Genomic DNA, 144,179 nt, shown 5'->3' on the forward strand with positions numbered 1-144,179 from the left:
ATATGTAGCAAAAAATGTAAGCATATAATTCATAATCCAAAAAAAGCAATACAGTACCCAGACATAAATAGCTAGAGGTTCTTGTGAAGGTTACTTGAACTAAACTTGGAGGTTTGTAAAACATATGTACAGCTCCCATTAAAATTAGAGACTGGATTCCAGTTGGATTTAATCTGCCAGCAATGCAAAGCAGCTACAAATCTAATGTCAGAAAATCAGTCTGTAATCATCTGTCTGAAATGCTATATTTGATGTAAGGCAGATTAACTATATATTAGAATCTGTTAAGTAATAGGAATAAAATCTTGATGTTTGTACTTTAAACACTGTCAGTCCTCTGTTTGGAAGATAATAGCTTCAGTCATGGACAGTTTTGTTTGAGATTTTGACATAGTATAATATATTCTGCGTTGCTTATTAAATTTAAAAGGAAAAAAAACAAACATCAATAGCAAATTTCAGAACGAGACTATTACATTTTACAAAATAATATATCACAAAGGCAGTATAACATAACCCTTATACTCATTTCAAATCCTTTCAGGAAAAATTAATGGGTTTAATATATGGAAAAAACATTCTATTATAGACACTGAAAATTTAGTAGTATTTGTTTTGAACTGTGTTTATGTTGTCAGATAGAGCCCTGAGAAAGATAACAAGTAGCAATTTCTTTTTGGAAGTTATAAAGGACAAAATAGTGTAGATGTCTTTTAAATGACATAGTAAAATACCCAGAAGGATAAACAGCACAGCTCTAGGAAAAGAAAAATACTCTGTGTGTAATAATTTTGAGCATACCACTGTTGGAAAAATAGTCATTTATGTTCAAGGTAATTAAACTGGTGAGACAGAAAGAGATGATCTAAGGTAAGTTTAGAGAAAAAGTTCTTTGGATTTGAGATTTCTGTTCTAAAATGCATGTTTGACTTGCACTGTAAATGAAAATCTTTATCATTACCAAAGATGGGTTTTTTTTTACAAATCCAGAGTTTCATGGGATGAAAATTAAAATTAATTAAATTTTTGGGTTTTTTTCTGTTGTTTTTTGTTTGTTTGATTGTTTGTTTTTAGCAGAAAGAACACTCACAAGAATACTAGAAATTTAACAAGGAATGCTCAGATAAGATTAAAGAAAATATATGCCACACTGTGTTGTGTTGATCTTGGCTGGACATTAGCTGCCCAAAGTTTCTCTATCCCTCCTCTCCTCAGCTGGGCTGGGGAGAGAAAACACAGCCAAAGGCTCTTGGGTTGGGAGAAGGACAAGAAGAGCTTTCTGTTGTGGACCAGACAGAGTCAACTCATGGAAATTAATTTAATTTATTAAGTAAAATATTTATATATTAATCAAATCCTAGTAGGGTAATGAGAAGTAAAACCTAAACCTTAAAACACCTCCCTCCCACGCTCCCTTCTTCCCAGGCCCAACGTCATTCCTGATTTGGCTCTACCTCCTGTCCCAGCAGTGCAAGGGGTCAGGGAATTGGGGTTGGAGGCAGTTTATTATAACACGGTGTTTCTGCTTGTCCTTCCTTCTCTCATTCTTCTCCTGCTTCAGCATGGGGTCTCTCCCACGGGAGACTCCTCCACACATTTCTCCAGTTTGGTCACAACCTTCCATAGGTTGCAGTCATTCAGAAACAGCCTGCTGCAGCATGGGGTCCCGAGTCCTACCAGCACAGGTTCCTCTCTCCACAGGGCCACAGGTCCTGCCAGATGCGTGACCCAGACACCCAAGGAGACACTGCCTTCTTTGGATGCATCTGCTTACTCTCTAGCAGGTTCCTCCATGGGCTGCAGGGTATCTGCTCCACTATGGACCCTCCCACGGGCTGCAGGGGAATCTGTGCTCCAGCACCTGGAGCATGTCCTCCCCCTCTTTTTCCCTGGCCTTGGCATCTGCAGGGGTGTTCCTCTCATATATTCCCATTCCTCTCTCCAGCTGCTGTTGCCTAGCAGTTTTTTTTGCCCCTTAAATGTTATCCCAGAGGCCTTGGCAGCCATGGCCTTGTAGCAATCTTGGATACAGCTGGAATAGGCTTTGTTGAACATGGGGAAGCTTCTTGCAGTTTGTCATGAAAGCCACCCTTGTAGTCCCACCATTGCCAAAGTTTTCCAAAGCAAACTTAATGCAATCACACAAAATTATTCAAATTACTATTTGCTTAACACTAGATATAGCAGTACTTTGCACATTAGATGCATGGATCTGAATCTTTCTCCAAAGTAAAGATTAAGCAATCAGAAATAGAAATTATATGACTTTGAAATACTGATTTGTTAAATTACATTTATTTATATCCTTACACAGTTAGAAATATACAGAAAATAATGATTCTGAGCATGTAGAGGAATGTAAAGCCTATCTTAGCAATCTAAAGTTGCAAGTTGAAGCTCTAAACTGTGAATTTCAATCTGTCAGTAACAAACAATTGAATCTGTGTTAGTAATATGTATGTATGTATGTATGTATGTATGTATAGAACACAAGTCAGCCAGTAGAACAGCTGCTGAATGCACAATCTGAAGATAAATATGTAGTCAAGAGTCTGAAATGATAAAAGCTCTTAGGGAGTGCTCACTTTTGCAGGAAAAGAAAGACAATAATTTTCTAATTATACAGTAATTTTTATGAACATAAATGGATAGTAAATACTGCAAATTTCTATATGACCAAGTGATAATTATGTTTTATATTTGAAATAGTCATCAACTGAAGCAGGTAATTAAATTGACTCATCTGATTTCATCAAATTTGTAAAACTACATAATAAAGTCAGTCAGAAACATTAATTTGGGGTATACACTGTTCCCTGGAAATTGCTGAAATTATATTGTTTATAGATATATATGTGAGACTATTCATGTATGCAGAATCCAGAGAACTTTGTATTAGGCAAGTCCATTCATTTCAGCAATGTTAGCCCAGGTGACAGTCATTGAAGGTCTCTGCCTAGGTTTATATGACGGACTAGCCTATCCCACCCCAAACCAGTCATAATACAGGCTGAGTCTGGCACCTTACACCACAATATTCCTCTAATGCTGAAGAAAGGCAGGAACACTGTGACCAGGGCAGACAAAAGGGGCGTAGCGCAGTGGCGTGTGTGGAAGGACATTTCTTTGAAGAAGAAGCATTTCACTAGCTGTGTGGAGAGACCTGAAGTCCACATAACCCAGCAAATGGGCACCCTTCTGTAACCATCTGCACAGGCAAGGGCACTACCTGACCCTTTAGGCTGCACTCTGGCTGGAAGGGCTTCACTGTCTACCTGATGGTGACTGCATTGCAGAGCTCAGATTTTAGGAAGTGTCTCGACCCTTCTGCTGGACTGGGCACTGGCAGCAGACCTGCCTGGTCAAAAGCTGTGCCCAGGTGGGGGACTGTTTTTTCACCAGTGATACAGCCTGGAGCGCTCTGAGTATCAATCAAAAGGGATTACAGAGCTCTAGGAGGGGTGGTAAAGGAATCTGGAGTACAGGCACTTTTCTCCTCAGTCCTCCCAGTCAGAGAGCAAGGGTGTGAAAGGGACGGTCAAATGTGGTGAACCAGCAGTGTTAGAGGACTGGCACTATAGCCAGGGCTCAGCCACTTATACCATGGCACCAACTTTGGGAAAATTGGGCTACTGAGGGCTGATGAGGAACATTTGTCAGAGACACGGAAGATCACCTTTGGTGGTAGGCTTGCCAAGCTGGTGAAGAGGGCTTTAAACTAAAGTTGTGGAGGGAAAGGAACCCCAACCCACTCCACCCTCACCAGTTTGGATGCCAGTGCCAGCAAGAGATGCTCAGAGCCTGGAAAGGAATCACAGGTTGGGCAGGAGAGCAGCCCAAAGGAATTCCTGCCTCTTCAGTCAGAAAATAGTCTTCATCTAGAGCTCAACTTAAATACCTGTATGCAAGTGCATGTAGCGTGGGAAATAAGAGGTGCTAGAGATGTGTGCTATGACCTTATTGGCATCACAAAGACATGGTGGACTGGCTCTAATGACTGGGCATTGGAATGGAATGATACAGGCTCTTCAGGAAGGATTGGCAAGGGAGACAAGGAGGGGATGCTGTGCTCTATGTCCATGACCAGCTGGACATCATGGAGCTCTGACTGCCCTTGGACAGATGACAAGTTGACCAAGAGACACCAAGTTCTGTGGTGCAATGCACATGCTGGAGGGAGGGAATGACATCCAGAGGGGCCTTGACAGACTGGAGAGCTGGGCCCATGTGAATCTCATCAAGCTGAACAAGGCCAAGAGTGCAAGGTCCTGCATCCAAGCTGGGTCAATCCTAAGCACAAATACAGGCTGGGCAAAGAATGGATCAAGACTAGCTGGAAAGAAGGACTTGGTGGGGGTGGCGGATGAGAAGCTCAACTTGACCTGGCAATGTGCAATCATAGCCCAGAAAGCCAACCACATCCTGGGCTGCATCAAAAAAGAGGTGACCAGCAGGTAAAGGTTTTCCTGTTTTGCTCTTGAGAGATCCCACTTAGTGTGCTGCATCCAGCTCTGGGCTGAAGACAGGCTAAGAGTTGGGGATGTTCATCCTGGGGAAGAGAAGGTTCTGGGGCAACCCTATAACACCTTCCAGAACCTAATGGGAGCCTACAGAGGACTGCAGAGACACTTTTTACAAGGGCATGTAGTGACACCATAAGGAGGTATGGATTCAAACTGTAAGAAGGTAGGTTTCCATTAGACATTAGGAAGAAATTCTTTACTGTGATAGTGGTGAGACACTGGAATAGGTTGCCCAGAGAATCTGTGGATACCCCATCCCTCGAAATGTTCAGGGCCAAGCTGTATGCAACCTTTGTGCTACCTGGTATACTGAAAGACATCCCTTCTCATGGCAGAGGGTTGAATAAGATGATCATTAATGTCCCTTCCCACCCAAATTATGTTATGTTTCTATGAAATAACCACCCTTCTGATTTTTGCTTCATTTTACTTTGAAATTTCACATTTCCACTCCCTGCGTAGAATTTGTCTCTTGTCTTATGCAGATCTTACCTGATCTGCCCTTTGTCAGTAAGTCTTACATATTCCATGAAAAACTTTATAAAATAAAACCAAATTTGAAGATGGATATGCCAACTGGTTTAATGTAATGACAGGAAATGATCCAAAGATTTTTATTGTGTATTTTAAATTATGGGAATTTTAAACTAAAATAAAATATAGATAGGTGTGAAAAGGAGGAAGTAAGGCACATAAAGATTCATAAAGAATACTTTTAGCATCCTAAAACCAGGTCAAACAAATATATGGAAAGTACAGAAGCAGATAAACAGCAAAGAGTGCACACAGTATTTAATCATCTTGAACATTCTAAATTCAGAAAGAAAAAAAGTTTATTTGAGATATCAAAGTACAAACGTCAAATAAGTGCTTCAAAATACTGGATTTTTAATATTATTTTATTTTTTAAGAAATACTCTCTCTCAGCCTATTTTACCTATTTTCTTCTTAAAACACAGGGATACTCTTAAGACCTAGAAGTTGCAGGGGAGGTACAATCAACCACCAAGTGCAGATAAAGATCAGTTGAGAGAACCTGCACACATTCCTATGAGCAAAATAAATCTGGTAGAGTATGAGTGGAAATTAATTTTTCCCCCCACAGGTCTTGTACTAGCCTGCACAGCTGTGTATATCTGTTTCAATTCTCTATCCTCTAAGTAATTATATAAAAAAAATGACTCAATAAAAATTGTAGCTATTGGTAACTAAACTCATAAGAATTCATAGAATACATTAGTCTACTCTCAGCATTCAGAGCTCTGGGCTTAACTACTTTTAAGAGTGATACCACAGAGGTCAAAAGATGCAGAGTTGCGTTAATAAATTATTACAAAGATAAGATATTTCATACATGTGTTTCCATCAGGAGCTGATGAGTCTAAATATTACACAGTATCACTGAAGCATTCAAATAACATTGTATGAAAAAAATACAACACAAAATATATTAAGGCAACTAGCACACTTTGCTGAAACAGAAACTATATATAATAGCCAGGATTAGGAAAAAACCCACAACAAATAAACCACAAAGATTTTCTCTTTAGAAAAGTCTCTTTTTTTTTCTTTTTTTTGTTTTGTTTTGTTTTGTTTTGTTTTTCTGCATTAAATATGTGCTAATCAGCAGTCCTAGCACTTTGGCCATTTTAGAAAACACATGGTTGACAGACACCTAAGAAAATTAAAGAAAGCAGTGTATCTGAAAGAATTTTACATTTACACCTTCTAGGTACTGTCCATTTGTTTACTTCGTAGGCTGTTAATTCCATGATTCTTTTGAATTTTGCAGAACTGAACTTTATTCAGAAATATTGTAATTATTTCACCACTCAATTATTTTAATCAGAAGTATTAAACATATTGATATGTAAAATGAACATGGCAACCTAGAAATTATGCACGTGCTCTCCATTAGCAGAGCCTCTAGCACAGTTAGAAATCTTATTTGGTAACTGAGGCAATTCAATTCTACAGCTTTGTTTTGGACCTACAGCAATATGCTGGAGAAAGGTTTGAGATAAACTACTACATCCTAAATGAAAGAAATTGACTTAACCACAGTTGTAAAATTCTCATGTTTTTGCATTCCTTCTTTTTTTTTTTTATTTTAGCTGGAGCCCAATATTTTATTAACTATATAAAGTGGATCAGTTTTAGCTGTATCCCAAAGTCCTCACTGAGGAAGAAGGATTTATAGGTTCATGCTTCAAAAAAGTATGAGATGGGATTTGAAAACCTACTTGCTATATGAAAATAGCTGCTAGCTGGCTATCGGGAAACAGTGTCTAGCCAGAGACTAAAATGACTGGTTCCTACCTGTTGCTTCTGCTATGCTTTTTTTTGGTAGTCATGATTTCAGGAGGCTTAAGACACTGGATCCAACCGGTGAGATAGGCAGGGGAAAGTCTTGCTGAAAATGCCCCTAGGGTTAGGTGTGAGCCTGGGATTTGAGCGTCTCACACAAGCAGGACGTAAGCAGTCCTGACATGCCTGCTGGAAGGAACTCTGTGGATTTAAAACATCACTAGGGCAACTACAGGGTAACAGCAGATAAGTAGGGGGTTTAAGGATCTTAAAAGCAGATAAAAGCTGCTGAAAGATAATCAAAATTAAAAACACATATGTGGAAGGTAATTTTTGAAATGGGACTTAAGAGTTTTTAAAAATATCATCCTGATATTATATATAAACTAAATTTAAAAATACAGCAAAAATGCAATTATATTTCTTCTGTTCTACATTATCATAAAAGCTAATTTTTAACAGATTAAATGCTCAATTATATAATCTTTTACAGCAGCTTCATAGCAAGGAGACTCCATCTGCATAAAGCGAATGTAATAGGGCAGAAAATCAAGCTCTTAGTCTAGTTTTCTCTGGTCTCTACTTCACGTTCCTAAAAGGTTAGGGAGATGCAGGAGCAGACACAAAGACCAAAGGATATGAAATCTCCAAACTTTTGGTCCAAGCCAGTCAGAATGCTCCCATTTCACTGAGTATCAACATTACAAAGTCTAAATAGTCTGTCTTGATGTAGCAAAGTCAACAGCTTTTCACCTGTTACCAGTTAACCCATTCTAGCACATAGCATTCTAGCACAAGTACACTATTAAGGATATAAATAGACACTCTTTACTTTGCTAAAGCAGTGCCACAGCTTTAATACCTTGAAGAGCTTAACTTTCAAGACAATAGGTTTATGAATTCTTATAAATATCCTCCAAAATAAAATTATAAAAATGTATAACTGTTTTCAACTATGTTGACAACAGTACCATGTCCCCTGCAGTTATCTCAGAGTCCTGACTGTGTGTAGAGCTGATTCCAGTGTCAGAGTCTGTATCGTTTATGTCCAGATTAGTCACTCTATGAACAAAGTCAGGAACAGCAATGCTGTTACTGGAGATGCCACTGCCCTTAGATGGCTCTTCATTTGATTGAAGCCTAGTTTCAATGTTGTCCTTAACACGTAGTAAATTAAATTCTTCTGTAAGAAGTTCATATTCTTTTTCCTTCTTTTGAAGCAGAGAGTCCCTGTATGTAAGTTCTTTCTGGATGCAGCTCAGGTATGAGTTGATTCTCAGACCATCTTTCATACTTTTTTCCAGCTCATATTTCACACTTTCCAAATCTGAGGTTTCCAGTTCAGCATTAGTGGCTCCTTCTGTGCGAACAGACTCTCCGTTTTTTTCCATGCAAATACCATGTACTTCTCTTTCAATTTCAGCACACAGGTTCTCTATTAATTGTTTGTGATGTTTCAGTCTCTCTTCAACCTGTAATATTCCCTCACTTTTGCTCAAATAGTCATGCATCTCTTTTTGATCATCTGGCCTACTCCCTTGCTGCTCAGCCTCACTTGTACCGATCATTAAATAGGAGTCCTGCACATAATTTTCTCCATCATTTGCCACACGATCTAGATGGAATTTTGCTTCACATTTTTCAATTTCCATATCTAGTTCCTTCATTCTAAGGACTTGTTGATGGATGGTATGATCTTGAGAAATGATCAAATGAATCAGTGTCTCCATATTATCTCTCTCTTGCTGAACACTGTCCTGCTTAAGCTTGGCCAGTTTCCGGAAAGTCTTCCTCACAATTTTCTTTTGCTTGTCTATTGGCAACATCTTCATGTAGTTTGCTGGACTGAGGTCCCACTGCTTTTCTACATTTTGTACTACCTTGGCTTCAGCTGTCTTCCACAATGGAAATGAAAGGAAAGCATCTGACTTTACCAATACAAAATGCAAATTAGCCTGCTCTTCCCCCCAGGCCTTCCAAAGTCTCAGAATCTTTGTCAAGGGAGGCAGTACTCTCTCCGAGCCTCTCCATTTTTCTACAATGCAGTAGTCGCTAGGTTTTCCAAAAAGGACCTTTTTCTCTCCAAATGTTGTCTGATGTTCCTCAAGCAGTGCTTGAATCACTTCTGAGCAAGTTGTGCGCTTTGTGAGGCCACATACAATCTTCTCCTCCTGGCAAACCCAAACCACAATCTCTCTTTCATTTGAAGCCATGTCCTTGCTGGGAGATCTGGAAAACAAGAAGAGACCAAGTATAAATTACATATCAATGGCAGAGACAGTATGAATAATTACTATAATTCTGATATGACTAACACATTGAAAAACTCCTGTGCTGTTGTACAAGACAATATACTTGCTTAAATTGCATGAAGAAATGTCTTTGGATTAAGTAACAGCTTTAAAATACTACTGCTTTAATATTATTACTAGTCCAGCTGAATGAGAATCTCACAAAATGTTCTTTATCAAATCTTGGTTTTCTATACATAGTAAGAGCATATTAAAGTTTGGCAATCTGCCTTACACTTTCAGACTGACATAGGACAGCATAGCTTTCAGATCTTCATGTTTGTTCTCATTACAAAGACTGCACAGACATTTCTAAGCTATTAGAAATGGCTTCTGAAAGGGAGAATGCACTGAACAATAGATGGACTGAGGAAAGACGACCGAACAGCACCAATGAATCTTACAAAAGGATAAATCTATAGCTCTTCTGCCACAACTGCACCCACACAAGCACAAAGACAATTATTTTCCTTTTTTCCACTAATAAGTGTCAAGAAATTTGTTCTGAAATTCTTCCTGAAGTACTGAATAGCCTGAATTCCAGTGAGTTGTGAGAGAATACCAGCTGCAAGAGAATACATACATGAGTCTACATTTTTTTCTTTGTTATTTAAACTGATACAGAAATGCAAGAAAAGGGAAAAAAAATATTTAGTCGTTTATTTACTTGTTTGTTTATGAATTACAATGAATGTGCTATTAACCTGGTACCTCCTTATACACTGAGATACCTAACTCCAGGTGTCTGAGATCCCATTATGGCTCCTGTAGCTCCAGTACGATCACTAGTGTCTAGACAGCAATTCAGATGACCAAAGGTTGAAGTTCACTTTAGAGCTAATTCTTCAGTTTGCCCCCATCTGGTCCTGGACTGCTGTGGGCCTGTGTTTAGATTTTCTAGTATCCCTTGCAGTGAATTTGAATGAATGAGGTTTAACCTAGTCTGACAGAGAAACCTTGAAAAGGAAAATAACTATTCAGACCATATTCAAAGAGTGAAATAGAGCACTTGTTTTCATCCAGGATTACTTATCACAGAACTTTTTTGGACTTCTGAGTTGTAGTAAGCATGGAGTTTTATTTGGCTTAATTACAGTTACACCCTATGATTAGTAAAGAAATTCATCTTGTTCTTTTTTCTTAATTATTACACAACGTGACAGACACACTGCAATCCAATAAATTGAACTATGATTGACTCAGCTCTAGAAGCCACTCTGACCAGGAGGCAAAAATCCTTAAACAAAAGGAAACTGCAAATGAATACTAATAAAACTGACAAGTGTAAGTTTATTAGTATTATTGCACAGGAGAACTCTGTCCAACTACATTGCTTCAGGTCTTGGAACATTCTTTGTAAAATGTGTGTTTTGGTAGAAGACTCTGAGTAACAGCATCATTTTTCCTCTCCAATAGCTCCCCCTCACAGACCAGCATTTTACAGTAATTATTTTTTGAAACTGGTGCTCAAAAAGATAATAATGTTTTCATAAACTACTTCTCAAGATAAGAAAGCACATATCACAAACACAGAAAATGGCAAAGTGGCACAAAGAAAGAGTAATATTCAAGTTTAAGTGGGGGGGAAGGAATGGAGGGTGATATTAGATTAAATGGCATTATGGTGAAGTATATCACACACTAAAAAATCAGTATCTGTAAGTCCTCAGATTTACAATATGCAGGATGTTATATTTTTTTCTGTTAACAGATTGGCAGTTAAGTGAAATTCAGGTAAATAGCCAGTTGCAATGTAAGTCAGCTGTGACTAAAAATAACTCAGTATTTGCTTTACACTACAGATATGAAAAGAAAAAAAGAAGCAATAAATCATTTATTATGCATAAAATTATGCAAAATGAATAATGAAAAATCCAGTGCCGCAAACCATGTTCATTACTGATACCTAAATAATTGATTTACAAATGTAACTGTATTACCAGTCATTGAATTTAAATTTATAGAAGTACTGAAAATTAAAGAAAAGGCATAAAAATATAAAAAATACCATACTGGGGACTCTGAGGCAGTAAATTCAGGCTGTATCTTTCCTGATTTCTTTTGCAATTAGGAAATACATTTCAGGAAATTAATGTAGTCTCTTCTAGCATTCTTCTTAGTGTCTTATGCAATTTATTTTCAAATCAAAACTCTTCATATTTTTTTTCTTGTTTTTGTTTGATTGGCATATATTCTCCTAGTCATTATTTTCAGTATGTAACTGATTATGTGGGTTAAGCAGAAGCCTTCTGTAAAGCCTAACTTTAAAGTTTTCTCATGAAGCTAGTTTCTCTCTGGGCTATTAGCAAATCTTCAGATAAACCTGCAGACCCCCTAGACATCCCATCATTATTGTACTGAAAAATACTTTCACTATACTTTCTTATATAGAATTCCCACAGAGTTCAGCAGGAGTTAAGCAAACTTCTGATGGAAACACACTGTATATTGTAAAACAATCTCTACAGGACCCCTGAAAACAATATGGATGTAAAAATATCATCCTAAAATTACTGTTTTCAACACTTTTCTAGCTGTTTATCGCCCCCTGTAACTTTTTCAGTTATGATGCACCTGTCTGCCCAGACTTTACATTCAGCTTTCTTGGGGAAGGATTGTTCTTTATTTTGCCTCTAAAATATAACTTAGTAGCACAATTGGATAATATATGCACATGCAGGTACGCAAAGAAATCAAGTAGCTTATACACAAAAAGAAGTACTTACAAATATATATGTATATAATGTATATACCTACATCTTTTAATTATATTGTCACATTTTACAGAAAAGGAGAGAAGCAATTAAAAGAATTTTTGAACATCTCTGTAATTCTTGGATCAATGCAACATGGTAAAGTACAAATTCTTTCCTTAATTTTTCTATGTATTTGTCCCACCATATATTATCTTAATTTTTATTCAGTCACTCCACTCAATTTTGGATCTTTACTTCTAAGCAAAAAGAATTAGCCAGACATTTATAATCTTACATTGCCATGGAATAATATATTCTAAAATATCAAAAGTGGTTCTTTATTATCTTCCACTAAAAATGGTAAACTGGAATCTTACCATGGACCTTTTAAGCAAAATGTATTGCATAATTCTTTCTTCATAGTTAATTCAGGTAGTTCCAAACAAAAAGGAAGCATTGTTGTGTCAGTCACAGAATAACAATTACTAAAAATTTGCTTTCAGGATGCAAGAAGATGCCAGTACTAGGAAATATCTTTTGTTAAACTGCACATTTCTGATAGAAAGTGAAGAGCAGATTCTGCATTTATGAAGTGGAATTAATCTGAAAGTTAAGATTTCAGTATCTTAAAAGTTCCACCTCATCAAGAGAAGAGAAACGACTTCCAAGAAGAATCCCTACAGCCTAGTCCATCTTTGATCATTGAGAATAATTATCAGAGGAAGCTATTTCCCTCTTTCATTAACTGCAAGAGACCTATGTGGCCACCTTCAATCAAATAGCTCACTTTCAGGTGTTTGAAATCAGGTGAGATTAATCCAATCAGATTCATTTAGGTGAGATTCATCCAGATTCTGGTTTATCTGTGAGAAATGTAGCAAGAATGGTTACAGCAGCAGTTGATTTAGTACAGACAACTAAATGCGGGACCTACACTTCATAATTTTACAACTTAGTTTAGACCTTGACTGTTCAATTTAGCCAGTAATTTATAAGGAAATCCATTAATTCATTTCAATACTAAGAAAGAGGTCTTGAATAAATTTTGGTAACTGATAGGAATTCTTTTTTTTTTTTTTCTGAGCTGCAACACTAAAAGTTAAAATCTTCAGGAACAAGACCTGCTTTTAAACAGTCACTTTAACAGAGAGGCAACCTTCTCATATTTACAGGTTCCTTGAATTTCCTGTCCTGCAGTTTTGTAAAGGACACAAAAGAACAAGCATTTGTAATAAAATAGCAATTAATAGGGTGTAACAGCCAAAGTGTTTTTCCAGTTTAAATGTTTGAGTTTCCTGATGACCACAATAACAATTTCTTCAAAACTAGCTAGGCAACTTATATTTTTTAAAAAGTATAATACTGCAGTAAACAGGTTTTGAAACTTTCAGTTCTGTTTTGAAGTCTGTTTCTTTGACTTGATCACTGAAGTGTTCTACTTATACATCTAAGATTATAAAGTCTTGACAATAACAACATGCAAGTCTATATTTTTTTTTTTACAAAGCCACTAATTATTTAGACCAGATGGGAATTTAAACTTAATAATGGTCAAAAGTAGGTTTCCCATCTTTTTGTTTGCTTGGTTTGATTGCTATTTTCATGTCTTCTGCTCCTTGTTTCTCTTCAAGATGACCCAAAACCCCATCCCAATCATGCTCTAGACCTCACACAGTCTTAATTACACCAGCACAAACTGAGTGTTGTGTGTCAGATATACAATTTGTTAATTTATTCTTCAGGCCTAGGGGAAGGTAATACATTCCAGCAACATATAGACAAAACAAAAACATTTACTTATGTCACACAAAGTCAAAATATGAGATAGCTTAAATGCTGGAAGGTGCACTTTTGATATTCACTAACTTTAAGGCATGACTGGCCCAAAAATATACACATCAAACATAATTGTTTGCCTTCTTGAAACAGTCTCCCTAAATATATATCAGTTTTATAACCAATCACAGCAATCAAATAAAGGCATCCCCCTACTTTTTAGAATCTCACCTTCATGTGTACAAGATGCTTCTTTTTCTAGACTGATTTCTGCTATTCTATTGGAACTAGATCACTTCCATATCATATTGTTAGCAACTTAATTCAGTGTTTCTGAAATCTAATGGACCTTAAAAGAATACTTTGACTTTGTTGAAAAAAAAAGCACAGATAAAAACCTTGTCTCCCTTCACTGCAATAAATTATTTCTAGACTTCCCCCCCACAAAAAAAAATTAACTCCTTTTTCAATATTACCATATTTCTTGAAGTACCCTCTGTGAAGAGATATCAAACTGATTAACTGATTTTTAAATACTTAGGAAAGGAATTGAACTCTGAGATTATGTTTATGACCAAAAATTTTACTAGTTGCCTCCTCCCAGTCATTGAAATAATTTATATCGAATAAATGTCAATTGATGAAAATAGATCACACACCAAGCAATACATTAACCTTTTCCTTGAAAATGCATAGAACTCCTCATTTACACATTTTCCATCAAAGAGCTCATGCTAGAAAGTAATTTGTGTAAAATATCTTAGTCATTTTTTCACCAATCTTTTGGGAAAATCATGTTTTATTCTATGACAGCCTAAGCCCTCTCAAATAGCACATACAGTCTAATCTGCAACAAATCAGATGATAATCCCATTTTATAGTTGACAGACTGCTGTGGTGGGGTCCTCAGCTGACTAGAGTATGTAGGTATACTGCTGCCCTGACCTTCCCAAAGTAAGATCAAAATGCTTCTGAACTTTAAGCAAACCCCTACATTATGCCAAGATACCACCAAGAACAATTCACTTTCTTCAATGGAGAAGACAAAAAGGCTCTAAGAGACAATCTTGCTGCTGCCTACTGCATCCTTGCAGTGGAGTCCTTGCCAAAAGATTCAGGGTCTGCCATCTAGGTGCTTTCCTAGAGTCCACATAGAAACATAACACTTTCAGGGAAACCCAGGCAGGGCTGTGCTCCCTGCACTGCTCAGCAGTCCCTCCGTTCTGCCTTAAGCTGTACACTCCCAGCTCCTCAGCAAGAGGTCCTGTGCTGCATCTCCCACCTGCCATGCTGCACAGGGGGGAACAACCTCCCAGCCAGGCCTGCTCAGTGGCTGAGCCACTTGCTCTCCTTTGAAGATGTTGTGACACAGTGGCACGTATCATCCTGCAAACTAGGCATTTAATAATCTAGTGTTTTCAAGGGGCTGGTCTTTAAGCATGCTGCTGGGGCACATAAATATGCCTGTTGGGAAGTATGTATTTGTGCTATGATCTTTGTTCAACACCCACAGATGCTTCTTCCATGTGCAAGGGCCTGGAGAAAACTTGCCTTGTTTTCCTGCAATTTCTAAAAACCTTGTTATCTCACTGCCAAGATTATTAATCTCTGTTATCTCTTAATCTGAGCTATAACTATCATCAAAGATAATATATCGGTCAAAAATGTGATGATTCTAAATTACATATCTACTTGATGGAAATAATAAGAAGCCAATATTACAATATTACCTAGTTGACACAAATGGCCTATATTTGTAGTATAGGGCACATGCTACATATAATTTGAGAGCTTCTGATACCAGTGACTCTTACATGGCAGGGTATATAAGGCACAGAATATCTCAAATTGAAAGAGACTCAAAGGGATCATCGACTCCAACACCCTGCTCCTCACAGAACTACCTAAGGTTAAACCGTGTAACTAAGAGCATCATCCAGAAGCCCCTTGAGCTCTGACAGGCTTGGCTCCATGACCAAGTCCTTGGAGAGACTGTTCTCATATCCAGCCCTACCCTCAGTGAAGAACCTTTTCCTAATGTCCAATGATTTTGTGGAAATGGTGTGGGAATGCTGTTTCTACCAGACCTCTGACCTAATATGAAGTCAATAACCAAATATGAAGTTGAAGTATAGGAAATACATACATCATCACATACCATTTAGATAACACTGCTTTTATTGTTTTTATTGCATTATTGCTTTTATTGTATATATTGCTTTTATTGTATTGTGTTTATTGTTTCTTTTTCGAAATCCCAGCATGTTACCATGTATATGTGTGTATATATATATATATATATATATGCATATATGAGATAATATATGAGCATTATGAAAGCAAAGATCAAAATATATTTTGGCTTTTTGTGATTTTTATCTGTGAAATTTGCAAAAAGGTAAAACAGTTGGGCCTATGTGTTGCAGCTCTTGCATGGAAGAAACTAACTTAATTTGATCCAAAGAGATTTTTGAAAGTGAGTTTAAACATTAAAGGTGTAGGGAATACACAGTCCATATGAAAGCTAAGGTCAGAAGTATATCAATCTTTCAGGAATAAATGGCTCATGTTGAAAGTCCATATTATATTTATTCAGATATCCACATTTGAACCACCTTTTCTCTTAACTTTCTGTACCCTTCTGTGATGTTATTCAAAAGGCAATAAAGGCCAAATCTTATACTTGGTATGCCTCCTACCTAAGTACATGACACACTTCTGAGTTTCCTAAGGGCAGCAATGAGGAAGTAGCTACTCTCTCACTACCCAATGAAGCTGGAATTACTCCAAAGCCTTAGGGATTCAAATGAGCCTATAAACGAACCACATAACCATTCCCCTTCACAAGTCCCTAAAAACAATATTAGTGGAGGCACGGTTAATATCCATGTCATGTAGGACACAGAAATTCCATACATGACATGTCAGAAACTTGCTTCTTCTTCCCTTTTGCATCATATGAAAGTCAGGGAAAAGGTCAAAAGGTCACCTGAAAGGTCTCATGGCAAGACAGAACTGGTACTTTAACTATGAAAATAAAGCTCTCGATACAGATAATCAGTGTAGTCCCAATGCCGCAGGAAGACCTGAAAGAACACCACAGAACTTCTGAAAACAAAATAATTATTATTTATAGAGAGAAATAAATGTCTCCCTACCATCTGCTTCTGTATCCATTTAATCTTGCTCTATGATAAAACTTCCTCCTTTACAGAAATGTACATAGGCATTTACTAAAAATAAAAGAAAATTAGGCGTCTTATGAGCCATGTGATGTTTTTCAAACATACACATATACACAGTAGTTTGGATGCTCTAATTGAAATCTTTCAGATATTTTAAAAAAATTAAAAGAAGTCTATTTTTATAACTAGCTACTTACAACACTTTTTGTCTTGGTATAAATTTAATGTTCATTTTTCTGTTCTTTTTTAAAGGCATAAATTTTTAATTCAACAAGATACACATACTGTCAGAAAGGCTCTATGAAGCATTTTAATTAGCAACAGCTGTTGCAAATTACATCCTGTATGAATTAAAATTTATGTACTTAAAACTATAAATAGGTCCTTCATCTCTTCTGCAGAGAAATGCCATCACCTTAGCTACTGTACAAAATTGCATACATTATAATTCAGCAATGGTCTGTGGTTGAAATTTCTGTTCACCTGAACACTTTATACTCTGTTGGTGCTTTATGACAAATTTCAGTCGAATAACTTTGAATTGCAATGGGATATTATTATTTTGTTGTAGAATAAAAACATGAAAGGAATGACAGTTTAAAGAAAATAATTCTGATAATTATTTTACTACAAATAACTCATTCACACCAGACTAATGCTGACTTGAAATTTCAGACTTTGGTAAAAATCCCATGGGAAATCATGTGCTTCATTCTAATAACTGTACTTCTTGGAAACAGGTGTCTGAACAGGAACCAACTGTTAAGAAAAATCAAAAAAGGAAAAAAGCCCTGACAGTACTTAAAACAGATAAATAAGAAACTAAAGCAGCCAACAAGAAGGACCAACAAGGGCTGGCGGTAATAATTCTATACTTCTATAATCTGTTACGTGGACGGATAGCAGAGTTTGTACTACATAGAAAATAAGCCAAGCAATTGCACTAACTCAGGATATTGCAATAACAAAAAGACAGAAGTAAGAGATACTGTAAGAGGAATTATACACCTAGTTCACTAGATAAGAGATAAGAGTGATAGTTATGATGGACTAACCTGAACACTCCCGTCTGCTCTTTTTAATAATGACAGGACTCTGTGTCTTTGCTGCAGTGGTCAATATTGTTTTGATAAACCTCATTTGAAAGGGCCAAGTGCAGATGTTCAGCAAAGCTGACCAAAACTTTACTAGGTCCTCCCCTTCACTTATTACATGTTTACACTTCCAATCACTTAACCTACAGGCAAGTGCAAAGGCTGCAGTGGAAACTGCATTTGCTCCTGCCCTTTCCTCCTGTCTTCCCTCTGAAATTTTCCTCTGTCCCTAAGGGTACACATTCTCTATAAATTACATCTGCTTTAAATCTGCCTTACTGTCAGACTAATCATCATTTCTCCATTGTATAGTCAAAGTCATAAGGTTGTTGAGTGGATATTAGTCAAAAAAATGTTTGGAATTCCAACAAGCGTGGTGTGTGCACAAAATGTCATGACAGGTAACACATTTATCATACCAGGCCTATATTTGGAGTAGCATAACACAGTGGAGGGGAAGGTCTGAGAAAAGGAGAACTAGCTGTCCACCAAAATATTTTCCAAGATGAGTAACAGCAACATCAACAATTTACTCTACTGGGAAAACATGCTTTGATGTGTATATTGCAACTGCTACCGAGGAAGCAGCTGTTATACAGGAATGGAAGATCCAGGAAAAACTCCAGAGCCAAAACAAACACTGATATATTCAGTGACAGTAATTCTTTAGATCATGATGGGAGGGATGGGAAGATGGGCATTTTCAAATTCCTCAGTGTTAATGAGCAACATGAGAAGTTTAAAAATATCAATACAGTAAATGCTACATCTTAATTTTGAACAGTGGGTAGTTCCCACTAGAGAACACATGAAAATGCCACTGGTACTTTTCATCTACCACAAGAACTTTGCTACACTGCAAAAATACAATTCTTTAAATTGTTCCTGTGTTTAATTTAAGTGCCTATGCATATTTAAGCACTGGTTACACTCTACAAGCTTTATGGAGCTCCTATTAGTAATGTACAGAATGTGTTTAAAACTCCGTCACTTTCAGTAGTATAGAGGTAGCAGAATAATTTACAGCTCATTTGGAACACAGGCTTCTAAATGATAGAGTTGCTGTTATAGTTAATAGAAATTTGTGTTATCTAACTTCTCCCATTATAATTTTTATAACAGCCTTTTAGAAGCACCCTGGTTGTTTATGAGCTTTTGAGATCAAAGAAGTGAGGGGAATTCCAAGCATTGAGAGTATGAAGGGGTTTTTGTTTGGCTTGGTTTTTGGTTTGTTTTTTTGGTTGCTTTTTTCTTTTTCTTTTTTTTGTGGTTCCATGAAATTCAGTTCAGCTTTTGTTGAAAGGCAAAAGTGTACTGCTTCCCTTCCCTGCCTTTGTTGACATTCTGCCCAGCGAAGAAACAAACACAAAGTATTCTGAGGTTGGGTCTGAGCTGCCAAAACATGAACAAAGTGTAATATATGTAGACAGATGATAATAAGTCAAGTTAAATAATGGAATGAGATACGGACAAGGAAATAATAAGACATCATGCTACTTTTTCAATACTCTCTGATCTGAAGGAGGCTGATATGGTTACCTTCTTACGAATCCTTATATGCTGTGCATGTTTTGCACCACTTCTCTGCCCCTGGTGGCACCATGTGAGACAAGTGCTCTTCTCATTCATAATGAATGGAATGTCCAGATGGACTTGGCTTCTTTTTGCCAATCCTAAGGTTAAACTCAGGCTCAGGAAACAAAATAAGAAAAATACTCATTTGGACTCTATGGTATCAAGCAAGAATAGCAACAATGCAAAGGGAATGGTAGAGAATGGCCAGGAACCTGGAGAGGGGGCTTAGGACTGCTCTTTGTGCTACAGCAAGCCTTTAGAGCTGTTCAACAACTTCATCTATCATTACCCTTTCCTAACTTCTTAAAATCTAATGATTTTTCAACACAGCTTTTTTGTATATCATAAAAAACAGTTTGAGTATCTCTCTACAGTTTGCTAGGAGTGAGAAAGACAGGATGGGCTTTTATATTCTCCCATATGTATTGCAATCAATTTTACAGAGTAAACCACCCCACTCTGAAACATTGTATGATCTTTCCCATTCCATTTTCTTTCGTTAAATCATTTTGGAAAACATCACCTCAAAGATGTTCTACCAAGACTTGATTTACAATAAATTCTTTCTTTTCTTTTTTTCTTTTAAATTTATGCCTCAAACTTTTGGAAAGACAATTCAGTGACAAATGTGTTCCATTACTTACAGTATTTGAAGAGCTGAAGGGAAAAAAAATATGAGATAATGAAGTGGACTCTTATATAAATGTTCATTATAAAGAGCTAAATTGAGCACTAGATAAGTAAGTATGCTAACGAGAAGAGTGGACATGATTTTTTTAAAAAGAAACCTGAAGCATTTTTACTGTCCATCGTCAGCCTGAGAGATTTGTGCAGCTTATGCTTTCAAGTAATTTTCTAAAATTGCCTATCAATGAATGCTTCAATATGTAGTTAGTCAGCCACAGGCTGATAGGGTCTCTGAAATATAACCACATCTTCTCTAAAGAAGCTACTGAACAAATGAAATTAATTGTTAACCTCACCAACTGTGCTCTTCCCAAGCAATGGAAGTGTGTAAAGAGGGCATAGGAGATTGCAAAACTAGCTCTAGCCAGATAAGTAATATAGATAGGAAAGGCAAAAAGGGATGAATTGCTGTCTGGAAACAAATTTAAAGCTGGATCAGAATGATTACCAAGAGTAATGGGAAATTCATGAAATTAATGCAAAGAAGGAAGGTATAGACAAGAGAGAGATACAGAGAATGGTGTCTAATAACCCCCCCCCCCCCCCCCCCCCAAAATTTTAGCTGTAAGAAGATGAAGGAAGATGACTGCAGAGGAAAGACATTCCATGTGATTCAGATAAAAAGCCATATGAATCCTAAAATATTTGAACAATTGTGACTTAAGCCCAAAACCTGTTCTATGACAGACATAATGGGTTCAGATAATGTGTTTCCAGCTGAGTCCATATGAAGAGGCTCATAACCATGTCAGCTGTCCATCACAACCCTCCCACTGGAGTTGAGCTTCTTGTCTGATCTCCAATGAGTCATGATGAATTAAGCCATAAAGATAAAAGCCATGTTAAACCATCTAAGATAGCCATCCAATGTGACTGAACAGTTTAAGAAGAAACTTCAAAAATTTAATGCAGCTGAAAAAGTGGTAACTCCTGGCAAGAGAACTGTGATGAACAGGGAAAGCAGATACAGGCCAAAAATCTGCAGTGGGCTGAAGCCAAGCATGGCTACGTGACTTGACCAAAGACCAAGGCAGGCCCAAGAAATAATGGTGCTAGTTTTGTGAGATGTATCTATGGCAGGGTAGTGATTATCCCAAGCAGTCTGTGACACCAGAAAGACACTGCAAACTACTTGTTGTCATTAGTTCACGGAAAGTCAGACTGAGTCAACATTCAAATTAATCCTATGTTTCTTTACTTCACATATCCAAATGTCTTTGCAGGTGGGGATTCTTTCAACATATGAGCAACTCAGATGGCTTCATAGCTCAGGGAGGATAAAAAGGCCTTTTAAAAAGGTACTTCATAAGCTGAGTGGTTACCACAGCGACAGGTGGATGAAGGCATGCTTCCCTCTGCCACGTGAACAGCTCTATCATGTTGGGAGAAATACACATATTTAGCTTCCTTCTGTGACATGTGCACATTCTGTTTGTCACTTCTGAAAGGCTTGTGTGTACTCAGGTTTGTAATACGTAGATGCATAAATATGCAATCTACAGAAGTGGCTATTTTTGCATGTATTGTTTATATATACAATTATTTGGGGGTTATAATATATTTTATTGTACATGTGTGATAGTACATGAGCTATACATATGCATTCTGTGATCACATCCAACACAAGCTGTCATAAATGCATTTTTATACTGAATATATGCCTACCAGGCACAAATGCTTTAGCGCGAAGAAATATGTTTAGCATGCAGCCAAGTACTGAAAAATTTCAGATGTTGTTAAAGATTTCCATGCTACTTCATTAAACAAAAAATAATTTGATTAAGTATATCCATAGAAAGATTCATTCTCTGCTACACTGGTCACTTGCCTCACTTAAATGAGTATAACAGACAGTACTCAGTTTTTTCAAGACACAGAAGGTACTGAGGCATTGCAGACACCAAATATTATAATTTTCAAGTATCTTCCTTGCTGCTGAAGTCCATAATGCTCACTTGGACATTTCAACTTCCACAGAAAGTACTACAAAATAGTTGAACTCCTAACAATGGGGCTTGCTGACACCAGCAAGTTAGCAGGAACTGACCTAAAGCAGTCAGAAACATGAACAAAAGGGCAGGACTTGGATGTTGTTAGATCATGTTCAAATGTTCATTGCATAAAAAAAAAAGAGAAATATTAATTAGTACAGCAACCCAAAACCTGATTCCCTTCTCTCCCTGAATCTTTCAACACTAATCCTTGTCCTTGTCTGCCTTACTGTAATTTAAGCCAGCAGAAAATGAAGCAGCTTCAACATGAAATACTGAGGGAATTTTGGTTTAGAGTAACTTCACAAGACTTTCCTGAAAAATGCATAATGAGGGAAGCACAAACTGCACAATGTTCAGGACCAGTGTAAGACATGATAGAAGTACAGGTAGTGGGGAGTGTCTTAGGTTACTTGAATTACATTTAGGCACCTTCATAAAACTAGCCCTTATTCCTTACATTTCTTCAATATGTTTGCATTTTTATTTGTATCTTTTCTCCTAGGTATAGTACAACTCTTTTAGAGGACACTTTTCAATATTTAAACTTTTGATATATGGCATTTACCATCAGATATTCAATTGCTTTTCAGGCTGACATTAAGGAATTTATCTCCGCATTATCTTGTAGGTAAAGAACTGCCTTTTACAAACCAAAGTTATCCACTCATTTAAATTCCCACTCCGACTGAACTGATATCCACAGACATGTGCAAAATAAGATATCCATAAACTTCCTTTGCTCAGCCCTCATGTAAAAGAGTTTACAGGACACTGAATTAGCAAATGAAGAACACACCGTGAATAAGCAGTTCTGTAAACTGTGGTTTATGTGTCTTGCCCAAAACTAGGTAGGAATCTTGTGGCAGGGTCAGGGAAGACATCCATGCCATTAAGATGGCTCTACCTTAATCATACATAATCTACCTCTTATTCACCTCTCTGTTCATGTTTACCTTTTTAATTTCTAAAATAAGTGGTGCAAAAGATAGTTAATAACCTGCTCTACAAATCTGAGCATGCTCCATGAAAAGTGACTGGGTGGTGCTCCTATCATTTACCTTAAGCTATTTAAAAATGTAGATGTGCAAAGATAATTTTCTGACCTTCCTCTGTAATCAGTGGCATAAAATAGGCACCTCCAAAAGGGTGACTAATCCCATACTGACAGCTTGTCTAAGACTAAATGAATTGCCCTCCAGAAGTGTTTAGATGTATCCATTAACTACAAAGAGTACCTAGATGACAAGATACCAAAATTTTCAGTGGCTCAAGTAGAGTAAGAGGAGCTTGACATTCGTATTTCATTGTGTACTTGAATCTCAGGAGCAGTGTGAGTGTCAGCAAAAGTACTGTGACCATCCACAACTGCAGTTCCAAAACTAACGTAGATCTTTGTCAGACACCTGTAGGGACTTCCATGGGTAAACAAACATTATTAGTTATCTACCTAATCCTTAAAGTACCACGAGTCTGGGAAAGTGCAGTAAAGTCAATACCAATCCTAGATTGTTGTTAGAAAACTGGATTTGTGCAGGGCTTTTCAGTAAAGCAGGATATTAACAACAAAGTGGCCCTGAGAGATACAGGCAATAATCAAGTTTAAAAAGTATACCCAGTGCCTTAGTAATCAGTCCAGAGGAAGTTTATCAACAGCTAATGTCCAAAAAAAACCAGCAGTTCAGAACATCAGTTTATCAACCAGAACAGCAGCTGAACAAGATCAGCACAAGATCCCACATTTATAAATATCACTAAATCACTCTTTGATCAGTGAGCAAAATCTGATAACTTCCTATGGTAGATGAGGTATACTTTTGATCATCAAAACAGTGTCCCAACTGTTGCTCTGAAAAATGCTGTAGCTTTAAAGTGCTTTCACAGTGGAAAATACCCTCTGTAGAAAGAATTCCTTTGAATTGAAAGAGGTTGGGGAAAGCAAAGTAAGATGTTCTACATGGATGATGGAATCTATTAACACAAAGCAAATTGCATGTTCAAGACCCAAGGGCAGACTCTCTTAAAAATTAGTAGTCTTCACTCAACTGCATTATTCCAGTGAGGTCATACACCCTTACAAGCTAAAGTAAGGTAAACATATTTATACCTGACCAAAACAAAGGTCTAATAGATTATTAAATTTTCATAAACCTGATTTTGTCCTTGAACATGAGAATATTATGCTTTTGCATATTTATTTTAAGCTTCAATTTTTTTGTATTATTTAAAGGAGGAAAAAATAAAATCTTCTGCTTTTTAATAGAGATTATTCTATTTACCATTATGATAGGAAATTTGTAACTCTTTACATCAATGAAAGAGAGCAAATAGGGGTGAAGAATAAAGAAAGCAATTTAATCAGGTTCATGATTTTGACCCCTGATATAAAGAGATGATATGTTATATTCACAGCAAAGGTCATCTCTATAAGCACGTTTTTCTCCTATGATTTTTCTGCAACTTACTAATTAATGTGGAAAAATCATAAAAAAACAACCACAACCCAGAAAAACAGAGGTTTACATCACCTCCAAGATTACAACATAGCCTGGCTTCTCCTAATGCTGGTGCTCAAAAATGCATGTCTAGGAACCATCTAAACTGCAATTTAAATGTCTCCAACTGACATAGGGGAAACTGCACTCAGGCAGACAGGCGTGAGAATGAAACAAGGAAGTTGGTGAAACAGAAACACATCTTTAAATAAAGGGTAAAAATAAAGTGCATGAGAGATGTACCAAACATGCACTAGAATTTTTTCTTTCAAGTTTGATGTCTTTTGCTCATTACCACATGGCATCAGGACTTGGATTTCATAGCATTAAAAATACAATTACATGACAATTTATTACCATTACCATCGAGAATCTTCCTTTCTGTTTTTTTCTATTTAGTTTCTTCAGGTAATTTCTTTTGTTCACTTCACAAGTGAACAAAAATATACACCACCTCAAAATATATAAAAATGCTTGTGGCATTTCTTTATTTATTTATCTTTCTGGGACATTGAAACTCTCCTTACAAGACATTTTTAACATTATGGAAAATTTTAAACCATTGAAAAATTCCTCAGAAAAATCACATAAAATCAAACTTAAACAATACAAATGTATAGTCACTTTCCTGCATGGCATCTAAGTTTAGTGGACTGCATGAGGACTAGAAAAAAAGAACTCACAGATCTAATTCTTACCTCTCCCACTTACTGGCTTTCACAGTCTGCACTTCTACACATTTTATACTGTCTAGTCAAGTCCTACTTATTTTCCTGAGGCATGTAAATATTAACACCCAAATTACTGCTAAGGAAAACTATGTAAGCTTATCGAGTGTTTGAGGTCACAAAAAAATTAGTATTGTTATCACTATTGCAACACCTGCACCCTAATTGTATTTCTGGCTAGGTCAAACCAGGAAAAGGCAATGTGGTTAATCCTGGAGCCTATTTGAGTCAAGTTCCAGAAACATGCTGAAAAAAGTATTCTTTTGGACAAGGCTTCCTGAAACTCTCTTATCTATTTTGTCTTGTGTGATACCTGAGGAACTGCTGGCATGGAAACACTGTACAGAAGACAGAAAGTCATCATCTCAAGAGTATCATAACACATAAGAGAAACAATAGAAGTGACAGTAACAGCCCAGTTACCTATGCACATGACTGGGTACCAGCATGTCCAACATTCAGTCCTAGGCTTCACTTAATGCGTGGTCTTAACATTTTTATATTGCATCATCCTTTCTGTCACTATTAATAAGGATTTACCAACATACTAAATATAGAAGCTGGATGAACTAATTAAGGCTTGCACAGCATATGAGATGTTAATGTTTTCAAATAATAGTGTTTCAGACCAGAGTTTTAAATTGCTATTATTACTCATATAAAACAAACAAAAAACTGTTTTTTTGAGTATAGGTAAATCAGGAGGTACTACTCTGTGATTATCACTGACTTTCATTAAAGTTAATAGAATTTTAAAAAATGCCCAACTCGGAAAATTTACTTCTGTCTACTGAATTAATTACATATTCAGCAATGAGTCTTTCTTCATATACTTCAATACTAGTTTTTCAACAGTAAAATAGGAAATGACAACTGACCAGCAAGATTTTACCTCTTTTTAATCTTTTCCTCTTTAATCTTTTAATTTAAAACAAAATGGGAATTTTGTCTGAAATGTATCTCTCAGCCTAACTCTACACTATATTAGTGTTTCAGATTAGCTTCAACTTAACCAAAGTCATGCTCTTAGATGGTGTAGTATTACACTTCTATTACTCGTTTTATTTACTCCTTCAGGATGAAATTGCTGCCTGCCCTCCTGGAATAGTAGATAATTAACTCTTCAGAAATAAGGTTAGTGTTTTGCTAGACGTAAAGCACTTCCTGAAAGTGAAGTGAACAAATATATACAAAGATTATTAGAAAATGTGTGCAACCATTTTGACCCCTGAGACAAAGCTTCCAAGGCAGACCAGAAAATAAATTATAATGTATGAAGTCTGACTCAAAAAGGAACAACCTCTTTGATTGTTCACTAACACATCTCACACTCAGGGAAAAGTTAAAAAAAAATATGTAAAAAGAATGCATTCTACCATTACAAAACAAGCAACATATTTTCAATCTAAAACTTTAACACAGTTAGCAGCACTGATTCTAAAACTTTTATCTACCCTTTCCAACATACATACCAAATACCTCGTAGTCTTGTATCAAAAAGCACCTTTATAGCTTCATATAGACATTTATCCAGGTGTGCTCATCCAAGAGAAGTATTAGACATCTCACATGATCCCATGAGACTTACAGTGTGGGTCATACACAGTTCATTCAGACAAGCAGCTGATCTCCAAGAGCTTTACCAGTCCAAACCTCAATGCTGAGCATTTTCAGTTTTACTTCATCAAGGTTTAAAATGTACAGCAGTGTACTCAACCATAGGTAGAGCAGAAGAGATGTTCAGAGCAATACACAAATCACTGTGCTAACTAGATGCAATGAGAAACTACTGGAGGGAGGGAGAAAGGGAGGGATCATGGAAATGCTAAGTCAGTATCAGATAGATGAAGTCTCTAATTTAATTCACTACACTGAGAGAATAATTGAATGTGCCTCTCACTGGGGAGGGGCCTCTGTCAGGCCAGGAAGAACTCCCTCTTATATCCATAACACTGAATGAAGATACATGGTCTTTCTTTCTACCTCTGAACCAGAGATGAGCTGATTAAAGAAAGGCAGAACTAAAGAGTAGGCAAAGTAAGTCTTTCCCTTCTACAGAGAAACATTAACTCCTGTGGCAGTGAGTAAAAGTGGAAAACAATGGAAAATTGTAAACAGTAAAAGGTAGAAAAAAATACAGGAAGGAAATGCAAAACCAGTAAACACATTTAAATATTAACAGATTTGTAACACAATTGTTTAATCATGAAACACTGCTCTGGGTTCAGAACTGTTGCATGCCAACAGAGTGTACAAACTTTAGTAGTAAACATAGGACCAACATGAAGTACACTGGCAAAATGTATTTCTCAAGGTGTTGAACACAAAAGGACAGCCCTACAGCATCAAGATGGATTATCTGTACCCTCTCCCTTTCAGTATCCCAGCTACAACACAAATGAAACAGTAGATATTCAACAGTTTTGTCTAAGGCTTATGTGCAAAACCCAAGGAAGTGGTGTCGATGAAAGAAATAGCAATGAGGTCAGTTTTCCCACTATGACATATATCCAGATATCCTTGAAGTATTTAAATAAACCTAAAGACCCATTTTCAAAAGTGATCATATCTAGCACCCAACAGAGGAGAAGTCTTAATCCTACTGAAAATCAATGCAGCAAAAATTCCTGTTCTGCTTAGCAACCAGGAAATCAAATACAATATGAAACCCTGGTACCTAAACACTGCAAGTATCTATGTTCTGTATTTCTCATATTTGGATAGGGAGCTGTTTTGTCTCTGTGTAGAGCAATGTGTTAGACCAATACTAGACCTTCTGAGCAAAGAACTCAGTGCCTTTTCTCTTCCTTCACCTTCAGCTAAGCATTTCCTGCTCTCACTACACTTCTGAAGTGTGATGTGAGCTGAGCATTCCTCTCACTCTCGAAGTAAGCATCTTTAAGAGATCTGCATAAAAATAAATCCCCTTGAGTTTATTCATGCTGCAGAGCCTTAATCCTGCAGGAAACATTCATTTTTCCTTTGTTGCCTTAGAGGGTACAACCTGTCCCTGCTGTGCACATTTGGGTTTGTAAGTGGGTGGGGCGTCTTGGAAGTATTGTTCTCCTGGGGACATAGTGACAAGCACATACACATTCTGGGGACTGTGATTACTTCTGGTTGTCACAGAAGGACAAGGAATGCTGTAAAAACTACTTATAGCTCCTGAAAAATACATCATTGTCTTTCTTGCCAAGAAACATATGCTGGAGTCACAATCCTAGAGGCCACTCTCCTGAAATCAAACCAGGGCTTAAGTGATCTGTTGGCTACATGGGCTTTGTGCTGTCTCTGTATTAGTGACATTTTAGAAGCCCAAGAGAATAATACTGACTGAAGATCTTTCAAATACTAACAGTAGTTCAGCACAGGTTTTGTCTTCCTGAGGTTTAATCTCAGTTTCTTTCTCTAAAGACTTGCAGCATAATGGACAACATCCCTTGCCTCTTGCTTAGACACAGACTCAGTGTAACCTCTTTGTTTAAACTCTGAGGTCTTAGGGGCAGGGACTGACAATTTACAATCTGGATGTGAAGAGCCTACTATTAAACATGGACCTGATCTGGAACCTCTGGGCGATGCTGCAAGACGAGCACTAATTACAGTGGTGTCATCTTGTTATCTGAGCAAATGACTGTAACGCCTTCATTTTCCTTCTGGCTCTCCTTCCACCTACCTTTGTTACCTCAACTTAGCTTTATGTCCTCATGTAAACATAGATTTTATTCCTCATTTGCTTATCTTATAACTTTCAGGAGTTATATTTTCATGTAGCAAATGGTCATTAAGAACTTCCAGAGAAAAAGGAAAAAGCTCAGTTTCCCAGAAATGTGAATGAACACTAGGCCTATTTCACAAAGCAGCAGCAGGTTAAAGATATACATTTGTGTATGTCCCTTTTTGGTCCTTCTTTACAGAGAGTTAGACAAAATAGTGAGCCACAAATTCTGACTCTCCAACTACCAGCCTAAAAACAATAAAAGATTTTAAGCTCAATTCTCAAGGTTTCAAATGAATTATACCAAGATACAATTAAAATGAGAAATAATTATTATGTAGCTCTTCAATCATACTGCAAAACCATTTTACTAACTGCATAAGCAAAGTTTAATTTTCAAAATTCATTATCAAAGCTAACATTAAATATGCAGAAATTAAAATATCTGAATAGATAATGACACATCTTAAGAAGTATGTAGTTTGCTTTGGTCTTGACCCCCTCCCCCTACACGTCTCTGGTCACACAGCCCCTTCTTGCCCTTCTTGCCACAGTCTCTCAGCCATTAGCGGCATTTATTTATTTCTGGGGATGTGAGGATAAAATGACTAGAAAGTCCCAGATGAACCAGTAATGGTTCTTTTCATATTTTAATTTTTATTGCCTATTTAAAGCTTTGGATTATGACTTTCTTTTCCTGAGGAATAAAATGTCACATCAGCAAACATAATGAGATTGATGCAATTAGTGTGAAGATATTGTAAATACCCAAAAGAGAAACAATTTCACTGTTGAACACAGTGGAACTGTGCTTTGTGATTTAATCCCTATTCAGGTAGGTGATAGCAGGAACAAAACTTTCATTTTAGGAGCAATAAATTTCCAGCTCTGTGTGAAAGCAATTTCATAGAAAAGTTCATGTACATCTTTCTACATCTTCTAAACAAAAAATGGCCACATGAGAATTATATGAAAGTTTTACTGATTTCAGACACATTACCAAAAGACGCTGTTTAATCAGTAAACTGCATTATTAATAATTCTAAAATAGTATTCAATTTTAAAACATTGACCATTACAATCTTTCTAATTAATATTCAACATTATGCTGACTTAATATTTTTACACAATATGCTAACTTAATATCTTTACACAATCCCAGCAAACACAAGCCCCCCCCAAATAATTTTCAAATGTGAAAACCAAAAGGCAAACATGGAAGCGAAATGGGACATTTTTACAAGACTATTTAGAATTCAACTATATTCCCCATAGAAAAGATCATCCTTTGCATTCCTTTAAATACAAACAAAATTTCAGTGAAGAGCACTAGGCAAAATGGAGATGAGAGTACAAGTGATTTCAGAGTTTCTCACTGTGGCAAAATTTCAGTGACCTGGTTCTGTTCAGCGTTAGCTATATGGGCTCAGCCACTGTACATTCCATAGGGTCCAAGCAAATTTACTCTTAAAAAATCTAGTACCACCCTAGAGCCTAACATGATTACATAACCCTCCTTCTCCTTCTTGCAGCCCGCGTGTGGGGCATGTGGAAGCATGTAGAGCGTAAGGGGCAAAGTCCCCGTAAAGAAACTTTGCTGTAGCAGACCCAAGGACCACAGCAGTCCCGCTGAAGAATTTTTTAAGCAAAAAAAGTATATACAGTACAAGTCCATCCCGGACCAAAGGCTAAAAAAAAAAAAAAAAAGCATTCCCCCCCTCCGCCTCCCCACGCTGAGAGCTCGATGCTCTCCTACCTCCCAGGCTGACAGCCAGCGGACAAGATAAGGGACGGGTTTGATCCGACGGGATTGCAGGCTGCCGGTCAACCTCCCAGGGCAACGGGGCTAAGGCGCGGGGCGCGGAGCCCGGCCCTCCCGTGAGAAACTCGGGGAGCTTTGTCCCGGGGCGGGGGAAGAGCTCCGGGTTCCCCCTGGCCGCCTACGGGACGCGAACGTCGGGCTTGCAGCCGGTTCTCCCGGCCTCGGCGAGCGTCGCCTTCCCAGCGCGGGGCACTGCCGCTGCTCGCATCGGTTCAGCCGGGAAGGTTCCAAGTCCGGAAGAGCTATCCCCCCGCTCACGGAAAATACTGCCCAGTAGTCAAAAGAGCCAGAGCGAAGAGGGGCACGAAAGGTCCGGGAGAAGGGGGCAAGGGAAAAGCGCCTTCCCTCGGCACACGCCGGCCCGCTCCCCTCCGTTCCCCCGGCCCAGCTGCTGCCCGCAGGTGAGCGTGCTGGGAACGGCACGCTTTGGATAGCACATCCTGCCCCCAGAACCAAACAAAAAGTATAAAAAATAATTAATCCCATAGCGCCCTACCTTTTCCTCCTCATACCCACGCACTTTACCTGTTTTTATGCCGGGTTTTTAATAAATTCCTTCCAAAAGGAGCCATGATCCCAGCGGCATAACATCAGCGATCCCCAAAAAATTCGAGGGTGTTCCCTTCTCCCCTATTTTTTGGCCTGAGCGCCTTCCAGCTTGTTAATAGTCACCGAGCGTAGCGATGAGCTGGAAGTTGTGCAATTTACTGCTAACTTTGAACTCCAGCTTGTTGCTGCTGCTGCACCTTTGGAGTCCTGCCCAACTGCGAACTTGAAGGAGGTGTTTAGAAGCAGGAAAAAGAAAGGGGAGGGGGGGAATACGCACTTGCTCCTGTGATGTGGAGTTATGCACAGAACTTGCTAAACTTTCAGCCTTGTCACCCTCAGGGCAGCAGGCAGCAAGAGGGAAAGAGGGGGTTTTGCTCCCGTGTGGAACTCCGTAAAGGCACACACACACACACACACACACACACACAAAAGCACTGAAAACTTTCCCCGGGAGGCTCCAGCCACTTCAGGTCAAGTCGCTCAGCTTAAATGCACGTTAATGAAGGGCAAGCTACAGTTGCCACACCAGTTCTCAATGCATAATAACCTGGCTTTTCAGTACCTCAGTACTTCTTCACAAGGTGTTGAACGAGTACGGGGAAGATGAAGGGAAAAAGACCGCTGTGGCCCCTCTGCTCTCCCTGGACTTTTAAGTAAACGAGCTATTTGCATGGGAGCCTTTACAGACTAAATACACCTTCGAAAATGTGGCCTAGAAGAGAACAAGTGAGGCAGCAACACGAAAGACTGGATTCGTACTAAGCTGTTCCACGACCTTTTTTGTTATTATTTTAAACCGGCTTTGCCAGAAGGGAAGTGAACACACACCATGGTTCCTGTTCACAGCAACCCTCTGGGAATGAGAGATTTTGGAATAGAGCTTCAGAAGGAAAAAACCTACACCCCATCCAATTTGGAGCAGAGCAGGGGAAAGAGGAGCGATTGTGCCCAAAAGGCTGATGCCAGCGGGTGAAGGTCCCAGGGCAGGTGGGAAGTCCCCTGCACAGCCCTACGCCACCGTAGCACTCTCCTTTCTGTAGTAATTTAACAGGTACATATTAGATGTAAGTAATTCCTTTTTTTTTTTCCTCACAGGGCAGATTCCTTATGTGGCTGCCCAAAGGTACAACACAATAGGGAATTGTTTTATCAACCAGGGGCAATGATTAAATAAGAGCCTACCAGAGTAAGTGCTTATCTGAAAAAAAGTCTTTTTCTAAATTTCCCCTTTCCTCCCTTGTTCAAGAATTCAATTTTCCTGAAGAAAACAAAGCAAAGGCCCGTTTCATGGTTTACCTATTACTGGCAGCTCTAGGAATACCCCACATATTTTCAGTTCAGTCCCACGCCTCTGAATTCTCTGAACTGTAACTACAAAGAGAGGGATCAGAGCCTCTTAAAAGCCTTGTTTGTGTATTCATTCAAATAACACAAAAAATAGGGAATCTGCAATATAATAACTTTCAGATTTCTTATCCTGCTGCCAGGGTAGGTTTGAAATAGTCTGATTTCAGTATTATGAAGATAAGCACACATTAAGTCCATAGAAGTCTTTCATTTTGCTTTGAATCAGGTTATGTATGGCAAAAAGAGGGAATTTTCTTATATCCAAAGGAATGGGAAAATTTTTCAGTACCTAAGAGATGTTTACGGCATGTTTGGCATAAAAATCAAATTAATGTAGAACTTCCTAGAGAATAATTAATATTCAAGTAACTATTATAATGGGAAGTTAAAATGAAATAGCTTTATCTACAAAATAATATTCACTTTTAATTATGAAAATAAATGGGAACTCAAAGATATTTGTAGCTTCTTTTATTACTTCTGAAGAGTCATCTTACAATTTTAATATATTCAAAAATTAAAATACCATGTAAATTGTTCCTCTTCCTCTAGCAAATGCAAAATCAATTTCAACCAAATATATGCAATGTGGGTCCCTCTACACAAGTAAATCAAAATGTTTGTTGCATTCATGTAGCTATGCAAAGAGACTCCAGCATAATAAGCAGACGTTTTCCCCACAACTGAGGGAAAAAAAGAGGCCTTTCAGTCTATGCACTTTCACAATTAGGCTAGCCAAAACCAGGTAGAAAGTACATGAGTGTATGACAAAGTCTTACAGACTTATAAAGGAGAGAATCTTAAGCATGAGGAACATAGCCCTTTCCTAAAAACAAGAGCAAAGGATGTTTAGTACATCATAAAGGAGTGACTACATGCACTTTCTTCCAATATTCAATTAATCTGTAGAACACAAAGAGAAGTAACATAGGGGGCAAAAAGACCTACTTAGTTTATAGAAAAACATACAAAACCACGTAAAAATGCATGGATATGCTCTTATTAAAAGAAGGGTTTTGAATTTCCATTCCCTAGCACATAAGCTAGTTTCTGGATAGAGTAGAAATAGTAGCTTTGCAGAGACACAGGTTAATTTTGTAGGCGGTGTTGACACAACAGTTTGGGTAGCTTGTCCTTAAACTTCCAAAGTGCCTCAAATTATCTGTATCTGTATGTACATGTCCTTAGTTTTCTTTAAACTACAGCTCTGATCTTCCAGGAATATTGTACTAACATTCCAGACCAGGGCCCTGGTACTTCCCAGCATGCCATGTTGACATAAAAAGCAACAACCACTCAAGTTTTGAGTATGATCACCTTCTAATAATACTTTCTGCACGCCAAAAGCTAAAAGGTGGCTAGCTGGTAGCATTACATTTTTCACCCACAAGCTTACCAAATTGTTCTCCATCACAGTATCTTCCCTCTTGGATAAGTAATTGATGAATTTCAGGGTCTGTTTTGCAGGACTCATTTTTGAAAAAAAAACCACATATGTATGGATCTGGAAATCTTCAGAAAGACATGTCAACAATTCATTCTTGTATTTAAAGTAGAAGGAAAGGGAATTATAAGCACTAGTGTGTTACCTGCCATCTTCCAAAGCAGGTCATTCTGAGTATTTTATTCTTCTCTGCAAAAATACTGCAGCACAGAAATGCTTAAAACTACACCTTTAATTCAGATTTAGAAGCCAGCTTTAACCATATCAGTCTATGGGTATAGTTTCAAATTAACTTCTTAAATGCAACAAGGAATGGGTGTTTTAGTGCTCCCTCTTGCCCTTCCTCACCTCTCTTACCCACCACTCAGCTCCAGTGCTTATCTTAAACAGTCCAGGATCTCATCTGATCTCCTTGTAAGCTGATGTAATCTATGCAAATTAGAACCCAGCAAAAAAGTTTTGTTTATTCTGCTTTGGCTGATTGCTGAGATGAGTTGACTTACCTGAGGATAAGAAAAGTTCAGTCAGGCCGTGTGATTTCCAGAGCTGATATAAAGAAAGAATACTAAGAGAAAAAAGAGAGGAAACAAAGGAGAACTTGGAAATAGGGGGAAGAAGCATGACCTCCTTTGGCTGAGTGGTAAGGTAGCTTGGCAGCTTAACCTGTTCTAAGAGTGGTTCACTCTTAGAAGGACTTCATCTCATCTAATGGCTCACTGTCTTTAAAAGTGAGGAGGTCTTAGTACTTTCTCTAGCCACAGGCTCCCGACCCTTTCCTTGTGCCAAATCTGGTTTTCAACAGGCTTTGTGCTCACAACATTCAACTTTTTAAATGGATGAAAAATGGACTTGACACAGGAAAGCGAATAAACAGCATTTGTGGGCTAGGTAGTTAAATTGGCTCTTTGAGGTATCAGACAATTGGCAGATATGGTATGTGAGGAGAGAAACAGGACGATGAGGCCAAGAATGTGGGAAGAGAGATGTGGGAGGAAGATGTCTTGTCTGAGCAGCCCTGAGCAGCTGGATTGGCTCAGCTACATTGTGTAACTTCATTCTGGCTGCAGCAGTGAGCAGTGGAGACAGCAATAGCTGCCTTAGGAATAGGACAATTGCCCATTCCTTGCTCAGTGGATAGGCTGATTCAGGTACCTTGGCTTCCTAATTTTAAACCTCATAAATATTGTGTCTGCTTGAGTCAGCCAAATATATGAATGAAAGACAGTAGACCAAATGGTCCAGTAGTGTATGAGGGAAAGGTCAATATTGGGATTATAATCCACTGAAAGTCAGAAAAGTTGGTGATCAGTATTCAGAGAGGTTGACAATTTGCCCTGCTCAACTTACTTGAGAAGATTTGCATAAGGAACTCAAGAGGGCTAGTGGCTGATAATAAAATGGCAGGTGAGTGTCATGTTGATGAGTGTGGAGCAATATACTCAGAAGGAAATCTAAACAAACCTTTAAATTAACTGTCACATCTTGGAAATGTACTCTATTTGGAACAGCTCATGAAAAGCCTTAGGTTAATGTTTTATACTCTTAAAAGCAAAACTAAACCAAAATAAACAAAGAGAGAGAGTTAACAATTAATGAGAAAGGAATGCAGAGTGAATTGGAAAAGGTTGTTATGCCACTGTAAACTTTCACTCTGAGTGTACATTTTGAATAACAGAGGTAGCCCATCTGAAGGAGGATGTGGAGTACATGGCAGGAGGAGAGTCTTGACACACAGAATAATTTCATATGTGAGGAGAAACTTAAGTAGTGAGATAAGACTCTTGGCTCAGAAGGAAGGTGAATATCTGATTAATTTAAAAGAGCTCTATGATAATCTACAGCATGTAGAAAATAAACATGAAACAATTATTTCTCGCAGTGTAAATATAGGGACCTGCTGAAAGAAACAATCATAAAGCAAAGTTAAAATAAATACACGTAAAAAGATTGTACTTTTAAGTTAACGACTTGAAGATAGAAGTGCTATCTGACTGCAAATTTTGGGAAAGAAACAGGTAGGAATAGTTAAAAAGAGACATTAGGCAAAACCATGGATCTTATGACGAAGAGAAGTCAGAAAAATCACTGTATTCTGTGTCTTTATCACCTCAGTCCAGCTGTATCTCAAACCTCTTTTTCTTTTCCCTCCCTTTTCCTACAGATCCCTAGCTACTGGCATGGCCTAAAGTACAGCAAACCGCACAGTTTACTTTTGACTTGCAGGCTGGGTCCACATGAAGCATCACCTTGGCTGCTGTGCCCTCTTGTAGAGGACTTCCATGTAAGGTTTTTCCTGTACTTTAATAAAATAGTGAGCATAACAGTCAGCTTGATCCCCTGTAAATAGGTTTTTATTCATTGTTGTAGGTACAGAACTAGTTTTTTATATTCTTCAAGCCCTAAGTACTCCTAGGAATAGGCAAAGAGGACACCCCCACATATGGAGTCAAGCTGTTTGTCTGCTCAATCACAGTCGGCCCATTTTTTATCCAGCCCCAAATCTCTTTCCCTGTTTTCAATAGGTGCTGGAACAATACCCTGTGACTGGATTTGCCATTTTTCCATTTCCAAAACTCTCATCCCTTATGCATTCCTGTGGTGTGTTTACCACATATTCCTACTCTTTCTGTAATGGTGTAAATTTTTGTCGGTTAGGTACTTGAAGAATCTGCAATAAAAGGCTGAAGGAAATTAAGTGAGCAGAACATCCTTCTGTCTCTAGTGGAGTTTGTTAAATATAATGGTCCAAATAAGCTTTCAGCTCTCAAAATCTTTGAATTGCTGATTACCTGGTGCTGGGAGTAAAAAAGCCTACCTGATATTTGCCTTGCTTTTTCAGTCTTCTCTAAACATGTGCTAGTGTCCACCTATCAGAGACAGGGCACGATGCCAGCAAGGTACTTGAGATGATCTCCTAGAGCAGCTTTTCTGTCAATGATTGGATGTATTGGGAAAATTAACATGAAAATTAATTCTCCTTTTGTCCTTTCTCTAACTCTCTAGCAGATCCTTTTTCCTGACTGTAAATTTGATAAAAATATGTTAAGAGACATCATCTAAATTCTCAGGTCCTACAGATTTGCAAATTTATCTTGGAAACAGCAGTCACAGTTGAATGATTTACCTAATACCCTATTTTATTTTGGGGTTTTTCTTTTAATCCTCTTGTGAAATATATTGTACTATTACTTGTCATAATAGTTTTTTGCAGCATGTTGCAATAGTATTTTGTGGCTGTATTCTTTGGTGTTAAGAACCTGACTTGTGGCACCTAAGTCAAAGAGAGCAGTTTAGATGAACTGCTGTGTCCCAAGCTGCCATACCTGGGTCAGCAATGCTTGGTATAGAGGATTTATCACCAAACCTACATCTGAGTACACTTCCAGCAGCCCTAGCTCAAACTGCATTCATTGAAAAAGACACATTGAAAACATACTGGCTACATCAAAGAAACTTTCTATGACTGGAAGGTTTTAGAAGTTGAAGATACACAAAGACAATATTTTTTCTTTTTTCAGAATTGTGAGAAAAATACTTTCCTGATACAAATATAGTTTAGGGTTCTGAATATCTTTAATAAAGCTTTTTCTATATAAAAATATTTTTCTTTCAAAAGACGTAATCTAAATTTGCAAAATATGCTATAACCTACTGAAAAAAAAAAAACCACTTATGCTGCCTACATCCAAAGATAATCAATGTGAGTTCTTGCAGCATTAGAGGAAATATGATCACAGGATTTGTAGATAAGCAAGCTTTAAGAAGGACTAGGACCCCCTATCCACCAGACAACCTCCAAGATAAGGAGCCTTCACACTCTGTGTATAGAATTTACTTCTCTCCTTGAAAAATATATTTTTAAATTGCTTCTTATCATTGTCACTGGAATTAAAGATAAACTGTTGACACACTCAGAGTCATATCTGAGTCCTCAAATACACACATATACAGAGGAAACATTTTTCTTGTGGCTGTGTTGCAGAAGCTTTTGCTCAGTTGAGCTGAATCCATTGATTCATTATTTAACTTTGGGTCATTATTTAATCTTTCACAAGAGGAACTCATTTTTAGGTAATTTAAGTAGATATTACAGTATTTAGAAGAGCTGACCTTTTCAATTGAAAATGATTTTCAGAAAGAAACAAGCCTCTGAGTGTGCTCATCTGTTAAAAGAGAACATCTTTTAGAGACAAACATGTGAAACAAATGTCCCCTGGAGGTGTACACTATTCCAGTCATTACAGAGGGAGTACTCATGTTCTTATTTAATACCAGTCCCTGGGATCCTGTCAGTACCTGCACCCATTAAGCCTATCACTTTGCAACTTTACACCAAAATCCTTGATATTGTTTTCCTGTGTAAGCTTCCAGCATGCCTGTTCTCGTCTTCCTGCACAGGGAGACAGACATCTCCACATGTCGTCTCTTAAATGGGCCAGGCACACATTAAAACATGAGCCCTCTTCCTTTGATAGATTCCAGCCATGCATGGAAAATACTCAAACTCTACTTAAATGGTAGAATTAATCCATCCCTCCAGCCTGTTTTTCAGGGGGACAGAAACAAATTTTTGTACTCCACTCATCTTTTCTCATCTAGGAAAGTGTGGAAACATCACTGAAAATTCTGCAGTGGCAAAATGCTGCTGTTTCCTAATCTCATACTGGCACTATAACAGTTCATTAATTACTTTTAAAGGCGATAAGGGCATCATGAAGGAATCTTCTAATACGCAACCTATGATAAATTCTAGGTGTTGATTGACCATTGATAAATGGTCTCCAGGTATTACATTATGTGCAGATTCCTACCCCGCTGGTTTTAGGATTTTATATAGCATTTTTGAGCATCTTTGTCTATTTCAAGTACAATGATACAATCAAATCTATCTGAGTCCTTCAGAAATATGCTCTTTCACAGATTTAACTTTAGTTCCAGTAAGGAACCTAGGTCTCTAATGAAAGTTTTAGATGGATTTCAGACGCCTGAATGTTTCTGACACAGATGCAACAGATGGCATTTCAGAACAACTATAATCAGAAATATTTTCAAAGGGCAGAAAACTATGTGGGCTGCATGTTTGCATCTGACAGACCAACACAAAGCAGGAGAATGAGACAGTTTACACAGCAGAGGTACACATGCCAAGATATATGTCTTCTCCTGAAGATATTCTCCTGTGTTGAACTGGGGTATAATGCCTCGCAGTGAAGGATACTTGCTCCCATGAAACTCTTCTGTGCCTCTTGGTCAAGTACAAGTTTTTTCACCACTAAATTGTTAATTATTACTTCAGCAAGAGTATTCCCTGAGACCCAGGCACCAAAACTCTGGAGAATAAAAGGAATGTACTCCACTGTTTTCTTCTCTGTTCTGCTAGCTGACGGTATCCTAATTCCTGAAGCAGTATAAAGGAAACAGAGTTATTTAGTAAAAGGCATAAAGACTTTTGACTTAGGATTGGCTCAGTCCAAATCCACAAAGTTGTTGAGATAATTAACTCCCACTGATTTTAATATGGATGGATATTTTTACTATTTAAGCCTAGCCTCCCCTATGCTAAAAGATGTAGCACTGGATGGAAGCACTGGATGGAAGTTCCTGACTGTGTCTGTGGTTTATTGTGCAGGCTTATGTCATGGTTTCAAGGCCTTACTCCAAAAGGACCTAGTTGGCTGGGAGCATAAGCCTGTGACCAGGACTACTATAAAATCAACTATATAATCACAAAGATTATGTTCTGGCAAGAAACTGCTGCTATTGAATTTTATATGCAAAAGGACATATTCGGCATTGCAATTATGGATGATAGCTAGCAGTAATGTGTTGTGGAAGGGGGAAATGGAATGGTTGCTATGCATGACAGAGAAATGTACTATTCTCTTCTTGCCTCAATTACTGTTAGAAACACACACAGTCTCACCCAGGTACCAGGGTAGTAGGCTGTCTTGTGAGGATGCTGGTGTCTGCACACTGTAAGAATTTCAAAACACAACTTTCCTATCACATAAAAAGATAGTGAACAGGATCACCCAGCACAAGCTATCAGATAAAATCAGTATTATATCAAAACTAGATGTTATAAACAAATGTGTAAATAATAGCCAATTCCTTATCTCTAGGTGTGCTGGTCTTGGCTGGGATAGGGTTAATTTTCTTCACAGAAAGAGGAATTTTCTTCACAGGCTGGTAGGGGGCTGTTTCGGATTTGTGTTGAACACAGGGTGAATAATATTAGATGTGTTGTTACTGCTGAGCAGGGCTTATATAGAACCAAGGCCTTTTCTGTTTTCTGTACTGCCATGTTAGGAAGGAAGTTGGGGGTGCATGGGAGGTTGGGAGGAGACACAGCCAGGACAGATGACCCCAATTAACCAAAGGCTTATTCCAGACCATATATTAAGGTATATAAAGTGGGGAAAGGAGGGGGACATTTGGAGTGATGGCCTTTGTCTTCTCAAGTTATGTGTGATGCTCTCCTGGGAATGGCTGAACACCTACCTATCCATAGGAAGCAGTGAATTAATTTCTTGTTTTGCTTTGCTTGCATGTGTGGCTTTTGCTTTCCCTATTAGGCTGCCTTTATCTCAATCTATGAGTTTCCTAGCATTTTCCCTTTTGATTCTCTCCCCGGTCCCAATGGTAGGGGAGTGAGTGAGGGGCTGGATGGGGCTTGGCTGCTGGCTGTGTTTAAACCATGACACCAGGTTCCTGAGAAACTTTGTTGAGTGGTAAACTCTGTCACAATATTGTCCTGTACTTAGCACACCTCAAGTGTGTTTAGTTTTTGGGCTCCTCACTATCAAAAGACATTGAGGTGCTGCAGCATATTGAGAGAAGGGCAACAAAGCTGATGAAGGGTCTGGAACACAAGTGTTATGAGAAGCAGTTGAGGGAGCTGGGGCTGTTTAGCCTTGAGAAAATAAGACTCATTGCTCTCTATAACCACCTGAAAGGAGGTTGTAGCCAGGTGAGTGTCAGCTTCTTCTCTCAGGTAGCAAGTATCCGGATGAGAGGAAACAGCCTCAAGTTGTGCCATGGAAGGTTTAGACTGGATATTAGCAAAAATTTCTTCATGGAAAGGGTTCTCAACCATTGAAACATGCTGCCCAGAGAAGTGATGGAGCCACTATCCCAGGGGGTATTTAAAAGATGTGTGGATACGGGACATGGCTTAGTTGCTAATATAGAAGTGCTAGGCTGATGCTGGGATTTGATGATGTCTTGTCTTGATGACTTGAAGACTTTTCCAACCTAAAAGTTCCAGGATTCTAGTAAGAGTTGAATCTCTGAAGTGAGGCATTGCTCTTTGATGTTCAGCTCCCTTCTGAAGCTTTAGACTGTAGGGAGTTACTGCTGTTTGATGGACATGTGTAAGCCTGCCAGAGGCAATACACCATATCTACTTTTTTTTTTTTTTTTAACTCCTTCACACCTTCTAAATCCCCTTAGGTATGTAGGGGTGGTCTTTAACATTATTTTTTCTGCATCAAGGCCTCAGATGGCTATTCACACAGCAAAGGGGTATATAAACCTTTTTGTGATATTCACTGAAATAGGGTCAGAATGTTCACTTCCCATGTTTTACCTTACTCCTAAAGTTATAGCCCTATGGAGAGAGACCATTGTAGCTACATGAATACAAAGGTACCATTTACTTGTTAGCGGTAACAGTCAATGTCAAGCTGTCTCATCAGTTACCATGAATACAGCTGGACCACTTGCTCATCCAAGGGAGACTGGTGACAATGAGGAGAAAAGCTGGAAGAAACTGAAGTTTGTGTCTGCACTAAATATTTATTCCTGATTTTGAAAAAATTTAGTTTTACCTAAATCAACAATACGAAATGCTACAGGGGTACCTTCAGGTCAGTATAATGCTCTTCAAACCTGCTTGTAATCTTTGACGGCTAAGTATTTTCAGTTGAAGCCCAAAGTATTCCATAGGTATCTCAACCAAAATCATGAACTGGAATTCAGGCCTCACTGTTTAAATCAACAATCCTTGTTCCCCTTGGTGTGGGTACATGAAATTTACAGATACAGACAAGCTTAAGTTTTAGCATTTGAGTCATGCTGCTCATCTTCTTAAAATTAGGCATGTATGGAGGTGTTTCCAGGATCGGGGCTACATCATCGAGTGATTAGAAAACAGTCCCCTCTGGGTCTCAATTAAACATGGCTCCAGCAGCACAAATCAATGCACCAGGATAGTGATTTGAAGCTGAGATCATGTCTACAGCACAAGGCATGGCTGACATCAGCGTGTTAATCTGGGGTGTGAGCGCTCTGTGCTCGCTGAATCCCTTCGTTTACCTGCAGTTACAACAGTGTAACTGTTCTCTTGCCAGTATAACATATTTCTGCTGGGATGGGGGCAGGGGGAGAGAGGGAGAGAGGAGTGAGTGCACCAAGCAAGGCTTGATGCCATTATGATCTGGATGGTGATCATAGATGTGGAACTACTGTCAGGACATATACCCAGGAGCATGCACTGCTCCGGATGGCTTTGATAAGGCATAAACACTGCAGCTCTTCAGCATTGCCTGTGATAAGCCTTAACACTAAAGTCTAGGTTGCTGTAGGCTGCCACAGATGACAAATGTTTCTTTCTAGAGCAGTGTTATAAGCTGCATTCTAGTTTAGACATGGATATAGTTAATTCATGTTTATGAAGGACTGAAATAGAAAGGTGTTATGCAAATGCAAAATATTCTTCAGATGCAAAGCCTCTTTTTATTTTTCAGAAAGGGTGCTTGCTTTATTTGTCAGTGATGTTTTTGCTTGTGTTGTAAATGATTGGTTGCCTGTGTTTGCTGTTGTAACATGTATTCTTATTACCACTCTGTTTGTCTTTATTGGCATGTCTGCTTTTCAATCTCCAAGGAATTTCTTAAGTACTATGCATGCAAATTTCAGTTCACAGATGTGCAAATTACATAAACGCTTTCCATCCCTCTTAGGTAAAAAGGCTGGAAGTTGCAGAAGTGGTATATACTTGGTATGTGTGTGCTGGCACAGTCCTGAAACCACAGTTCTTTAAATCCATATTTTGTTTCTGACTATCACTCCTAAATCCAGAACAATTTATAAATTATTTACTCATAAATGGTCCAGCAAAAAACCTTGTATATTAAGAATTAATTCAAAACTGGTGCTTTGGCCCTGCTTAATGAAATTTTCTGAAGAATAAAATTAACTAACTGAAAAAGGAAAAAACACTTCTAAGTGATTCTTTGTATTTTCTTATGTTGCAGTGGAAGAACTGTGGAAGGATGTCCGTGACTCTTTGAGGCTACCTTTATTTAAAAAATAAAAGACAAGAAAAAGAATAAAAAAGAGAATAAAAAGGAAAGGCTACTGGTTGTTTGGAAATCTCTTAAGGACTCCTGGGGAAGAACTCTTATCTGATCAAGTTGAAGGTCTCAGCATAATCTCAGTGATTTACGATACTAATAATATATTGCCTCTTTACTGTGCACAGAGAAATATTCCTCAGTATTTTTAATTCAAAAATCTCTTAATGGCTGTGTGATTTTAAATAGCTAGTTAAAATAAATTCTCTTTTGAGTACAAGGGAAAGGCACAATTCTTTGAGAAATTTGTGAAGGAGGCAGGAGAGATGACTTCAAAAGTTTCAGAGTGTGGAGTCCAATTCCTATTTATATGGCATAATTGAACCAGTGTAATATAACAGTGTATACTTATGTCTTCAGTTAACATGTTCCATGGAATGCTGAAGAATAATTGCTGACAAAAACTGAATATCATGGGAAAAAGAAAGTCAACCCTCTGAAATCAATCTAATTTTGCTCTTTCAGGAATTGTCAGTAGTCATTATTATCAGTCCAACAGTATTAAGACAATAATTTTGCAATTTTAAACTATTGCATCAATTTAACACAAAATTTCGAAGCATGATCAGTCTGATGAACAGTGGATTACATGAATATTCAATACTCAACAAAGTTATATCAGGCTTTTCACCCATGTCTCTTGTATATATTATACCCTGGAACCTAAATTAAAATATTCATAGCTCACTGGAGAGAAATGAAAAATTGATTAACTTAGGTATTTGGGGAAAATGTGTAATCAGAGAAATGAGAAAGATTCAGTCTAGCCTGGGAGTGAATCGCTGAGAAGTGAGAGTAAGGAGGAGGTGCCCGAAGCATAACTCCCATGACACACTGTGGTGGCACTTCTAACTGCACTGTTTGCTTTCTCATATAAAAGGATTTTAGTAAAAGGAAAAAAAAAAAAAAAAAAAAAAAGCAAATGGAAATTAGGAGTAGGAGTGAAGATTGTTTTCTTATGGCCTTTTTTTATCCAAACTGACTTCTATTAAACAATTTCCAAATAGTTACAGATATGTGTGTGTATGTCCTAAAATTTTGAATTTTCAGTTGTTTTAACTGTTGGTGTGTTGATGCATACACATTGTTTTTACTTTATAGTAATGTAAATATAGAATCTATTTTTTCATAAGAAGGGTTAAGAGAATCCCAAAGTTCTGGAAATGTAACAGCTGTGCTTTAATGGGAAAAAAAAATTAAAAAGGAAATGATAGTTCAGATTATTCTGTTGAAATTATACTTTTAAGCTTTCTGTGATTTGAGTACCCTGGGGTACTGAGATGGTATTGCTGTTTTGAAACTCCAAAGCCTCAAAAAACCACTCTGCCATGCAGGTATACCTCATATAGAGAAGCTACACAGTATGGCACTTTCACAGTTTTAAGCCCCAGAACTTGAAAACACAAAAGGTGAGCTCATTGAACATCCAGGAAGTTTCTATGGATTTGTGGCTTCTTAAAATGTGGCAGAATTTTGTTGCATATTAAGAAATTCTTCTGACAATAATGTGGTCGCTTATGTGGTTGGGTTTTTTTCTGTATCAGTAAGCTCTTTGGTGTTACTCAGTCAACTTCTCAAGGATTCCTTAAAGTGCACAACGTCATAAATCTAAAAAATTGACTCGTAGAATGACTAAAGGAGATTAGCTTTGAAGTAGAGAGGATGCTCAATGTTTTACTTAATAAAAGTGATCTAGTGTGTAAAGCACCATCTGCCTTTTACTTTTGAATTCTTTTCTGATATTCTTTGCAGCAGAGGTGGTCTCCAGGATTTTTAACAGTTGAATCACCATCAAGTTTTGAGCACTGTTGTGCTGACCAAACACAATAAATCCCCTTGACTTATATTTAAGCTCAGGAAAAGAGATGCTGAGAATTCACAATGCCTGGGAAATTCTGCTGCAGTGTCTGATTACATTAATTATTTAAATGTGCTTTGAATGCCCTTGACTGTATGTCCTGTTGCTTTGCTTGAGCTTGTCCCTTGACCTGACATGATAGAAATTAATTTGAGTCATTAGTTTTCTGCCCAGCATGTTAACCTAAACTGCTGATGGCCAAACTATTGTAGGGGCAAAGCAGGTTAATCACCAGAACTAAAATCAACTTTAAGATTTTGAGTATCTTTAGCCAGTTTGTTGTATGAAACATTTTCTGGATGACCACCCCTAGAATGATTCCCCTTGGAGTTTTCATACTTGTATAACTACTGCTAAGTTTAGCTAAAAAAAAAAAAAAAAAAAAAAAAAAAAAAAAAAAAAAAAAAATAATTAAAAAAAAAGAAAGAGACCTAAATATATTTAATAGCAAGATTGAACATCTCGTATTTTCTTCCATTCATTCATTCATTCTGTGTTTATTTCTATTCCAAAGGTATAAGACTGGCAACTGCAATATTGAGAGTTCCTTATTATAATGCCCAGTACCTTCTGCTGCAGGAACATTAGCAGAATGGCACTCTCCTTCTGTTTGGTGATTACAGCTTTTGTGTTCGGTGTTACTCATATACTATGATGGTAGTTTTATGACAAAGTAAATAGAGGTTTATGTATCTGTTCTTCCGCGAATCTGCCATTTACCTGATTGTTTCCTTATCTCCAGTGCCTCCCAGTTGTGAGCTGACCTGATTTATAGGCCTGGACAGGCTGTCTAAATCACATGCTGAGAGCAAGTAAAGATAAACTGAGCTTCCGAAATTGACTGACACTAATGAATAGTTATAAATATTTCCTTTAGCTAAGAATATTTAAAAATAAAAGTGGGGGAGAGAGAGGGAGAGAGAGAGACCTGCAAAGAGGTTGGCTTTTTTCCTTATAACAGCTTCTCTTCTTCATTAGGAGAAATGTAATATGAAGATGACTTGAAGTTGAGGTGATTCAAGAAATTAACTGTTGAAAAGGTTAAAATTCCTATTATACAATTCTTTGTGAAGCAGTACAAGGTATAGATGTACGAAAAAGGTAGAAAAAGTAAGTAAAGGAGTATCTGAGAAACAGATGACAACTGAGTTCTACTGAAAAAAAAAATATAATTGTCCAAGCTCAGTTGAACCTGATCCAGGGAACTTGAAGATTATACATCAGGAACATAAAACATGGTAAGAAAGCAAAGAAGATTTTCAACACTGAAGTTTCTGCCTTGTCAGTTTCCAAGAAAAAGAAAATGGAAACAGACCAACGGCAAAAAAATATGGTTCAAAACATACCACATATTTGCCCCTTTCAAATCACTAGCAAATATTACCTCTGGGGGAAAAAAAAAAAAAAGAAAACAAAAAAGGCAGCAATTAGGCAATCACAGATTTTAATGGCAGGAAAAATGGCAATTAGTCTCTTCCTGAGGAAAAAAAAAATCATTCCTTTAAATTCAAGTTACATAAGAATATGGGTAATTAGACTATTGAAGAACTCTGTGACAGAAAGTGGGCACTAGAAAATATCTATGAAATATGATTCTCATTCATAGAGCTTTCTGAACTATTGAACACGCACAGAGCAAAATTAGCTGCAGATTGGTCTTTCTATATCACGGAAATAATAGAAAATTGGAGTAAAGGGAACTGTGAGTGTCTACCTCATCTAACCTGGGTTCTCAGGCATATAAATGACAGCTGAAACTTTCTGGTAGACTAGCACAGCCCATAAATGTGATAAATGTGTTTCGGGGATTTGGGGGTTTTGTTTATTTTTATTTTCTCTCTCAGTAATACAGAAGGATGTGTTCCCAACTGTATGCAAAAAAACGTGCTCTTAAAACATCTAATACCACCACAGTGCACTCTATTTCATTTCTGTGTGTATTTTTTTCAGCATAAACCAAAGAAACATTTGAATTTATAGTCTGTTGTGCTGCAGAAGTTGTTTCAGGGAAGAATGAATTCAGTTAATTAAACTTTTTTCAACAGGTGTTCATTGTGGCAGGATTTCAAAAATTTTACATGTTTCTGCTACACCTATTCAGTTGCAGAGGGTATGGGAGGAAAACAACACCTATCTATGCTCTTTGCATTTTAGAGGAACCTTTCTGCAGTGAAGGGAGCATCCACGACAGAAGAATCTACTCGCAGCGTGTGTTCCTGCTACGTGTGACACGTGCAACTGTCCTTAAATGTATTCAGAGAGACAGAAATGTTCTGCATTGTATCTGTATCTGTATTCAACATATGGAGCATTCGTCTGTATCTGAGAAGAGAAAAACAACAAAAACAAAAACCTCACTGCAAAAGCAGTAGCGCCATGGAGGCTGACGCCAGTCTTCAGCTTTACGTTTTTGTACTCACTCGTTGGAGGTCACCCTGCCCTCCTCACCTTCGGGTCATTTTTCTGGGCTTTGCGGCTCAGGAGCTGTGAGAGCTGGGAGGCGGAAAGCGAGCCCGGAGCAGAGACGGGCTCCCGGGCAGCCGCGGAGGGCAGTGCCCGGGATGCGGTGCAGGGACGGGGGCCCCGCGCCCCGCCCGGCGCAGAGCGCGCCCGTCCCGCCGCCGCCCTGCCTCCGCCTGGGGTCCCGGTGTGTCCTGCTCCCTTCCGACCTCGGGGTACTGGCACGGAGCCTGGTCTGTGCTAGTCGTTGAGGAAGGATTCCTAGTGGAAAAAAATCAACAAGGAAAAGTGCATCCTGAGAGAAATGTCTCTGAGGAACGCTCGCTTTTTTGAAACCGCAGCGGGTGACTGTGGCAAGCGCTCTTCAGAAGTAATAGGGAGGTTCTAGCCTGGTCGGGTCTCAATTTTTTTGCGCTTCTATGAAACACTCTATCAAGTGGCTTTTCCCGTTATCTTACTCCATCTTTCACACATTCAGACTTTATTTCTGCCCCTTTCTTCCTGTTACCCCTGCCCGATGCAACACTCATACCCATGGCCAGGGTTACATGCTTTCCGTGCCCCACGTCAGGCATTCCCTGCTCATCCCCAGTTTAACATCCCTGCCGTCACCGGTGCGCAGTTCCTTCCCTTGCTCTAGGGAAAGGTTCTACAGATGAAAGACAAAGGGCGTCAACCGCACGAGGACGGCGGTGCGGTCGCTCCCCACCTCTGGCCCCGCACCGGGGGACAGAGCACCTGCGGAAACTTTTTTTAAAAATAATAATAATAATAATAATAATAATAAAATCCCAGGATAGTTCCCTTTCGGGAAAAGCCGTGCCGGGCGCGCCCCGCGGCCGTGGGTGCGGGGGTTCGCTGCGCGCCCCGCGGGGCTCCGCGTGCGTCAGGCGGTGAGTGGCGTCAGCGGGCGCGGAGCGGCGGGGAGGGGGCAGCAGGAGGAGAGGGGGAAGAGGGAGGGAGGGAGCTTCGTCAGGAGGCGATGGCAGTACCGCCGTGACATCACCCCGCGGCTTATATAGTTGGGGAAGGGTCTGGGTCCCCCGTCTGGTGCCTGCAGCCGCCTGTCAGCACGCGTGCGGAGGGCGAGGAGCGGCGGGGCTCTGTCTATCTCTGTCTCTCTGTCTCTCTGTCTCTCTCTCCGTCTCTCCCTAGGATTTATGGACTTTACTTTCTAGAGGGCGGCGCGGCAAGGATGAGAGTCCAGCTGGTGTGCGTGGTGCTGCTGGCCCTGGCCTCCTGCAGCCTCTGCTCAGGTAAGTGCCCGCCGCCGCCTCCGCCGGGCGCGCCCCGCACCGCCCGGCCCCGAAGCCCCTCTGACCGCTCGGCACTGAGCCGCTGCCGTGGCCGTAAGAGGGACCTAAAGCAAGGAAGTGAAGTCGCTTCGGGCTCCGCCGGCTGATCCCATTAGGCGCCCGGGAGCCGCCTCTGATAACGGGCTCTGGCCAGCATCATGGTTTTTTGATATCACTCCTCTAACTTTCTCCCTTCGTATAATCCATTCCTCCTCACAGCATCCATATACCGCGGCAATTAGTGCAGACTAGTCATTGGAAATACAAATCAGTGTAGACCATCTGCTGTGGTTTATTGAATATCATGTATTTCCAAATTAAGATACAAATAGTAATTTCTGCAACTCATGAATAGCTGCTGTAATCCAAACATCAACATGAATATGTATGCCGTTCAGTTGCTTTTTAGAAAGAGAAACATAATTTTATTATCTGGAGAAAAAGTTGCTAACAACAAATCTGAAATTACGACCACAGTAAGAAGATTGATGTAAATTCATTCCTTCTCCAAGAGCAACTGCTTTAAAAAGCTCAAAAGGAGGGCAATATATTAAAATGCATTTCTTGCTTCTTTGAAAAATGACACATTTTGAGCATCAGCCATTTATATCTAAGGTTTATGATCAAATAGGTATGGGTGATAGTTAAACAGGTGTATGCACATATATATGTAGTAGAATAGCCTGCAAAATCCAATCTTAAGTGACTTGAAAATTAATTTTTAACTCCACCAAATTACTGGGTAAATTTACAGGCAACTTCATTTTTCAACTTTAGTGTTCAGAGGGACTCAGAATTCCTAATTCTCACTTTAGATGGACGTTTACAGTTCGTATTCCCCTGCAGAAGAAAGATGTAAACCACATAATACCTGCATTTTATTACAGTTTAAATATAATTGTTCTGTATATTATAGGAACACATGATCTCAGTGACAAAGCTTAACATTTTTTCTCCCCATATATTTCTAAGCTTTTTAAACAAATTCCTCACTAGTATTTTCAGTGAAGCTGTTTCAAATTCAACTCGTTATAGAGCCTTAATGAAAAACCACTAAAGTAAAAAACAATAAGTGGGAATTAAAATAGGTTCATAAAAAAAACCCAGAAGTCAAATTGTGTGGGGAACTAATACAATGGTTTATTTGCTTGAAAATTTGAAATTATTTGTAAATGAGAAATGACACAGAGAAGCTTATGTGAAGGGGCTCAAATAATCTGTAACTAATATGGATAGTTATGCCATGAAAATAATTTAAATTTTCTTTGAAAATGTTTGCCCTCAGGCATAAGTATGTACCTGTAGAATGTAATTATTCTATAAAATGTGAATATATGAGTAGAAACTATTTTTCTTGTCAGTGGAATCAAGAATACATCAAACTGTGTGAATTTCTCTCTGGTTTTAACAATAATGTGTAACCAAGCTTTTTATACATTGCCCTCTGAGAGTCTGTTCTTTTTATGTTTTGCTCCTCATCCATCTCTTTTGACTCCTGAATTACCTGAGCATGCTTCCTTCTCTCCCTCCAAGCCTTGCTTTATTCTTCACTCAAGGAACCTTGACTCCTAAATAATGTCCTCTACATTTCTTTTTTTTTCCAATCCAAATGCTTCTTAATACCTTCCTTCCCATCTTTCATGCCTGCAGCTATCTTCCAGCCTTGATGTGTAGAAGCTACTTTCCATCCTTTATAGAAACAAAAACCAGGTGCTAACCAGGCACAAATCCTTTTATTGTTCTCAGCTGGTGTGATCCAGGACCCCACAAATCATGATGCTGTCATCTTCTGCTCACAGGAGATGCTATCATTGATAGAAATTCAGCTGAAGTGATCTCGTGCTGCCACCAGAACTTTGGCTAATGGTAAAGCTGGCAAAACTGACTGCCATTCCTGCTGAAAGGGCTGAAAGGCATTAGGTTGGAGATCAGTTACTAGAGACTTGCTGATTGTCTACAACTAGTCCTCTTTAATATGAAAATTTTAAACATTGAGTAAGACTGGCTGTAGATCAGCATTACAGCAAGTCACTTAAATGCAATTGCTTCGATGATAAAAATAATGAATGAATCTATTGTGTTAGTAAGCAAATGTGAACAGGAGCATCTCTACAGAGAAAGGGGATATATGTGACACACGGAAGTTTTTGATGACCTAAATAATAGAAATAAGAAGCAGTGCAGCAATACAGAATGCAGTGGCTTAGGAAATAATAGAAATTCCTGTTAAAACTCCTTTTTAACCAAAGCACAACTGTTGGAAATCTGAGGAATAAAAGACATTATCTTGTTACCTAACCCATTTTTTGGGGGGTTTTTCAGCCACAAAAGACAAACAAAACCAAAAGACATGTCAGACAGCTGCCCTCTGTAGCTAATGGTAAGCATTAAAGTGATTAAGTATTGAGGCTGCTGAGCCAAACTGTGCTATACTGTTCTCTCTTGAGAACACATCAGGGACAGAAGGGGGCTGCTCTGGTGAGTGCAGGAATACAAGGCTTTTGCAAGGAAGGAGAATTGGTGAAAGCCCAATAAATCTGGGCATAGCCTTTCAATGAAGCATTTATGGGATTTCCATGGCAATGTTTTTTGACAAAAAAGAAACAGTAATCTTGCACTTGTATACTAATCTTGTAAGGACACACGAAAACACTGAGCTGGGAAGAACAATGATTCCTCTCAATAAATGCATGATGGCTAAGTATTGCAAATAGAAAGGTATTATTTATAGTGTAGGAATTTATTTGCAAACCTTGGATACATTTGTAATTAGAAATAAATTAGGCTTGAAATCAGAAGCAAGTGAATAAGCACTGGTATTTAGAAGCATTTCCTAAAGAAGAATCAAAGTGACGGTAGTTGTGAGATTTATTGAGATTTACCTTGACTGTTAAGAGCATTGTAATGAGTGGCTTCTGTGCTGATAGAAACCTATGACACATTAGCACATGCTTGTGGTGCCTTACAGTCTCATGTTCTGTGAAAGGTAGTGACACGACATGGTGAGGATCCCTGAAATGAAGGCATGGGCAGAATCTATTCACAGAGTCAGGGGTAGGGTCTTATATGCCAACAGTATTGATTATTGAAAGTGAGATATTATCTATATGAATATGGAATATATTTTGGTTTAGTATGGTTTGAAGTATTAGTGCATTGTTTAGTCTTGGACCGTTGGTATTCCAGGAAAGGTAAAAGCTATGTGGAACTGTATTTCACCTAAAGGTTTAGCTGATTCCTTACATTTTTTTCTCTGCGAGCTGTGATTGCTGCTACCAAGGCACCAGATCTTCATTGTGATTCTCATCTTCATCTTGTGATGCTGTGTGTGGGAATGTGGCTGTGTATTTTCTCTTTCCGCAGCAATTTTTACCCTATTTACCAAATCACAAGTCTTGCAAGTCTACTGAGCTATCAAAGGTCGATTAAATCAGTAAAGAAAACCCTAGACTTCCAGTCAGAATACTTCTTTTTTGTATATACATTGTCAAGAGCTTGTATCATAAACTGGTCAAGCTCAGTTCCCTCATATCAGTAAAAATACCCTTAATTTAATTAAGAATAATAAAAAATATTGATTATTAATCAAGTAATGATAACTTCAATTTATATAAATAATTACTATTAAATAAATATTATTTGAAAATAAATATTCAAATTTTTCTTCCAAAGTAAGCAAAGGTGACAAATATTTATTATGAAAATAATGAAGAATATTGCAGCAGTTTTTTTATACTGAAGGAATTGCAGTTTAATGAGCCTTTCAGCTATGAAACTGAGATAAATGAACAATTCCATTCACTTCCGTAAGTTTGATCATGCTTTAAAAATATACTGAGTATTTGTTTTAATATAATGTTGCTGTTAACTGAAGACTCCTGACAGTCCCTCTGGGTCACTGGTGTTTGTGTTTGTTGTTTATTTTTAAAAATCATTTAAATATCTAAGTTCTGTATACTGAATTGAAATGTCCATGATTTATGATCAAATAATAAACATGTGTTTCTGGTTTATTCCCAGATTCAGAAGAGGAAATGAAAGCATTAGAAGCAGATTTATTGACCAATATGTACACATCAAAGGTAATTATTTTTCTTCCTTTACCTGACAGGGAGGGAGCAAATGAATTCTCATTACAAACCCAAAAGTCTTTGCACAAAGTAATAACCTATGGTCTAGACAGAAAAGTTCAGTGTTAGGTTTTCCTTTGGTGCAAGATTTTCTCCAGTTCAAAGGAAATGTAAAGGTGTTGATGTGACACACTAAACATGTTCCTCAGCTGTAACACTGGTACTTTCATTAAACTGTCAAAACTGTGTTATGTACAGAGATGTAAATTTATGTGAGGAAATGTGTTTCCAATAAGATTATGCCTGATGAAAGCTAAATTAACCTTGAGTCAAATCTGTAAGTGCTATTTTTATGCAGAACCCTTCCTATATGCATATAAAATTAAGACAATCATAAAGCAAAACCAGTTAATACATATGCCAATTTTGCTTTAGGATTTTGAATATAGTGCCAGTACAGGAACATGGGGACATGACTGTGAAAATCTAACTTTGTAAATGGCATTTCCTTGACAGGTTTCCAGACTGTGAATAATGTTTATGTTATTAATATGGATATATAAAAATTCAGTGAAAACCTCATATTGACAAGGTGAAGCAGAAAGTGTTGCATGTATGTATTGGACAGGCTGATAGACACTTTCTCAACACAATTATCTTCCATAAATGATCTAAGAAATATATGTGTCTGATATATCTTCAACGACATATGAAGAACAAACTCTGAAACAAGTACTATGGGTTTAAGGGTGAATATTTTAATTTGTTATTCCAATAAAGTTTAAGTGGTACTTAAATGTAATGGAAAATAAAATGAGAAATGAAAAATTTCTCCCCCAAAAAAGAAATTTTTATAAACCAATGACTAGTTGAAGGTTAAAGACAAAACCTGCTAGGATGACATCTGCATATATTGTATTTAAGTATATGTGGCCTTTCCCACAGGATCACTGGATAGACTAGAAGTATGAGGCCAGAAAATGTGTTCTCTTTAACTGGTCTGGCAATTCTTAGATCTCAGTATTCTTTACTGGCATGATACCTAACCTTAGATTGCAAATAAACCTGTTGGCCACTCGCTTTTGTAAGGTACAGAAAGATTTAATAACTTCTCCTTTTCTGAGGCATATTTAAATGTAGGGGGCTAACAAAAATATTTTTTTTGCTGCGTGGTAAAGAATAGCATGTCCTGGAATAAAATCCTGCAGCTATTGGTATTTCTGCTACTGACTTTAGTGGATCTGTGAACATCCTTCTTTTCCTGCCTTTTACCACAGAACACAAGCTCAGGTAACTCCAAATGCACAAATATATTGCACCAGTTAATAATGTCATGATGATTGCAATAATACTCTTATTTTTTTTGTTGTCATGTAGCTGGCTATTTAGCATCCTTAGGGTATTTAGCACAGTCAACTGACCCTTGAAGTTAACAGAAGCAGTAGATTCATGTTGTAGATATTCCTTTAATTCTACATTATAATGCCTTAAATCACCATCTAAAGTTCATTAGTTGAATTTATGTTGTCTCTTGACATCAAAGCAAGACATGGTGGAAACACTAAAAACTGTGTGTCAAATCTTCTGCAACAGTAATTTCACTATCCCATTCATTACTGAAATTACTTTTTTTTCTGTTGTCCACTGCCAGATTTTAACCCTCATTACAACAAATTATGGTTCTGGTGTGATAGACAAATTTGAAGATGGCATGTGTAACACCTGTCTTGTGTTGTGCCGGAGATCTGGTTCAATTTGAGGGCAATTACTGCTAAATTGCACAGACTGTATTTGGCACTGGCTTGGTAATCAGCAGAGGAAATCCTAACAATTTAAACAGCGTTACGATGGGAAAACAATTACTGTTTATGAAAGCTGAGATCTAAAAGTGCAGCAAAATGGATTATCACTTGTGGGTTTAGTATTTGATAGAACAAAAATCTACCTAAGTAGGCACTTGTGGACTATAGTATCAAGACTACAGCCAGGGCTTAAGCACACCTTTTGCAATAATCAGTAGTCTATCTATATTATGGGAAAAATTGTCTTATGCCTTTCACTTCACAGACTGCTGTCCAGTGTCTGCTGCCCCTTTTCAAGTTGCTCTTTAAAGTCACCTATATGCTGAATCACTCTCCATCCTTAAAGAAGTAGTTCATGCTTATTGCAACCTGCCTTCAGCATTTAATACAGTTTGTCACCCTTCCCTGCTGTTATATCTGAACCAAGATACAAGGATCAAACAAGTCCTTAAAAATGCTCTGTCTTTTTCTTAAGATAAAATCCAAAAACCCATTTGGAACATCAGGTAAAAAAACAAAACCTGACATGTCAAAATATGTGGACAGTTATCTCCTGTCTCTCTTTTGTTTGAAATAGAAAACTCTATTTTTATCAAAGAGATAACTATTTCCATCTTCCTAAATGCTTGCCTGAAACCACTAGTTGCACGAAGAAACTTTTTTGACCTCAAAAAGATTGAGACTATGTTATTTACACAGAAAAAAAAAGTAAACCAAAAGTATGTCTTGGAGAATATATTAGCCCTAGAATATACTCCACCTTTGGGATCCCACCCAACATTAATTTTCTGAAGTCATGGACCCACTGAGTTTTCATTGTCGTAGGATGTCTATTTATGACTGCATTTGCCCAGAGTGTTTAGCCTCCTTTTCTGAGGAGCTGCCTAGAAGTAGGAGGAGCCTACATCTATCTAGGAGCTAGTGACTTCCTGACTTCAGTCATAACATAAAAATTAATTAGCTTTACAGGCATTAATATGCACCATGGAAGGATTTCTTCTTTAACAGAACTCAATGCTATATCTGATTAAAGATATTATTTCTATGGTTACAATCTGAACAAAATTCAACTGCTATTATAGAAAAGAACCATAGAGATCCTACACTAACTTGGGATTTTTACTTTGTAATGACTTTGCTTTTTATCTGCTTTTGCTAGATAAATACAGGAATTTAAAAAGCAGATATCATTTTTCCTAATGAAAAATAGCATTTGGGATGTATGGATGGACTGTAACAAAAGAAGTATCTTAGGCGAACTATCAGGGGTATCATTCAACCAGATATGGAAATAAAATATAAATTATAACTTGCGAATCTCTTGTCTTGCATAGAACAAGCCTGTTGTCAAAGAAGGAAATATGCTTATTTCAGTTCCTTAGATGATCTTAAATTCTGTTTCAAGATCCATGAAGTGTGAGAAATTATATATCTGATTCTTATTTTACAACCATGTTCAACATTGGAAATACATACATCATATTCACTTCAGTATTCATATACATTTTTAATTCTAGTTCGTACTTCAATCTCCTTTCTTTCTTCAGATTATTCCCAGATATTTTTCAAGTTACTCTTAAAAAAATTAGTTCTACCTTGGCAGATAAAGGTTCCTTGCTTTATTGTGTAGGTGTTTTCCAAAACATGTGTTGAGCTACTGCACCTGATATTGCTTAGACCTGTGTGGAAAATATATATAAAAGTATAAAATATAAAATATATCCCATATTATAAATTAAACTGAAAATTTGGATTATCATCATCTTAAACTGTTTTTTTTACATATACTTTTAAGTATAACTGCCTCAGATATATTCCATAACCCAAAAAGCAAAGTGGTCTGATTTTCATACTTACTGTAATAATGGAGCAGAGAAATAACACGAGTCCTCTGTTCAGTGACTCGACATGACCTGAAAAACTCCACGTTCAATTAAAGTACCCAAAATTCACTCTGACTGAATTGTTAATGGTAGCAGTAAGCCAGAAGCAGGTGTACCCAAGTAAAAATACTTTGAGGTGATATATGCATGGCATTAATAGGAATGAAACTCCCTTAACAAATGAAATATTAGTTAGAAACATGCAGACAGCGCTGCAAATTTGTTTTCTCCTAACCGCGTAAGTAAGAGCTAAGATAATTTTCACCCAAGGAAATCTGCTATTTAAGTATTTTACAAATACACAGAGGAAAGTTCCTTTATACATAGATGCGCATCAGACTGACATGAAGTAGTAACTTCAGATCAAAAAGATTCTATAAATTATAGAAGAAGGCATGAAAAGTTACCCTATCCTTTACTCTTCTGTTTCCATCCACTGGAATATTTTTGGTTCTTAACTCAGAAACCTCACTTGCTCATGTAGCACGGCCTCTAGATTCTATGCTCCATTGCAATTTAGCTGTTGAAGTGCTAGCTCACATTTCTTTTGCATGCCCAGGAGAGAACAGTGAACTGGAGAAACCTCCTCATTTGTCATGGAAAGCTCCATATTTTTATATTTCAAAAATAGATTAAAACAGACCAAGGAATATTTTGAAATTGCATTGGGCACTTGGTCTTTTTCCTAGTTTAACTTCTGTTAATAAAATTAAATATTCTGCAAAGAGAATAATTTTATCTTAAAACTGTCACATCTTTTTAAATAGTTTGATAGACTAACTAGGGTAGTTCAGTGAGAAAACAGATGAGCTCAAAGGAAAGAGTGCAGAACCAATTACAGGCTTCAAAATAAGATTTCAGAGTTGTTTTCTTAGCCACAAAACAAAATATTTTTTTTAGATGTTGTCAGGAATCTGAGAATGCACAGCAGTTTTATTAAAAGGCTAAATCATTCTCATTTTGAAGGGCCCATGTATCAGATGTATGTTGGAGTAATGATCATGGCCAAAATAATACTTTTTGTAACTAATGCTGAGAGTGATGCCAACTTTTCTTGTTTATTCCTCATTTCTCCAAATTTTCTTTCTTTTCCCTCAAAAAAATAGTCAAGTGTGATGAATATACATAAATCTTGCATGCAAGGCCCCTTTGTTAGGAAAGTGCTCTAAAGAAACAGGTTATGTGATTACCTGTTGTTTCAGCCAAGTAAACACTGCATCCACACTCTCAATTAGTGCTGCCAAGTATGTGTGAAAGGCAATGTCTGTGTTAGTGTCATACCTGTATTTAACTTGTACATACAGGAAAAGAAGCAACATTTCACTTCATAGGTAATGTCTAATCCTAATGTGCACAGCAAGGAAATCCTTGCCAGGAATAAATAGGAATTTGCTATTTGGCTTTTGATTGGAGATTGCTATGTCACCAGTTCTAGTTGAAGGAAACTAAATTCTATACTCAGCACTGAAAAGAATACAGTGCAGAAGAAATAATTAGTAGTGGGAGAATGAAGAAAATGGCAAAATCATGAAAAGCAGTAAATGAGATAGGAATTAAGTTTTAAACTTACTTTTTTGCTATTGATAATCAAAATGGAAGAAGACTACTGCTGCAACTGCTTGGAAAAAACAATACCAGTAGAAAAGTAAAAATCATGCTTATCAGCATTTCTTTAAATGGCCTTGGTTTTTCAGTCCAGTTACAAAGTCAGGAGCACTTTATTTTTCACAGCTATGTGTTTTATCTTTGCTCGATCTTCCTAAGCCTACAGACCTTCAGTTAACATCTCCCAGGCTCTTCACTTTCCAGCATCCAAAACTCCTGGGGCTTACAGATTCTGTAACTTCAGACCGAGACTCATCAGACAGCTTGTCCTGAAGCAGGGACTCCATTCCTTTTCTCAGGGAATTTTGGGATGACTGGTATTTGTGCTGAACTAGGGAGGAGTGTCTAGTTAACCACAGGCATCCAGCCTGGATTCCTGAGCTGGGAATTTATCCAGTGGGTTTGATTCATTATCCTTATTTACACCTGTGAATTTATATTATATTAATTTCCATCTGTGTTTTTGTTTGCACCTGTGCAGAATGACTATGAAATGCTGCCATTCTGGTTTGGTAGCAGTTTAGCTTTTTCATCATTTATATCTACCTGGGGGGCAAGGCTGCAAGGAAGCAGACTTGGCGTGTGTAATAAATGAGTTGTCCTAAGTTCAGGACTCTAATTATTGTCTAAAAGTTGACCAGATGAAAAGCACTTCAGAAACATAAACTGGTTTCTAACAAAATGTTTGAATGTAGCAAATGAATACAAAAAAACCCAAAAGACGTTAAATCGTGGGTGTTTCTATTTTCAGATTAACAGAGCAAAACTTCCTTACTGGAAAATGACCCTGCTAAATGTCTGCAATCTTGTCAACAACATAAACAACCAAATGGGGGAAACAGTAGAGGTAGATGAGGAGGATCTGGTTCCAGGAAGACAATTCCCTGCAGCTCTGGATGGCTTCAGCTTGGAAGCAATGTTGACAGTATATCAGCTCCAAAAAGTTTGCCACAGCAGAGCCTTTCAGCATTGGGAGGTAACACAAACGATCACAAATGCATGTTTCTACTGCTGTTAAACTCTCAGGCTCTATTTGTAGTGATGTTGCAAAAATCCCTATCCATATCATCTCCATCACATTGTCTCAGCTTTCCTTCCCGTTTTTTTTATATTCTTTAATACCTTTAATATGCCTCTTTCAGTATGAGTAGTGAATTAGTGCAGTTTCTGATGACCTGAGAGTATGTTTCTTACAAAAGCCCATGGATACATTAGAGCTTTTCTTAACTACATACTTTTTTCCACTCTTTGTAGCAATTCCAGGTAACCAAACAAACATATGAAAGTCATCACTATGCCAGAAAACATAATTAATATCTGCTTAATAGACATGAAGTTATTATAGATCTATTGAAGCATAAATAAATGTACCCAGTGTTTCTGTTTGAAGACTCTAAGGCAAACTGGATTCAAAATCCAGGGATACATGCCCATGTGTACATACCATTTTACTAGGTACTCTGGTTTTCTTATCATTGCTAGGAAACTGGCAACAAGGTAACTCCTGCTTTTTGTTTCCCTACACCTAAAGAGGACCCTGGAAGTTGACAGTATGATTGTATGAAGATTGCTGCTCTTAAATAGTAATTTTTCATAGTCCATTTGTGATATTAAATTAATACAATGATTACAGTGGTTACGCAGAAGCACACTAGGCACAATCCACTTGCATTTTTAGATATTACACTAAAAGCTGCTTTGTATAGTGAAAAAAGATAACTCAGTGTCACTACCCACTTTTCAGTAAAGCAAATTTCTTCATCTATCTCAGCTTCATGTACAGTCTCGCTGAATCCAGATCTTTTTTTGGTTGGTTGGTTGGTTGGTTTGGTTTTTTGTTTTGTTGTGCTTTGCTGAGTCATAACTCTTTATATTCCCAATCCCCATATTAGCTGGGGTGGTCCATGCAAAGGACTTCAACCTCTTTGAGAACCAGAGTTTTCTAAAGACTTCCTTCAACAGTTAATTTATTGCTGGAAAGGAGCTACCCTAGTACCAAATAACCCATATGTCTTAATCACAATTCCCTGCTTTGCAGGAAGTTGTATTAAATATTAAAATATTTCTCAAAAGATGAAACCAGTGAGCAGGTGTTTAACCTAAATGTGTGATAACAGAGTGATAGTCATTAGAAAACTTTCAGTCTATTTGAGTTTTGGTCTAAGGAAGATATACCAGCTTTCCTCTCTAGTCAAAACCAATTATCTAATTTGTTGAAGTGGAATTTAAATATCACTTTTGTAGGGCTCAGCTCATTTTTAGACTGATTTTAGTTTTGTGCCTTGAGTTTTGTATCTTTTTAAATTAATGCTGCAGCTAATATAGTAAAGATTTTTATTGGTGGCAATAAAATATTTTAATACTTTATTAAAATTTTGAGGAGATTAAAATCTTCATTACCAAAAAAAAAGATAGATAAAAGTGTGTCTCTTGCATCCTACAGTTACTTCAGCAAGATGCTTTTGATCTAGAGAACTCAAGCCAAGAAAAAGAAATAATGAAGAGAAAAAATCCCTATATTCTGAAACGGCAGCTACATGTGAACAAAGCTAGAAGGCCATACATACTCAAGAGAAGTTCATATTACTGATGCAGCAGAAGAAAACAATGTATATTTAGTTCATAGGTAACTGTGCATTATGGTTATCTTATCTAAATCTAAAATCATACTTGTGTGAAAATATACTCTGGAAAATCAAGATGATAACATAGCTGTGTCTTTTTTGCAATTGCTGTTTCTTGATTGTGAATTTTTCCTACTTGAGATTAATTGGACTAATACATTTGCAAATAAAACTAGTTTTTAAGCATGATATATTGTACAAAACTGAGATTTCAACATGCTTTCAAACAATCTTGTAGTCTTTTCCAGTTTTATAAAGCACACCAACATAACACCAAGTAAATTGATATTGTCCATAAATCCTATTGAGAATCTTACAGCTTCTTAATGCAACACCTCAAACATGTAAATTTTTCCAAATTTCTTGAATAAAATAGTAGTAAGGAGTGCCACAATATTTTATGTTTTGGCTAGTTTAATTTATTAGGAATAGGTCTAAGGAAGAAAAGGATTAAGTGGCAATTTCAAAATGAATGTTTAAAACAGATTGCTTGTAAGTGAATTTTGAATTTTTGAATTCTAATCTATGAATGCTCAGGAAAGAAAAACAACAAAAAGCTGATTCATGTCTCAGTGCTGTCACTGCAAAGAATCAAAATGGTAATCTGGTTACACATGAAACTTGGTGAAGTGTTTGAAAGACTAATTAAAATTAGAACATCTTAAAATTACTATTAAAAGGCATTTCCTTTCCTTCCCTCCACAAATGTGTAAAAACCAGGAAGTTTCGGAGTTGAAAACAGTCTTGGAAGCTTGCAGAGAGGGAAGGTCACAGCATAGGAAAAATTGTTTTCAAGCCATGAGGAATCAACTGCTGCCTGAAAGTTACATGTTTTCCAGTTCCTTGTTCAAGATGTGTGCATGAGATTTGGGATCTCAATGATTTTGGGTTCTAGTAAGGAGGAAAACAGTCTGAAAGGACTGGGGGCACAACAATCAACAAAACTGAGAGCTAGTCCAAGACCTGTGAAGTCTGGATGCTCAGACCAGAAGGCAAAAGTAGGATAGACATTGTTTTTGAAAACTTACTTGTTTCCTGTTTGAGCTATTTCCTCAAAGCAGTTCTCCAACAAATAGCCACATCATTGCCCCCTCCCAAACAAAAAACCAAACAAAACAAAGAAACAACTCCCCCACCTTCCACACACACAAATGCCCCCAAACAATTCCAGAACACTTGGAGAAAACCCAAACACTTGGAGAATTTTCAAATCCTCACACAAGTTTGTTATATTTTGTTTCATGGAGAGGGATGGAGTTTTTAAAGTAAAATGTATTTTAACTATATTAAAGCCAATTATATTTCCTTTTCTCACTGCAAATATTATTAATCAGTTTATTCATTCAATAACTCTTAAATGCATGCACTGACAAGAAATAACTGAGCATACACTAATTATTGCAATAATCATTATGACTCAAATGCAGCAAAGCAATTAAGTATGTTCAGTTTCAATGTTTTAAATGTTTAACGTGCTTAAGGGCTTTACTTAAGTAAACTCACACCCCTTACTTTTTTTACGAAACATATTGAATTAGACTGAAGACCCAGTATGCTTTCAAGTGGTTAAGAAACACCTTCTTTCCAACAAACCTGTAACATCCCTAGTCCTGTTATGGATATTTGCATTCTAAAATATCTTTTGCTCTGAAATGACAAAGCAGAACAGTTTGTTCCAAAATTTGCTGCTTGCAGTACCTAAGGAAAAAAAAAAAAAACGTAACTTCAGAACACTTTTTTTTTCCACGGGAAAACCAGAAGACAAAAAAAAAATGTCATTATATTTTTCTCTTATATTAAATTTAACAGTATAAAAGCTAAAAAAATAGGGTTAGGTAATGTGGTTGTCATCTGATAGAGAACGTAATTTTGTCAGAAACAAACACCCTTCCGTGTCTCATTTTGGAGGTAATTTAGACTGTCACAGTAATGGCATATGACCTCAAATGATGATACTCACTGTTCCATCCCCATCTAGTGTTCCACACGACCTTGTGACTATGTACTTGTTCTTTGCAGTGCAGAGCTAACAGGTTAGTCAGACTGGCTGGAAATGGCATTAAATAAGCCATTTCCTTTCAGCAGACTGTGAATCCACACACAGCCAGCTACTGTGTGTCACTGGTGGAGACAGCTTAAAGTATGGCCGGAAAGTACAGCTTGTCAGTTGTCCCTAGTCTCTGATGGAGGTGACAGAGGAATGTGATTCAGTGTGATAGTCTGAACTAGGTGAGGAAACAAAAACTGTAATTGCAATATGGTCAGTTAAGCTCAAAAATCCAGTGCTGATTTTCAGCTTATTGGTCATTCATGAAAAGCAAGCATAGCAGTATTAAAATACTATAAAACACAAACCATAGAATTAAACCAGGTGCTCAGAGCTTTTAAAGGAAATTTTGAGGTCTGGGAGACTACCTTGCTTGGAATCTCTTCTCTCTTCTAGCTGTTGCTACCTCCTGATGGCCTCACTGCTGTAGAATTGCAGTCTTTCTTTAGCCTTCATTTTTGGATGACAGCAGAAAAAGTATAGGTTTAGGCATATTTGTCTCTATTTTGCACATTCAGTGTGATCTTCAGGGTACCTGCCTCACCCGTAACTGTGCATTGCCTGCAATGCCTATGCTGCTATATTTGCAGCAGGAATGAGTGCTGGATGAAGTTCAGGTCAGAGAAGGCTGTCAAAATATGTGAACTTATTAATTCAATTCAGAAACTTAGACAGTTCCCTTCCCTTCCCTTCCCTTCCCTTCCCTTCCCTTCCCTTCCCTTCCCTTCCCTTCCCTTCCCTTCCCTTCCCTTCCCTTCCCTTCCCTTCCCTTCCCTTCCCTTCCCTTCCCTTCCCTTCCCTTCCCTTCCCTTCCCTTCCCTTCCCTTCCCTTCCCTTCCCTTCCCTTCCCTTCCCTTCCCTTCCCTTCCCTTCCCTTCCCTTCCCTTCCCTTCCCTTCCCTTCCCTTCCCTTCCCTTCCCTTCCCTTCCCTTCCCTTCCCTTCCCTTCCCTTCCCTTCCCTTCCCTTCCCTTCCCTTCCCTTCCCTCCCCTCCCCTCCCCTCCCCTCCCCTCCCCTCCCCTCCCCTCCCCTCCCCTCCCCTCCCCTCCCCTCCCCTTTTAAAAATACTATTTTGAAGACCTTTAATTTAGAGATTGCTACCTTTTCTTAAAGAACACCTTTTGATTTAAGCAACTTTTTAAATAAAACAATTTTTGAGAGATGTTCTGTCTCTGTGTCTTCAGAGGAGTGCATTTTTCTTATAAATTCTGTTACTGACTTTTTAATTAAGTTCATAGATGAATAATGATACCAATTATTCCGAAACTTCATAATTAACTATTACTTAGACTCCTAAAATATTGGATATAGTCATATAGTTATTGCAGAAACCTGTCAGTACTTTCTAATGAAAAATTAAATGGAACTGAGATTTAGTTTAATTTTATATTTTTTTAAGTTATCATCCATAATATTTCAAATGCCCTACACAGGAAAAGTAAAACACAGAGAAATGAATAATTTTATCATCTCTAAAGCATATAATTGTTACTTTTCCTTTAAAAGGAACATTATAATATAATAGGTGCTGTTATCAAGGTTAAAGGCTGTGCTGACAAAATAAGTCTTCAGTTCTTAAGTCTTGCTTGTGGTCGAAGTTTTGATCTTTTCTGTAGTTTCTCTTATAAGTTAAAATTTTGCTTTAGGTAAGAGTTTAATGGATGTGCTGTAAGCAAAGTGGATGAAATGTTAAGTTTTCAGATTAAGAGAGATTTAATTTTGAAATGTACGATATTGGCTATGTCTCATACGCGACTCCTAGTGAACACAAAACATAGACAAAATTGGTCTTGAACTTTATTCTTTTCTCCCAAGATTAGTTATCAATTTACAGTGTGGAGTTTCAAATGGAATATACAAGCTACCACTACAATAATTTCATGTGGGAAGGCTGAAAGAAGAGCAGGTTTTTCTTAAATTCCCCAATGTTCCAGACTGATCATTGATGTCCTCCTCATCCAAAATCCCGGACTAACTGAAAGCAGTGGGAAAACAAGAGTTTCAGATAATCTGCAAAATAAACTGTGGTGACTTCTGTGGTAGAACAAAAGTCAGCACCTGGATCTCACTCTCCAGGAAGTAAAAAAAAAAAAGTGGAAGAAATGGGTTGATCTCCACAATGAAACTCGGAGAATGAGGTTTTAATTGCTGCCAAATGCAAGCATTCAGAATTCACGAGTGAGGCTGCAAAACCCTGAAAATAGATAAAAAGATAGGTAGATAGATAGATAGATAGATAGATAGATAGATAGATAGATAGAATAAATATCCCCGAGACCTAAATGAAGTAATAAATATATGTCAAATTATTTTTGTTTCTTTCCATTTACCAGACTGCCAGGGAGTATTAGAATCATATATCTAAGCTTTGTCAACAAGAAGAGCTTAAACATATTTGCTTGTTAATATTAATTTCTACTGAAACTTCACATTCTCCTCCAGATTCTCGAATCCAGCGGGTGTCAAATAACAACACACATAAATATATTCATGACCAGATTCAAAATCATCCAAATCCAGGATACTTGGATAGGTCTCAGACTAATCAATCAGAGAGTGGAATAAAAGAGCTTTCTGGTACCTCATTAGCAGGCAAGCTTTGTCTGACTGAATGATTCCTCTGAGGTAGCAATATGGGGAAATGACATGGGAGCCACCCAGTAATTTTTGGAGGTTGTCAGCTATTAAGAAACAAAGCCTTCAGGAACTCTTGTTTGCCCAAGGAAGACTTGCTTTTTCCAAACAGACGAGAGTGTACAGCTCATATCTCAGGAATTGTATCACATTCCATTGTACAGAAGAAAAAGAGGGACTATACAAAACTGGACTTGAATTACCAAGCAATAGTATTTTTCTGTTTGAGCTCCCAATGTGTCAAGTACCAGTCTGTTTTGTCACAGAAGTTACAGTACACTGTTAGTCTGGAACCATTTTCTATTTTGCTCTTGCAAACCAGTTGTAGGAAGCTTTTGCAGGATATAGAATATACTTTTCTTATGGATACATAAAGGGCTACTTAGGTGATCTACACATTACTTTTTAAATGACTGGGAGCAACATGAAGACCTCTGTACAGGTGCAGTGTCCCAGCTGCTTAATAAAGTGTCAACATTATGAGTGGATTTGTACACCAGTGAATCTAATAGACTGGAGCCATCCTAAATTACTATCTTGACCTCATTATTGCAGCTTTTTTAGATTAATGATTTAAAAATCCAAACTGTATAACAGATTATTGTAATGTAGTATTCTAGAATTTAAGATTATTTTATCCCCTCTAGGCATTTAATTCAAGGTCTAAAAAAATGTAGGAAAGAAAAAGAAAGGAAGGAGGGAAGGAGGGAAGGAGGGAAGGAGGGAAGGAGGGAAGGAAGGAAGGAAGGAAGGAAGGAAGGAAGGAAGGAAGGAAGGAAGGAAGGAAGGAAGGAAGGAAGGAAGGAAGGAAGGAAGGAAGGAAGGAAGGCAGTTTGGAAGGAAGTTGCGGAAGGAAGTTGCGGAAGTTGCGGAAGTTGCGGAAGGAAGAAAAAGAAAAAGAAAAAGAAAAGAAAAGAAAAGAAAAGAAAAGAAAGAAAGAAAGAAAGAAAGAAAGAAAGAAAGAAAGAAAGAAAGAAAGAAAGAAAGAAAGAAAGAAAGAGAAAGAAAGAAAAAGAAAGAAAGAAAGACTCGTGTTGCTATATTGTGCTATCTATTTTCTTAAAGTTTTTATGGAGCAATATGACTTGGGAATCATTTTGTGTCTGAAATGAATAGCGTTGTGCCTCCAATTTTCTTTTTCAAATCTATTGTTTATATGTATTTTAAAACAGCTGTTCCTCTAATCTAATACTTTAAAGCCTTTTATTCAGTTGCAAAAAGACAAATTTTTTTGATGAATAAACTCTATGCTTAAAGCCCAATCATTTTTGTCCTAAAAGAAAAAATATTAAAATATTTCCTACTTTTTAACAGATACAGAGATCTTAGAAATAGTTTATTCAATAAGTCTTTCATGAATAAAATCTCTTGATTACTTTTGTGTACTACCAAATCCTTAAGGCAGTAGTATAATCATATACTGTAGAAGTTGTCATGTTTTGGTATCTTATTTAATGATCTTTTAAATAAAGAGCTGTTTGGAAAAGACAACTTGCCTTTTGTTCTGTTTAAAAGAAGGGATCAAAAAAATAATGCCACACAGAGCAAAGTTATATGTTTATATACCCACCAATGAAGGGTTTATTCAAATTGTTCTGAATTATGTAGCATATAAAGTATAACTTCAAGGAATATGTAACTGCAGAATACTATAGTACCATGGTCTTATAGTATTCTACATCTGATTGCTCCGGAAATAAACAACCATAACACAAATTTCTAAATTATTGCCTTTAATATGCAAAGGCACTGAAGTGCTGAAACTGCAGCTGTTTTGAAGATGAAATCCTTGGTAAATACTTCCATTCTCCTCAAAAGTTTATTTGCTGATGGACTGATGGCAGATTTTTCAATTTTTTTTTTTTTATAGTGAAGAGTTACTATTAGAATGAGGGAGTTATGAAAGTTAAAATTTGGGGTTTTTTTAATAAATATCCCATTCCCCTCCACTTTACCTCTGTGGTTTTAGGTTCCTGTATTACAGCATTGAACTGAAAGATGCTGTAAGGGAACAGACAAATGGGAAGCAAAATGCAGATATGTAGGGGACTTAATGAAAAAACATGCAAAGATGTTAACTGGATATTCCTTCTGTCTGGCTCCAACCAAAGATTGTCATAGCTGGCTGAGGCATGGATTGTATGTATTTGGAGGGAGGAAAAAAGGGAGGGGAAAGTCAGGGAAAAAGAGGAAAGGGAATATAATACTGAGTTGTCTTGCTTTTGTAGTGTTGGTTAAGAATTAAAGTGTAGGTAGGTTAGCATAAACTAGAAGATGCGTATTCTGAAAAAGTAGGTGAGTTCCCATCAGTGTATGGGAAGGGCAATCATCTGTCTGGCATTCCCAGTACTTCCCTTGAATCAAGAAAAACAGATTTGAGCTGAGATGTTTAAAATTGAAACTTTTAAGCAGAAACTGGAACAACTAAAGAAAGCTGATAAGGAAGAGGAGGGAGTGCATGACAAGGGTCAAGAAATACACAAATCAGGGTCAGTTGAATCATTCAGTAAGCCTGGACTGTCAGTACAAGACAGAAATACAAATTGTTGTTCATAGCTTGGGATAATCCACACCAATCTGCACAGGTTTGAGAAACTTTGTTGTTTGAATCCATGTCTCAAGCAAGTTAATGCTATTTTGTCACACTGGTCTCAGAATTAGAAGTCATCCCAATGTGCATACAAGAAGACCATCATTTTAGGGGAGATGAAAAAAAGAAGAGAGTAAAACTTAGGTCCAAAGTGAAGGCCTTATCATAAAGCAGAAGCTCATTTCAGTATTGAAATGTAACAAGAAACCTACATTTTTAGGTAGCTTTTTTCAGATTGTTTTCTCAGAAAAAAGTTCAGAGATAAACTCCAGAAATTTATATTCTCAGAAAGAAAGTAATCTGGAACTGGTCTTTTAAAAATTAGATTTCCTTCATGTATCTAGTGTAGCTGTGGCAAATCAAACATTCTACTTCAATGCATGGTACACTGACCTGGACCTGAAATCCATGTTTCTGTGAAATGGATGGATGTAGAGATTATAAATAAGATCTCTTCTGAACATTCAACAAGGCAGAAGGCATAAGAAGTAATGCTGTGCTAAAAGATTTTTGATGCCTTATTAGCAGCTTTCAGTAGTGTGTGAAGAAACATAATGTACTATTTGCAACACTCTCCAAGGCATATCTTGATGTGAAAGGAGCTGACGTGTACTGTGGTAAGTCTGTATTTAGATAGAGAGAGTGTTAAAATATCTGTAGAATGGTGATTAAAAACCTGATTTCTGTTCACTTAAACACTTCAGTGCTTTTCTGCTAAGGGTGAATCTGCCCCTTTGGCAACAGGTGTGAATAAGAAAGGATTTCTCAAATTCACCATTACAGGTAGTCCTTGAGATTGATAATATATAAAGCTAAATGTTATTTAAACAGTCTAGCTTTGTACAACCAGTTGAAACAGTTTGGCTAAACAGGGAAAAAGTCAAATAAATGGCCAGTATTTCTTTTGCTTATATATAGGTACACATACACACAGGAATAAATTCGTTATTGTGAGGATGGGGCGACATTGGAACAGATGGCCCAGAGAAGCTGTGTGTGCTCCATCCTTGTAAGGGTTCAAGGCCAGGCTGAGCATTGAGGTCTAGTGGAAGATGTCCCTGTCCATGGCAGGGACAGTTGTAACTGGGTGCCCTTTAAGGGCCTTTCCAACACAAACCATTCTGTGATATTCATTCATTTGATATACAGAAGCACGCAATATTGTATATGGAGACACTGCTCTCTTGCCTTATCTCTCTTAGGATGCATCTCATCAAAAGAAGAGCTTTGTAGGGATGTTACTTGATTTTCATGGCCAGAAAAAGGAATGTTTATGCTTGTTTTGAGTAAAAAAAAAAAAAAAAAAAAAGAAGCTAAAAAAGTTACTATTTCATAATCCTTGCTTGTGGCATTAGATCTGGCCAAAACAATGACCCATAGCTCATATTGTCTGGTTTGGTTGTGAGTTGCACAACTGTATGCCTGATGGTCACCTTCCAACATTTAGAAAATCAATTCTGTGTCCTGTTCGGTTACACTAGTTCTGAACTGAACACACACCATTTGAAGTGAGAGAAGAGGAAATTATGTGGTGATAGAGAAGCTTCAGTTTTCTAAGGCAGCAGAAGATGTATTATATATATGTATAGATGTATTATAACCCTCAGAGTTGCAAAAGTGATAGGAGGGTAGCCTTCTGTAAGCTGGAAATGATGATTGGGTAAAGCAACAAAAGAAACTCAAACAAAAAGTGGAGTAAATGGTCACTATTTGGTCACTACTACATGAAGAAAACAGAGACAGAGAGAAAGATGTCATGTTTTTCCCCACATAACATTTGGGCTGGCAATCACAATTTTCCTTCCAGTAAGGTTTGTGATTACTGTTGAGTTTTTGATCAGATTTTATATACTATCAATAGAAAATTCAGGATTTGATGTAGTTCTGGAACTGGGGACTGAAATTTTTGCAATATACTGTTTATCAGATGTGTACTCCTCCTTTAAATCTTTAACATAAAAAAAGGGGCGAGTGGTGAGTTGGTGAATAGCCTGGAGAGAAGGAGAAGACAAGAAGGAAAGAAAAAGAGACAGACTGTCAGAGTAGTGCCCTTTTTCTTCTTTTACAGCAACTTTGTAAGCAGCATAGTCTTAGACTTTATTGTTGCAAGACACTGTTTGACCTGTTGTAAAGTAGGAAATAAATTTTTCTATAGTTACTAATAGGTCTGCATGTCTGGTTTGTACTATGTCAATTACGACTGCTTTTTAGAACGTTGTACCTTCTTCATGCTGCTCTTTAGTCAAACTATTTCAAATAGATCAGTTACAAATCAAAGCAGTGCATAAACTGTAAATTCCCTCTTGAAAATTTTTCATCATTTTTTGATTAAATTCCCTGCTTTAACAAGGTTTTAGGCCTCTTTTCAGGTGTAAATAAAGCTGTGAGTTAATTTAAATTTTCTATGACCCAAGCTGTGAGGAACACTTGATTTTAAAAGAAAAAAACCCATGTATTTTCCCTTCATCTTCTTTTTGGGTGGGGTAGATTAGTTTCTACAGTAGACTTGAGGAGAGGAGTGGCAATACAAGAAGTTTTGTAGAGAATGCTATGAGTTCAGCCATACCATGGCATAACAGACAATTTGTAATGCAAAGTAAAGAGACTAAATAAATAGCTGTTGCTCATAATCAGTGGTCTTATGAATTTCTGCATTATTGGTGAGCACATAGATGAGGAGGCAGCAGTCAACACGGTGAAGAATAACTTGGCAGAGTATGGATGACAGAGCTGGGAATTTGGGCTGCTTCATGCTTGGTACCAAGGGGTAGAATAACTGTTTTAATTACATTTAGCTTCTTAGACTTTGACTTTCACATGAACAGATGATAATTAGAAAACAGTCCTGCTCGAGGCTTGAAGCCTGCTTTTCAAATCCACACAACTTAGGGTGGAGTGTCAGGACTTGTGTTGAACATCATATTCCCAGAGGCTCCAAGCTCAGCCTCTGGAACTTAAGGATTAGCAAATGGAACCCTTTTGCTCATGAATGAATATCAAGGCACTGCCTGGAGAGACACAGTGAATAAAGCACAGACAACAGCATTATATTTTGCCTTTTAAGTTTTTCCTTTGTTAAAACCAGTAACAGTTCCATTCAGTTCAGATGCTGAAATAACAGTTTCTCAATAGAAGAAAACATTTCTCTATTCTCAGAAGCAAATAAAAAAGTTTTTAACCTTTAGCATTTTTTTTTTTCTTGTAAGAGCTTAAATGTCCACATATATATATTCTAATGCAATACCACAATACTTGGAGAAGAAGTGTAAGAGTATTAATTACCTATAATAAATCTTGAAACATCACAGGTCACATCACTCCCTGCCACCAATATCCATGGCACTTGCGTGACAAATGCATACCTGAAGCCCTGTAAGGACTTCAAAATCCTGTGTTTCTACAGAGTTACTCACTTGGAGGAGGTAGTAGGAATGCTGATGTGGCTTTACGCACACGCCCATCTGTAAGCTGAAGCAATGGTTTCAGAATCAGTGGGAATCTTCTTGTGTTGAAGCCAAGGACAATCTTTAAGCCAAAGTTAAATCTTCCTTGACCTGATTTCAAAGTGTTTGGAACATTCAAGAGTTGCTCATGATATCTTACTAAGGTTTAAGTATTTGCTTTGGAGCGCCCAGGGCCTTGCAATTAATCCACCAGAAAGGTGCAATGGTATTGCAGGTGAGACAGAGAGCAAAATGCAATTAGCAAATTCTTCTAGGAAAAAATGGATGAAAAGAGTGTGGTGAGGAATCACTGCTGAAGTGGAATAGAAAAACATTAAAAGATTTGATTAAAATATAATAACTGTGAATAACTATCTCTCCTACTCCATCTATTGAAAATAAAGCTGTCTGACAGCTTAAATAATAAAGAAGAGACTAGAAGAAATGTCATACTCCTCCCACCTACAAAAATCTGGATGGGGTCAGATATAGCTTTAAAAAATTAGGATTTTGTTACTGTAAAATCTGTATTATCTCATAGAGTTTCAATGTGTTCTTTTTAACTGATGATTTTCCCTTGCTTTTAAGCTTTGAAAGGAAATTAATCCTCGAGTTGGTTTTTTTTTTTTTTTTGCAATATACCACCATCTGGTGGAAGTAAAGAGAAAAACAAAAGATTCTGATGGTTAACTTGTCTTGATAATTGAGAAGTTTTAGTTTCCTAGTCTAATTGTCTTAGATGGGCTCTTGAGGATTTAGAGTACGAAATCACTTTAAACCATGTAATTTTCACATTTCTCTATTCAGTTTTCAGTTTATTTGCTTCAGTTATTTACTTTTAAGGGTCCCAAGGATATTCTTAAAACTAAATACACGCTTCAGTACTTCCTAATATATCTGATCGGTAATTCAAGACAGAATTTTCCATATGGTGATATAAAATGACTCAAAATATTTTTCTAAATATCAAGCAAAATTTATCATACAAACTATATGGTACTGCTGCATATTTTTTAGGTATTGATAAAATTTAATTTTGTTCTCTTTCAAAAAAATTGTTAGCATGATTACTTTATTTATGCTATTAGGGCTTTTTCCCCCCACAAATTTTTAATTAAAATCTTAGGGGAAAAGTTGTAATCTTATTGCCTATGCACTTAGGGAGCTAAATTTCATTTTACACTGCATTGAAAATTCACAGGTTACCAGAGTTCGCTGATATATGCTGATAGTATCTGTGCTCTCTCTGTGGTCACCATGTTCTGTCTGTGCTGTCACTACTAAATGTTGTTAAATCTTGTGGGTGCAACAAAATTGGAAATAAAATACATATCTGTTCAAAAAATCTTTCTAGAAAAATATAGGGTTTAAAAAGAACCAAACAACTAGGTTAGTAGCTGTTTTACATTAGAATTAAATATTCTGCTCTAGAGATGTTTGCCGGGATCCTCAGTGTCTCCCCTATTTTTTTGCCACCTGCTAGGCTCACAACCTAAATACTCAGGCATCCCAAATGTCCACTGGACATTTTTTTGGGGAATTGAGATACGCCACCTACCACCAGATGTTGGGGAATTTGCAGCAGAAGGACCTAAGCAGACTTAAAGACAGGTGTCTTACGCAGTCTTGGCTACCAGCAAGTCAGCAAAAGCTTTCCAGGGAATTAAATCTTGCTGAGCTCAGTGACATGATCACAGCCAAGGGTCAGCCTGTCTGCTAGTTTCTTCTGGAATTTTGGCAAGATCAGCCAGTCCACAGGAGTGTGCCAGGCCAGATAACTATCATTTTTTAAAATGGGAAAAAGTTTTCCCATCACATTTTAACCAGCCCTAATGGCACACTGTGGACATAACTGTGGCATTGGCATTGTAACAACGGCCTTTCATATACTTGATAGAAGGATCTTTAGAAAGCCAGAGGGAATGCAGCTGGCAGGGAAGATCTTTGATGGTGCAGAGCTGCTGAGCCCTTCCAGCGTGCCAAGAAGAAAGAGACCTCAACAGTGGTATCAGGAAAAAGCGTTGAATGTGGCATATGTTCACAGTGGTTGCCATGCATACGTGGTGGGAGAGGATTGCTTTGTCGTGTCTGCTATTTCCAGTGAGGTTGTGTTCAGGATGACACAATGCATAGCTGCACCCAGTGCTTATAGATACCTGGCTGCTGCCCTTCGCTTGAATAGAGACTACCTGCTAATCATGGTTCAATATCTGCAGTTCTTCTCCTACCTGAGACATTCTGGATGGAGTCAGATATGGTGTTGCGTTGTTTTCCCCGGTCCCGGGCAGCTCTGGAGAGCCCAGCTAAAGGCGCTGTTTCTTGGCGGGACCGGGGCTGCCGCGCAGCCCGGGCGCTGTGGCGTTCAGCACATCGGGGTGGGGCTGGCCGCGCTCTGTGGCCGGCGCTGGGATGAGACAAAGAGGCGAAGGAAGGTGCACCTTGTCCTTGTGGTTGGCTGGAGAGCTTTTATTGTCACGTGGAGCTGCGATGGAGAACAGCGGCCGCTCCCTAGTGCCGCATGGGCAAAATGGCAATGGATGGATTTTATAGAGAGTGGGCCGAGGGGGGCGGAAGCCCTCTGGCCCAATGGGGACAGGCAACGTGGTGGTGACGGTGACCAACAGGAATGCGACAGGGGCGGACACAGGGCCCCGGGATGAACAGGGATGCGGGGATGTGGTGACTGACAAGGAAGTTTCAGGAACAAACAGGGGGTAGTTACAGGAGTGACGTGGGGAAGCTCCAATGGCAGGCAGCCTGGAGCGAACCATCACGGGAAGAAACACGGGGGTACATAGAACCGGCTAACTAACATTATAAAACTCTAATCTGAACGCAACCTGGGATGCAACAGTCAGATATAACTTTAAAAAATTGGGACTGTATTTCTGTAAAATAATTATTTTGTATAGATTAAAGTGGGAATTTTTAAGAATTTATTTTTTGTAATTTCAATTTAATTTTGAAGCACAGGACTAGAACAATTTAATTGTACTATATCAAACAGGTATCATTTTCATAGTGCAATTAAGCATGTGGGACAAGGATTCCAATTTGCTGGGAGCACAAGTTCATGTTTAAGCCATATTGCTGAATAAAAAATGGGAAACCCAGAGGAAAGTGCAGCTAAAATGACTCAGAAGACTGTACCATTTTAATGCTACAGGTATTTATGAACACAAGATGACATCTATCATACTTATAGTAATTTTGAATAGCTTTGTTATAATTGATATTGCCAGTTTTGTAAGGAGCTGTTCATTCTTTTTCAATCACTTGATGATGAGTGTCACAAGTAAATTGTGTCTTGCAACATGAGTCCATTCTTGATATTTTTAATCAGTGTAGATTTAATTTTTGCTTTCAACCTATGTTAACTTTTAGGGCGTGAAAAACAGCATCTTTGTTTAAGTGAGGGGCTTTTTTAATAAATATTCTACATTTTAACAAGTCCTTCTCTTTCGTTTATAAAACTATCGTAACATGGCTGCATTACATTGCTCCATTACCTTAAGCTCTCTTGCACCAGAGAAATGCTTTCTTTCTCTAAGAGATTCCTGAGCCCCACAATACTTCTAAAATTAACACCTGGCTTTTTCAGTTCTCTCCATGTGTTATGGTTTAACATTGGTAGGCAGCTAAGCACCAAACAGCCCTCATTCATTCCCCACTGAAGTGGGATGGGGCAACAAAAAAGGAACATTAAAACAAAACAGAAAAAAATCTGTGTGTCTAACCATTAATTAAAAAAAAAAAGAATGAAGGATAAACGGAAGAAGAGAGAAAGGAAACAAGTGATGCAAATGCAATCACTCACTACTTCCCCTCAGGCAGGCCAATGTCCAACCAATTCCTCTTTTCCCTTTTTTTTGGCTGACCATGATGCTATATGGCATGGAATATCTCTTTGATTAGTTTGGGCTGTCTGCCTTTCCTTCTTTCACTATTTCATACCTCCAACCTAATCATTCAGTGTAGAGTGAGAAGCAGAGGTGGCCTTGGTGCTGTGCAGACACTGTTCATCAATACCTATGACATCAATGTATCATGAGTATTGTTTTGATCACAAATATAAGCTGTAGCACTGACTGAGCTGTTATGAGGAAAGCCAGACCATTTGTGTTGGATATGACTGATACACCCCAAAACTTCTGTACTGCGTACAGCATCAAAAGCAGTTTCATACACAGCCTTCACCACAATAAGAATTTATTCGAGAAAAGACATGACACCTTCCATTCTGTTCTTCACCTGAAGGGAGTGCACAATTAGTCTGCAGTCTCCTTTGTCACTGCTACAAAGCTGATTTCATTTGTCTTATTTTAAAGCAAAGGTTTAGTTTTCCCCTGCTTAAGGTCACAAAATTAGTAAACACACCTAGCAGTCCACAAGTTTTATTGAAAATAAAACCCTACAAACACTAGCACGATGCCCCAAATTCTGGGTGGCCTGGACTAAGGCATGTAAAAGGGAACTTACAGAAATTTGGCCTAAGATGTGAGACTGGAAAAGATCAGTGGTTTTTCATGAGTAGTGTGGATGTGCTGAGTGAGAAGAGTGACTGCAGAGTTTCTCCTGACCCAGCCGAGATCACCCTGCTCTTGACATGCTCAGGATGTCATTGTCTATCTGTGGACCCTTGCTGCTCCTAAATAGAGCTCCACCTCTTTCTCCTCTCTTTTCTGCTTCAGATGCTGGCAGGAAATGAAGTCTTCAGAGGCAGAAAATGTGCCTAATGGGGTCAGACCCCTGGGCTGAAAATCATGTGCAAGAAGATTTTATTATCTCCTATATCCTTAAAAGAGAGAGAGATGTAAGAGCATATCTTTTTACATTTTTTCGTAGGAAAGCATGTGATTCTGGAGACTGTTGCTGCCTCATACTAAAGAAATCCAGCAGTTTCTTTATATATGACTGCCTGCACTATAAAACTATACACTAAAGCAAGAACAGTTAACCTCCTGCATATAAATTTTTTAATTTTTATTTATATATATATATAAAAGCAAAAAGAATATTTGTTCAAATCCACATGCCCAGAATGGTACAAAATTATGGGAAATTAGGTTATTTTAATCAACAGGGTAAGAATAAGTGCCACTGAGCAGAAGACAAAGATATGTTCAGATAATTTCACAAAAAACCTGATGGCCAGTAGGTGGTACCCTTATTCCAGATAACAAACAAAGCAGGGGGTGGGGCAGAGGGGATAAAATCAAATAACTGATATTTAGTGCAGTATTGTGAATAATTTCCTCCCCTATTAGCCACTTCAGACTCCAGCATACACTCTGTAAAGATCATTGGGCTCGCCTAATGAGAATTTGGGCAAGGCACCTGTAAGTGAACTGTGAAAGGGTCAGATCCTGTCATTGAGAGTCGGAATTAGACACTGTAGTTTTCCACACAGAATACTTTAACCACCTTGTAATCAAGCTTTTATGCATTTAAGAACTTGATATTCACAATTAGTACATAAACCTCTGACCCACAGGTTGTACCACTGATTAATATAATTAACTCAATAATGCTAAGATATGTCTTAAACTTGTTGTTTAGTTTGCGAGAACATTGCAACTTTTTTTTTTCTTTTTTTCTGAAGCAAGCTTGTTTACTAATTTAAGCAATTCTTAGACCGTGGAAGGATGTTATGAACAAAATTATCTTCAATAACATAGGAAATATTTCTTTATTTAAAGGTCTGTCAAGCTGGAAGAAGTTTCCCAGGGAAGTAGTCAAGTCACCACCTGTGCAGGTATTTAAATATGTAGGTGCAGCATTTAGGGACGTGCTTTAGTGGTGTGCTTGGCAGTGCTGGGTTAATGGTTGGACTTGATGGTCTTAAGGGTCTTTTTCGACCTAAATGATTCCATGTTTCCAACATTAATTAGTTGGTGTAAGTTGAAAATATACACATTGATATTTAATTACAGCAAAACGTCAGTGCCTGGGAAATAAAGCCAGTTGCAAGCTGTTACGGTAGAATGGAAATCCTTTCAAACTGATCCTGAAGTTTTTGTTAATTAATTGAAATTAGTATAACAAGTTGTTGTAAGAATAGTTCTTTTATTTTATTAATTTAATTTAATTTTTATTAAGTATAGACACAATCATCTTCAGTTTGAAATACCAGCCTGAATACTTTTTGGGGTGGAGGTGTAGGAGGAGATTGAACTAACAGACAAAGCCATAGGATACATGTGTCTCCATCAGTGCACTTAGCACGGAAAGTCTTGTCTAAGCTGGTCATCCTCTTCCCGTTACATCCTCTTGTGACAGGAGTACCCTGAGAGGTACCACCTCTCTTTGGCACTTAATCTAGCATGTAATGAGTTGCCCTCTGGAGAGCCCCTGTCTCTGTCCTGACTATACATGCACCTACACTGATTACCTTAAACCAGATACTTCTGTCTTTGGTTGCTTAAACACTGATTTCTATTAATGATTTTTATTTTGATAAATATTTGACCATCAGTTGTCATTTTGGAAGGCTGTTTGGAAGGTAACATCCCTTACCCTATTGATTAATTTTGGAATTCAGATGTCTCCAATACCAAATAATACTGAATAATGCCTAAAATAGTACTGAACATCAATACCTGAAGATAACAATTGCAAACAATTACAACATTTACCATATCTTATTCCCAGTTATGCAACTACAACCAAGTTGAATTCATTTGAAAATGATTAAATGTTACCTTTTCTTTTCTTTTTTCCACTACCTTCTCTTTAATTTTCTTAACTTGTAATTTAAACCAGAAGCAGTGCAAATATTAGATATTGCGAGTCCAAAAACTTGTGAAATTTTTACACTAATCTGAAACAGATATCTAAGAAATCTTAATTTAAGAAAGGGACAGTAGGCTCATAACATCCAAAGAGACCAACTTCAATAGAAAATATCTTCTGACCCAAACTCAGCTTTAGGCCTTTCAAGATGAACAAAACTCGGAACTCGGCCCTCACGTTGAAAATGTGCAATTAATACTAGTAGAGATTTGGCATCTCCAAATCTAACTTCATCATTTTCTATTCTAGCCCTAAACCAAACCAAACACCAAAAGAGAAAAAAACCCCAGGAAATATAATTTTGTCTGAATTGTTGGCTTTTTAAAGTGACAGCTCTGGGAAAATTATTCATGTGAGCACAAATTTTATTGGTTCTTATTCTTCATTTTTATTTTCTGTATTTTCTCCTGCCCTCCTGTATCTTTGTCCAATATTCATCCAGTATTGGTCTATGCTATGATTCTCCGATATCTCTGTCTCTTCTCACTCCCCAGTGGGCCTGGCTGCACTAGAACCCTTTTTTCCACCCTTGTAATTTTTTAAAAAATGCTTTACTAAAGGTCATAAGTCATGTGTCCAACCCTGTATGAAATGGAAGGGATTGATGTAGTTTTATCCTTTCCAGCCTTAGAATTCCTCTCTCATACTATAATAAAATTTTTCCAATATCATTATTTCAAAAGCTGAAAGATCCTTTTCATCTTGCAAACAAAAAATGTTATTTTACAAAACCATGCAACTCCAAATGTCCTTTTCAATCTTAATAAAAAAATCAAGTGATTGTGGAAATTACATTAGAAAATTATACAAGACAATTCAAATAGACTTCTGTTTTCTATCCCTTGGTTTAAAACTATGCCAAAAAAACACTCCTCTTTTTTTTATTCCCAAACATTCCTTCCACAGTGCCCTGAATTTGCATGCTCTTGCTGTGAAACTTGTTTACTGGCAATGAATTCTGCTTCCACAGTTGTCTTCTGATTGAACCCTTTGGTGTCTTGGGTGAAGTAGGAACCTTCACATAGCAGTGGGAGCTGTGAGATATGCTGAAGGTAGACATCAAAACACTGGGATAACTCTGAGGTCCTGCAGTAGCAACAGTGCCTGTTCCCTGCAACCTCATGCACTTTACTGACAAATATCAGTGACATGGTATGCACATTTAATTACATTTATGCTGTTATCATGTATTAAAAATATGCATTATGAATTTTGGAAAAGAATTGACAGATATATCAGCTCTAATTTGAAGATTTTTAAATCTTCAGAAAATTTTCTGGTTTTAGCTTTCTTATAATTTCTTTATTATTATTTAAGCTCTCAGTTTATACTCAGCTGTCCACCAGTCTTCTAGCAACAGCATTCACCTCCTTGGCTATGAAGACTTAAAACACATATCTGTTATTCAAATAAGCCTTATTTATGGATTTTAAGGAGAAGTTAAATCAGTATGACTTTACAGTGTTGAAAATCTTTATATATATTACAATACTTAGCAAAAATGTAAAAGGAATTATTAATTAAATTTCACAGAATTTATTTACAGGAATTGATTTTTGAGTTAGATAATCTAATAGGCAATTATTATATTTAGAGGGCTTTTCTTATGGCCGTGAGATTTTATTTTACACAAAATTAGGCCAAAGAACTAAAATCAGAACAACATATTTGCAGCCAAACAGTGAGAACACATTGAGGTCTGGGCCCATCTTGTGGCTCTGAAGTAATTTTACTTTATGGTCTTAGTAACTCAGTATTTCTCTGCTTTAGTTCATCTTCTTGGATTAATTAATTTTTATTTCTCTCCCTTCATTTATAATTTCAAAGTCTTCAGATCTGAGACAATAAAAAGATTATTGTATGTGCTAATACAGACACTAAAGGAAAGAGTTTAGAAATATCTCTGTGTCTGCAAACAGCTGCTCAGTCATTAACTGCACAGTGTCTTTCCATCTAACTGCATCGTGTTAGCTCCAGTCCCTCAACTATGCCAGTACAAATGCAAATATGGCCCAATGGTGACTGAACTAACATCACAGTTTTTGTTTCCTTCTTGATTATAGTCCATATTATATTTCTCTATTTGATTCACGATATGTTTCACTGGGTACTTGTACCAGCATAGTACATGGAGTGGGTGGAAACGCAGGGCAGAAGAGGAGCAGCACCACTAAACCCCTTATTTTCAGTGTAGTGGAAATAATGGAATAAATTTTAATTAAATTCTGCATAACTCTGAACACAATTTATTAAAAAGCTTAAAAAACTTCAATACCAACAGTGCTTGGTTTTCATGGCAATTGTCTCAAAGTGCCTTCACTAAGACTAGTTGAATGATGAGAAATAATTTCTAAATTAGGATGTGATCAAACCTTTCGAAATGAAGACATGAATTCCTTTTGATTTCAGTGGTCTTTGGATTTTTTGGAATATTTTTAGTTACAGAATATTTTGGGATGGGAGCACTGGAAACATTTGAGTCATCCTTTGCTTTGTTACTAGCTGTCCACTTCTTACATCTGATTCCTTTTCAGTAACTATGGAATTTCTATCTTTAGCCTCAAGAAATAGTTTAAGCTAAAACAATTTCCCTGCTTTTTCTGCTTAGATGGTATCCAGGGTGCCACCCTGCATGCTCACTGCCAAAGCATGGTAGGATATTCCAAAAGAAAAGTGTAGCAGAGCTCAGAAATTTAGCCCCACTTCTTGCTGTATCCTTTCTTTTATAGTAGTAAAAGAGAGAAAAAAAAAAAAAAAGAAGCTAAATTTACCAGTACCTATTCTTTCTAAAAATAAAATAATAAAAAATAAAAAATCCTCTAGAAGAAGTTATTAGGATGTCTTCATCTGAATTCCAGTACAGCTGAAAAAAAAAAAAAAAAACAAAAACCAAAAACCACACAAAATAACAAAATATCACCTTGGGTTCATAACAGAAAATGATTGCTTAGACACTAGAGAAAACTAAAAAAAGCAGCTGCATTAGCATTTAGGAATACATATTAGCTCTGTTCTGAGGTGCTATATGGAAAAAATATCTGTTTTCCAACAAAAGAGATTAAAAAGAAACAATGTTTCTGAAAGCTATAAACATTTTTTGGTTCTTTGTGTCTTTCACATCTTTGTCTGAAAACTGCAGTGAACTGAAGAAAACAATAAGAGCAGAAATAATTCCTGATTTTTAAATTTTATTTAATTAAAGACTGAAACCTGAAAACTGAGTCTACTAATGCAAGTGCAGTGAAGACACTTAAGCTACTGCAAATGCAGTATTTTAGAACAGTGAGACAAGCAGGAGAAGCTTCCATAAGAGTTCTAGTACATGTACTCCCCATTTATGAAATTATTAATTTTATCCTTTGGAATATGTACTGTTCTATAGCTCATACTGAGGTAAGGAAAGGTACCTCATACTGAGGTAAGGAAAGAGGACAGAATCCCTCTGTTCCGAGTTCCTGAGATTCAAAAGTTCAAATTCCTGGGAAATCTGCTGTAGCACTCCCTTTTGGGAGAGACAAGGAACCTTAAGCTGTTGACTTCTTACTCCAAGTTTAATTAAAGATCCTTTTACCCTTAAAAGACTTTTGAGGTTATTTTAATAATCTTGGTCAATTAAATTACTATATTAAATTGAAGAAGAGAAAATAAAGAAGGAAAAACCCAACAAAACTTTTGCTTTTTCATTAGTATTGAAAGTGCTTATTCACAGCAGTATAATTCAGATAAGCATCTGGCCCACAAACTATGCTGGCACAGACAAAGGTTTGTTTTCTTTTTCTAAAACTAGGAATTTTTCCAAGATGTCCTGACTACTGGGAGCAGAACGTCTGACCAAAGTAAGCTTACCAGATGGTAGATGTTTCCATGTGGGTAAATATTAAAAAAATTCTAAATCTATGCAAACTGTGAAGCAAGGGTGGGAAAAGTTTGCTGTTGTTTTTCAGTTTTAGCTGCCTCTGCAACTCATAAACACAAGAGAAAAAAGAAAAAACCCAAACCACAAAACAAAGCTAATTTGAGTGGAAAAAAGATAAATATCTTGTAATTTTTACTGTATATGACCTATCTTTAATGACTAATTTCAGAAACTTTAGGGTTGACATATTTCTTTAAAATTTTTTTCTTTCATTTCCTTAACATCTTTATTACTTTGCTATCAAAAAAAAAAAAACCCAAAAAACCAAAAAAACCCAACCAATCAAACAAAAAAACCCTGCTGCTGTAAAATGTGTTAGCCCCACTAAAAATGTCAAGCAAAATAGCTTTTATAAGGAAGGATATGTGGGACCAAAAAAACCCCAAAAAGTCTGTTTTTAAGGGCCAGCTGAAGGTTTCATAGAATCAGCTCCTCGCACCCATTCTCGCCTGCTGGGCAGGAGCAGAGGGCAGCGTGGGGCAATGCCTCTGGCACGCCAGGTCCTCAACCTCTTGGAATAGTTAAGTACTAATGGATGCACATTTAACAAAGACACTGCATTGAGCACTTTTCTTCTGCTGGCTGCACTGGTGGGCCTGTAACTTGAAGCAAAGCAAGGAGAGGGGAATACCACAAAAGCTGGCTGGTGGTGAGATTTAAACCGCTCCAGCTGTCGTCTGGCTGGATGCAAGGTGCAGGCCTATGGTGCAATAATGCATGCCCAAGCAGTCCTCTAGGTGATGTCGCATGCCAGGTTTGGCTCCAGTACCCAACCTCAGCAGGAGCACAAAATGTTAAACAGCTGCAAAAATGTTTGCTGGGTTAGTAATTTGTCCTAGATTTAAAACCACATAGACAGCTAGAGGGTACGTTGACACCGCACGGTGTAGCTCAAGGCAAAAGCAAGCTGGCTTACATGGGAAAAGATTTATAGCTGAAGTGGAATAGCAAAGAAGTGCAAAGTTATTAGAAAATTTCCAACTAAGTGCAGTGAGCTTCAGATCCCATATCCACAGAGACACATGAAACAGAAGAAATGTCACAGTCAAAAGGCAGGGCAGCAGAAGAAAATGTTCTTTAGTGTTCCTTGTAGTGAACTTTAAATAGCTCAGACATCTTCTAACTCTCTCTAATGCTCCCGTCTCTACCAGAAACCTATTGCTTACAATGCCTTTCCATTTATTTGTGTTTCCACAGTGTGAGCATGTGTCTTCAGTGAGAAAGTGACTAGTGAAATTGGGATGTGAAGAAGGTGATGACAGAAATAGGTGATGCAGAAATGCAACGATTTGCACTCTTCAAGAAAGCTATATCTATGAATATAAATAAATAAAAGTAAATATTAGCCACAAAATTATCAAAACAATGAGAAACATTAACCAGAATTTTGCAATATTTTTTCTTTAGGACAGTAAGATAGATGATCAATCTTTAATAAGCATAAAGAGATAAATGTTGATTAACTAAATGCATTCAATCCTAGTTGGGATCTGACCATGAAGCAGAACTGAAGAAATGTGATGCCTTGAAAATGTGGGAAATGGAATTTTTCCAATCACATGGTCTTAGATGGGAAATTTTTTATCACAGAGTCCTGAAACAAAAGTATTCTATGTTTCTTTAGGACAGATAAATGTTTAAATATATTTTTATGGCTTAGATACCTTTTATCAAATATGATATTAAGAAAACAGTTGATTTCAGTTTCATACCAGATTAAATATGTGACTCCTATTCCCTTGTTCTATAATGTTTATGCTAAAGCTATTGAAAAAAACAAATCTGTTTCTTCAGTTTAAAACAGAAAAAAATGAGCTTTCAGATAAACCAAAACAATAAAAAATGTAATCAATAGTTTGTGGACAAGGTAAATATATTAATTATAATCAATATTCAAGAAAAGTAACATCTGTTTAAAAAACAACTTGGCAAGTGATATAACCCAAGAGATTATATTCTATGGAATTGGCTTAGGATCAGAAGAAAAAGTGATTAACAATCTAAAAGTTAATATCCAAATTACTTCTGACACACTGGCTTCTCTCCTAAGCCAGAAAGTTTAAAGTCTTTGGTACAGAAGACAGCAGATGTGGAGGATTGCAATATTTTTATTAATGCACTTATGTATACACATGCCATGCTTACTTACCTAAAACACCTTACCTGACTTTTTTCTTTTGTTTATTTTTCTGTGAGCAGCAGTTACCACAAATATGCTTGAGTAAACATATTTTCTACTTTGAATGAACATATTGCATATCCCACTTTGACCGTCTAAAAAAATGAACATGGACCTTTGAAAAAATTTGTTGGCTGTGTTGTGTCATTCATTCCCCAAATTTTAAGAATTTCTGCATAAACTAAAACTACAACTACCCCTTTCCGAAATAAAATTATGAGTGTACAGAGGGGAGTGAGTTGAGGTATTGGGAAGAGGACCTCATGTTGATTTAATATACAATTTTCAGTGAGAGAAGAGAGGAAATATAGGGAAGAAATTGTATCTTTGAAAGGCAGCAGACAACCACTAGATAGAAGACCTGTTTGAGATTTTTTTTCTTTTCTCCTTCCATGAAAGTTTCTATTCAGCTCTTTGGAAGAGAGAAACCTGGCTCATTTTGCAAATGCAAAGCCAGACTGCTGCCAGGAACCATTTGCAGGAGTGATTAACAAAGCCTGTTTGCTTTATGGGATTTCCATGGAGGTAAAACGGTATGCATATAATTTTGACACAATCAGATAGTGCACTCTTAGAGTTACATAACAAAAAAAGAAAAAGAATTAGTGTATCTCTTTTAAAAGGGTGTCTCATTAGAGCATGCTTAATGTCTTCTCAGCAGATGTGGCATTTAAATGTAGTGAGCAATGGCCAAAAGCAGGAAGTAATTCTGAGAAATAAATGGCAGTAACCATCCCTGTTTCCTGAATGGAGGTGAAAGTGGTTTGGCAATATTCACACAAGATGCTGTTCATTTATGCAGTATTGAAATGAAAGAGAGGAGAAGGGAATGGCTGTGTGTGCTGGTGAAAATGTAACATGAAAATAGAATAGATTCTAAAGTTGCAAATTAACCAAAATATCCCAGGTGGCATGAGTGCACAGCAAGAGACTTTTCAGTAGTAGCAAAGGCAGGTGTGAGGGTTTAACTTACACTTTTAGATCTCTGCTCTTAGTGGTGCATGGTATACTAAAGAAAAAAAAGCCAGAATACTTTAAATTTTTGCTCCAGACTTCAGTCTGGTAAAAGTAAAACCAACATCAATGGGTAAATAGCAATAAAGAAGGAAGGCAGGTATTTAACTGTCTGAACAGAGGAAATGAACATCAGCTTTTGATGTTCAGCTTTACTTGTTAAATGTGAAATTCTTAGGTAAGCCCAGCAAAGGGCTGACAAAGGGTTTAATCAGCAATATAATCCTACTTAAGGTACTTTCAAGTTCTACATGGAATTTTAAGAACCTTTTTACAACTATCAGAGCAAAGTGGAATTTTATTTGAGAGCAGTAGTAGGTAGCATGACAGTTAAAAAACATCTAGAAATGTGTCTGAAAAATAGTCTAATATCTGCCCAGCTGCCAATTCAATTTCATGCCAATTTAATAGCAGACTGCTATTATGATTATGGTATTGAAAGTAATATTTCTCTGTATTTAATTTCATTGTTAAACTAACATGCAATAAATAATTCTTTGGATTGAGGTGGAGATACATATTACTTTTTTTAAAGCTCAAAAAATTTTTCTCATTGCAAGATAGTATTTATGAGGAAGACATTGAACATCCTTTCTGGGAAGAATGGTGCTGCTGATAGGAAATTATCTGTAGAAGTTACTTTGAATCACATAGTTTTATCTAGATTTATCTGTATTATATGTACTCATACAAAAACAGATCTGTATCTCTAATTATCTAGGAGTTAAATGTGCAGGACAAATCTCTTGCATGGTCTCCCATCATCGTAAAGGAAATCCTTTCAAGTAGAAGAAATCAGATCTTAGACAAGTGTTGTACAGTGGGATGACTCTGGACATGGTCCCATTTCTCTTCTTTTACAGCAAAAACAGCAATGTAGCCTTGCTTGACATGATTGACTGTTCTGCCAAAGGACATGCATACCTAGGTGACACAGTATGTATTTGCTGTGGCAAAACTAGTAAAAGAGGCAAGATATTGGAAAATGCCATCTGAAGATACCAAAATACACCTATATGGAGAATATCTTCATTTCAGTCTTCCAGGATGGCTAAAACTAAAATGAAGACGATAAGACAAATATTTCTGTATGTGTATATATATAATTATTTTGCAAAATCACCCTTTCAGTTTTCTATGATATATAGGTCAACACAGTTTTGATTAAAGGGAAATTTAATAATTTTTGTCTCCAAGGACTAAGGATTGAAAAACAAAGATTAAGCCCCTTATTTTACTTTATCTGAAAAGCTGATGGAGTGGTGAAGATGCTCCAATTAATTTGTCTTTGTATATAGCATATGACATAAAAATAATCTATTTTTATTATGATATATCTGTATTTTCCACTTGTTTTTACAAAATATTATACTTTACCATTTGAGGGTATGACACTGCTGGAGCTCATGACACATGATCTGCATTACAACTCATAATTTAATACTTATCTAAATATAGTCTAACAGAACTGCAAATTTAACCAGAGAGCAGTAAGAACTATCATTTCCATCAGATCCTCTGAATTGCTTCACAATGAAAACTGATATCATCTGCAGTTATTAAGACATTTAGATATTGGGTTTGTTACTTTAATAAGTTTCCAGAATGAAATCTTCTCTAAGGTGTCATAGTTTGCTCTTTATTTAACTTGTAATAATTCAATAATGAACAAGTTTCCAATGTCCTTTTATAAAAGTGAAAACATTCATGTCTTACATAGGAGAATACTGAGCAGACAGTAAAACAGAGCACCATGTTAGAAGATTGATCTAAAAAATTGCACATTTGTATAGAACCTTAGTGAATTACCCTTATCATAGTAGTTATGTTAAATATTCTAAAATTGGTTGTCCTGAAAATTGTCATGCCCTGGGTTTATTTATTCTGCAGTAAGGGCTCATTTCTTCTTTTAATTTGAAGTGAATAATATTTTACTTCCCAAGAATTCCCTGTGCTATACAATCAGCAATCCCAAAAGGTGTTAGTAGCAACAATATATGTAGGTAAGTTCAGAAGATGAATCACTGTCCAGACCACCGTGCAATATTTTCAGTATTTGTGGAAAGTCTCAGTCTCACTTCAGTGCCTTGTAATGTTATGATGATTATTCAGATGAAAAACACCTGAAAGGCAACTCAGTCATTGGACACAGCCAGTACAGCTTCATGAGAGGGAAGTCCAGCTTAATAAACCTGATTTCTCTTTAATACAAGGTAACCCACTTAGCTGATCAAGGGAAGTTGGTTGATGTGATCTTTTTGGATTTCAGCAAAGTTTTTGATAGTGTCTCTCACAGGATCCTTCTGGAAAAAATATCCAATACACAGCTGGATAAACACATCATGTGATGGGATAGCAACTGGCTCACAGGTCAGGCACAAAGAGTTGTAGTGAAAGGGGTGACATTGGACTGGGTTCCTGCCATTAGTGGGGTTCCACAGGGCTCCATTCTCCACCTTGTGGTCTTCAACATCTTCAGAAATGACTCAAAATGCAGGGCTGGAAGGGATACTAAGTGAGTTTGCAGATGATACAAAACTGGGAGGATCTGTCAACTCCCAGAAAGGCCCTACAGAGAGACCTCAAAAAGTTAGAGAGGTGGGCGATGACAAACATAAGTTCAACAAGGGCAAGTGCAGGATTCTGCACCTGGGATGGGACAACCCTGGATGTATGGACAGACTGGGGAATCAGATGCTGGAAAGCAGAGCTGCGAAAAGGGACCTGGGGGTTACGGTTGAGGGCAAGTTGAACATGAGTCAGCAGTGCCCTGGCAGCCAGGAGGGCCAACGGTATCCTGGGGTCATCATGGAAAACATCACCAGCCAAGAAAGGGAGGGGATTGTCCCACTCTGCTCTGCACTGGGGTGGCCGCACCTTGAGTGTTTGGGACAGTTTTGGGTGCCACAATATAAAAAAGATATTAAGCTCTTGGAGAGCGTTCAAAGGAGGGCAGCAAAGCTGGTGAAGGGCCTTGAAGAGAAGCCATACGAGGAGTAGCTGAGGTCATCTGGCCTGTTCAGCCTGGAGAAGACAAGATTGGGGGGGCACCTCACTGCTGTGTAGAACTTCCTTGTGGAGAGGAATAGGAGGGGCAGGCACTGATCTCTTCTCTGTGGTGATCAGTGACAGAACAGGAGGGAATGGCCTAAAATTGTGTCTGGAAAGGTTTAGGTTGGACATCAGGAAAGCTTCTTCTCCCAGAGGGTGGTTGGACACTGGAGCAGGCTCCCCACAGAAGTGGCCACAGCACCAAGCCTGACAGAGTTCAAGTAGCATTTGGACAATGCTTTCAGGCACAGGGTGTGATCCTTGGGGTATCCTGTGCAGGGCTAAGGGCTGGACACGGTGATCCTTTTGGGTCTCTTCCAACACAGCTTATTCTGTGATTCATTTTGGTATGAAAATATTGATGTTCAGTCCACAAATGAAGCCAGGCAATATACTCTAACAGAATCAACTGTATACACAAAGAACAGAGCTTTGTAATACTGCTAATTAGTGAAAAAAGGAAGAAAATTCAAGCTTTGCAAAGCATTAGTGAAGGTATAAATCTCTGATTAAATATTTTCTTTGCAGAAGACAATCACTTTTCCAAGCACACAAATAAAAATCATGTCTTCAAATATATCATCTTTTTGAAATCTGCCTGAAAACCAGTTATCATCAATTTTATGGCTTCTTTTTTTTTTTTTTTTTCTTTTTTTTTCCTTCCAGAGCCTGGTAACCTTTTTTTTGTGTGAATGTGATGGATAAAATATGTGTTCAGTGAAGGAGAAGCTGGATGCCCTACAGTGAGTGCTCAAAACATTAGCTTTCATAACTGAATTCTAGAATCTCCTGGAATAAATCTATTGTTAATTATTTCTTCAAAGTCAGGTCAAATTCAACAGTAAGAATCGTGCATGCCTCTCATTCTTAGCACTTACCAGTATTCACAGCCAAGGAAAGCTTTCTCTGAGGGCATTTGTGGGTTTGATTTCTTAAGACTGGTAACAATCAGATGAGAGATCTTGCTGCTAAGCCATTGTGCCAAAGATGAGATCCATTACTGGTGTTATTTTGAAAAGGAAAGCAGTTTTGTTCAGCTTGTAATTAAAAAATGCCATTTAGATTGCTTTGGCTTATGTTGAGAGCATTTAATTTGTACTAGCCATTGACATTGTCTATGGTTTTGATTACAAGAGTATTTGAAATCTTGGGATTGAGTGTATTTTCAATTCTAATTTAGAAAATTGCTCCAGACATATTGCATTTCTGAATAAAAATAAAGGTTCCTGCTTAACCTAGTAATGTTTGTTTTGGCCCTAATAGTTAGAGATCAAGGAAAATTAATGAATTACAAATTAATGATCAAGTGGATACAGAAGAGAGCTACAAAAATGATTGGAGGACTGGAGCACTTCTGCTATGTGTAAAGTCTTAGAGTTGGGGTTGTTCAGCTGCAGAACAGAAGGCTCCGTGGAGACCTTATAGCACCTAAAGAGAGATGGAAAAGGGCTTTTTACCAGGGAATGTAGTGGCAGAATAAGGGGGAATGGCTTGAAGCTAAAAGTAGGTTTAGAATAGATATTGGGAAGAAATGCTTTACTGTGGTGACAACAAGGCACTGGAACAAGTTGCTCAGAGGAATTGTAAATGCCCCATCCCTGAAGGTGGTCAATACTGGTCTGGATGAGGCTCTGTGCAATCTGATCCAGTGGAAGAAATCTCTGTCCATAGCAGGGGGGTTGGAACAGATGATTTTTAAGGTCCTTTTATACCCAAACCATTCTGTGATTCTATAAAAGAAAAAATAGAAGACTTACAGCTTATTTAAAAAAAAAAAAGAGGATTGACTAATAACTAATTACCAGCTAATTATTTTTGAAACATGGAATATCAATATTAAAAAGCAAGTCCTTCATAAGTATTTATAATAATTTAAGATTAGCATGTATTTGCTTTTTTTTTAAAGAGAGCTTCAATTTTCTTTTTCAAGTTGAACACACATGACACTTCTAATTTATTTTATTGAAGATATGTATGCAAAAAAACAGAGATTTAGGTGTATATTAAGGAACAAAGAAGCAAAGACTTTCTTTGAAAAAAAGATGGGTTTTGGAATTAGGTAGAAGCATATACCAGAAGATTTATTTGACAACATACCTTACCTCTGTATTGGGTGATTTGCCAAAGCTGGACTCGAATTTATCCAGATTTATGAACCAGGAAAATCAATTGCATTGATGTTTTGTGTAGATTTTAAAAATAATTTATCCTTCTGAAAGAGCCATGTTAGGCTTGTATGTACTCATCCTTTGTCAGGGCAAGCATTCTTGAAATTTAATTCTTGCCTTCCAGGTTTAACTAAACCTCCTAAATTCAATCAGATGATAAGCACAGTATTCATGAGATTGACAATAAAATGTTCATCTCTGTCACACTTGCTACTCATGTATTTCTTAGTGTGTCTACTGACACAATCTAGGGAATTTCTTAAAGGAAAAAACCCCATAGATTCTCTTAATCGAAATCTATGCATATAGTGTAAATCATATGCTATACAGCTTCCCTTCTGTGATGCACTAGAAACCCAGAGCTAACACTGAAGTCATATGGACTGGAGGAACTTTTCTGCTTATTATCTAAAGTCAGGCAAAATATGTTTATAGGAAATAACCAGAGGCAGTGAGATGATGTCTACAATATTAATACAATCAGAATTAGAAAATGAAAAAAAAACCCAAAACACCCAAAACCCCCCTAATTAAGAAACATATTAATTTATCATTGTATTAGGATTCTTCATTTTGTGTCTCATCGATTGACTGCAGATCATCCAGGACAGACTGGAGATTACATTCACCCCCAACTGATTAACCCAGTACATTTTGCATTTGTATCATGCATGAATTGGACAGGTAGATACGGAAGGTATGACCATCCTTGGAAACCATGCTGTAGTATTCAGCTATCTGCAAATTTCTCAGGGGGAGTTCTCCATATCATGAAGAAACAAAAAATGTTGAAGCTGAGATCTGTTAAGATGCCTCTCTAAGAGAGCAGTGCTACTCTTGAGGTACCTGGGTTTGATACTGAGGTTGGTGCTCAAGTAGAAGGCTTGCTTGGTGTGAGGCAATTTGAACAAGTAAGGAGAATAAATTGGTCCCTTAGGTAATATAGAATCCAAATAGTGCTCATTTCAGTGAAAGGAGCCAGGAAAAAGAATAAAGGATATTTGTTGAGACAGAAAACCAGATGCAATTATCTATTTTTTACATAATTGTCATGTCAGATTTATAACATTATACATTCCCTTTTGACAAGAAGTTGCAATGACTAGCCACATTATTTTCTTACAGTGCTCAGAAGTAAACTGCCAGTTTCAGGACAGATCTCCTTGTCACAACTGCCTGGAAAAGAAACACATTACCAATTGCAGTACAAACGCATACTACCATAAGATTTTAAATTTTTATGTGCATAAGGTGCCATCCAATTTCTTTTCACAACATAATGGTCATAGATTTAAACCTTTTGGCAGTTATAAGATGGATTTTTTTGTTGTTCTGTATAGTCCACATGATCTCTCTTACAGAGAAATAATAATAAAAAAAGGGTTTACAGATCTCAAGAGAGGTTTGAGAACCTTTTGTTTTCTATAAAATTCAAAATTTTCAACAAATAAATGTTTGTATATTGCCTGACCAAACTGGTAAAAAATAAATTGCTTTACTTGTTTTGCGATTTCCCCAGATATTCTGTGTCTCTAGTGAAGAGCTGAAGTGTCTGTTTTTCTGGGGAGTGGCACCAGTTGTGACCCAGTTGATTGTATGTACTCTGTACCTTCTCAGGTGGCCTTGCTTTATAGATTTGGTGTTTGAGAAGTCCAGACGCTAATGCTCTTAATGATCAGCCATTCTTTTTGACTTTTAGTAACAAGTATTCTCATGCAGTTAATATCAAACAGAACTTTGTGCTCTACATCTGTTATTTCAAAATTCCCATTTTTGAACTCCCCTAGTCTCAAGTAAGTAGTACATTGTCTTCCTTTTTTACTACCTACAATCTTTTCACCTACTTCTAGGGCCCCATGATGCAAAATGTCATTTTGCCGATCTTCAGTTCCAGTGACAACTTTAATTTTACTGATTTTAATGGGCTTTTCAAATACAATCCCATAGAAGTCTCCAGTAGAGGGGGCTTTGCCCCAGAAGTACTCATCAATGCTGCTGTAAGCCTTGCTTGCCTCATAGTTTTCAAATACATTCATATTGGTGTGCAAGTTTGCAGGTGGGTTGTCAGGGATATCAAAGGATTCCTCTTCGAAATCATCATCCTTTAACTTATTTTCAGCTCCTTTGTAAGACGAGTAGTATCCCATGTGCTGGAAGAGAGATGGCTTAAAACGTATTACTTCCTTTTGAGCTAACAGCCCACGAAAGTGGATGAGCAACCAATCGCAAGGCATTTCTTGGTAAAACATCAGTAGAAAATGGGCCAGGCGTGGTAGGTCATGGGAATGGTAAAGCTTTCCAATGTACCCCAGCTTGGAGAATTCCAACGTCACCCAGTAGGATCCTTCTCGTGAGGTAATTACTTTCTTAACAGCAGTCAAAAAATTCTTTGAGCAGCGAACATCATCTTCCAGCATCACATAATAGTCAGAAAGATTAGCACAAAAGTTTAGAAGGAAAGCATAATCTACATTTTGTTTTGATCGAAACTTCACACGGTCCTCAGGGTCATTGTAATTTCTCTTAAGGCCATCCAGTACAGGATAGTAATCCTCAGGGACGTGAATAACTATTAATCTGCCCGCAATTATATGATGTGCAAATTTCTGTGAAATATCCTGGACCATCCCTTCACACCAGGCTGAGTCAAAATCTGCCAGTTGTACTACCACTGCAATTTCTTTGAGTTCCTCATAGCTTGACTGTTCAAATATAGACTTGATGGTCTCAAGCAAGTAGTTTCCCTTTTTTCGTTTTACAGAGGATAGTCCAATCGTAAGATACCCTGTACAAAAGACAATTCAAACAAAAGCTGAGTGATATTGGAAGCAATTTTATCACAAAGATATTATCCAGAGCTGTGTTTATATAAAATAAATCTTGTGAATGGTGAAGACTGAGAAATTTGGTATGTGAAGCTGCATGCAACAAAGGACCTTTATTGCCTTTTCATTACGAGGTATGATATTGCAAGCAAATAGACATATGGAGACTATTGTGTTAAACATTCACTTGTTTACTGCCAGGAGTAGTGCATGGGGACAAATGCCAAAGCAGTCTGTACATTTATGCCGTGTAGACAAAACCACATATACAATGATAAGGCTGTAAATCTGCCAAAAGAAAGGGGATTATGAGGGGATTATTCACACCATATTTTGAAAGCAAGGAACTACCAAATGCAGCACTTCTATCATTTTAAGACCTCTAAAAGTCTAGTTACATCTATGCATAACTTTACAGTTTTATGAATTTTGCAGGGTAATCATTTCTAGTGTGTTCATTTTTAGGTGAATTTGTCTAGTTTTTCCTTGCTAGTAGTTTTTCTTCTAACCCCTTTTCAGAACTCATCAAATCCTGATGAGGGAACACTTACAGGGAACATTTTACAGGGAACACCCTACAATTTAGACATTATTTTAAAGTAGAAGACAACTTCTCTCCTTTCTTGTACAAATAATTTTAATGCTGTTACAGTCTTTCTAGACAGAGATATATCTTATAAAACAAGAAATTTAATTTCTGCTCTTTTATATACACTGCCATTGCATTTTTACCAGCATTCCAAAACAGGATTTTTTTTCAGATATTTGCTAATATAGCTCTATTTTTCTAACTACTGATGTAAAAAATGGTAAGACTTTGTAATTGACAGGGTGTACTTAAGTTGAACCTACCCCAACTTTCTTAAAATATAGTCATTTGTTAAAGTCTGCTCTGATAGTGATTCAGGGTTTCCCCCTGAGGCTTAAGTCTGCTCAAAATGAAGTGGTACAGTGAAGTACAACCCCCAGAAGTCATTTACACTGCATACAGAGCCCCAAATTTTTCAAATCTAATTTGAACAGACTTTATAGGTTTCTACAATTCACATATTATTTTATTTTCCATTCTGTGCTTGGACTTCAGAGCCTTGTTTATGTATGTGAAATGGTTGATTTGGAACCCAAAGGACACCTGCCTAAAGCCTAGGTATGACCATATTTCACTTTTAGAGGAAAGTCTTGAACCATGTATGAAGTAAGAATAACTAAGTAGACCATCTGCAGATGGCTGGGAGAAGAATCCTCCTTTACTCTCCTAATAATAGCACAATTCAGCTCCCTTTTTAGCTCATCTAAAGGAGTAAGGAGGTCCATTTGCAGCTGCTGGGCTGGCAGAATAGTGGACCTGATGTGTGCATCCATGTGATGCCAAGCAAACTTAAGATTGGATTTACCCCTTATACAGAGATTGACAGTATGGTCTCAGAGGGTGGTTGCAGAACACCACCAGCATGTGCCTTGCTTCTGCTTTCTAAATCATCTTCCCTTTGCCTGGGAGGAGATCCATGGAATTATGCTCCCACAGACCATTCAGGGGCTGCCTGCAGGACATCTACAAGTTAGGCAGTTGATCAGAAGGTAATCAGGCTGTGGGGCAACTACTGCTAGGTCTGGACTAGAGGCCACTCAAGAATGGCCACTAACTCTTGAGACTATCACTGCTTTACTCAGCCCCTCTTGCATAGAAATACCACAGGGACTATATGGATTTCACGTCGTTTTAAATTACTTCATTTTGCAATATTCAAATTGCAGTTACTTACTTTTCCTTGGCAAAGGTGTGCCAGCTAGGTAGCGATAGGAAATGTTTATAGATCCTGAGAAATTAGACAAATCTTTAAAACTGTGAACATAACGCTCTGAGTTGAGCTGGTGCGTGGCTGTTTCTCTGATTAATTGCTTGTCCCCTTCCTATTAGTGGGAAAACAAAAATAACAAAAAAGGGAGAGAGAGAGAAACACATTTGTGAATGCCAGTTAGAAAGGAAGCATGGACAGGCAGGTTTCCAAGAATAACATTTTTCAGTTTCAGCTTTCATGAAAGCATGTAGATGTCACCTCATTTAAAACAAAAACAAACAAAAACCCCCCAAACCAACAAGCATTACTGAATATCATACATTTTGGCTACAGAAAATCTACCATAAGCCTTCAGATTACAGTAAAAGGAAAAAAAAATACTTTGCATAAAATTCTGGAAAGGTAGCAAAAATTAAATTATTGGCCAAATGCTGTGGTATTCAAAAAAGGGATAAGAAAACATCACTCAGCAACAGATAATTTTCATAGATGTAGAAACACAGAAGATTAAAAAAAAAAAACAAAACGTTTCTAGTGGTTAAAAAATCTACCAAAATTGCTGCAAAGGAAAGACAAATCTAGATCCTGGAACCTGGCTCATTTTGACATTTTTCTGAGAAGCTTTGACTCAGGTTTGCGTTAAGAAGAAATGGATGTGATCACGCAGACAGCAAAAGTTTCTCTGAATTTGGAGAACACTTTTTGATGGCATAGTCAAAAGGCACATTTATCACCACACCTCCTCTTCCTTCCTCCTTCTTCAGCCCTTTTCTTCCAAGAGGCTTCCCTAGTCATAGTAAAGGCACAGAAGGGAAAGAGTGGCTTCATCAGTATTGCCCTACCCATAAGGTCACTTGGGCCTCAGGGAAAATCTCTTCTTCAGTCCTTAGGAAAAGGGAAAATATCTAACAGGTCATGAAGACTGAATTTAAAAGTGGGAATGCTTATTTAATTTATCTGGTTTGATTTTTGTCTGATGACAGGCACATGTATGAATGAGTTTGTTTCTTCTGATGTATGCAATATGTTATGCACTAAAACTTCAGGATCCGTCATTAAATGGGAGCATTGTGCGGTAACAGTACTGCTGCTAACAGAAACAACCACAGAAACAGTAAACAGTGCTCATATTTAATGGCATAAATATTAAAAAATGTGTCAAAGCTGTATTTTATAGCACAAATAAATCTTTCTGTAAACTGATCTTACATTCATTTATAGTTCATTGTTTTTCTTGCATAGAAGTAGTAAATAATCCACTTCTGGGTTTAGTAAAGATATTTGGCAGACATCCAGGGGCATCTACCTGCACTGTTATGCTCTCTTGATCTTCAGTGTCTCTTGAGTAATTCCTCTCAAGTGCTTATGTGCCACTTTGCATTTGCTCATAAATTACGAGAGGAAGTTTGACGATCAGGTTCAGGATTAAAATGTAACTTAATGATCTAGAAAGAAAACACACCAAAACTTCAGGAGATTTTCCATGAAAAAAATATCAGGCGGAAAAGAAAAAAGGCTGGTCCAAAAACTTTCTTTTTTCAAAAGCCTTTCTTTAATATCCAAGAAGCAAACAAAACATTGTGTCATGGGTTCCAGAATGGAGCACCAAAATTCCTTGTTTCATAAGGTCTTGGAATGGAAACTTATTCTGCTGAGGTTTTGCTACATAAAATATTTAAAGTAGACAATGTCAGAAGAAAATGTTTTGATTTTAACAAGCAAAATATCTAAACTGACCACAAAAAATTTCCTTTTTCCCCTCCCTCTTTAATAAATGCCTTTTGTGGCTAACATTTCTTTTTAATAGCTGCTCTTTCATTCTTTTGTTGAATGATGGGCAAAACTGAAATCTGGATTTTTTCAAAATATTAAAATCTGTTTCTTCTATCTCTGACTATGTAGAGGTCAGTGAAGTTGAGGAGCTTGATTAACTCTCCTTGGTTTTCTTCTCTAGTTTTTTCTAGAATGGTTTTGGCTTTCATCTGTTAATTGACCTCTAACTTGCATTCCAGTGTTTGCTGGGTGTTTCATGTGGGTGCCACAGGATGAAGTGCCACCCTTCATGAAGATACCTTGCTCTGCTAAGGATGCTGTGTCAACTACAATAGTGTAATTCTTTGCATAGTGCCCAAAATAGTGATTAGTATACATAGGAGAGTGCAGAACACATGCTTCACTTACAATCCACTTACAACTCTGAATAGGTAAAAGACCCCCTTGTGTATATTGTGATATCTGGTATATTTTAGCTTAGTATGTCTTCAAAATGCTTGATCAAATGCAGTTCATACATTGCAGATGAAGTACCTTAAACTACTTTTCTAATACACATGTATCAGCACTGCATAACTGCATATCCTCCACCCAATATACTTTAGTTATGTTGCCACGTGGGCCCTTACTTTCCATTTCTGCAGCAAATACCCTGTAGAAAACAGTGAAGGGATTCTCTGAATATGTGAGACCCTTTGAGCAAAACCAGAAAGTTTCTTTTCTCCCTTCTAAAGGTTTACCAAAATGTATGTCATTTTAATACTTTAATTTTTCGAAAAAGACCACTTGTGTTACATCTGGTGCCAGAGACATCAGCACCACACAGGAACTCCAGGTCAGTTGTCTTTCCTCTACCTTAGTCCAGCAGGAGATTGGTTGCAATTCAGAGAGCTTTTGGGGCTCTGAGGACTTTCAGATTTTCATTCCCTGAGGGAAACTGGTTAGCCTGCTGTGCTCAAAAGCTTTTCCCAAGTATATTTCTCTTCACCACAAACAGTGAAATTGCTCATCTTTTACCTCAGCAGAGAAAACACACCAGACATGGTGTGTTTGGAGGTGTCAGACAGGGTTAGGAAGTTTGAGAATAAAACTAAATAAATAAGCTGAGAAGTCAACATCCTAACACACTTGAAAAACACTTGATGGACCATAAAGGTATCAAGAGACCTGGAAGAACTCTCAGGAGACTTGGCAAGAGACTTGGCTGAGAGCTGCATGAATGCAAACATGCCAGAACTGTGATGAGAGAAGCAGTGAAAGAGTGTGAATTTATTAAAGGGGGCGAGGGGGGGGGGGGGTTGGGTGGGGAAAGAGAAATTAAGAATAAGACATGGAGCCATCTGGGGAGCTGGAAAATAGGACAGGGAAAGATTTCAAAAACAAGCCAAGAGGAACACCATTAACAGTGATAATAAAACCACTTTGAGAAACATCTGGGGGACTTTGAAGCAATTAGTGAACAGAGAAGAAACATTACGGAAAATGCCACTAGGAAAAAAAAGTGATAAGCCAGGTCAAATTTAATCATAACCAAGAAATGTTAAATAAATAAAAAAGTGAAAAACCTTTGTGTTAGACAAAGAAATATGTCTGTAATGGAGTAACATGCTACAAGAATGAGCTATCATTTCAATGGCTTAAAAAGGTACTAGCATAGTATTAATATTGTAAATATTTACAGTACTGTTATCAATAATTTTATAATTATAATATTTTAAATTAAAATAATTATAACTGTATATATGGTTCTGATAAATAATGTAAGGATTTTACTATTTGTGTATTACATTTTTTGACATACTATTATGTTTCTTTTCAGATGCAAATGAGATCAGAATTCACCATTCAAAATATTGGAATATCCACACTATCCCCGTTCAATTCAAGATCAAGACAGCACTATCTAGTCATATCACAATATAACAAATTCTGTTTAGTCATTTCACTATTTGAAAGATTCAGTTTTCAACCACTATGGATTTTTACTGGGCCCAGTCCAATCTCCTAAGAACTGGAAATTCAATCCATTAATCGAGTCTCCAGGGCTCACTTGGCATTCAGCACTGAAACACCTCTAGGTTACACATAAACTGTAGAGTAATGCTATGCTGTCAGAAGCTTATTTGTTGAAATTCCTAACAGAAATATTTCCACAATTTTTTTCAAAATCATAAACTTACATTAGGTTTAATTTGTCTAATTTTAATGCTGTAGCACTGAACCCATCAGAATAAAATCTGAGTTACAAAAAGTAGGAAAAGCATAAAATAAACTCACTAAAATGAAATTATTTATGCAAGGAGCTTAAAGTAGATAGAATGGGTGCAAATTTTCTTTTATAATTTAATTTCTATAATAGCATTTAATGCATGCTATTCAGAGGTGAGATTTGCAGTGTATACTGAAAAACAAGGTCCCAGCTCACCCAAATAGTTCAGATGTTATTTATCCTCAACAATTTACCATTTTACTAGGGATATTTTAGTGTTTTGTTGTTCCAGGATGACTTCTTCGCCACTTACCAAAACATAACTATCCTCAATGTACAAGTTCATGAACAGCAAGCAAACAACAAGGATTCCTAAGAACGACACTGCTGATCGTTTCCGCAAGCATCTCATTTTATCAAAATATTTCAAGTTGTGTCTCGTGAAGAACTGCATACGGTAGTGTCACCTATGAATAAAACCACAGTATTACAAGAATGCTCCACCTGATAAGCATGACAACAACTAAACTTACCTTCAGATGTTAGCAAATCCCTTCAAGCATACATAGACTGCACTTTCAGGCAGAATTAATTTTACTTAATCATTGTCATCTTCAGGTTTAATATACAATTTTAACTATAAACTAAGCTTCCTTTTCTTTTTTTTTTTTTGGTGTCAGTAAAGAAAAAACACATAGCCACTGTCATACCCATTTTAAAGTGGGCTTGTGATGGATGTCACTGTGGCAGGAGTGCATCAACAGTTTAATTTGTTATGCTTAACTGTCAGATCCCAACTTGGTGGCTAGAGATGATGCTCTGCATTGCTCCCCCACATATCTGTGTCTCCTCTCAATGACAGGCCAGGTCAACAGGCAAGGAGGAAATTATTGTGTTACTCAGCGTTGTTACCAATAGAAGAATTCTGTCCACCAGAACTTCCAGGTACCTTCTCTGAAGTGAAAAAGCACTAGCACTGTATAACACCCCTTAGAGGTTTTCCATCCTAGTGCAGAGGCCCAAGGCTAAGTGGAAGTATTATTTCAGTCTTCAGAAGAAAGGTGGGCGTCTACCCTAGACCAGACACATCTAAGCAGAGCATTGGGAAATCCTTACCAACCCAATTAGATAAATCAAATAAGGGTGACACAGACATCATGAAGCCCCTCAGTATTTCTGGTCAAGATCAAGAAAGAGGACTGTCTAGTCATATCATAATGTTGCATATTCATTTTAGTCATTTTACTCTGGAAAACAAGATGAACACTGTTCTTGTCCACCAAATCGTAAGCACTAACCTGTGTAGGACTGCATGTGTTTGAAAAAGATTTGGCCCTAAATTAAAGCTCTCACTGCCCAAACTCTGAGGGATTATTAGCAAAACAGCAGACTGTGAACTTATTATTTATGTATTATGGTCTTACTCATATTTTGATTATTTTCCACAGCAATTCATGATTTTTCAATTGAATTTAATGTATAGAAGTTGAATACAAATGAAGAATTTAAAGCTAGCCTGTGTGAAGCAGTAAAAAACACTACACATACAATAGTTAAACCCTGCACTTAAATGCCTTCATTTTTGAAAGTGTTGAAAATCTACACTGATACAAAATAGGACGTATTAGGAGTTCCATAAATGATTTGTCATGTCACATACAAAATTTTCTGTCCTAATAACAAAACACCTACCAAGCACAAAATCCAATGTATATTTGTTTTGCCAAACTGAATAAACACATTTAACAATATAAAATATGAATCCATTAGACTCTAGAGAACCAGGAGGTAAATACATCAAATATTTGTAATGCAATTAGTAATTGCAAGGAATCTATAGATTTGAAATGAACTGCAGTAAATGGAGGCTGATTGTGCACACAATGTTTTTATATTCACTATGTTGAGAATAAAACCAATTTACAGGTTGCATTAAGAAAAAAAAGGAATCAGTAACAATATACATTTTTGTCTGTCTTTATTTAGAGTGGGCTGAATTACAAAAACCTGATTATTCTGAAGCTAAAAACTCCAGTGTAGATATTTTTTTAAGTTACGTCAAAGATTTCCTTTTTCTTAATATCTAAGGACATTGGAAATAAACCTCAGGAAGGAGGTGCTAGGGACATGAACCTCTAAACACTAAGTCTTCCTGTACCCCTGCGACTCACTGTGACAGCACAGTGGTTGCTAGTTGTCTGTGGATTCCAGCAGGCTGTTGTGAAAATGAAAGATTGCCCCTGTTTAAGAAAAGACTGTGTTACACATACTATTTGGATTTAATTTTTATATCATTCTCTTTTTTTGTCTCCTTCTCCCCTGCCCCCTCCCTTCTTCTTCTCACAGTACAATTACTGATTTTCAAATCACTACACTCTTTTAAAAACCAATCAGAGGATCACTGGATGGTTTAAATACTGACACTTCTCATATTAGTGGCATTAACTATCCCGACTATTGAAAATGCAGTTAGTCTGGGTTAGAGTGCTTGCAGTCACTGTCAGCATATCACATTTCCCTTGGGTTTAAAAAATAAACAAACAGACAAACAAACAAAAAAGCACAAAACAAAACTTGGAAATAAAGAAATAAAAGTGGGATTTTTTTTTGGTCACAGGATAAATGCATATGACATATTTGCTGGCTGGACTGTGGTGTTACACAGGGCCCCTATCTTTGCCCTGAGCCACCTGTCTGAAGTCCCCAAGGGTGAGGAAGGGGCTTAGAACTGTGTTTCCTGGTCATACGGTATTAGATCCTTCCTATGTTGGGTTAGGAATAAATATAGAGGGAATTACATAGGTGAGGCTAGAGGAACTGTCATGACTAAAACTGCTGTACAGAGGGAGGAGGGCACAGTACAGTCACCACTCAGAGAACACTCTCATTGCTAGTGCTGGTTGCCCACGAAGCCATTACATCGCTGTTTTGCACATGGGAACATCCGGAAGCACAGCATCGTGCCAGCGGGGGCTGCTTGTTCATCCGATCTCTTGGTAGGTCCATACCAGTTAAAGGCAGGGAAGGGAAGAACGCCCCAGGGAGGGCACGTCCCGGTCGATGTCGTGGCGGAGGAGGCTGTGACACCGCTGGTGACACCAGGTGGCGGCGCAGACTCGGCCGCGCCAGCCCCAGCCTGCTGCTCGCCGCTGTCCCCAGCCAGAGCTTGGCTGGAGGTGCTGCCTGACATCCTCACTCCGTAAGCCTTTGGCTAAGAACGAGCCCAGGATCATACATATGTACATGCAGGATTCCTTACATCTTCCTAGAGCTGCTTCCTCTTGCATCTCTGTATCCAGTCTGTGGATTGCATTGTGGAAGACTGCACCAGTGAAATTTGCACAGAAAAAAAAAAAAAAAAAAAAAAAAAAAAAAGGTATATCTTATCTTACTTTTTTTTTTTTTTTTTTTTTTTTTTTTTTTTTTTTTTTTCTGGTAATGTCATTCATCTTTTCAAAAATAGTCTTAGAATTTCCTGCAGTGACACCTCTGACTTTCTTTAAGACCATCTGTGCAGAATATTTGCCCTTACTAAAATCTTTGATATTGAAAAAATGGCTTCAATTCATAATTCTGAAGGCACAGCTTTGCTTGAAGATTTTATGCCTTCATTATTCATGCACAATTAAGTAGCTATCAGAATGGTATAAATGCAATTTGTTTCATAAAGCTGGCATTAAGCAGTTAAACAAAATAATTAATAAACATGCATAAATTATAAATATTTTCCTTTCTAGATGAGATATGTTGCTTTCCTCAGTCTCTAGAGAGCAAACTTGTAAGGCCATAGATCTCTATGTACATGTATGTGCTGCTATCAGACATACATGTGCAGTTTTACATGGTAATATGAAATTATAATTCCTTTGACTTTTTAAAACAATTCACAGTGAAGAGGTGGTGAGCCAAAAAATACAATGACATACCTTTACAGTGGGTAGATTCTGTTCTTTATAGGATCTACAAAGGTGTGAAATCTGTGTTAAAGGTCAAGAATTGATTTTCACACGATATTGGGAGGTTTTCTCTTGCAGAATTTGCAACACTCAGAAAAATTTTAAATTTCTTTTTTAAAAAAGTAAATCCCAAATGAACACCCAGAAAGAGACTGTTAAGTCAAGTCCTTGAAACCAAAAATTGAAATGAAAATATTTAAATTTATTAAAATTTTAAAACAAATTTCAATTTGGATTTCAATATGGTGATTGCCAAAAGGAAAAAAAATACATAAAGAAAGATTTTTTTCCTTATTTTCCTTTTTTCAGAGGAAAATACTTTTTTTTTTTGCCATCCAAAAAATAATTTCTCTAGGCCACATTCATGTACACTCACTGTGGTAAACCATGTCATATTTGATCCATTCTAATTCTTCATCACTTTCTGATAATACTAGAGATTTGTGCTTTGTCCTGCTTTTAGAGATCATCACTTACTTTCTTTACATATTTGCTCCATAAACAGATACATAAAAAGGCCCTGTGGTGTTACTTTACCCTTAAGGATGCCTGCACAAGTTAAGGATTTTGCCTTACCAAACCAGTACATTTAATGTGCTTGTATCTACAGCTGTACAGGGGTGGAGCAACAAGGTCATCTTCATATTATATTCTGGTCTGCTTGAGTGCTGTGCCCCAGCATCTCAAAAAAAGTTGCTTATTTAGAGAGGCATTGATGGCTGTGAGAAATGGCAACTGAATTATTTCAATATTTTCAAATGAGGCATGTATATTTACCTGTCACTGTAGAGTCCATATTCCAGGAGGTGGAACTGATCCACTGCCACATTTATTATATGAGATAACACAAAAATAACATGATTGGATTATTAAAACCCTTGTGAACTTTATTGCAATCCCTGATTTGACAGAGACACTCAGAAGCAGGCATTTCATTCCTCACTTTTATATTCCTCAGTTTTTTCCTCAGTGATATACCATTCTACCACTTACTGAACTGCTTTACTTGCAGTTCTTAATGCTTATCCAATGTGTTTTTCATTTTTTTCTTTTTAGAAGGCTGCACACAATACCTCAAGAATTGCATTCAGTTATCTTTATAAAGTCACAAAGGAAACAGTTACAAAAAAAAAAAAAAAAAAAAAAAGAAAGCCCCAAAACAAACCAGATTTTTTTTTACGTGGTTATTATTACATTTTGCATGTGCCATGACTTTCTTATGCAAGAATAACAAAAACAAGTCCTAAATTGTAATGTAGAATTGAGCTACAGAGGGCAGTCTACTAGAGAATTGTTATCAATAGGCTATTCCAGAGGGCTCAGGTAGACTCCCAGGCAGATTCACTGCCTTACTGAAAGCCTGAATGTACACATAAAATGTTTGAGGCTGACAGGCAGGATGTTCGCTGCCACTGGCAGCAGGGGAATAAAAACTAGTTTGAAGGAAATGAAAGTTTAACTCAGAATGAAGCTAACAAATCCAGAGGAGCTCAGGTTTTAAACTAGCCATAAGCAGATTATGTGGCTACACATGCATAAATAAATGGTTTAAAAATTATTACATCATCTGAAATCTGAGTTCTAGATACAGGAGGTTAAAAAATTAAGATGTATTAATAGGCAGATTACTCAAAAGTGACACTGGTAAAAGGAGGGGCAAAAGAAGTAGGTTTTAGAAAAGAATTTGAAAGGCATAATTATCCTTGATTCAGAGAAAGAGAGATTACTTCAAACACTAATGTAGCATACAGATATATGCAGACCCCATCAGTTTTGGAAAAGGGATCAGAGTTTGGGAGGAAACAGATGATTCAGCTGAGGCAAGTTACTGAACAATGCAGAAAAGCAAAGAGCTTAACTTCAAAGTAGGTGTTGGTGGATGAATTGTCTTTCCTGTCTGACAGCTTCAGAGTGATATAAAATGGAGTCACAAAACTCTGGCTGTAACAGTCTGAGCAAAATGTAATGCATTTCTTCTGGCATGGAAGAGTCAAGTCTAATCAAGGGGAAGAGATGGCTAAGAAGTATGAAGTTGCATTGACTTAGATGGTAGAGCACTATCTAATCCATCATTGGATGGATGACTGTATACCACTGGATATATTTTATCAAGTAAGTTGTAGTGTAAAATATGAGTTTTAGAAAAACTATATTGACAGTGAGTTAATGGCGTGTGGGAAAAGGCTGGAAGATAAGAAAAACATAATAAAGAAACCTGAAATAACCCTGAATTTCTGCTCCACAGAGACAAAGCAGAAAGTAAAATAAAACAGCATTGGCATGAAGAGGGAAGAAACAGGTAACTGTGACATCCAGGGAGAGTGAGATTAGAAGCTTTTAGAGATACAGGAGTGGGGTATAAGTCTGCATCAGAAATACAGGGAGAAACTCTGTGCATTGAAAATAGCACAGGACATCAAGAAGAGAAGAGAATTTTTAGAAAGATGAGGATAGACATTAAGTTACATATACACCCAGTAGATTTTATCCATTGACTCATCAATTAATGAAAGGAATACAAGGACACAAGTATTGATAGATTCAAAAGAAGATAACACTTTAATGAATAGCTGTCACACTGTACGTTCATACAGTATGAGAGTGCTGGGATTATGAGAAGATACAGGCTATCAGATAAACTAAATTCCTTGAGTCTGTTAGGGACCAGCAAGAATAAACTAGAGGGACATCCTGATGTGAAGATAATTCAGCTCTCAGTCCCTTCACCCAGATCACAGACTAAATGAGCTAATGTCTCAGCAACACTTCCTTCATGTGTTAACTTACACCTCAGTGTCCCACAGCCTTCAAGGTTTAGAGCTAAGGGCTTGTCAAGTGCCACGGACGACCCTGTTTTAATAAAATTGCACTGAGAAAGAGACAAACATCTTTTGGGGATTTAAAAAAAATGAACAGAAATATTTGACCAAAGCCGACTAATCTTGATGAAAAGAGCTTCATCTGATGAAAAGAGATTCTGATCAAATCAGTTCATGGTTTTCTTGTTAGCACACTCTGTAGCCTCACATAATAGAGAGGTGAGTGGCTTTTTCAGAGAACTGCAAAATCACAGAAAGGTTGAGGCTGAAAGGGACCTTTAGAAGTCATCTGTTCCACTCTCTGTGTCTGTGTAGTGCCACCTGGAACCGGTGCCCTTGGTTGTCTCCAGACAGGTTTTGAATATAGGCAAGGAGTGAGATCCACACATTCTCTGGGCAGCATGTGCCAGTGTTCTGTCACCCTCACAGTAAATGATGTTCAGAGGAAACTCCTGCGTTACAATTTGTGCCCATTAACTCTGTCCTGTCACTGGACACTGCTGACTCTGTTTTCTTTGCATTGTCTATTCAGATATTCACATACAGTATAAGATTCCTTCTGAGTCTCTTCTTCTCCAGACATAACTGTCCCAGCTGTCTCAATCTTTTCCTACAGCTAAGATGCTCCAATTCCTTAAACATCCTTGGGGCCCTTCCTTGGACTGTTTGGCATGTCCATGTCTCTCCTTTACTGCGGAGCTGGGAACTCGGTACAACGCTCTAGAAGTGGCCTCACGAGAGCCAAGTATAGCACAAGCCTTGACCTGCTGGCAGTGCTTTGTCTGAGGAGCCCAGGATACCTTTTACCTTTATGTGTCAACACAGGCAGGATTCAGGAACAAGCATAAAATTATCAACCAAATGCACAGAGTAGATTCATTTTTGTTATCCACCAGCTGGGGAACAGCATCCAGGAACACAAACAGAGGTGCAGGCACTGTAGAGCTTGGTCCGTGCTAGAGGGTCACTGAACCTGCTGGTTTTGCCTGTGTATCAGGAGTTTGCACAGGCATAGTTTAGCACTGTGCTTGATCTTTCTTGCAACAGAGAATAAATCTCCAGAATGTTTGATAGGGTGTCTCTAAGCCTATCACAAGCCTAAATTATCTAAACACAGATGTTCTGCTTGTCAAACACACAAGGCTAAACAGCAATTAATATGATATATGTGTTTTCTGACACCCCAGCTGTAAGTCACTTGAGTGTGTGTTTACAATACTCCTTGCCAATTTTGTTATTTCCCCACAGTCTTTGCTGCAAGGGCACATTACTGGCTCTTCTTCAAATTCATGTCAGCTGTGGCTGCCAGGTCCTCTTCTGCTAAGCTGCTTTCCAGCTGGGTGGTGCCCAACATATATTGGTGTAAGGGGTTGTTACTGGTGCAGGATTTTGAACTTCTTGTTGACACCTGAGGTTTCTGTCAGCCCAATTCTCCAGCCTGTCAAGGTCCCTTTCAATTGTAGCACAACTCTGTGGCATATCAGCCACTCCCAGTTTTGTGTAATCTACAATCATTTAGTCATTTGTAAACCTGATGTGGAGCAAAATACCTCAACTAAAAAAACCCAAAGAGCCTCCATGCATTTGCATCTATACGTGACTAATTTCAACCTATCATTTAATGTAACCTTAACCCTAAAGGGGGGTTCTCACTGAGTTGTGACAATAATTCTCCATCCTCTTCTTGCTTCACAGTGTTTGTGTCTTATAAGAAGGCAGCACCAGAGATACACAACCCTGAGAGATTTTGTCTGATTAGGAATGAGTGTCATTTTTTGTGATAAGTATTCACTTCTGAGGAGATATTCTTGGTGCTGGATATAAAGGACCTATGTCAAGTATTGAAAGATGGTTTTACCTGGCATCCTTACATACTACTTTACAGAGCTTAGATAATGATATGAATTTGGGGGATACTGCCAAGATCAAAAAGTATTTTTTTTTATATGGTAACTTCCAAATATTTTTATTACTGTGCTTTTTTTTTTTTTTTTTTAATTAATGGCATGTTTGAGTCCTCTAACATCTACTTAGACTAGGTTTGACTTTTTCAGAAGAGGAAAAAAGTCCATTTAGAAAGTTGGCTAACTTTAAAGGGCCAACTGTCCAACTCATGAGATTCTACCATATAATTGGATATTTGCACAAAGCCATGTATCTGTGAAGGTCATGGTGCCCCTGGGAAATAATGTAAAATAGATTAGAAAATTAAATGCCAACATTTTTTTTTCACTGGCCATACTACTAATTTGTTTCTAAGACAAAGTTTCATCAAGACTTTCCAATGAGCATCCAGACACCAACTTCCTGGTCAATAAAATAACTTGTTTTTTAGAGAAGGCTTAAAAAACCATGGATAGGTGTGGGACCAACATTACTTCAGTAAATTTTGATGAATAACTATATATAAGATGAAACAAATTCTTTACAAAATGCTGTATTTGTTAGTCTTTTCTTCTGATGTTTTGTGTCTTCACCTATTGTCACATCCAAAACATACTTTTTTATAATTTATTTTCAACAGAAGCAATCAGTGTGTGGACAAAATACATCCAAAATTTGTCATCTTCTGCTTTGATTTTGCAGCTAGACTAACTAGCAGAAACCCAACCTATATCTCCAAAACTGTTAATGAGTTTAAAACTCAGTAGGCTTGATTGCGTTAGTTTGTTTTTTAACAAGAAAGAACTAAAATTATTTTTAGTTAAATGGACTGTGTTATTTATGGAATAGTCTGGCCTTGATCAATTACATTAATTGATGTGGACTGTGTAAGGAAGATGATTTTAGAGGTATCTAAAATCTGCAATGTTATCTTGTAGTCTAATGCAATTTGATCATGGAAGTTAAGCAGGATCTGTAGTGGGAGGGGTAAATAGCTCTGTTGCCAGTATCAGCACTGCTTTTGCCTTCTGAGTTAATATTAGTTTAGAGACCTTGTGAATAAATCCTTAAAAAAAAAAAAAAAAAAAAAAAAAAAAAAAAAAAAAAAAGAGGCAGACCAGGTGCACTAGCAGCTCCCAATTGCAAGGATGATGAATTCAACTTTAATCATCAGATTTCCCACAGACTTCATAGTCTTTTCACTCTAGGCAGAGTGAAAAGAGATCTTGGATGAATAGCTTCATGGCAAGCTAACAGGCATTTCAGATCCATGAAGCTGAGTAGCATGGGATCTCTGCAAGCACACCGACTTATCTAAAGCTGCCTTCAGTGAGCACGGCCATGCTACCCTTTATCTCTGTGACCTGTCAAGTAAAACTAGTTCAGTTTGAGAAGGGAACATCTCTCCAAATCCTGTGCTTGTGGAAATCTCTGCTATTCAGTGAGCAGCTGAAGCCTGATTTCATTGAAATGATGCACCATTATTCAAAGGGATAGTGGAGTAGGAGAAGGTGCTACTACCTCTGTCTTGCAGCAGATTAGTTTCCCATTTTTCTAGGAGATGTTCAATTCATTTTACCTCTAGCTTCTATTTATGTTCTTGTAGCATTATGTTTGGTGATATGTGTTTGGTTGTGACAGGGATAATTTTGTAACCTAAGCAAAAAACTTTCCCCCTTGCCTTTCTTGAAAACAAAACAAAACAAAACTAAAGAAAAAAAAATCAACAAAACAGCTGGATGATATAGCCAGCCCATCAGGTGTGCCAAATAGGTTTTTTTATCCTTACCACATGTCAAACCTGATGATCAATAAAGGCTTAAATTACTTTTTCCACTATTCTATACTTCAGTTTTTATAAATAAACTCAAGCCATGGCAATAAAATACTACTAGTTATCAAAGTTTCTAATACAAAAAATATATTTTTAAATTCCTTATTTTTCCAAATAAAGTATTAAATAATCAAAGCCTAGTAGCAGAGGGTGAATAAATCTTTAATAAATATATTTGATGGCTTTTTCTTGAGTGTTTTAAGGTAGACTTCCAATCCACTTTTCCTCTGAAGAAGCTCTGAAATATATTTTCACATTAGTGACTGAAGACTCTTTCATGTGTCTTAAATCATATCAATATATAAAAATAAGATTAATAGATAAACCAGTTATTTCAATTAAATTCAATACTTGGACAGGAAGGAATTTCTCACTACATGGTCAAACATTAGATCAATAAATCTAAATGTGCATTTTCAACATCTGTTTTATCTCATTTTTACAATGCCAGCTGCCACAGTGTCATTTGGAAAGAAAAGAGAATTTTAGAGTTTGGGGAAAAGAAAGTACTATAAAAGAGTTTCTCACTAGAAAAAAATACATTTCTTTGCAAGTAAAGTTCAAACAAGGCCAACCGATAAGTTAAACTTTTAGTTGGACCTGTGTACTAGGAATAAAGTGTAGCATTTTTACTGAGAAAAAAATCAACCAGAATATTCAGAGCATCTTAAATAAAGTAAAAATAAAAAGAACAGAAATAAAATCTCCATGGCAAGTTAAAAAATAATTTTTTTTATTCTATATTTTACATCACTTCTTAGATTTGCCCCTTGTAGTTACACTAGCTCTTTTATTTTTAAATAGCTCCTGAAATGCAGAAATTATTTTAATGGTGAGTCTTATGTAAGGATGTGTTCCACTCTCAAACTGGTTCCTTCAGAACACCAACCTTGCCATGTCCTTCTGAATCACCTTTAGTAGAGGCTTCTCACCACCAGTGAGAGCTCAGGGAAAACAAAAGTCTAACTCAACACTGGCAAGAAACACTGTTGCAAATGCTCATAAAATCTCAGTACCTTTTGATTTTCTAATGAATTACAATGTGAATAGATTTAGTGAGCCTCAAGGAAAAGGGACATGGCATCTTTTCAAATAACACGTTCAGGAATGACTACAACAGAAGAACACATAATAATTTTATTGACAGATCCACAAAGTTCCTGAGGTGATACTTTCAGGCCATTGCTCCACTACTGATTGTGGGGTGATATATCTATTGGATATATCAATGCCCCATTGTTTGAGAACTACTTGGAGTTGTGCTTCATTGTTTTTTAAAATGATATTTGCTTGGCCAAACACAGACATCTAAGCTAGTCACACTTAGTCTCCATTTATAGCCAATGAAGAAAAGTATTTCTAAACCGTGATTCATCACACTAAAAAACTATTTTCTAAAATACATCAGATGAGTTGTGCCCCCAAAAATGCTCACTTCTATTCACTGGCTACAAAAGCAGCCTGAGATATCATACTCAGTTATAGATACACAAAGGGAGGAATTCCTTTAACGTTACTTTAGTAATTTCTTTTTGCTTCCTTTTAAAGCACAGCACACAATCAATAAGCCACTGTCTCTATCTCCAGAACATGAAACTACAGCACAGACTTACACCTATCCTCAGAAATGTCTTAATTCTACAATAACACAAGGCCACATTCTCCATCATGCCCGTCTATGGCACTATAGCTGGCACGTCTTGTCTGCAGTAGACTGCTACAAGTTTCCCTCCATTAAAATCTCAAGTGTGGTTGTCTATCCCAAGATAGTTCCCTTTGTGTATTTCACAAACCAGTTCTCTGACTCCAGGTATATGACTGCAGATTCCTACCCTGGCTTTATCCAGAACATGGTTTTGCTGCTTCTAGAGTTTCCAGTCAATAGATTCATCACAGTACAGCACACAGCAGACAGACTGTTAGCTGCATGCCACACAGTAGGTACCTAATAGCTTTACTGCAGGATATATGAAAGTTGAAAGAGATACCCATTGAAGGACTTAACAGCCACAGTGGACCCATGCCCTTAAGTTGTGGTAATGGGGGAACTTATTTTAGGTGGAATAAATTTTCTGAATGGCAAGACAGTAAGTCAGAGAGCTGTTTCATTTCCATGCATTATGGAGTATTCAACCCACGTACCAGCTCTGGCTGAGATGGAGTTCATCTTCCCACAGCAGCCCTCACAGTGCTCTTCTTTGCATTGGTAGCTAGAAAGGTGCTGATAATACACCAGGTTTTTTCGGCTACTGCTGAGCAGCACTGGCATAACACCAAGGCTGTCTCTCAACATTCAGTAGGATGGGGGTGGGCAAAATCCTGGGAAAGGACACATCTAGGCCAGCTGACCCAAACTGATCAAAGGGATATTCTGTACCATATGATGTCAACTTAGCTATAAAAGGTAAGGAAAGGAGGAAGAAGGGAGCATTCATTATTTACAATGTTTGCCTTCTAGAACAAGTGATATGTTCCTGCATGCTGAAGCCCTGCTTTCTGGCTGCAAGCTGTGGGAGAATATGCTTTTTAATGGAAGCTTTAGAGACCATGGATGCATCTTCATCAACTGCAGGCACAATGTCCTTGGGAAAGAAATTATTCACAGTATTGCTGATGATAAATATTTTTCAATTGTAAATATTTAGCAACTAAGTTTTATGACAGGCTCTTCTGTGTGTGGATTAGGGAAGTGGGACTAAAAATATCTGCAAATGCAGCCAAGCAAGTATAGAGTGACTTGCTGATTTGTATATTGGAAATATGTGACTCGGACATATAACTGTAGTAAATTAGAGGAAAATGACTGAATTGACTGCAAGCGGAAAATCAGGCAGATAGTTGTCTTCTTTTGTTTTAAGTTTACACTTGTTAATTTTATATGAATCCTTAATGCAGATAATAAGCACAGGAAGAATAATGAAGGGGAAAAGCCGAAAATTCTGGCTTTCTTCGTTGTCAATCTTTGATTGAAATAAATATGGTAGTAAGAGGGGCTTATGTACTAGAACATTTTTAGAAGTCTTTGCTGGCAAAATTTCTGCATGTTTGTGCTTGGGATATTTTTAATGCTTCACCATGAGTGTTGGAAGTAGACACTTCAAGAAGAGCTGTGAAGTTACATGGAAAATTATGTTATTGCTTTCCACTCTTCTTGGTGACTTCCAGAGCACAAAGCTAAAAGCCAGAATGCTTTTAGGTGGCATCAGCTCTCAGTATGACATAGTATCTAATAGCTGCTCAGGATGTATGCAGTATATTTTTTAAACTTGGTCTTAGGAGGAGAAGTAGAAGAATTTCAATATTAATAACATTTTTATACTACTGAATGCTTGACCTCTAATCACCATTGAGACTGTACTATAAAACTAACATTTTCTGCTTCACTTTCTAATACATCTGGACTGTAGATATCAACATAAGCTTTTAATGTTCTGTTGAACTCTGACTGTACAAATCCTATAACATCAACATGATATAACCTTGTAACATCATTAAGTGAAATAACATATCTCTGTGATTACACTGAGCTATGTCAATATTTTATTTTAACGTGATACTTGAAAATTTGGTTTGTTGCCTAAAAGAAGGGTATTCCAGCAAGTTTGTGTGCAGTAAAAAGCCTAGTAATTTTTTAGTCTATCTACAGAAATGAAGATGATTAGAAATAAATTGCACATTATACATTACCTGCATTTTTCTGTTGTTTATTTTGCATAAATATTTCTTGTTCTGTAGCTCAGTATGTATACAGTGATTTTCTATTGCTTGTTGTTTCTGTTAAACTACATGACAATGCAGTTTGTGTTTTTATACTGGCTTAGAGTGTGCAGTGACTTATAAAGAAGTGCAAAAATGTAAAATATTTCAATAATTAGATCATAGAATCATATAATGGCTTGGGTTGGAAGGGTCCTTAGAGACCATCTAGTCCCAAGCTCCCATGGCGTTGTGCCATGTGAAGGCACAACTTTCACTAGACCAGGCTACTCAGAGTTCCATCCAATCTGGCCTTGAACATTTCCAGGGATGGGGCATCCACAGCTTCTCTGGCAATCTGATCTAGTGCCTCACCAACTTCACAGTAAATTTCTTCCTAATATCTAATCTAAACCTGCCCTATTTCAGTTTGAATCAATTTCCCCTACTCCTGTCACTGCATGCTCTCTCTTTAAAGATTATTTGTAGGCTTTTCTAAGTTTATGTAAGTTGAAAACATGGAAACACATATGCATGAGGTAATATTTAATTAATTCAGCAAAAATGTTGATAAAACATCAACTAGCAGATCATTTAGGTTGACTATTTGGCAATTACTCTCTTCCATATAGTCAAGTTGAAATACATTTTTCTACTTCCTTAAGTGGATACAAGAGGGAATAAAATTGCTCTTTGCTGGAGAAAACTATATTTTTCAAAGAGTTTGCACTTTTTAAAATTACTTTATTAAACAGAAAATTCTTTCAGAGATTTTTACCTGACCTCTTTATACTTTCAAATATGTATATGTTGGCTTGTAAGCCTTCCACTTTCTTTATAAATAACTCCATATTTTTATAGAATACAATGAAAAATAATACTACCTAAGAAATGCTTAAGAATTTGAAACATTCTGGAAAATGAAGAGAAAATCTGCAAGTGATATGTGAGCTCAGTTTTCAGTTTGATGAAGTTCTATTGTATACATAAGCAACAATTATGTCTCCTTTAGAAAAAGACTTCTACATTCCTAAAATGAATAACCATTGATTTTGAATAAAAAGCAGAACATCTTTATTAGTGCACATGATTTCAACCAAGAAAAATGGCTCATGGGACTTATTTTTCTATCCTACTAGAACTGATATTTTAATTCAGAATTATTAGAATTAAAATAAGCTTTACCCTTCTCTGTTATCTTACAGTGTAGCTCAAATTTTTGATAGCTGTGAATCAGGGACTTGATCTTAGTATTTCAAAGACAGGATCTAGACCACAAAATAAATGATAAGAAATAAAGGGAGAAAAAAAAAACATGAAATAGATTTAATATGGAGAGAAGTAGAAAATGTGCTTTGATTAACTGAAAGGTTAATTACTGAAAGACTTCCTCCACATAGCATACCGTTAATTAGAATGTCTGAGCAATGTGTGATTTAATTAACACTGTGCAAAAGGCCAACATGACATAGTAAACTTCTTGATTCTTCTTGTGTTTGTGAAACATATTACTTGGTGTTTCACTCTACTCTGGATTAAAGAAAGCTGCTTTTCCTTTTTTCTTTATTTTCTTTTATGTATGAAAGACAAGGTTAAAAATGAGACTTTGGTAGGGATGACACCAATTATAGAGTTATATTCATATAATTATATAGGATTATAATTATATAATTATTATATAATTATGTACTGCTGCTACTACTACTACTACTACTACTACTACTACTACTACTACTACTATAATATATATATAAAATATATATGAATATAATAATAATTATATAGGATTAGTGCTCCTACCCACCGTCACCTTAGCTCTGATCTGTTAAGGACACTGGACACAGGACAGAGCTGTTCTGTACAACAGGGTTTCTGGTGTCCTCAAGAGGAATATTATGGTGTCTTCCAGAAAGCAGCAAGTCTTGAAACTTACATTCCTTTTCTAACATTTTGAGAAAAGTGTTCTCATAAGAATGGAAAGTATAATGCTAAAAGTATTTCACAACAATGGAACTTCCAGTGGAGTGCCAGACTGTCCTGCCTATGTCTCACCAGAAACTCCTCACTCCTTATGACTTTTGGAAATACTCTAAGCAAACCATCAGCAGCACACATGTGAAGGTACTGACAGTAAGCAAAATGTATGCGGAGGCCAGAAACATCATCAAATCTGGCATCTCCTCAAGGACTGAAGGACTGACAAATTCCTGATTTACAAGGAGCTATAGAAATGGACAGAATGGACACAATATTGGATAGTGAATTTGGGGAAGTCTGGGACAGAGATAATGAGATTTCAGTCCCTGTTGTTGGTGGATGTATACATTTAATGAGGAATTTTGATGGGGAAAATTTTTATAGAATAATCAAAAAGACAGTCTGGGATGACTAATGTAGTACCAGACCTAGACAAGGCATAAAGCCAAGAATAAATTATTATATCACTGTCTCCCACATTTTGAGCTATGAAGGCAGTACCTTGAAGCTGGTTGATAGTACTGTGAGCAGAAACAGCAACACTTTCAACATTAGGAAAGAGTTAATCCTCTGGTTTTAGTCACTTAAGCATTAGTCATATAATCCATGGTGCTTACACAGGTACTCATTATAAAGTAATCAAATGTATGCTAAGATGGCTGTTTCAGAAAGGTACTCTGAATAGGTAAACTCTTTCCATTTACTCAATTTTCTTCAAGAATAAAGTTAGGTAAGATGACTCCTGTCTTAAGATATTGCTGTAGATTTTGAGAAGTCTAGAAATGTAGAATTATTTTCTCCAAATTTTATTTGAAGCAGATTAGTAGAATCCTATCACAGTAGAAAAATGGAAATAAGAAATGCATGACAAGCATCATGAGACAAGTAGGAGGAAAAATGCAAAATCTTCCTAGTGCTATACAATTAATTTTCCAAGGATGTAAAAATCCACATTGCCATAGACTAATAATTAGAGACAGCTTATTGTCGTTCAAGGACTTTCAGCATGACCTGTTCTTGTGTAATGACTTTTATTGTTCATTGCAGAGTCAGGATACCCATTTCCATTTATGCTGCTTTATGGATAATTCATTAAAATCTACCCAGCAGAGGATAATATTAATTTGAAAAAACTGGCTGCCTCTTCAGCCTTAGAGTTATTTCTATTTAACTAACCCATGTTAATAGTAGTTAACTAAGGAAGAAATATTCCAAGAAATACAAGGCAGTGTAACATGGAAGATAAAAGAAAGTATCTCTTAACCAAAGAAAAGGTTCACTCAATCGTCCAGGTTTGGGACAAAAGTTTTTATACCATTTAATTTAATGTAAGCAAGCAGCAAACACATAGGTTAAAGTAAATATTGGAAAGGAAGAGGGAATGATCACTTCCCATTCATCTTCATTTTATACAGTCATTCTATAAAGTAACAACCATACCATTTGCTGCAGATTTCTGTAAGAAGTATTTCAAGTTTAGCCTATCAACATTTTTGATTTAACAGCATTAGAAAAAATATAAAAAGGAAATTATTCTTTTTCTGCATTCAGTGATGAACCTCAATAAGACATCAAGGACAACTGACTGGTAAAGACATTTGAGGAGACCATACAGTTAAAATAATTTTGTTAGTGAGTCAGTTTGCCTTAGTGAAATGTGAAAATATAAGAACAGAAGAACTGTACTGTACTCTGTAATAACCTAATCAGGTATGCTGAGTTGTAGCAGGAGTAACACATTTGCCTATGGCAAAGAGGAAACAGTGAATTTACATAGAAAAAGATACTGGTTATAATTCCATTAATACATGCCAGTTACAAAAGGCTGACCATGAATCATCATTTGATGATAATGTAGTGATGTATGAGGTTTAAAGACAGGCTGAAAAATACCTAGGTTGAGTTCCTTGTTTGTCCTGCCTAGACTGTGCTGTGTGACTCAGGTCACAAGGACACAACTATGTAATTTGCAAACAGTCCAGAGCAAACATCGGTGCAACTCCTTGTCAGACTAAAATAAGCTAGGGAAAGGAGGCTCTAGTTTGTGATACCCTTCTCTGTATTGGGTCAATTACATAAGAGAAGTGACCAGCTTTTTCATAATCCCTTTTAATCACAGGATGTTGGTATGGTATTGAGCAGTCCCTGAAAATCAACAAGTCCAAAACCACTGATTCTCCAGGAAGGTTATTCTTATGTGCAGCCCTTTGTGATGGTGGCTGTTTTATGGAGTCACAGCAATTCCACTTCCAAGATAGAAGTGCTGGTTGAAGGGGGGTAGTCAGTGGGGTTCATGCAGGTCAATTCCCATATGGAACTGGGCTATAACCAATACTAGAAAAGGTCAGCTGTGGTTTTGTCTAGCCAAAGTTTGAAAATCTCCAAGTATATTCCATAACATTTTTGGGTACCCTGTTCCAGTGTTGCCCCGCCCTCCCAGTAGATTTTTCTTGCCCAGGTGTCTAATCTGAAACTCTCAGGATGTAACCTCTGACATTGGTAGAGAACTAAGCTACAATTCCATTACCTAGTATTAAATACGAAAATTAAATATGAAAAAAAAGTAATAAAAACACTTACAACTTTTCATTTGTGCCACCAGATGCAGGAACTGAAAACTTCAGTGCAAAGTCATCTCACAACAGCTCATAAGAAAGACATGAAAACTCTCCTAGTAGAATGCCTTACCATTTGGAGATCCAAATGAGAAACTGAAAGACAAGAAATGAAAATACATTTTTCAAATCTCACCAACTTTATTAGGAATAACTATGGTAATTACTACCAGTGTAGATCGATGGGATTCTATTACCTATGCAACAATTAAAATACAGACGGAATTCAGTCATCTGTATTTTAGAATCTGATAGTTACTAGTCAGTGTAAACCCACATCCTCATAGCACACCCTCAACAGTAGTTCAAAATTCATATCTGGGAAGAAATAAGAAGTGCAAAGGGGAAGATGGAAGGAAGGCAAATAACAGCTTGAAGTGTGTTATCTCTTAAGATGCCTTATTTGAATGAATATAGCCAGCTGAAAATCTGCCTGTGAATCTCCAATGAATCAGTAACGTTTTCATCAAAAGTAAATCAGATTGCCCTTATTCCCAAAACATTATTGAACAAATATAAGAAGGGGAGAGTGCTACAATAAGTGGCATATTAGGAATATGAGAACATACTTCTTAATGTCCCAGCAGCTGTTCTACAAACTGCAGAAGAAAATGCTTTAAAAACTATATCTGGAGGAGGGGAGGGAAGGGAAGGGAAGGGAAGGGAAGGGAAGGGAAGGGAAGGGAAGGGAAGGGAAGGGAAGGGAAGGGAAGGGAAGGGAAGGGAAGGGAAGGGAAGGGAAGGGAAGGGAAGGGAAGGGAAGGGAAGGGAAGGGAAGGGAAGGGAAGGGAAGGGAAGGGAAGGGAAGGGAAGGGAAGGGAAGGGAAGGGAAGGGAAGGGAAGGGAAGGGAAGGGAAGGGAAGGGAAGGGAAGGGAAGGGAAGGGAAGGGAAGGGAAGGGAAGGGAAGGGAAGGGAAGGGAAGGGAAGGGAAGGGAAGGGAAGGGAAGGGAAGTACATTTGTTCAGGAGCCAACAGATCTAACTACAGGTGAGTAAAGAACACAGTACCTTTGGCAAATTGTTAAGCCCTTAACCATGGACAATGCTAAAACATACAGTTTCCTACTCATTAACATCCCTATACTTCTGCTGATAAAATGAAACAAGAAATTTTTATTATATGCTGGAATGAGAAATTATAGTGTCACTTAAAATTATAGTTTTATAACATCCCTGTGTTAGAATGAAAACAGCATAGGGATGCACTACCAAGATAAATTATTCAGCCTGTCCTTTAAATCCTTAAAGCTATTAAATCCTTAGTGATGTTACCTGTTAAATATGAAATTTGAGTAGACAGATAGATTGCTTCTGTGATTCCTCCACATACTAAAGCACACCATGGTCTTCAGAACAAAATGAAACCTGAGTAGATAGCATAAAACTCCCTTTACAAATAGCCAAGAAAACTGCTGAAATAATAACTTCTTTTATTACTGTAGACATAAATGATGGTCAATGGTGTATTTGCTTAGACCGTGGGGAATTTAACACAGCTATAAAAAAGCTGTTAAATTATAGATGATGATGATGATAATTATCATCATCATAATAATAACAATAATAATAATAATGCTACAACAAAGACAGCATGTAAAACTGCCAAAAGAAAAAAAAAATCAGAGCATAATTTGGAAAAGTAGAACTCATCTCTAAATTGTATGCATCCTCAGGCTTCCAGCAATGAAAATCATCTCAGCACTAAGCATTGTAGGGAGTAAAGATTCTTACAGTATCAGCTAGTAATAGCCTCATGTCTGGCCATTTATTATGAGGCTGTGCATGTGCACACTGGAAAAAAAAAAAGGGAAAAAAAGCTCAAAAAAAATCCAAATCTACAGATGTCTCATCCTAGTCACTGAAAAATAATCAGTATATAATTTGGTTTTAATGTTTGACATTTATATATTGCATTGCTTACACTATATGACAATGTTCTCAGATAATAACAATTCTGGCTCTTGGCTCATCTCTTAGAAAGAAGTGATTTCTTACTGAAGAGTTTCTGCTTGTGATACAGGAGTGGGAACAACACAAATCAAACTGATCAAATAGTGAATAGACAAAAATTATTCTGTCTCCCCCCCCCCCCTTTTTTTAATTGAGAAGGCTGAAAGAAAGATCCCTGGTTTATGCAAATTGCCAGAAGTCTACTGAAATTGAAATCACCTTTTTCTGCCCTCTCAGAAATTTTTCTTCAGTTTAAGTTTCTGTCCCCCAGAGTAATTTTTCATATCAATACACAAAGAAAAGGAAGGCAAATCATTAATGCTCTTTCTTAATTTTTCTCCAGTTATAGATCAAAAGCTGTTGCTGATTCTTTTTTGATGTGTAAAGCTACTGAAAATAGTGACTCAGAGTCATGCCTGGAAATGATTCTTAAATAATTTTTCAAATGGCTTCGATTTCCATATGTTGCATATCCATAATATATTGTCCCCATATTTCTTTGTGCTAAGGGCAGGATATTATGATTGACATACTACGTCACTCTAGAACAGTGCTGGAAGGGAAGTCACACCAATGCTCTTTCTAATCTATTAACTAATCATAAAGGAGATTTTTCTCTTTCTAGTAGTCCTCATGGATTATAGGCAATGCTGTCCCTGTGCCACATTCTTCCAGTCCTTATTCTTTAATCCCTTGAAGCCTAGCAAAAGGCTTTTGCATGGCACACATCTCCTTTTGTCGTGTGCCAGAAATGACTGCTGGCAGCTGCTCTGAAGGCCATTCACTGAACCTGCACCATTCCTAGAGCAAAGCTCTGCTACACGTGAGGGACACTGTGCCAAGTCAGCCAGTATTTGTACCAGGCATCACTGCTCTTGTGCCCAGTGTGAACCTCGAGGGCTGCCTAAGGATTTAAAGAAGAAAAGCAGGGGATGGAAAAGGGCTATTTCTACACAGACTCATCTCTTTTACCAAAGGCCATTTCTGAAGTGTAAAGAGGGGGACATTTTCCAGAGAGATCAAGTACAATTGTTACAGGAAATTATATAAGCTTTCCTGAAAATGTTAAATTCAATTTGCCTAGTGAAATGTATGAATCTGTATAAGTCCAGGAAAATAATATAAAGAAGTAAAAATACATATTATTTTATACCTATTTTTTCTTTAAATTTATCAGCTGATATCAGCTTTGAGTGTTTTTCACAGCAACAGAGAACTTTTCATGTCTGCAAGATGGGCTGGAATGTTTAAAGCCTTACCTGTGCATTTAAAGAACTAATTTAACACAAACTCTGATTCTCCTGAATTTCAAAACTGGTCCATATCATAATTTTAGGCACTATTCCTCTTTCATCTGTGAATAAATAAATGCTTGCTAACACATGTATGTAAAAGACTTACAATTAGAATGTAATAAGATATTAAAAGCTACACTTGGAGTTTTTAAGAACTACTTTTATATTCCATTTTTGCTTAAATATAATTTCAATACCTGTCTGCATTACCTCTTTAATTTTATTTTTGATATTATAAAGTTTTACACAGTCACTCTATGGTTTTATACTGCAAAAGAAGTGCACCTTTCTTCCTAAACAGTCAGTGTCTGTCAGAAGCCATTTAATCTTTTCAATCATCTATGATGATCATATGAGTCATCATTTAGTTAGATTAATTTCTAGCATTCTTATTGCATACTGCAATCAAATAGGAAGATTTTCATATATGTGTTCAAATCAAACCACTCTGTTTTTCTTTTTCCAGTTCAGCAGAAATACAAACAAGATAATCTATCTCTCTATCATCTATCTATCTATCTATCTATCTATCTATCTATCTATCTATCCATCTATCTATTCAGTAGCTAGGTTTATAGAACAAACTGCTCTTTCTTATTTACTGGGGCAGCAAAAATGATTGCTTCCTGAAGACTGGCAATGTTATTCCAGTATTAATCTTGTGTGAATGTCAGAAGTACCTTCCTGGGAAGTGAGGTGTCTGTGAAAATCAGAAGCTACTACAAACCCAGTCTGAAGCCCTAAACATTTCTGAAGGAAACACCTTTCATAAATGTAATATTTTTTTTCAAAGTCAATACATAGAGCCAAGTGAACAGCTGTAGTGTTCTGCAGTGCCATGCATCTACACATGTTTAAGCAACTCGCACCTTAACATGTTGTGCTGGGAACATGTCTATGTGACCAGAAAAAACATGTAAAAATAGGTTGGGCCCACAAGAGATTTTTAATTCTCACTCATCTCATGAATGTATTGCTTTCCCCTAATTTTAAAATGTTTTTAAATAGACCTGTATAAAAAGTACAAATATAACAATACTACACAATTGCAATTAGCACTTATTAAACAACCAATGAGATATAACATTTTTTTTCATGCATACTGTAAAAAGGGAAAACAACATAAACATAGTCCACAGTAATGGAAGGCTACCATCTAATGGATAAATATGGCATCTATCTATTTTGATTTTTTTTTTGTTTGTTTCCTAAACACCTGTACATACAGAAAAGAATGGCAGAGGGAAGGAAGAGGGAAAGAACATTTAAAGTTCATAGAATGATAGAAATATACTCAGGTTTCACTTAATTCCACTTACACTGGGATCACTATGACAACTAATAATGCTCCACTAAGGCTGGGAGTAGAACAGAAACAAAACCAAGAATTTATAAATCTTGAATTCATGGTAAGCAGAGTGTAAAAATACGCCTTTGGGTGCTAGCTTACCACCATAAAAAATAAAAGCAAATTTTTATCAAGCATGGAAGAAGTATATGCTCTGCATATAATTATGTTTTTAAAATATTTAATGGCAGAGTGGAATAGCTTCATATTCTTCCCTTACAAAGTTGCATACTATAGTATTACAGTATCTATTCAGATATGACAGTAATTAATTTTAAAAACTATTTAATATGAAAGAACATATTACAAGACAGTTCAGATACTTCTCAGTACTTATGATATTATATCTGAAGAGAAATTAATTTAGTGTTACTGAATATCTGAAATGTTTTTTCACATTTTCACACTTTACAGTGTAACTTTAAAGCTATTGTAATATTTTCCATTTGGTTCTTAAAGAAAAGCTCTCAGTCACATCAATTAAAGTAGTCAACATATTTACATTGACAAAATGCCACTGAAAATTCTTTTACTGAATGATAGCACTTAAAGTTCAGCTTCCTTTGTTTATAAATTATTTTTATGTTTTTATAATCCTCATAAAAATAAAAGTGAAAATAATTTTGTCAGAATAAAGACAGGCAAATTAAATTTAGAAGTACTATTGATAGAATAGGAGAATTGTTGCATGTGTTAGAATTTTAGAGCTATTTATATATCTGAATTGTAGCATTATAAAATAATTTAATTTGATGCTTTACTTAGTTATATATGAGTGGCATAATTATGATATACAGCTTAAATAGATGAAAAGCTTTTCAGTACTAGTGTATAAAGACTTTTGAACTGAGCTTCTAGAAATTGAAAGTGTTCTTTCAATTTATTGACTTTAGTAGATTGTAAGAAATCTATAACCATGTGAGGACATACTAAGAATAAAATACAGCTCATATAAAAGATTAATGACTTGCTTTTTAATATTTTATCAACCTCTAGAAAATGTGTTGAAAGCTTACAGGTTGTAATTTTGGTTGAAAGAGAGCCAAAAAAAAGTTTATAACACTTTTAAAGCAATCTTGGTTTTCAGAAACTCATAAAAGAAAGTGTTTCTTATAATATTTTGCCTTTTTTGACTAAAATTCTTTCACATATAAACACTAGGTATTCAAGAAAATGACCAATGCATCATTTTTACATTATCACTTCAGAAGGAAAGTGAAGCAGCTTGGTAAGAAATATTTTCTTTGTGTTCTCTTATGCTGCTTTCTGTTAAATTCTTGAAGTAGGAATATATTCAAAACTAAGTGTTTTTTTGCTGCCTGAACCAGCTGGACATTTAATGCATCCCTTGACAAAAGAGTATATTGTGCAAAATATAAATTTTTACTGGCTACTGATGAGCCACTTTTGAACGGTTGGTTAGGCTTCAAATAAAAGTTCTTGGCATTTTTCTATTTGTAGGCAGTTCATTTTTCTTTTAAAGGCTTCTCCCCACTGTGCAGTACCCAGATAGTTGCCCAAAGATTTAGCTCAAAAGTAGCTATGATTTGATCTCTTATACAGGATACCAGCTTTGAGACATTTGCACCAAAACCTTTCCTTAATAATTTTTTCAAAGCCAGTATTAGAGCCAAGTGAACAGCTGTAGTGCTCTGCAGTGCCATACATCTACATGTGTTTAAGCAACTGACACCTGACATGCATCTTTCCCATGCTCCCTTCCTCACAGCCTTGATTATTTCGTCTCCAGGAAAACTTTTGAAAACTGATCTTTGCTCATTTTCTAGATCCCCATGGAATATCAGACACTTAGAACAGTACTGACTCTCTCAGTGAATTTTCCCTCTCAGCCACTTCATATAAAAGAGAAGATGGAAGACATCCCTGTCCCCAGCAAGGAGACCTGCTGAAGGATACTGCTCTGCAAAATCCCACTTCATTGAGAGGACTGGCTCTTTGGGAGGCTTTGCACCAGGCACATCCCACACTGCCAGCTTGCCCTGTGACACTGCTCACAGCCCATGGTGACTTGTTCATTCCTGCCCTCATGCTGCAAAGCTTCTCTCCTAGCACAGCAAAGGTGGAATGGCTCCGAGGGCAAAGCACAGTGTGTACTGTGCAGAATAGGAAAGAGGGAGAAATGCAGTTAAGATAAGGAGCTGGCAAACACCACACACACTGAATGGCCTCTGGGAGTTGCACAAGGTGTCCACAAAGGGCAGTCAGATTTTTTTGGTCTCTACAGGCACAGGTTTGGGTTCTTATTTCACCTCCAGTTTGGGCTTCTCACAACAACAAAGGCATTGAGGTGGAAGAGCATGTCCATCAAATGACAATGATGCTGGCAAAGGGTCTGTAGCACAAGTCTGATGAGGAGGTGCTGATGGAGCTGAGGTTGTTTAGCCTGGAGTAAATAGGCTCAGGAGAGACATTATCACTCTCTATAACTGCCTGAAAGGAGGGTGTAGCCAGGTGGGTGCCAGTCTCTTCTTCCAAGTAACAAGAAACAGAAGAGGAAAGAGTATCAGGTTGCTCCAGGGGAGATTTTGATTGAGTATTAAGATACATTTCTTCACTGAAAATGTTATTCTTTTCTCTGGGAAAGGTACTTGGCAGCCCTGTATCTCTTACCTTTCTCTTTTCCAAAAGATGTTAATGAAAGAAACTATACCGATGAACTCTAATTAGCATGCATACATACACACCAGCAGGCCAGGAACACAAATTCCACATTTCTTTTATGGAAAGTTCAGCAGGTCACTTCTGATCCTTTCTTGCCTTCAGAACCCTGCACATCCAACACCTCACACAGCCCTGCACCAGCACACAGCAAGAAGAAAGCACACTGGGGAGTCTACCATCAAGCATTAGCAAAATTAAAATGTTCACCATCTTCATTAACCATCTTTGTCTCAGCCCAGGAAAACAGACTGTCCAATCTAAACTTCTTAGGGTGGACAACCCTGGCACTCCAGGCATCATCCTGAGTCACCTTTACTCCTTTGTGACCCCAGAAGCTCCGAGAGGAAACAGATTTCACTCAGTAGCAGATCACAGTCTGCTGATACATAGTCTTTTTAGTGGGCCTAGCAACTGAACCAAGAAAGAGAGTCCAGTAGTTTGCATTTCTCTCTCATGTCTGAAAAGACACAACAAATAGGTGTCTGGTATCCACAAATCTCAAGATGTTAGGCAGCAGGGCCCTTCCTTGTCTCTGTGTAGTCCTCTTTAGAGCTCAGTGGATAGATGGCAGGATCTGGAGTTACAGCACTGGAACCTCAGAGCTGAATCTGTGTCGGATGGAGATATTGTGTAAACACTCTCTTGAGGGGGAACACTGTACCCTGTAGCTCCATGCTGGAACCTACGGGACAGAAGACTCCTCTGGAAAATGAGACAGATTATTAACTTGATCTTTATTCCTTTAGGCATATCATGCACTGCAATGAATAGAAAAAATCTGTTCTTAATGTGCTCCAAACCCATAAATGAGAATGATAGGATGCCACTTGGAACTGGTAAGTTACCTCTGTCCTTCAAGAACACTGCCTGAGCATCAGGCAGGACAAGAGCTGCTGGGATGTGAAAGAACAGGTAAACACCAGCCAGGTCCTGCTGTGCACAGCCATGAACCTGGAGTTTAGAGAGCTACATGCAGCAAAATAGGCATAGGGCAGGTAAGACTTCTGCTGAGGGCAGAGGAGCAAAGAGTTTCTGAGCTCTTTCTACATAATGGCACCAAATCCTCACCTTCTCATAAAGAAGCCTCTCTTACTGTCCCAGGCAGGACAGTAGTAGAGAAGCCTTTATTCCTGAGACTCCTGTCACTGCCCTAGTGGACACGATTACTGAGGTCATTGCTGCAGAGACCAGCACAAAGGCTCTCAATCCAGTCTCAATGTCAAGAAAAGCAGGACCACAATTAAGGCTGGAAAGGACTTCAAGCCTGCCGGTTCATTAGAAATAGTGTGGCTAGGACAAACAGCAGAGCTAACTGCTGCTCGAGAAATGCCTTCAGATTAGTCCTTCTGACATCACTTATTCATAAATGCATCATGAATTTCATTAAAGTCAGACAGACTCCTGAATAAAGGCTATTAACATGCACAAGAGCTGGCAAGCATTGCTCTGTGTTTCATATTCTGATTCATCCTGCAGTTCACAGGGTATTTGTGCAAAATTTTCTTTACAATGTAAATATGTGCTTCATACTGGCGTTTGAAAAAATAATTATTGTGGTATCCAGGATGAAGTATATCAATATAAAACTTTTTGGAAGTGTTTCAAATTTCTGAATGCACATTTAACAATGGAATCAATAGTTTAGTTAGTGATCCAATTGCTAACATACGCATTTATAAATGGCAAATATGTTGATACTCCAGATACAATTATTTTTCCTACCTTTATTACCTTTTTTTACTTTCTTTCTTTAAGACACAAATAGGACTGAAGTGATTTCTCAAGTTTGGGAACATGTCTGGTCCCAATAGTCAGTAATTTGCTCAATTTATATAGAGAACAGGCAAGTAAGTCACAGCTCAAGCCACTGCCATATTGCCTTTCTTGTCCAGATGTGGGGAGCCAGTATATTTCTGGCTCAAATACGTACTACAAATATGTACTTCCCATATAGGTCTCAGAGGCACAGAGAGATGGTATCTCTGTGTGTCAACATCCAGCTGGATCCTGTGGCTAGGACTGGATACCACAATGCACATCTGTGTTACGAAGAGTTTTGACTAAAATATTCTTTCAGAGTACTTTCAAACTTAATTTCAGACAAGACTGGAAAATCCATTAATCCTGATATACATGATTTGCACATAGTTTATATTGTACTGATTAATATTAGGCCAGATATTAAAGTGCTAATTTATACCAATTTCTTAAGCAGATGACACAATAATATATTATCATTGCAGATATTTCACTTAATGAGAATCATGTACAGTCTTGCAGTTCCCAAATGACTCTCAGTGAACAGCATAATGACCTAACAGCTTTCCACTAATTTCTAAGTCTGAATACTTATATATTTAGAAAGTCAAAATGCTAAATGATTACTGATTGCAGATAGATCTCATTACCATTTTAAGATAGCTTTACAATTGCATTATTAAATTCAGAAAAATAATGAAAACAATGCTATGATTGATAGAAATTGTAAGTCAAAAGTTATTTCATTGTTAGGTAAAGATCACTGAAATATATATATATATATATTTGTATAAGTCCTTTTAGGTGCATCACAGAGCCTACGTGGACTATTATCCATTTTAGTTGAATATTTAAAGCCAAGAGCTAAATAATTGATGAAAAAAGATGTTAATACAATCAAAAATTGGTAGTATTAACAGTAAAAAATTGAAGGCTTCTTGATGAGCTTCTCTAAGGAAAAGGAGGAGAGGTTATTTCTATATAGAACCTGAAAATCTCTCATTTGTTTACATTAAAGAAAATATATATGACTCTTAAACCTGAATATTTTTATTAGATAGGCATTCTTTTAATAACAAGACAGCAAACTATCAGAACTGATACCTCTCTTGGGAAAACTGAGTTCAACAGTTATTGCCTACAGTTAATCCATGTCAGCCAGGTCAAGACACTTTACTCTGCTTCCCAGCTCCAGAGTAACCAAGGTTTTAAAGGAATCCTCTGAGTTGTTGACCTAATGCTTTACAACCATACAGCAGGCATGATATCTAAAAGAATCCACAAACAGCTTCACATTCTCTGTGGGTCAGAAAGCACTTCTCCTATCTTAGAAAACTTAGATTTACAGTGCAGAAGTTCACAGAATGGGAATATAGACTTCCTTAAGAGGAAGCTGGGGGAGATCAAAGGCACTGGTCAGCCTGCTACAACTCTGGATGGATTTATTAAGAGAAAATTCTCAGATACTACCAGCTGCACCTCAACTTACAGATGCAACTATCTTAAACAAATAAAGCTGCCAGATATAAGCGTAAGGAAAAAAATCCTTCTTCACCTATTACCACCTTTAAAACTTGAGCTTTTTGTCTCTGTTAAATCCTTTTGTTGGAAAGTTATGTTGATTAGGGGTCAGAGCTCTGCAAACAATCAGAAGCTCTAAGCCTCATAGGGGAAATATTTGTGGAATTTGACAGGTCATGGCAGTTAGAAGGTATGCAGGCTCCTACTGTAACTTTTAGGCCTTCAACACCATTTCTGAGCATAACGTTGCCCTCAAAAGTAGTTTGGTGCCAGCATTTTGTGAAATGAAACCCTTAAGACCCCTTCCAAGCATATGAAGCAGCACAAAATATTGACTATTCAAGTTTATAGAAATTTCTATTTCTATAGAAAAAGAAAGAATCACTATTCCTTAAAGTTGCTGGGGGAATTAATAGGTCATGGTCAAACTAATATACAATAGGATGACTAGGTGGATCTTGTAAAGCAAACCCAAAAGTTTTTCTTTTTAACTTTCACTTTGTTTAAAGAGAGTTTTAGTTCTTAGTTTATTTTAAAATTTATTCTGGTGCAGTTAAATATGTACATATGCATTAAATTATGCATATACATATACATCATATATGAGTTATGTATATGCATATACACTTATTAAAAACTAGGAAACAATTCAAGTTGAAAAGCCCTTGTTTTTCAGTGCTTTCAAAGTTAATGTTTTATTACAAATATTCTGTGTTGGATGTTTTACAAATTTTTAGTGAAAGGGTTGCAGAATGCAGTCTATTATAACTACCATCTCATAAAAATTGAGTAAATTATCCATAATTCAAAGCCATAGTACATAATTGTCCAAATTTCTTACTAAGAATGCTGAAATAGACTGTGATTTTTTTCAGTCATTTTAGAGACTAGCATTACTACCAGACTCCTCCATACACTTTATATTTCTTATGGAATACTAATGTAATTCAACACAAAGCATCCAAATAAAAAGTTTTGTAAAATCTCAGAGAGAAATTACCAATACAGCAGAAGAATCTTACATAATTCAAAACTGCCACCATCCGTAATTAAGATACTGGGGCATTGCCCTTAATAATCTGGTTGCAAAAGATAACAACATGGTTCACAGAAACATTTACTGTATTTTATGCCAGGAGAATACAAAAATGAATTCTGCTAAGATGTGTACAGGGACTGTGTTTTAAGCTGTTTGTGCTGGTATTGTTTCCCTGGGATATTCTAGCTAGCCTACTGAATCAAGGCATAGAATTGCAAAGAAAGTTTTCTTGTAATGAAAGATTTTTATTTTTTCCCTCTAGGTAATGCCATTGTTGTGTTTACCTTATACATAGGCTGTGTTGCCTATCTAACTTCTACATGACAAGCAGTTTTGGAGTCATGTATTGATCTAGTATTTCATGAGGAATCTGTCCTTTTCCCCTTCATTCCCATCACTAAAGTCTGATAGCCTCTTGCCTGTATGAAAGTTGTTTTGAAAGAAAGAAATCAAGAATGCCTGTGTCTGTCAGCATCTTACGGGCTGGGAGGAATTCAGCTCCACAGAGCTGTCTTGGGGAGGAAGGGTTTGTTTCTACCTCCTCTTCACATAAAGGCCTTGTGACAACAAACTTTTCAGTGAACCCACACTATGTCTCCATGGCAAGAGTCTAGCTTGGGAACATTCAGTGATTTTGGCAGGAAGTCTTGAAGGAATATGAGTGAGAAAGGGGAAAAAAAACATATTTAATGTTATATAAACTTCACTAAATCTGAGCAGACTCCCACAAGAGACGATAAAATCACTGCTTCTAGAAGGAAAGTCACTTGTTAAATCATAACATTTTTCCAATTGTACAGAGGAAAGTTTGTGATAATAATTTGTGACAGAAAACACATGACATACTAAATATAAGTGTGTGGTTTTTTAACTGTGATACCATACAGTTATGAAAACAAGCATTAGCTAGCTTTGAATCAAAAGATTATTATATTCAATTTAACAGTGGGCCATAAATATATATGTATGTATATATGCATTTATATATAGCTGTTCACTTTTAGAAGCATATTACACTTTTGTCCACAGAAACCTATATTAAACATATATGTTATAGCAGTTTCTTCCATCTTTTCAGTATTATTCATTCTATATAGCAATAGCTGTAAAAGAATTAGTGAGATTTATTCCTAGAAAATTTTAAAAAGTGACACAAATACATTTCACTCAAACACTTGTCAATGAAAAGAATACTTGAAATTAAAACTGGAATACAACCTTGGCATGTGCAACAATTCTGGTATGATCAATGACTTCAACTCAACACTCCCTACTCAGGTAAAGAAATGAGAGATCACATACAATGTAATAGTTACCTACACTTGAAGCTAAGTACTGGACAAATGATGATAAGAAAAACGGCTCTGAAATTTTAAGCTATCAGAATTCAGATGCCAGAAGCAAGTTAAACAATACTGAAGGAAATAGCTGACATATAAAAGAAACAGGAATGCTACAGCACTCTAGAGAAAAAAGAGGGAAAACAAATAAAAGGAGTTTGGTTCTGATTTGATTCTCAGCCTCTAAAAGATAGCTAATAGACCCATAGGCAAGTTAAATAGTCCAATTTCTTAATATTACAAACAAAATTGCATTAAATGTCGGTACTAATGCTGAAAGGCAAGCAGTCAAATATTAGGAAATACCTCAGCTGTCTCCTCACTCTCTTCACAACTGTGTGTTCACCCTCAGCCTGGCCCCTGGGACAGAACTCACATCATTGCAATAAAGGCACAAGTTATTTTGTTTCCATTTATCCTGAAACAGCGAGTCACTCCTTAATTCCAAAATTGTTGAACAAGATGCCAGCATGTTCTGCTGCAGATAGGAAGACTAAGTATTTCCCATGAGGAAAAATGATCTCCTAAAGTATACTGCACATTAGTTTCAGTCATGAAACAGGAGCATACTATAGGATTAGGGAAGTGGTATGATTGCTCCATCTGCTCAGTCCTTGCTTCTGTTTTGATAGTGCCACATTTGAGTACTTACCGAGTCTTACCAAGAGTTAGGGTAGGACCAGCATTTTATTTGATTTTGTAAAAAAAACCAAAAAAACCCAAAAAAACCTCCCATTTATTAGTTACAAATGCTGTTTAACCATATAACTTGAAGTAGAGCTAGCAACAAAAAACCCCAAAAGGGTCTCTAGGAATTTAGCCTAGACCATTAATTTCCTAAATCATTAAACATAGTATGGTTTAGTTTTAACTCTACACTTACTCAAAACAAACTACATGAAGATAATCAACACCCTTCATTTAATTCTTGATGCTGAGCACATACAATTGCTGATAGATGAAAATTATCTTCATATTTTCTCTTAGCTTTGATGCAACTTAACATTAGATGAACACTGAAATGAAAAAAAATTAGGCAATTTTTCAAGTGATGTAGTAAGTGGTTTAGAGATATCTCAGTCATGAAAATTGTGTTCAACTTATTTTTATCATTCTAAAGGTACTTGGAACATGCTATAAATTCAACTGAAATAATAACCACATTTTTCATCTCTATGGTCCCATGTAATTGACCACTAAAATCCCATCACATTGAAAGAGACATGGAGATGGGTGTTTCAAGGTTACTTAAAAAAATATTGAGCATCCAGAGTGAGGAAAAAAAAATATTAGGTTTTACATCTATAATCACATCTCAGCATCTGCAAACACACCAGTGCTAGCATTACTGTCACTAGCTGATATTAATGTCATATTAGAGTTAATGAGCAGCACCATGGCTGCTCAAGGAAGCAGGACACAAAAGATATTCATCACCACTGTGTGACTTAATATGAAACTTCATGCTGTGCTTTCCCCAAATGCTACTATAAAATGCAATTCTTCTAAAAGTTACACTGCCATTTTGCCTTTGATAGCCACTGAAGAAAACAAGCACCAGTGAATATAAGCATGTCTGTTAATCAGTGGTTAATAATGGTTGTCTCTGATTACTTATGTGGCACAGCTTTAGAATACTAAACTTCCAACTACACTGCCAGAGGATGGTACAGTCAGGCTCAAGCCTGACAAGTCTGCTGACCATACTTTTTTCTATTCACCTTTTTGATTTGGCCTAAATATAGTGTGAACTCACAGTTTTGCTGCTGGCAAGAAAGGTCTCAACTTGGGAAATTTTCCTTAATTTAATTTGTAACCAGTTAACGTTAGCTTTTAATTACTGACTCATATATTGAGAAATAGACATGAACTGTCTTAACTCCCCTTCTTCTTGCCCCACATTGTGCTCAGTCCCTTCAACCTCCTCTGACCCTGCCATTAGTGCCCAGTACAGGACTTCAAAACTAAAAGTCTCTGCTACGTATTGGGCTGCAGCTACCTTTACTTAGGCCTGTTCCAGGCAGTGCACCTGAAAGGAGACTGGAGCTGGCACTAAGGTCCTGACAGTTTTTCCTCACTCTGAAGTGGTCTGGAGCTCAGAATACAAGGCAGTATGGACCAACACTGAACTGATAAACAGAAGATATTCTTGTGTAGTCATTTGGTCTCAGCAAGGAAAGTTGAAGTCCTATGGGCTGAAGAAAACAGTCTAAATTTTCTTCACTATTTTATTCCCTGGATTTCCCAGAAATACTATCTAGTGAGCAAATAACACACATTTTATGCAACTCACCATTTTCTAGAAATAACTCAGGAAAAGACAATAATTATAAACAATTATTAAAGGTGAAAGTTTTGTCTGGAAAGCATCTTATGTTTGATTCTGACTCCAGTTATGGCAGTTTTCCAAAATAGTAAATGACATTTAGAAGTCCAAAACTGAGGATGCATATTAAGTGCTTATTCTTGAGCAGAGTAGAGTAATTTTCAGACTGTAGGAGATAAAATATTGTCCAATATTTATGTATTTGTTCATTTTGTGCTAGACTGCTTGACAGAAAAAATAACTTGGTTGCTGAGTTTTTTTTCAGCTGGTGTGAAAAAGATGCTTATGTAAACTTCTCACAGGTGCAACTTTAGTGCAAACTAAGACAGTTGAACAAAAAAAGTAAGTGAAACCGCTGCTATTTGTATTTTTTAATTTAATGTTAAATACTTATTTTCTTTTTTTCATTTAGTACTTAATGTTATACAGGGATTTTTTTCCCTGTAGTTACTGCAGTTATGTAAACTATTAAGTTAAATTTTATTCTCTATTCACCCCTGTAACATATATTAAATGCAAGAAATTAATGCACTAGCATTTTCCATCATGATTGTTGGAGAATTGGAAAATCTTTATCTGAAATGACCCTAAAAGTCTCTCCACTCATTAGTGGATAAATTCTATGAGACATTTGATCACAGCAACACTCAGACAAATGAAGAACAAATGCAAGTGGACTAATGACTTTAATGACAAGAAGATTTCCCTAACTAGCAAAAGATTCAAGTACTACCAAACCCCAGATCTTAAAGTTCCTTAAAAATGTGAAAGTAACTTCAGTCTTGAATCCCATCCTCTTGTTGATTCAACTCTACTTCTAGACATACAAGATGATACAAACACAAATCTTGAGAGCCTAGCTGGAACCAATTATTAAATATTCTTTTTGAAAAATGCAGTAGAATAAACAGCTCAGTATATTCTTAAAATGTGTTGATAATCATTTTTTAAGGGAATAAGATGGCAACATGAAGGACAAAAACAAATAGAACGAAGAATGAAACTGGCACAAGAATTTAATGCATGCAGTAAGCACAGTTGGGTTATAAATTACAAGAACATAAGGTTTATAACAACTTTCTCATATGAAGCTGTTTAAGATTCAGATGGACCAGTTTAGATCAGTAGTTGTAAGGCTTGTCAAGTGCAATATACTGAATTCACTGACATGGGAAATTCTTTGTAATTTAGCATTTCAGTTCAGTGAGTGAAGCCAATTATAAAGAGATAATATCGGCTAAATTGGTTTTCTTCTTATTTAAAAATGGAGGAATATAAGAACCTGAAGACTGAAAGTTATTTTTATTAAAGGACTTAGTAAGAAAAAGGGTTGAAAAGGAAAATAATACACTTTGAAAAGCTGACTTCAGTAAGTCAAATATTTAATTTCTCTTAGGAAAAAAATATGCAGCAAAAAGGGAATACAGTGAGCTGACACTCACAAAAAAGTTTAATGACTACAAAAGCTAATGAATTCAGCCCACAGACAAGGGTAAACCATAAGATGAGGTATATTTGACTATTTCAGTAGTAATTTGATGGCACTGAAATCAAAAAGGGCATTCACAAAATAGAAGCAATCATATATTACTGAAGAGAAGTATGAAGATATAGGCCAAGTAGTCATGTCAGGATAAAGTCAGAGAGGTTAAGGAGAGAAAAGAGTTACAGTTCTCTAACCATAGAGGTTAGAGATGATAATAGAGTACATGCTAAGGAGAAGAGAAAAATAAAGTCCAGTTCTATTGCCTATTAGGGAGAAAGAGCATTTAAGCAGACTACTCTGAAGAGCAAAAAATTACAGGAACATTTTTCCCATTATCTTCTACAGAAAATGTTATGACCAGATACTCAACACTAATGCACAAATTAAAAAAAAAAAAGAATCATAATTGAAAGGATATAAATAAACACACACACACACAAAATAACAGATTAAACCCATTTCTAACCAGTTATTGCAAGATAAGTGTCCTATTTTACCCATAAATCCTGGTGAAAAAAAAAACCACAAACTGTCTTTGAATTTTTTTATTCTAAGGCTTTATGGACATTAGAAAGATCCTTGAAAGAAAGAATACACTGAGATAAGGTAAAGAAAAGACATAGTATCTCTCATTAATAAAGGGAGGAAAAGCAGCACCTGGAGAATTATAGCTAAAACAGTCTAGTTCTGATTTTTTGAGAATATACTAGGAAAAATGTTTAGACATTATTTATATATTTATTTATGGGATAATAAAACTCAAAATATACAATATGTATTTCTTTATAAAAGCAGATTTTGGGATAATCAAATTCCTAACTTTGTGAGGATAGATATCTTCATAGGTAGAAAAGGAATAGCAGGTGTTTGACTTCATCTATTGACTTTACATGATCTTGTAATATTGTCTTTAAAATATTTTTGTAAGGAAGCAGCGCAGAAATAATATCTTGATAATAATCCTCCTAAAAAATATTTTCTTCAAGAGCACTTGTCAATGTTTTGAGCTTAATTATAAATATGGCATTACTGGAGTCTTGTCTGGCTACCTGGATTCTCTGGTAGAGTATTTTTGCATGCTTTAATTTCTGATAATTGAAGAAATCTAGTAGACTTTTTGTGTCAGCAAGTTAAGCACATATTCTATTTGTAAAAAAAAAAAATCTTTTTTCCCATCTGAAAAATTTATTCAGAAGGAATCCATATCTTAATTTTTCCTATGATTCGTAGAGAAAAAAAAGAGCAATAATTTTGTTGCATAAAAAAATTCTTGACACTTTTAATACTATAATATGTAGGACTCAACACACACTTTGTTTGAAGATCAAATAATCATTTGGTCTTGGTTAATTCTTACTACTAACATTCAGAATGATCTGTGTTCTTATTTATATAATTTATAATTGCGCTAGAATGAGAATTTCATTTGAATGGTTATAAGAATTGAATTGATAAATGTACTAATGTGAAGAGGCCAAGGCTTTTATCTTCCCTTGTTGCTCAGTCTTCAGCCTATTCAGATTTGCCAGTAAAATTTCCAGTTATGCTCTGTATATCTGTCCATGGGGGAGGCAACTGTGACTGACAAGAATTGAATATTGGACTGCATGGGGCTATTTATAAATTGCTGATATTCTAATATTACTGAATGTTGACAGGCAGCCTTGGACAAATGACATCAGACATAATCGTCATAGTCCTAAGCAATACAATGCCAACTGATTCATAAAGTTGTGTGTGTCACAATATTAAATGTTGTTTTCTATTCCTGAATACTGGCATCTCTAACAGTGTTTTTATGTGCTGTGATTTAATCTCGTAAGAAATCAATGGTTTTGTTATGTATCAAAAGAGAGTCACTATGGAGTGACTTCCTGCTACCCCAGAAAATTATGTGAGGCGGTATAGAATAACCTCCAGGTCCTAGCCATGCCTCCTCTGGGATATTGAAGAGAAATTAAAGACAAGTTCTGGCCAGAACCAGGACAAAGAGTAACAGAAATGAGGCAATAAAATCACTTCAGAAAGAATCCACATCCAAACTTGTCTTTGTCACAGCTGAATTCCTGTCTGTCCAGAGATGAGGCTCCTTGCTATTTGCTTGATTTTAGAGGATTGTTTGTTTCCTTTGTTTTTTAATTTATTATTTCTTCTAGCTTGTATATGGTGCATTGTTTATTACACAGCTTTCCAGATTGATTAGGAAAGATGGAAAATTATTTTATACGCATTAAACTATAATCTGACAATATGAAATTCCAAAAAGATTTGAGGGGCAAAAATATTACTTGCTACAGCTCTGTTACATTTCTTGTTTTGTCAATATGTTCTAAGTTCACCTAAATAAATACCTCTATTCTGTCAAGTTTTTGGATCTCACACACTGCTGACTAGTTTATTTTCCAGCATGCTTGGGTTTGGTTTGCTCCAGACCTACATGCAGATGGAATTGCACTTCCATGGAGCTCGTAGGTCAAATCAGGCCTGCCAAGTCAGTTTAGACACTTACATGATCAGGTCGACAATAAACTAAAAGAGATCAGTGCTTTGTATTTAGGCAACTGTTATCTGACTGCATTCTGTTTTAGCAGTTTAAGTCCTTTCCTCAATTTTGAACATTAATCCTTATCTGTGCAATCATTATCTGCCGAACTGGGTTATTTTTCTCTAAATTAATGGAAAAACTGAATTGTTGTGCTGAAAATGTACCCTGTTGCATATTGTGAGACCACTGGGAGGATTTTTTCATCTTTTGCTACAAAAGAATTATCACAGATAATTCTGAATTATTCTATGCACGGGAAAAAGTCTTGTGAGTTCCTCTAATTAATTGTAACATGAGTAACAAGAAAATGTGCTATAGAGAGCCTAAATGTTTTATACCTCTCTTTTGAAAGATTAGCAATCACATCTCAATGTGAGAAAAAACAATTCAGGGGGAGACAACCCTGAAGAGCTCTTGAATACCTAAAAAGACAGGAAATCAATAAGGCCTGTAATTATCGGCACATAGATTTAATGAAGTGCAAAACTTTGGTGTTACAACAAATTAAAACTCCATTAATGCCCATGGATAATGAAGAACAGAAAATGATTAAGAAAAAAAATACAATCTTTTATTTTCTCATACACTTACTTCAGATTTATTTTAATGTAAGAAATAGCCGAAAGAGACTTAAAACAACAATTTAATGTGAATTTAGGACTTATTATGAAGCAAACCTAAGCACTTTTTAATACTTCCCAAATGAATACAGAATTTTAAACTAGCAACAGGCTTCACTGAAAAATCTTACAATATAATATGAAATGTATTACAAGCAGGTTAATTGGGTTCATTTCATGAAAGCATATTCTAAATTAGCTAAACATATCTTATTTTTTTTCTTGACAGAATAAAAGGTCTGAAGCTACTGCCATAGAGCTTGATTCTGAGATGTAGAAGAATTTTACTTATAGTAATGGGAAGTGGGAAACTGGTAGTTTACACATGGATCACAGAGAATTCTCAAAAACATTTGTTGTCCATGGAGAATGAATCAGACAGCTTTGACAAATATTTGCAGTAGAATGAATGTTCTTCTTGTCTTACTCTATGATTTCTACTAGATAAATCTTCCATTTATCAAAGATCTTTTCTATTTTCATATAAACCCAGCTTCAGAGAGAGATAGTATTATTTCTTGTGATACTGTAACGCATATGTTTCCCTTGTATTCCACTGAAATTTTACTAATTAATTTAGTTGGATAGTTGGATAGAGTGAAAGCTATTAATTTTGAATAGAATAGATTTGAATAGAATATTAGTCACAAATTTATTTATCCATGCATCTCCTCTATACATACAATCAGTCTGCATGCAGAATAATACCTAAATATTGTAGAATTTAATTAGATAAAGCACACCTAGTACATCAAATTAGTTACAGACCTGAGATTTTCTAAATACTATCTAAGAAGCAGACTGGGGAAATCAAAAGACATACAGATTTAGCTATAAATTTAAGTAAATTGCAGTAGTAGGGAAACATTAGAATTTGTGTCTAGGTAGAAAATATAAGCTCTTAGAATAAAGAATATGAAAACCCTCAGTATTTAAGTAACAGCTACTAGAGGGTCTGCATAGCCTTCACATAGGAATGTCACCTCTAAATAATTAATCCATGTCCTTAATTTTGATTCAGGACACTTTTCTCAATTATCATTCCCCCATGTGCTGAGAAATGCCCTCCTAGTGATGGCTCTTCTCCATGTCTTTCTCAGTAACTACTTGCTAACCCCTTGGCAGAAGAGCCTTATTTGCCCATTGGCAGCTTGATTTTCTGTCAGGCTTTAAAACAAAGCAAAAGAAAGCATCACTTGGGCAGCTATTTCCCTTTACATGTGGGAAAAAGGCAGAGAGAGGATAAAAATGAGGACGAGCTGAATCTGATCTAAAGCCAGGCTGGAACATGTGTTTGATGGTCTTCCAAGCATATTGAGAAGATGGCAACTAAACACTGTAATTATAAAGATCAATGTTCTTAGAATATCTTGTTAGTTATATGCCCTATTTTTTGACATTTTAAATACCTAAAATAATTTAAATGCAAAACCAGAAATCATAACCAGCAATAAAATGTTTGAAGATATATAGAGAGAAACCATTCTTCTTGCACCACCTCTTAATCAATACCTTCTGTGGGGTTTAAAACAACTTGATTCTGACAGGAACCTGAGGGATATGAGAGATGGGAGAGAAGCCATGCCACAGGAATGAATCACTGCTGATCAGAACAAAAATCTATTCCTGTGGCAAACCTTTTTTTTTTAGAAACTTAGGCTTTATGAATGGAAATTGTCTAACCAAAGGCATGTAAACTCTAGAGTTATACATTGTGTGATTCTTATCAGATTTAAAATAAAAATAGAGGGTTTTTTCTTGTTTAGTTGGAAAATTCACATTACACATCAGTCTGCTACTTTTCTGAAGCTTTTTCCTCCAGAGATAGCATTGGATCTCTCTATATTCTATATTATGTTAGACTTCATAATATAATTTATATTGATTTCATAGTATAGAAATACCAAAAGAAATTTTTTTGTTGTAGTTGTTATTGTTGTTATATTTCATCATTCTTAATATACAATCTATGGCAAACCACAGCTCAAGGAAAATGTTAAATCTGAAATGGCAGACTCGGACAGCAACTGCCTATTATCTAGAAACAATAAAAAATATACTTTATATTTAGCTATTTGAAAAACTTATTAAATAAAACAATTTATCCCCAAAATTTTCCTGGAGAAAAGGGGCACTTGTCGTATGATAGATAATCTGTCATTTTGTATTTAATTCAGAAATTACAGGTAATTTTATGGGATGCAATTTGATAAAAAAATAAGGATTCAGAACAAGCAATAATATTGTTATTTAGATAGACATATAAAATTAGAATAGAGCTGTGTCTGATTAACAAGAAAGGGATTGGATTAATCTAAACAAATTATCTCTCATAAAACATAGGAAAGTAGCTGTCAAAAAGTGTCTGACTGTGAACACATCCTGACCAGTCTTTTCTCTCTGACAGACAGGGGAAGTTCTGACAAGTCCATAAATAGTTATTTTCCTGCAGGAAAAATAAAACCATTTCAAATCTTAACTTATTTTTTCACATATCATATTACTTATCCTAATATTCCTGGCTTTAATTTTTTTTTCCAAGAAGCATGAAAACGAAATATTCCTATTAGTTTTCAAAAAAAGGGGCTTCCTTCTATTTCTGTCATCCTCACAGGTATTATAATTATAAAGTATACCAGGGAATATGTTCTAGTTATTTATCTGCATTTCTATAAATTAAAATTCTATTAAAGAACACAAAACTATAGAGCTAGTCAGTGTGGAAAGCAAGAGAGTTTTGGAAGAACAAAAACCAAGGTTCATAGATCTTCTTTGCCAGAAGTTTTGTATGTTTTCTTTCTCCTCTATTTTGTCTTCATTGTGTTTGAGGCATTTGCTTCCATGTAGGGTCATGAAGAAACACATTCATTTCCTAGCACATACAGATGCATTTTTAATTGACTTAAAACAACCAGCACTTACTAGCCTTCAATTACTTTGGTTGCCTCCTATGTAAATCTTTTATTGCTATTTTCCTTTTTAATACACTGATCATAAAAAGATGAGGTTTTTTTTTTTTTTTTTTTTTTTTTTTTTTTTTTTTTCTTTTGTTTTTTTTTTTTTTTTTTTGTTCCTAGGCTACCTGTAAGCTTCATCACTACATCTTTCTCAGTCCTGTCATTTTTGTAGCTGCTCAAGTTTTGCTATGTGGCACTGGCACTGGAAGCTATGGGGGCTTCTGTGAGGAGAAAACTGAGGTTTTAGCTCCTCAGGGAAATGTATTTAAGATATTATGTAGAAATGACAGCAAACCATTGTAGGGTCTTTCTGGTGACAGTCTCTAAATATGTAGTTATTTTCGCCCTGGCATTCGCAAGTCCATAGGGCCATAGTCCTATAGCCCATAGTCTGTTATTTGTTTTGCAACAACTATTTGCCAATATATTTGAAATAAATTGTTCCTTGATCCTAACGGGGAGAAAGATGTGAAGTCCAGTTCAATTGCATGCTTTGCTAGCATACATAAATAGGTCAGACAGTAGAAATTTTAATTTAATATATTCCCAGACATTGAGGTCAAGGGAAGTTTTATCTGAAAAAATGGGATTATGTTCTTAAAAGAATTTTTTTATACGGATTTTCAAATGATGAATCTTAATAGGTGACCCATAATAAATTTGCATTGTAAAGCATACAATTCTAAATAGGATTTTCTTTTCTTTCAGAGTTTAGTCTATGGTTTACTACCTGTCAAATTTTGACTGCTTCAGAAATGCCATGCTGTTAACTTGTCTTTCCCTAGATACAAAATATGCTAATCTTGACCTATTCCTAGTTAGCTTTAATAGTTTCTTCCCATTACTCAGTTTTACCTTTTCTTCATAATTCCTGTACAATTGCACACTACCCTATTGCAACATTAAAAATGAAGTAAACAAATATATTTCCACATCTGCATTAAGAAAAATGTCTCATTGTTTCTTTTTCTTGATGGTAACATATCCTCATCTTTCTTTTTATTTCTTCATATAAAAGTAAAATCAGAAGAATAAAAAAGAGGCTTATCAGATTATCATTACCATCAATGACATAACTGGAAGTTAATTACACAACCAGTGACAACATTTCATGACATTCCTGGAAGTGCATGACAGCTATCTCTCCACAGTCTTTTGGATACAATTCATGATCAACCAGACTTCCCGTTTTTTTTTAATTAGGAAACCCCCAGGGCACAGACAGAAACATAAAAAAAAAATCCGAATCGTTTCAGATGTCAAGAAAAGAAATAATCTAAGTAAGTCAATGTGCTCATTTCAGACACACTTTTTATTAATATTATTATCCTATGATTATACAAGTGAATTTGTAACAGGGTTCTTTCTACCATTGTGAATATTGTACTTCAGTAAATGTTACCTTTATTTTTATAGACTACCATAAAAAATTTAACAGAAAATCAGAAGTCACAGAAGAATCTGATTGATACTTATTTGGAAACACACCTGTAAGGCACATTCTTTCTTTTATAACCTTTCCTAATGCTGTACTACCACCAGAAAAAAATCTGTCCTCTGAGACAAACAGGCAGAGTTGTAGTAGGTTATGACTATTCATGCTTTTTTACCATATCATTGTATAGCAGATCCAGGATGACTTTAGGAACAAATAAGCAAATTTATTCCTGCACATACAGACATAATATCAAGAAAGCCCAGACAGGACTAAAAACCAAATCAAGCATATAAATTGAAGTCAGAGATTTGACTCATTACAACTGGACTGGAAACCATAAGCAAAGTAGTAAAGGTAGTGGTCTTCATTTAATACAAATTTTCGCATGAAAGGAGCTGATATTGCTTTTAATCCAACCATTTGATAACATGAAAAAATTATTTTTTATACATGCAAATAAAATAGGATATAGATATTTTCAAATGGTAAACTTCAAGACAGCAAAAATGAAAACCTGACATTCTGTACGTTGTATCAAAGCAATATTTTACCAAAGAATACACAAAATATGTTTCAGGCAACGGATCAACTTGGTGTGAGAGTAGGAAAAGGGCTCTCCCATTCAATAACTTTGAATTCTCTCCTGTCAATTTAAACATTCTCTGACAATATTCAGTAAAACCTTTATTCAATTTTACTTGCAAAATAGTCTCATACATGTATACATTTAGTAAATGATTTCTCAATAAGTTATTTTTTATAATCAGAGTAGTATATAACTGTATAATTCTTTTATAGGACTCACAGTAAAATGAACTTATTAAAGCCTGTATTAAAAAGATAGAAAATTCTTCCTGTTTTTAATCTATTTACTAGTGTTACTTTATCAATCTGTATCAGAACTGATTCACTTTAAGTAGTAAATCTTCCAAGGAGCAGACAAACAATGAGCAGCTGGATTTATTTTTTAAAAAGTCATCATAAAAGATCCATTCCCTCTTCTGTGCATATACTGCACTACCAGAATGGCTAATGGGAATTATTCATGTTCATACCAAGAAGAATATTCCCTAAAGCATTTTAGCCTTCTTTTATGGAAGTACATAAAAAAGACTTGACTCTTACAACCTTTTTTTAAAAGATGACTCTTTCTTTGAACCTTCCCAGAGCTACCATACTCACACTAAAAAAAAAAAAAAAAAAACCCCTCCCAAAAAAAAAAGCAACAAAAAAACCCCCCACAGATAAATGAAAAAAATATATCTGTTGAATAGTTACATAATTGTCACTGGATGGCAATGCTAGGTATCTGGAGATAACTGTAGATTTTGCCATTCATTTTGTGTGCTATTATTAATTTTTAAAAATAAACATTGCTATAAAAATTTCAAACACAGAAGAGCTGTAACTTCCTATTGAGATTTTTAGTCATGTCTCTGAATACACATTACTCTTTGCATAAAAGACCATTTA

General features: G+C 36.8%; 3 protein-coding genes across 4 annotated transcripts; 1 reads left to right on the plus strand and 2 right to left on the minus strand.

Annotated features, from left to right (window-relative positions):
• Positions 1 to 5,338: 5,338 nt before the first annotated feature.
• Positions 5,339 to 47,957, minus strand: RASSF9 (Ras association domain family member 9). 2 transcript variants are annotated; one of them, XM_053979020.1, is made up of 2 exons: positions 47,891 to 47,957; positions 5,339 to 9,059 (listed from the first exon to the last, which is right to left on the minus strand). In XM_053979020.1, the coding sequence occupies exons 1-2, from the start codon at positions 47,899 to 47,901 to the stop codon at positions 7,784 to 7,786; spliced, it is 1,287 nt and encodes a 428-aa protein (XP_053834995.1). In that variant the 5' UTR covers positions 47,902 to 47,957; the 3' UTR covers positions 5,339 to 7,783. The 2 variants fall into 2 exon arrangements, with proteins under 2 accessions (XP_053834995.1, XP_053834994.1); XM_053979019.1 differs by lacking the exon at positions 47,891 to 47,957 and adding an exon at positions 31,414 to 31,557.
• Positions 47,958 to 48,914: 957 nt separating this feature from the next.
• On the plus strand, positions 48,915 to 61,370 carry NTS (neurotensin). Its single transcript, XM_053978892.1, has 4 exons — positions 48,915 to 49,158; positions 53,218 to 53,279; positions 59,309 to 59,533; positions 61,001 to 61,370. Exons 1-4 carry the CDS (start codon positions 49,098 to 49,100, stop codon positions 61,145 to 61,147), a joined length of 495 nt encoding a protein of 164 aa, XP_053834867.1. The 5' UTR covers positions 48,915 to 49,097; the 3' UTR covers positions 61,148 to 61,370.
• Positions 61,371 to 92,030: 30,660 nt separating this feature from the next.
• Positions 92,031 to 102,906, minus strand: MGAT4C (MGAT4 family member C). Its single transcript, XM_053978003.1, has 4 exons — positions 102,880 to 102,906; positions 99,934 to 100,087; positions 95,603 to 95,750; positions 92,031 to 93,799 (listed from the first exon to the last, which is right to left on the minus strand). The coding sequence occupies exons 2-4, from the start codon at positions 100,072 to 100,074 to the stop codon at positions 92,643 to 92,645; spliced, it is 1,446 nt and encodes a 481-aa protein (XP_053833978.1). The 5' UTR covers positions 100,075 to 100,087; positions 102,880 to 102,906; the 3' UTR covers positions 92,031 to 92,642.
• Between the last annotated feature and the right edge of the window lie 41,273 nt (positions 102,907 to 144,179).

This window comes from Vidua macroura, chromosome 5 (genome assembly GCF_024509145.1).
Source record: "Vidua macroura isolate BioBank_ID:100142 chromosome 5, ASM2450914v1, whole genome shotgun sequence".
Classification (NCBI taxonomy): domain Eukaryota; kingdom Metazoa; phylum Chordata; class Aves; order Passeriformes; family Viduidae; genus Vidua; species Vidua macroura.

Excerpts from the sequence above, each read along its gene's own strand:
- RASSF9 (XM_053979019.1), bottom strand. The coding sequence starts at position 31,460 with ATGGCTCCTTTTGGAAGGAATTTATTAAAAACCCGGCATAAAAACAG. Across the intron at positions 9,060-31,413 it reads AAAACCCGGCATAAAAACAG|ATCTCCCAGCAAGGACATGG; the intron begins GTAAAGTGCGTG and ends CTTGTTTTCCAG.
- NTS (XM_053978892.1), top strand. The coding sequence starts at position 49,098 with ATGAGAGTCCAGCTGGTGTGCGTGGTGCTGCTGGCCCTGGCCTCCTGC. Across the intron at positions 53,280-59,308 it reads CCAATATGTACACATCAAAG|ATTAACAGAGCAAAACTTCC; the intron begins GTAATTATTTTT and ends TTCTATTTTCAG. Across the intron at positions 59,534-61,000 it reads GAGCCTTTCAGCATTGGGAG|TTACTTCAGCAAGATGCTTT; the intron begins GTAACACAAACG and ends TGCATCCTACAG.
- MGAT4C (XM_053978003.1), bottom strand. The coding sequence starts at position 100,074 with ATGCAGTTCTTCACGAGACACAACTTGAAATATTTTGATAAAATGAGA. Across the intron at positions 95,751-99,933 it reads TTGAGGATAGTTATGTTTTG|GAAGGGGACAAGCAATTAAT; the intron begins GTAAGTGGCGAA and ends TCCCACTAATAG. Across the intron at positions 93,800-95,602 it reads CACACCTTTGCCAAGGAAAA|GGTATCTTACGATTGGACTA; the intron begins GTAAGTAACTGC and ends TCTTTTGTACAG.